Source organism: Diadema antillarum, unplaced genomic scaffold, assembly GCF_040938485.1.
Source record: "Diadema antillarum isolate AM-2024a unplaced genomic scaffold, OU_Dant_1.0 seq00000014_RagTag, whole genome shotgun sequence".
NCBI lineage: Eukaryota > Metazoa > Echinodermata > Echinoidea > Diadematoida > Diadematidae > Diadema > Diadema antillarum.
This window is the reverse complement of record NW_027271134.1, coordinates 155,357-289,664: the sequence shown is the minus strand read 5'-3', so window position 1 is coordinate 289,664 and position 134,308 is coordinate 155,357. Positions and strand designations below refer to the sequence as shown.

The following is a 134,308-nucleotide window of genomic DNA, read 5'->3' as shown; positions in this document are numbered from 1 at the left end:
TTTTTATCCTTTCATTACCTTGAGTTAATAACTATATTAATCTATGACACCTGTTCAAATGGCACTTTCTTTTGTTAAAGATTATGTCAGAGGTTACTGAATTTTGGCAAAAGAAAATATTTCCAGTTAATACATTGTACTTCATTTCCGTGTGTCCAATGGTGACAGAAGTTGGTGAACCAGCTACAAAAATCAATTAAATACTTTTTTGTTGTAAAGAACATGATCTAGTGAGATAGCTTAAAGGTCGAGATCACATATCATTGCTCTCTGATTAAAATTGTCAAAATTGTTCTACGGCTATAGCATCATGAAAGCAGGGGAGAGACGTTGATTAACAAATAGCTGTCTGGATAACTATGTAGACAAGGTAAGGGTTGACAGTAAGGGTCAAAGGTTACCGAATTTAGCTTAAATGTCATTTCTATGTGATAATTTTCATAAGATGAGTGAAATGATGTGATTTAATTTAACACATTATTACACCAATTGGAAAGTATTTCCTACAAAGAGGATTACAGACAGGTCAGTCCTTGGTCTGTGGTAAAGATCAATGAAGTTAATACTGAAAATGAAAGATTTGTTCTTTCGGTTGAGACAGTGGATTCAGCGAGTTGCATTCTAATTGCTCTAGTTCTTTCTGATTGTGTGTAACTTCGTGGTTGGACTATAAATCTGTGGTTCTATGACCACTGTTTGGACCCATGTACATTCAGTGTTGCATGGTTAATGCATACACACACACACAAACACAAAAACACACGCACACACACACACACACACACACACACAAACAAATCTCGTATTTCCGATCCCAACACATTTAAAATTGCCTTGTCTAGAACAAAAAAAAAAAACTATTTAAAAGAGTAATAATAATAATAATAATAATTGCATTTATATGGCGCTTCATACTGACGTTTCTAAGCGCACTTTGCTACTCATACAAATAGATTAGAAAACACAATAACATTAACAAAATCAGCGTTAACAGTAACAAAAGAAGAAGAAAGAAAAGAAAAGAAAAGAAAAATACATGTGATACAATGGTACAATAATTGATAACTGTGTGCGCCTCCAGGAAAAAAAAAAATTACAACTGATTAAACAGGTGAGTTTTAAGAAGAATTTTAAATGATTCGACAGATGAGGCATTCTGAATATACAGAGGGAGTTTATTCCAAAGAGTGGGAGCAATGGAAGAGAAGGCTCGGTCACCATAACGGGTTTTTGTACGTGGGCCATGAAGTAATTGGAGAGAGGAAGATGAACGGAGGGGTCTGGCAGAAGAGGAGGAGCGGAGAGAGACTAGGTTTTGAAGATATATGGGTGCAAGATTGCGTGTGAGTATGTGAGTACACTGTATGTGTCAAATTGAGTTATGTAGAAACCAGTCATGTAGACATTACCAATTCAAATACATAGCATACAATGCTGATTAGGGTCAACCGAAAGTCAGGAAGTACGTCTGATGGAAATGTGACACTTTTTCTTTACAACGCAGATCCACATTTCTTGAATACATAAATGGAGTTTCACGGCATTACAAAGGCTAGTTGGGTTTTGTTTTTCAGCATAAGCTCATGATAGCAGCTTTTCATATGGTAATGGTAATGGTTATGGTTTATCTAAAAATTCACTTGCAGCCATGGAGATGGCTGAATAGCAGAATTTTGTACAATATCATATTCCATTTTATAATAACATACATAGTCATACAATCATTCTTCGACTAAAATATAAAACTACACAATTATATATATATATATATGTATATATATAAACATCTGATGACCAAAATATCAAAATTAATCAAATACACTTGTACATACACATTGAAAGAGCTGCGAGAAAAATTAAACATAATTTTCATGTCACCATATTTGAATACACAAACTTATAGACTAAAATATCAAATATTCACAAATCATTATACTTCTCCAATAAATTTTAAAATTTTGTTTATACATGTACTGAAAAAAGTAAGACGGCAGTGATGACATAAGAAACATTATGTCATGGAGGCGGAGAGAGAGAGAAAAACACAGAAGGGGTAGGAAGGATATAGCGAGAGAGATAGAAAGAGACAGAAGAGAATACTTGGATTGAGATTTAAAAAGATATATAAAATAATGAATCTATTTCTTTTTAATCTTATTTTTTTTCCGAATCATTTCAATCCAGATAATCTTTTAATATTACTTTATCTTTTTAACAATAGTATATAAATATCATTAATGATCAAAATTATACAAAAATCGAAATACCTTATCCATATGATATATAAAATTATATATACATGTATATATATATATATATATAATTATGTATATATACAATAAATATATATATATATATTTATATATATATATTATTTATATATATATATAATTTATATATATATATATATATATATAAATCCTATGTTTGTATGCTTATTGCATATGCGTGGGAAGCCCCCCCCCCCCTTATATATGTATAGGGGGGGGGGGTTACCCACGCATATGCAATAAGCATACAAACATAACAACATTCATTTATATTTCACATTTCAATTATTCTCGTAACAAAATAATTTTCTGATAATAATCTGATTAAATAAGCTTCACTCATATATATTGTATATTGAGTAAATATGAGTATAAGCTCATATATATATTATATATTGCATATACATGTATATTTTCATATACATGTATATGCATATTTTTCTCAAGTGAAAGTGTCAAAAGATTATCATTTTTTTATTTGTATTTTCAAAACAAAATATTCATAACCTGTCAATGTATTGTGTGTAGACTGTGCACTTTTGTGCACTAGTCATTTACAGCGTTTAGGATAATTTCTGTGTGTGGTTGTTGTGTGGTGGTGTGTGTGTGCGTGTTTTTTTTTTTTGTGCTTTAAGCAAAAAATATATCAATTTGAATTGGAGTGACGCAAATGTAATAACCACCAACTTCACCTCAGTCGCAACCACAAGGATTTACCTCCAAAATGATTCAAAATGAGAGTCAATTCTTCACTCTCAGTTCTCAGATGCAAAGAGGTATACACTTCCCAAAGGATACTGAAGTTACCACGCACGAAGGAAATTAGAATAAACAAATGACATTATTTTCGAAAATGAGTGTTTAATCTTGTCAAAAATATGAGATAGCCATCCTTGAATTTGACATAACAATATCGACTGATATTATCTTTTTGCACATGAGACATTCAACATGATCAGTGAATTGCCTTGTAGCACTGTTGAACCACTTTCGTAAGCATACATGTAAATCAAATACACGTGTAACATGTTCACAAAAGTTTGACCTTCTTACACTTTGATCAAGGCTACCGGTAAAGTTTTTTTTTTTGTCTTGATTTTTTTTTTCAACAAAAATCTGGCCAAAATCTAATCAGGCGAGTTGATGTTTGGCTACACATTGATGAAAAAAAAAAAAAAAACACAGACAAAAAGGAGACATTTTTCTGAGTTGTTACAAGAGACATAACATAGTGATCACATATACACATCTTATCCCATGTCTTATTTGATAATGATAGATTTTGTCATACTGCAATAATGTAACATAATGTATCATGCTATAACATGGCATATAGTATTTCAGATTCTGACGTTCACTTTGAACCCATTTAAAAAGACAAAGCAAAACAAGAAACAAACAAAAACTGATACACAAATTTTCAAAAAGGATTCAACCCTTAATGTCTTGGGACAATGACAACCGACATTTCTCCTGCAGAGTCACAAATGTGTATCAATTATACTTTTTTTTTCTTTTGAGGAATTGTGAAGTTTTCGTTACTTTCATTCTCGAAGAGAGGTACACTGTGCAAGATGATAATTTCATGGTGCCCACTTAATGCTGAGCATTCTATTACGATCACTCAGTGCATAACATGACACAACAAAAGGAATAAAAAGAAATCATTTTTCATGAACTTCATGATACCCAAAAACTAAAGAGTCTAAAACTTGGCAACAAGATCAGTAGCAATTGCTTGTGACCACAATCCCCAATCCTTGCATGAATATTGGTTGCCGATACAATGCTGGATTAAATGCAAGATTCTGTTACATGTATTAACTTTCTCCTTGAAATTTTCTGGCCCATATGTATCTCTGACGACCCATCTGAAAATGTCAATCGGTTGCAGAAATCGTTATTTCAAGTTCAAGATCTTAGTTCAACCACTAAGCATCACTAAACTATATGGGGCACAAGCTTTTGCAGTGGCAGTAATGAAATGGTCTCCCCTGTTTAGAAACCGTTAATTGTTCCAGAACAATGCTAAAAACATTTCATTTTACAATACAATATTTCAACCTTCGTTACCATTCTGTGTTTCTCCATCATTCAGGTTTTTGTTTCTATTACACTTTCATCCTACAGCACATAGAGATTTCCTTCAGAATGTAATATGGATTAGATGAGAATAGTTTATCATTATTATCATCATTAGTTCTTACTATCATTGTTACATGTATTATCATTATCATTATTTATCCTTTAAAAATTCAAAGAACCCTGCAACAATAACAGAAGGCTATTACTATAGTATCCCATGAGGATATCATATGTTAAAACGTACATAAATTCTCGAGTTCATAGATATCATGATGAGTTCATTAAGCCCAACAGATCAATTCAACTATATGTATTCATCGTGCAAATTAAAACATTGGCAAAATCTGAGCTCATTATACATAATCAAAATAAAATCACTCGCAACATTAGCAACAAAACGCAATTTTATTGATTCATGTTCCATGGTCTTAGTTCAAATGGAAAGATTATTATGTAGACAAAACCATAATTCATCTACCACTTACGTCAAACAAAATTACAATGCTGTTACAGAAATCACACATTTATTTCAGCTATATTTTTCAAGAAGTTTCCTTGCATATTTTTGTGCAACAATCACACACATTTACTCCATGAAATCTTTAAAATGGAACATTAAAGACACATGCCATATAATTTAGACACAATGCAGGAAGTGTTACATTCCAAAAGAAAGTTTCCATTACTGCAACCATATTTCAATTTATATTGCAACATCCTGATATTAACTGCAACACACAATATATTCTTATTCAACAATTTCATTGCAATGTCAGTTGTCAAGAGAAAGCAGTTTTCTCAAATTTCAAGTAAGTACAGGATCTCAATCATATTTCATTGCAAAAAGTCCGTCTACGACATAAACACGCTGTCTCCTAATACTACATGTCTAATATTGTGCTCTCAAGCTCTCACAAGCCATCAAATAGTCACTCAGTAATATTGTGCATCTAAAATTCAGACTTCCTACAATTTCAATCTTTATCATATAACACAATAAACTTCACAACTGAGGAAGCTAGTTTCTTCTGCTCTTTTTGTTTCAGTGCTGCTGATTAAAAAGTACAGCTGAGTATTTACAAACAACAGTACATATGACTTTGTTTGCTTTTATTACAGCTGTATGGAACAACAAACAGTTATGGTGTTGGAGTAGTGATTGTGGATTGGGCAAACACAAAATTTGACTGATATCTGTTGTTGGTGCTATGAATATGAAGACAATGTAAGTACCAGTATTCAAGAGATCTTCTCTAAACAAATGAAACTATGACATGTTAACCAGCAACTCTACCAGTCCACTATGCCTTCATTTGCATTTCATTTTGAGAGTAATGATAAAGGTGGTGTATATTATTCAGCAAATGAGTGCAATGACGAACGAAGCATCTACAAAGCATGCAGCATGCTGCAAAAGTTGAACTGTCTCACAGAAAATGTGTTGATGAAGCAGGTAATCGTATTACACTCACATGGTATAAATAGTACTGTTGCATTTGAAGGCATACATGACAAAAGTGTACAAGTTGGTCCAAGACTTTCTATTTAGTTTTATTTAGTTAAGTGCAATTATAAACTTTTGATGGCATATTTCTGCGGTCTGAGCAAAAATGAGGATTTGTTCAGTGATACCCCAGTGGCCATGCAGAATTTATCTGAGAAGAAAATGTAATATATGGTCTGCAAATCTTTAATTTCTTGTTTGTGTATGTGTGTGTGCATGTGTGTGTGTGTGTATGTGTGAAGGTATGAATTAATGGGCCAGTACAGTACTGGTTGAGGTGGGGATTCATGTTTTGAATATTCCTAAGTGAGACAATGAGAAACCTCTTATGAAATATGAAAGAATATGTAATTCTAAGAAGTATTCAACTTTTATTTGATGTAAATTGGTTTTCGCAAATGGCTGAGATATCCAAAAAAGTTATTAGGATCTCTTTATTTCACTTTGTTTTTGGATATCTCAGCCATTTCAAAACCGATTTTCATCATAAAAAACTTTTGATACCCCTTAGAATTGCATGCTCTTTGACATATCATAGAGTGGTCTCTGAATATCTCGCAAAACATTAAAAGCTAAATCCTCACCTCGACCAGAACTGTACACACCCTTTAATATGAATTAAAACTAGAAGTATCACTGAAGGTAATTAATACCCCTGCTCCAGTGGCCCAGATTTCTATGAAAAGAACTGAACCAGGGTTTGATAAAATGTTACGTGTGTGTGTGTGTGTGTGTGTGTGTGTGTGCGCGCCTGTGTGTATGTGTGAAGTACCTTGTGAGTACCTTGTGAGTTTGACTGCTTCACAATTGTGTTAGTTCACTCCATAAGATTTTCAAGGAAATATGCAGTTACCATGGCAACACCTTGTCAGGTACAAACACAAAGAGTGTCTTGCATAACTACACCTATGTAGATTCTTCTAGGCCCTACATACCAAGTTTGAAATAAATTGCTTAAACACTGTGGAAGCAGTTTGCCCTACAAGGTTTTGGGGAAATTGTGGTTACTATGGTAATGCTTTCTGCAACATACACACAAAAAAAAAATGTCTTGCACTTCAATGTCATTATGTACACCAAATTTGAGTGCAATTACTTCAAAATTATGGAAGTAGTCCACCCACAAGATTTTCAAGAAAATATGTTGTTATATACATGGCAACGCCTTGTCGGGTACAAATGCAAAGAGTGTCTTGCATAACTACACCTATGGATCATTATACATGCCAAATTTGAAATAAATTGCTTAAATTCTGTGGGAGAAGTTCACTCCACAAGGTTTTGGGAAACTTTTTGTTACCATGGCAATGCTTTCTGCACTGTAGACTTAAGACCCTTAAAGGGCAGGTTAGTTTAAGGGTGAAGTATTAATGAGTACAGTTTGCCCATCTCTTACTCATACTGCCACCCAACAGGAAAATAATATTGGCAAGGAGAGATTTTGTCAAAGAACACTAACAATATAAGCGATGCTAACATTGACAAGTGCAACTATCACAAAATATCACATTTTTTGTTTGCACACAACACTGGCAAAATTTGTCAATTTGATTTATGTAGCTCTACATTTGCAATATAAGTCTCTATACTGTACCTGTTTAAAGTACATGTATTTACATTTTCCTTTAATATTTCTATCATTATTTAGAAACACTTTATTATACCATAAGGCTACTGCAGCATTTGTGCAATTCCTTCTACACCATGGCTTAGAATAGGAATGAACAATTAATTCCTTTTAAGGCACAGATGTTTTAGAGTATACATGTACTTTGCATGTACATAATTATTCCCGTTATGCGCAAGCCTCTTTTCTTTATATCAGTACTTGGTCTCATAAAATATTTTAATTGGATTATGAATTGCATGAACATGTCTACTTAAACTCTCAATAATTTCTTAGGTGTATGACCACGTTTATGGTAAAGACAATGACTTTTCAATAAAGTGTAATAATGCATTCAAAGCATTTGTTTGGCTTGCTTTGACAATTTGCATCTACAACACATGTCTAAACCATAACTGCTACATTCACATAAGACTAAATTGGCAAAATCATCATAATCTGACATAGATGGGAGTTTGTTGTAAGAATCCAAATGGTTATAAATGACTACAAATAATGGGATATAATGAAATGCAAATGAACCTACAATTAATTCATAATTTTGTTATATTTACACAGCTACTGTGTATCAGAGAAGCATGTTCTGTTCTAGAATAGAGTATTCTGTTATGCAGTGATTTACTGTAAATGATGTTATAGCAACGTTGTACACGCATGCATGTGAAGGCAAGTCAGTAATAAAGAGCATAGCAGTCAATTTGTCAATGCCCTAATTGACAAGGAACAGGACACGCCATCTTACACAAGTATAAAGATTCTAGCTATCCAATTGGTTGACTGGGTATCATGTGACATGCAGGTAAAAGTACCACTGCACAATGTCACTGTTCAATGCATAATTTTTGTCAAGTGATTTGGATAATGCACTCTGACATCACCCATTTACATTTACTCCCTTGAAAGGCTTTTAATCAACTCACATATCTGCACTATTGCATCCCTCTGACAAGACAATAACACCTTTGCATGCTCAATCCCTAATTCACCGTCAACAATTTCAACTGACTGTTGCCTTACGTACTTTACTATGCCACTATCGATTGCACAACCATTTGCCTTTCATGAGAAATGGCTGCCGTTTCTGTATTATATTCAAGAATTAATGTGGACCATTATGTGTTGACATCCAAGGCGTTGTATAAAACAAAGAGTGTATACTTCTAACTCAAGCAATGGAACACAAGATCTATGAATGAAAGATGAGACCCTCTATTCAACAAGGCCAAGCATCATTGAATAGATTTCCTCATCTGTCACCTTGTGTGAAATCTTGTACACTTTCAACCATTCACATGTATACTATTCCAGTGACTATGTACATTGTATATACTATCAAGTGTATCAATCATATTCATCTTTGTAGGCACGTCAATATCCACTTCAAACCACAAAAACAATTTGATGTAGCAAGTGACAGATATCTTACTCATTTCAATTGCTTAGTTTGTTTGTTGATATCCTCATGGTATAAATTCACAATTCTTAACCCATTGAGGACGGTTTGATTTTGCTACAACAAGCATTTCCCACAGATGCATGCCCGAGTATACTGTACTTGGGACTCGTCCTCAGTGGGTTAAGGATGTCTTCAAAGACTGACTAAAGAGAAAGTAAAATGCTACAAAGAAATATTCAAAAGCAGAGAGAAAATGCACATATGGTAAATGACATAATGCCCTCCTGTATCTGTACAGGATAAATTTGCAAAAAACTGGATTATTCATTTGACTTATATTGTAATGATAATGATAATGATATTGGGCATCCTGTAGCAAAGAACAATGAACAAGCAGATTGTTTCCACAGTAAGATTGTTTCCATAGTAATTCATTCAATTGAGATAATACAGCAAACCATTAATGTACATTGGTAGTGCCACTCATTGTATCAAGCAAGTGTAATATCATTATAATTACAAACCATGCACAACTTCAAAGCAATTAAACTTCATGTATGACATTTCATGAACTATTGAAATGTAATACCACTTGGCAATGCAATGGACATTTCAAGGATGCCCATCTTGAAAGTTATTATTTCACTCAATACTTATGGGAAACCGGGTGTGTCATGTTCAAAATCTATGAAGAAAAGTTGAAGGGTGTAGATACTGTAAAACAAGGAATGTTTGCATGCATTTTAATTTCTTGAATTTAGCAAGAGCCAACTGTTGAAGATTTGCGAAATTAACATGCATGTGAAAGTTCTTGTCTAGACTATATGCATTGAATGTTAAAGGCAACTTTCAAGCCGTGACAAAGGCCTTCGGCTCCGATTTACAAAAATTTAATGCTGCGAAAATATCTTGTTTTACAGTAAAACTTACATTTAATCTTCCAACAAGTCATACCATTGATGCCTCACGTAGGTACAATACTATATACGTCAAATATTTCGTGAGGTGTTTATTTTTGCGAATTTCGCGAGTCAGCTGATATTTACGAAATTAAAAACACACAAAAATATTCACTCTAATGCCGATATGAATGTGACACACGAGTATACATTTCTCCGTTCAGTGCAGCCGGACTCCCCATCATGAATTTAACCACTCACAAAATTGTCGGGAAGTGCCAATTCGTGAAAATTTAGACTCACGAAATATAAGGCGTGTACAGTATAATAAATGAATGGAGTGCACTACTGAACCAGTTGGCTGTGTATGCAATCAATTCACTGCAGGGCAACCCCACCTTGAATCACTTCATTGCTCTGAAGCAATCTTAAAGTCAACCTTCTTCCACTTGTTGAAGGTCTTTTCTTCCAGACTTCCGTCGTCCAGCTGGTATTGAAACACCAGGCTTTTCAGCAACAGGTTGTAGCCTGGTTTGTAAACTCCTCCTCGAAGAAACTCAATGGCTTGACCCAAACGATTGTCACACCTCTTGCAGTGAAAATTCCCTACATGGGGTTGGCATAACATAAAAAAGAATAGAAACAATCAGTGAATTTCCGGCTGCAAGTTGACAAGCTCACAATCGCAACTTACACGTAACGCCATTATCATTCCACTCTTAAATTACTTAGATATGTGTTGCTTGATGGTTTGCATGGTGAAGTTAATGAGGGAGAAAGGTTTGTGGTAACAACATGTGGTTGTGGTTTCATGAAACTTCACTTCTCTCTCCCATCTCCATGAATTTTCAACCTTCAACTTTTCCCTCTCACCCCTCCTTTTTATTGCATCTTTCTCCTTCCTAACAATTTCCCAACCTTTACCCCGACTTTCACTCTATTCTTCCTCAGAACTCTTTCTGCCCCCTTTTCTCCCAAATCCACTACTGCAACTTCATCTTCCAGCTCACTGCTGCCCCTACTGTCTAAATTTGCATTCCTCACATGCTCCCTACGTGTATGTCGATTCCCTCCTCAACTCTCCTCTGTCTAGGCTCTTCTTCTGCCAAGCAACAGTCCCTGCTATGACTACACACATGGTATTACCACAAACCTTTCTCTCTGACTTAAATAATCATGGTTGCCCATTTCTAACAAGGAAAAGTAGAAATTACGCGGTGCGCAATATATGTCCCCGCCGGAAGTAGCATTTTGTAACAAAATGTACAATACAGGTCAAAAAATCAAGGTCAAAGGTCACAGAAGTCAAAGGTCAAAATTCTGTGTAGAAGTGTTGAAGCCCTCACCTAGTGCCATCACATAAAGCAAACGGAATCGAAATCGGGTTAGAAATGGCGAAGGAGTAGCATTTTGTAGCAAAATGTACAATACAGGTCAAAAAATCAAGGTCAAAGGTCAAAGAAGTCAAAGGTCAAAATTCTGTGTAGAAGTGTTGAAGCCCTCACCTAGTGCCATCACATAAAGCAAACGGAATCGAAATCGGGTTAGAAATGGCGAAGGAGTAGCATTTTGTAGCAAAATGTACAATATAGGTCAAAAAATCAAGGTCAAAGGTCAAAGAAGTCAAAGGTCAAAATTCTGTGTACAAGTTTTGAAGCCCTCACCTAGTGCCATCACATAAAGCAAACGGAATCGAAATCGGGTTAGAAATGGCGAAGGAGTAGCATTTTGTAGCAAAATGTACAATATAGGTCAAAGGTCAAGGTCAAAGGTCACGACTGAAATTCTGTGTAGAAGTTTCAAAGCTCCCATGTAGTGCTATCATATAAAGCAAACAGAATCAAAATTGGCTCATAAATGACAGAGAAGTAGCAAATTGAAGATTTTGATCACACACGGACGCACACACGGACGGACACACAGACGGACGGACGAACGGACACACGGACACACACGTACGGAGCCCGTTTCATACTAGTAGTCCCCTGCTCGAACTCGTTCGGCGGGGACAAAAATACAGGCAGCACTGTTGGTCCTATGCTCCTTTTCAAATGAATGCCTGTAGCATTGTATGAACAGGGACCTACCTGAGAGGTAATAAAATTTCACATTTTCAAACAAATTCTAAACATTGTGTAGGCCTATGTTCCTTTTTAAATGACACTTTACCTTGATTTTTAAGTAGTCTGATGTCCATTGATGATTGTCACATCATGTTCAAACCGGTATTAACCACGCAAATTCAAATGAACGGATTGCGAATAAGTTTCACCATATATGAAATGAAAAAATTAAGGAAGTTCAGATTCAAACACTTGTGTATATTCAAGAGCAATATAGGTCAAAGACACGCTATCATTTAAATATGGAAGTGCTGATAGGTGAATAGGTGACAATCCTCCACTGATCTGCACATCTTTAAATTTCCATTTCTTGAAGAAAAAAAAATAATTATATCTACCACATCACAATATTCAAAATCTCACAGAAGTTGCAAATTCTATGGTATTCTTTTATGCATAAAGCAGTTTATTTCAGTACAGGATTGTAAGATGAAGGCATCAAAATTGCATATGGTTGCAACTTATATCTCTGTTTCTCATTTTATGTCAAATTCTTATGAAACTTTCAATATTATGTTCATTCAATTTCACTCTTTAAACTTGAAAATAAAATGGGATTATCACTTTCAACCTCTGCCTTAGAGACATATTTTCTTGTTCTGCAAGTAATGAGTCAAATAAATCAATGCCCATGGAAACATTCAGCAATATAATCTGTCATTTTGTTTGTTTTCCTTATTATGTAAACCATATGTAGTAAAAAAGAAACATTTTTTTCTGAGGATTTCTGCAGTGAAAGGGTACTTTTCAGGGATGTCAGGTAATTTTATATTTGCAATGTGCACTACCATCAAGAGAGTATGATCTTTTTGAACACTTTAATGCCTGAAAGACAACTTTACCTCTACATTGCTTCACACAAGCAAACTATGTGAATTTTTGCCAAACCGAATATTTGTTTGTTTGTTTATTTTATTATTATTTTTTTTTTTTTTGGGGGGGGGGGGGGGACACAGGACAGAAATTTATGCACTAACATCACTAACATATAAAGGTCAAAAATGAAATTTCACTGTAAATTTGTTGTTTTTCAACTGTGTGGCCTCATTTGGATTAGAAAAGATGATAATAACAACCCGAAACTAATCTATTGCACACCATATTTTACCATTTATAGACTTAGTGGGAAAGGTATGTAATATGGACAAAGAAAACTGTCGCATTTTGGAAGGTCACCAAGACTATTTCTATAAAAAAAAAAGGAAAAAAACAAAAAACTATCCAAACCAACACATACACAGACGTTTACAACTGCTTTGCAACACTAACCAACTGTTCTTGACTCTCTGAATTCCATGGGAATATTGAATCTCCTGATCCTGGTTCGTTCTGAGATGGTGCCATCAAGACAGGTATAGTTGGACAGTCTGCGCTCAATGTCCTTTGCATGGCAAACAAAGGCCCTGCAGTCTGCCTTATTGCACAAGACTTTGACGTTAGATGCATTATGAGTAGACTTGTGGGTCTGGTTCTTTTTCTCCTTCTCTTCCACTTGCTGGATGATAGTCAGCTGAGAACAGAGAATTCACCAATATAGGTATTTTTGTTTATGTTTCACATACTAAGAATCTTGCTATAGGATTGGTCAAGAGCTGATCACGTGATAAAGTGTAGTTTTGCCTATCACATCACCTGGGAAGAAAAGTTTGTTACACTCTATGTTGATAGTCCCTATTTTTTCACTGATCTCTTCGGTCCATACAGTTCTAAACGCGAGATGAGTACATAATTGTACATGCGAAATAAATGTGCGTTGCACTGTGGACTATCACTTAAATAGGTCAAAGATAGTCCACAGTGCAATGCACTTTTATTTTGGTGCCGCGGTGCGAGGAGCAAATTGTTGTTTTTGTCATCTACGCTCATACATCTGCAGTAAGTTACAATTACGTAGCCAAAGCCCTAAGGATACATAACGACAGCTAAAACAGTTTCAGATGTGGAATAAAATGGGAATATATAGGACCCTAGATGTGGAATATAAAGCAAATCATCAACTTTTAGTTTCAGGCAATGAGACAAACTATCACTTCCTCGGTGATCTGAATGTGTACACCATCTTTAACATCCAGATGGCCTCGGAAGTGATAGTTCGTCCCATCACCTTCACCAACGTTGATTATTTGCTTACTATCTCTCATGCTTGTATGCAGAATAAAAACATGTTACAGTCTCTGAACAAGACTAAACATCATTGCACAAAGTGGTGAATAACCATATCCAGATGCTAAACTTGCAAAGATATGTCATAACTTGAAAGAATAGTCAGTGGATGTCGCTTTGTGATTCATTTAACAAATTTAATGTAAAATGAAATAATTTGGAAACATTTTGGCAAAATGCTATCCTACTGACATTTTATTTGTATTATTGATGATTTTACAATGTCCACAGAAATGCAACAGCCAATCAATATCACTACATATGGACTTTCCTCAATATTTGTTATAGCAAAAATCCCTTAATTTGAATCAATTATGTTGTCCTCAAATCGATATGTATTGACAACTCAGCAATAATGGCAATGGCAATACTGTTCTCATTTTATGACTAAAAACTAGAGGTCCAGATAAACTAAAGTTTCACTGTGGTTTAATTTTTGTGAATTTCATGAAAAAGAATGGTTTAGATAATTTTTGGATTGAGGCTCGAAGGAATTTTAGTGAGACTGTCATAGAGTAGCGTAACATTGCATAGGGATTGGCATAAAGTAGTGGAGTGTTGCATACTGTTTTGTAGAATGGCATACAGTAGTGTAGCATTGTGTAGACTTGCATAAAACTGTGTATGTTCATGCCCCCTGCTCTACACTACCAGTTAAAGTGGAAAAGACTCAAACATGTTCAGTTTATTTTGCTTATCCTGTATGCCCTACTCTTACAAAGGCCGTTGAAGCCACAGTGTAGGGTAGTGTAAGCTCAGTTTAGTCAGAACGCAACACTACACAACTGTACGCAAGCCCAGTGTGAGAGCCCCTTGGTTTCGTGAAAATACCCTCTAGGCATTGAAGAAATATTGGGGGAAAAAAAATAAAATCTTAACCTGTAGATGACGAGTCCCGGTTATACTCGGGCAGGGGTCTATGGGAAATGCGTGTTGGAGCAAAATCAGTCCGTTATCAACGGGTTAAGAATTTGACCTTGCATCCAAAAGTAACCATGCACAGTTTCATCCACTCAATCATACAAACATATACCAAGTTTTATTTGGATACCTCTAATAGTTGAAGTTATGCTGCCCACAAAATCGATTTTGGATGGAAGGACGGAAAAATGAAAGACAGAATGACAGAAGGACAACCCAAAACCATCTTAAATGCCGTAAGTGACTCTTCGTGGCGGAGGCATAAAACTAAAGTGTAATTTCAGCATTAAACACAATGATATTAAAGGGGAAATACAGTCCAAATATATAAGTTAGTCTTATACAAAAAGTTAAATCTTACAAGTTCAACAGTAAAAATTTGACTGAAACGGGATGAAAAATAAGGGAGTTATGACACTTTGAAGATTTTTTCATTTCTGCAAAACAGTTTTTGTACAATGGATATGAATATGCAAATGAGTGAGCTAACCATGTCAGACCCTCACAATTTTCCATTGATTGTGTAAAAAAAAATGACAAAAATTCAATGTTTCTGTCATTGAAGTCTGAAAAATGATGTTATTCCTGGTTGAATAATTTCAGAATAGTGATCAGGTAGACATATAAGGATTTGAACCTCGGTCATAATTGCGTTTGAATGAAAAACTGGAAATATCACAATTTTATGCACAAACTATATGATAGGTTGTGAGGGGATGACATGCCCACTTTGCCATTTGCATATCATATTGACTGTTCAAGAACTGTTTCCCCCCAAAATAGTGAAACTTCAATATGATGAAACTTTTTTATTTTTCTTCCGAATTCGATCAAAATTGAACTCTTAATATTTTACTTTCTTATCAGACTAAATTACAAATGTATTGGGACTGGATTTCCCCTTTAACATTTAACCTGACCTTTGACCTCATGACCCTAAAATTCTACAGAAAATCATGGTCAGGCAGAACATGAATATGTACTAAGTTTCATGAAGATACCTTGAGCCATTTCTGAGATCTGAAAAAAAAAGAAATTTCAGCATTTTTACTTGACCTTTGACCCCAGGGCCCAAATCTCTTTCCAGAGACTCTTCATCTTTTAATACAAGTATATACTAAGTTTAAAGAAAATACCTTTAGGCATTCCATAGATATTAATAAAATATTGAACTTCGGTTTTAGGATGGCTGGGAAAAAGCTGTGGATTTCAAACATGAGTAATGGTAATGAAGCAAAAAACTTACTTGTCTCTGTGCTAACTGCCTGCGCCATTCCTTGGGATCCATCTCCTTTGCTTGCTTGATGGCCTCATCCATTTTTACTATCCTTTCTCGGTTCTGGTATTCTCGTCTCTGATTCAGAGAGCCACTGTTGAGAGAGAACCAAGAAGTTGTCTTCATTCTTGTTCTAATTATGCCATTTCATTTCTTCTTCTTCTTCTTCTTTTTTTTTGCCATTTTCTGACAACTTTTTCAAAACACTTGAGGTGACACTGAGGCTCCTGGCAGTCAGTGCCTGGGGCTCAGCTCACAGGATTCTGAGATAGGGTCCATTGTTGGTCATCAAGGAGCAAAATGGACATGTTATCCATGAAGGCTTATCTTAACCATGATTACGATTCATATGATTGGAAACTGGTAAAGATTCCTTTACTTTCTGACACTGTTCCACTTCAAAAGCAAATGAAGATTTTGAGATAAGCATACAAAATCATACCATTTTGAGTTGTGTCAGTAAGTGTATGCATAAAGTAAGGGTTTATCTTGAACTACATTAATCTACAGGTAATGCTCGATTCTTTCCAACTTCAGCTTCAGATACACTTTCAACCCAAAAATGAGGTAATGCAGATATGTCCTTGACACACCTTTTTCAATTCTACAAATATGACCAGTATGAATTATGTGCTCCTTCACAGATATTGATACCAATTGTATCTCATACTTGTGTTGATGGGATTTTTTTTAATTGAATCTTTAATACCACAGTAGTCCCACAATGTCCTTTCTACATCACATGAGAAACTAAAATCAATGGGAAACACACAGCACAGCTTAACTCTGAATATATCCACTGAATATCTTACTAGTGCAAAGGTGCATGTCTTCCAGAGACGCATTTATTTATAGGCTTCAAAAAATCAGTGGAAGTTAACTCCAGCAACAGATTTCAACCTAGCGAACATGCAAACTTGGATTTCTGGGGTAACATCACATTAAAATCAGTCCTGCATGTAAGAAAAAGTCTGCCAAAATCAAGAGGCACAAAAACTGTAGGTATGTCGACCCATGAAATGGCATGCTCAGGGTTGTTCTCTTCAAAGCAACGTTCTCCAACAGCTAGAATCAAGTGTGACTTGCCTTTCTACAATCAAAAAGCACATGGACTTGTCTGCTCTTGCCCTGCCCTTGGACTGCACTGTGCCAATCTCATTGCTGACAAAGTTGTAGCGAATGATGGCATTGCAGGCAGGAATGTTGAGACCTTCTTGCACGATGTCAGTCGCAACGAGAAGGTTTGCTCTGTCTGGGTGGTCCTCATTATCTGTTATTGAAAAACAAAACAAAAAACATCTTAGAGTCCAAGTTAAGTGTCAGTGACACACTCATAGCAAGACTGTGCTAGCTTTGTTAAAAATGATTAATATCACACTAAAAAAACAACAACATTTAGTCTTATCTCTTTTTTCTCTTTTTTTTTTTAGCCTGCCATCTACTGATATGGATACAGGACATGACTTAATTGCAGTGAAGTCAGTGGGTAATTTACCACTGACAAATAATTATTCAGTAATATGGTATTTATTTTTGACTTAAAAATAAAAATTCTCACAAGAGAGTTTGAAATTCACCCCTTAAGATCAAAGATGAAATTACTTTTGGTGAAACCCTCCTGTGATATGTCCCTTCCAGGTACACTATCAAACGCAACATAGCTATCTCTTTTGGACTTCTATGCAATGTCATCATTCTTTACCCTTAACCAGTTGCTACTGTTGTACTGTCAGAGTCCGCATAGAACCATTGGCAGAGAAGATGGAAAGTTACACTGAGTTGTTCCATGGTAGCCTTATCCCCATTTGTATCACATATACCTGCCACCAAACCTAGTACTTTAATTCTACCCCTGAACATAATTCCTGCCAACTATGCCAGCCCCAACCCTCCCCCCCCCAAAAGAAAATAAAAAAAAAAATTATAATTTGAAACTGGAGTGGAGATGCACTTATGCATGCCACTTTTCTTCAAAATCTCACAATATTCTACATGTACTTCTTTATTCAATAACTTGCTAAATTTACCCTGGCCAATATTCTTGGTGTTCAAATGTACGGATCAGTCTGAATGTAATTGCTCAAAGGCAAGTGTTCAGGGTACTAACCATCTCTGAAGCGGTCAAGAGCTGCCTCCTGCTTGGCCTCGGTCTGTCCTGCATCAACCTCCTTGCTCTGTCCAACAATACGAACTGGACGAACTATCCTTTGAAGATCTTGGCTTTCTTTAATGAACTCAAGGAGGGCCCATGTAGCAAACCTGGTCCGTGCCAATACGATCGCTGCATATGCATAGATGATAAAATGTTCACAGTCAATTACAGGGCAGTTGTAGTCTGTCAACATGTAACATTTTTAATCAGAATATAGACATCTCTGTTTACAGCTCTTTCTCTTTACCATGGCACAGATACTGCCATGGAACAGGCGGAGATGCTGCCAACATGTTGCTTGAATTCAGTTTAATGTTAAGAGGAGAAAATGTGTTGATTTTTGTGCAATAAGAAAAGGAAAACATGTATACAGAAGAATGCCTAATGGAAAGGAAATTATTTCACCAACATTCTGTGTAGGCCTAGGTATTACTGAGTAAGAGAAAATGAACAAATAGAAGAAGGGCTTGTTCTCCATCATATGGCTGTTTGTAATATTTTATTTGCTTGGCAATGGTGCATTCCTTTGGCTGTTTTGGGTTTATCTATTGTTGTTCTTTTAAATCAGAAAAGTTATAAAGATAAGTGGAAAAATATTTAAAGCAAGATGTAATTTTCAGTTTGACATTGATCATTTTTCTATCAGGCAGTGAGGGATAATTCAGAAGAGAAATACAGGAAAGAGGTGAAATAGTTAAAGCAATACATAAGCTTAATTCTTTTTAGTTTGACATTGTTCTTTTTTTTTCTTTGTGATGTTCGATACACGTAAGGTACATTTCCTGTACACTATATATGCAGACATGCAGTAGGTATTGGCTGCAAAGATGTATAAACTGCATCCTCTATTTTAGAACTGTAAAATTATGAAATTTTAGATTGTCATAACTTCCTTATTTCTCATCCAATTTTGATCACATTTAGTTTAGGTAGTTTTTGCTCTGATCATGAATGAAATATTACAATCTATATAAAAAAGTGTGAATGTTCATATGCATGCATTCATAAATATGTACGATGTATCACATTCGGTCATTGCATCATAGTGCTTGTTTTTCCTTTGCCCCCCCCCCCCCTCCACCTTTTGCCATCCTTACACAAAACTTTTATCAAAATATTGAAATGATATTTTTACCTGTGTAATACACTGTGAATTTTATTCCTCAGGATAACTCTTTTATGAAGGACATGTATAGGATTCATACCTTTGGACTTTGGTTCTTTTTGGAAGACACGCTTTATGAGTTCTTGCAGGCAGAGGAGTTTTGGGTTACCCAAAGGATCATCCCTCTCTGCTAGATCCCTCAACTCTGGCAAATTTTTCTCATAGATGAGGCGGCAGTTTCTTCCAGTCGTTGTAACATCAATGCTAGACCTTGTCGATAACTTGAATGTTTCAACTGCTCGGACGGCATCTGTGGCCCGTAAGTCCTCATAGACCATGAGAGCAAGGTTGAGGTGGAAGAGGTATGATGCGCAGGCATAAAGGTCTTCATTGTGACCTTCTGCCTGGGATCGTATAGTGGCTATCCAGCATTCATAGTCTTGAGTCCCTTTGGGTGACGTCTGGTCATTTTCAACGTCCATACTCAAGTATTTGGAAAGTAGATGGTTTTCAATATCTTCCATAGTTTCCTTCAAGAGTTGTACGAAACGTCTGCTGATATCTGTCTCATCCTTTTTTGGAGTGGCAACTATTTTGTCTGCTTCGGGAGGCTTGTTCTTTTCCTTCAGTTCTTCAATATTCTCTGGCTTTTCAACAACCTTCACCCCTAAACAATCCAGGTTTGCGCACAATGTGACAATGTGACTGTGGGCATCATCAGAAGTGCCAGTACCAATGGAAGCAGTAAGACCTGGGAAGATTGAACAGGTTAAGTATCAGTGAATTGATTTCACCAATATCATTCACCATGCAAAAAACAAAAAACAAACGAAAAAAAAAAACGGTAATAAGAATGATACTTGAAATTGTAAGAGTAGCTTGAATATTATTGCTACCTAATGATAAAAAAGTTCATCAAACGAATGCTAATATTGTTACAGACATCTGGATTATGATCAATTTGTTCTTATTTTTGGAATTTACAAATGACAATTTAAAGGGAAAGCATGATTCTCACAGGCCTACAGAACTGTCAATTTTTGCTCCAAAATGTATACTTATGCATTAGAGATGATGCATGAAAGACAGTCTAACAACGCAATTTCTGTTGGGCAACAACAAAAATGTGAAATACATGCAAACCAAATAGGTTTGCTAGAAAAACTACGGTTTCTGATCATACCCTAACAGTTGCTACATTTTTTTTTTTTATAATCAAGTATTGATAATAAACAACTCTGGCCACAGTAGTATCCACCAATCTTCCACACAAGAGTGAATCACATACAGTTTGTTGGAAAATGTGACTGGTTGGGAGATGATTGATCACCATGTAACATTCTACTTACCCACTAAAAAGGGAAGGGCAGTACAGGAGAAAAAAATTAATACACAAAATTGATACATTCTAAACTATTTGTCTAATTTTGATGAAACCTTAATTGTTCTTTTGTCCAAATTTGCCCTACTGATGAAAGCCAACTTGAATATTTAGTGGATTTCATAATAATCTTGTAAATAATGCATGCATTCATCTCACCAATGACTTGTGGAAGCCCTTTTTGTGGTAGTCCCACCTGCCATTTGCCAGCAGCAACTTTCTCTGCAAGAAGCACCTTCTTGTCTTTCAAGTACTGCCTCATAATTTCATTGTAGGGATGATTGAGAGTTGTGTGATGGCATTCATCAAACACAATCATTGAAGCATCAGATAGACAAAACTGCCCTTGGATGAGTGCATTAACAAGGACTTGTGCTGTGATCATCAGTACTCTGACATTGCCCCTATTGAAGACACTGCTGAACTGCTCCCCTGGCCCGAGTGCAGCCACAGTTCCTGGCACAAATAACTCCTGGAAAGCTTCACGCTGCTGCTTCTTCAAATGCCTGGTTGGTACAATGAATATTGCTTTAAAGTCTTCCTCATGGCCTTCCTGTTTCATTTTCAGCATTCGTTTGTAGCAAATATTTGCCACTGTGATCGTCTTTCCAGATCCAGTGGGAGCACAAATGATGTAGCTGGCTCCCTTTATGCCTGGTTCAGCTAGTTCATCTTGGTAGCACCGAAGTGTAGTCTTTGTACTGCCCTTGGTTGAAGCATTAAAATTCAGTTCCACTTTTGGTTTTGAGATAATCTCTTCCCTATTTGCAAATGACTCTGCTTGACCTGGAGATTCTGAGTCCTTTGTTGTATCCGTACCAAGTCTGCTGCCAACAAGATCCTCACCAAATCTTGCTGAAACCTCCTTGGTTGGGGTCAAAAACTGAAGTTTACTAGCGTGACCTCCATGCAGCAACTCACTATCAAGTTCTACAGCAGAGGATTTGCTGAGTTCAAGTGAAGCAGAATCCTTCACTACATCTGGAGTGAGCCCTGAAATTGGATGATTCTGATTTTCAGCATCAATTTCTGTCTCCTGATGCAAAGGTGACTGAGGAACCTTGTCACGTTCATCAGTTCCAAGCAAGAGTTCCATATCTGACAGTGACATACTTTTCATGGCATTCATTGTTTGTTCAAGGGTGGAAGATGGCTGCACCTGCAATGGCAATGTTTGATTTGATGGTGTAGAGACGCTAGTTTGGGCAGAAAGCTGCTGCGTTGGCGTGGTGTCAACAGGTCGAGATTCTGATATCAGTAAACGTGATTCAGAGACACTTCCCTCATTTCCAGCATCAAATCCTTCAGCACTGTGGGGAGGTGGTACTGAATGGTGCATGCTCTGTGGTGCTACATCACTTCCTGGTTCCTTGCTGCGTAGAGGAGATGGCTTGCTAATCAGACTTTGATGGTCTTGAGTTTGCCCAGAGGGAGTACGAACCCTTTGTCCATTACAGCTGGCAATTTGTGTCTGAGGTGGAGACTTCTCTTGATCACCAAACTGAGGTAGTACAGCTGGAGACTTGACCGTTGATGCTGTTGATGGTGATGCCCCCACCTCTGGCTGCTTCCCTAGTGATGGGGATGCTTGCATGCCTTGAGGCTGTGCTTGGAAGCTTGATGGTGGAGAACTCTGGCCCTCTGGTGTGTGCATTTTGGCCTTGTATTCTAGGAATGGTGAAATAAAACGGGAAGACACAAATATTAGTCTTTCTGCCATGAGAAATATGCATGCTCAGCACATCAAGTCGACATCCCATAAGCATGGCAGCATAGCACTCTGACCAGACAGGCAGGAAATATAGTCAGGTTTAGGTAAGATTTCTTACATTCACAGTTTTACAAACAGTTGATGCTTGCATGCGTAATACAATACATTATAATGTCAAAGAAATGATTGCGTATTTTGTGCACGCATAATATGGTAATTTGATATTACGTATAATACATCTTGAAACAATACATGTAAACATATAAATATGCCCAGGTCTAATTCATCATAAATAAAGACTTCTGAATCAAAGTTAGGAGTAATGATAAACTACACAATGAATGAGGTTGGATGTCCTCACAAACTCTGTGACATTTGTAAACATGTGACATTCCTCGATCCCCACAGCACCTCTCTCTACAGAGAACCTACTAAAAATCTAACCAGGCCTCACATCTTTTCATAAAGTGGACTAAATAGGATATACTACATAGCTTGGAATTTTTTTTTAAAATACCCCACCTTCTCCCATAAAAAACAAGATGTACCAACTTCACAATAGGTAATTAGCTATCATAGTTGACAACTGTGATAGCTAAGTACCCAATGATGTGGTAAATCCCGTAACAAAATAAAGTCATTATGAGGTCAGACACATTTTTTCTTAAATTCAGAGGGACTATACGATAATTCATTTGTTTTGGCATAAATCATGAAAATACATGAAAAACTCTGGGCAGAGTTTGAGCAGAACATGCTCCCCCTGCATACATGCTATAGGACTGAAGTGAAGAAGATTTGACATGTGTGCATATAGATGTACACTGAGAACACACAGATTTTGCTGTTGCTCTTTTGGTCTCTTTATTGTACTAAGTACTGCTTAACTCTATGCAGATTGAGATTCATTACATACCGGCCACAGTGCATTCTCCATTGAAGTTAATAAGGAGAAATTATTCTTATAAATTCAAAGTTACAAGAAATCATGAACGATAGAGTGAATGAGGTTGATTGTTGTCACTAGTAGCCTTGACAATCGCAAACATATTGGCCTGATTTCACAACGGTGGTTCCGACTTGCGATTCACAAAGGTGGTTTCAAACCATTACCTTTCTCCGCAGCCTTCTACGTCACGAGTTTGAGTCAACTGTTTGGGGTGGTCTGAAACAGTGGACTCAACTGAAACCGTGTTTTTTGAGTCCACCATTTGTGAATCACACACTTGAAACCACGGTTTCTAAAAACCATGGTTTCTAGAAACCGAGGTTCCATTTGAAACTACCTTTCTGAATTCAGGCCATTATTTGACATTCCTCTCCACTGCTCTTTCCTTCTGAAAGACCATTAAAAATTAATCAAATACTAGTAGCCTGCACATTCAATTCTGTTGTGGATTTGGTTTTATCATAATACCATTGCTGTGCTGGCAGAGGATTCGTACCTTTTTTTTTTTTACTCAGGTTAGAAATACATATAATACTCGGCAATTTTATAATTTGTATATTCCAAATTATAGATATAATCACTCCAGACGAACGATATGTTATGCTGGTGCTTCTTTATGGAACGCCTTCCCCTTGACTCAGCATAACTTGCATGTTCCCTCGCCATGTCTTTTGTTAGTCACATTGATATCACAGAAACATGCAAGTTATGCTGAGTCAAGAGGAAGATGCATTCCAATGTCTTTTGTTAAACATTTCAGTACTTTAGCAATGATTGACAGATGAGGTCATCTGAGGAATATTGGTTTGGAAGAATTTTTTGTGGGCGTTCCCAAGTAATCTGAAGAAAAATAGAAGAAAAAAATCGCTAAGAATATATGGAATGTTTCTAGACATTCGTTTCACTGCAATTTAGTTGAGGGTATCATAAATCAACACAAATCAACATGCATTTGGATTTCATGGCCCCTTTAAGTGTACGAACAGTCTGAATTTAAGAAAAATATATTAAGTCAATAATTCTTCTGTCTTTTATGATTTTAGTTAAATAATTATGTATTTATAAGGATTAATGCATTATGTTAACTTGCCTTGTTGTTTTGCCTCTTGTTGGTTTTGTACTTTGTAATGTCCTCTGTTTAAGTTTTTATGATGTGTGCGTTTTGTTTTGTCCATGTATAGTTGACTATATTTCCAGGGGATTAACCTTGAAAGGCTGGTTTAAGCCTATATGTTGATTCCTCCACTTCTCTTGATATAAACTATGTTTTGCATACTTTTTATTTGCCTATATGATGTCCCTTGTATTTTGCGATGTACAGTGTAATTGTCTTTTTTTTAATCAGATTTGTGGAAATAAATTGAATTGAATTGAAAACTTGAACTGAATACACTGGAGAGGTAGGAAACTTTCCCATCTCCCCGGTTAAAGACATGTTTCTTTGTGGTTTCTAATATCGGCTTCAATGCGATTGCCCCAATCCGTTGTTAGCGGGCAATTTGTGCTACATGGATGGTGAGCTACATGGACGATGTTAGCACTCTTTTAGGGGTTAAGCTGTGACTGATGCTAGCCAGACCAATGAGGAACACTCTTTCTCACATTGAATTCAAGGACCATGTGAATATGATGAGAATGAGTTCTTGGAGGCAAGTGCATTGCTTGCCTCATTTTATGAAAATCATACCTCAAAGAAAGTGTACGATACCAGTCAGCATAAATTTTAACTATAAATATTGACAGTTCACGGCAGATACGGCAAATTCAATAGTTCAGAATCTGTACCCATAAACTCTGGAAACTGCATGGTAACTAGCATTGTGACCGTTTATTTCCAATTACATTGTAGATTCATTTCTCTTTGACAAAGTTACTAAAATTACCGGTATCAATACCTATCAATTTTATTTTTGTACCTTAAAGGGGCATAGTCCCGGTAGTGTAGAGGGCGCTGTCGATGATACTGCCGATCACCGTTAGCATTGATACGAAGATTACCGAAGTTGAGCTGTCATCAAGAGTAAAGTGCGTAGCTGTTGCTAAGTAACGTTGCCTTCGTTGTCTTCTCTGCGCATCGCGCAGTCTGTAGTAATGCCAGGGTGCGTGCATATGTGCTTGTTATTATGACATCACAAAAGAAGTTTGCTAAAGCTGTCATCCCCCTCAGCCGAATCATGAGCTGAACTGTGATCCGACCACTGACTACAGTGAATCGGACTTCTTCAGACTCGGGGAAGTGGGCCAACGCTAAAGCGTAAGCGCTAAAGAGGAGTCGATAGCGTAGGTCTCTATAGGAAACTTGCGCCATGCGCCCGCGTACGCATTTGACTAAAACACAGGGACCATGCACCTTTAAAAGAATGTAAGGCCATTCTACATACTTTTCTAGGAATAGAATCTTACCCTCATACATCTCCTTGGCTTCCTTTGCCAGCTGTTGTTCATCAATTGCTTCCAAATCCTCAAACAGTTCAGACAGGTCATCCTCCCGATATCTGTGCTCCTCGGATTGTTTCATCATGTAAGTCCAGAAATAAAGAAAGTCCTCTTTTACACATTTTTCAGCTTCAAACTGAGGAATGCTTTTATAGAATATTAGTTTTTTCCTCTGGTCACTTGTCAAGTCAGCACTCACATGCAAGAAAATTTGTTTCAGTGTTCTTACTTGCTTTCGCTTAGGAGTCGCCATCTTGCATTCTTGGTCAGTGAGACTTACAACGGTCAATACTTGCTGGATATGAAGTATGGTAAATCGAATCAAATGCACAGAGCGATATAAATTCTGACCGCAAATTTCTTTTTGAGTGTGCACAACATTGAGTCGTCGATTCTGTGTGTCAGTGGGCTTCCGTCGATTCTGTGTGTCAGTGGGCTTCCGTCACACGATTTTCCCGAACAAACTGCTCCACTCCACAGCGCAAAATTACAACGACTCGTGTTTCTCCCTCGGTAGCACCCTTTCTCTATCACACATCATGATTATGTAGCTTCTAAATCAAGCAAATCATCATGACGAACGCCTGATTTTTAGTGATTTAGTCTAATATTGAAGACGATGGCTCTGACTACAAGTACAACCGTGTAGAAATGGACGGCAGGTTCCTAGTCGTAGTGTACCAGTGCTTCCTTGGTGTACCTGCTGTCGGCATCGCGTATCGTGCAGCGATGATTTCTTCCGTAATTTTGGCTCTTTAATTTCTCTAAGGGAGGGGTAATGTAAGATTGGGGCTGACTCAGTCATGCATTAGCGAAGTCTGATTTTATTTCTCTCCATCTGCACAGAAGAAGAGATTGTATCGTAGTTGTGCTGTCACTAATTCCAGAATATATGGTACTGAGTGTCTATTTATATCGTCACGCAAAAAAACACCCCTATAGAAAAGTGGAAGCGCCGAAAGCCGTCATCAGTGGGATTCCCCCTGCTCTAAATTTAGCATGGGGGGTTGTGGTGTAAAGGTGTGGAAACCGGTATGCTCTTGTGCGAAGAGAACCATCAAATCAAGCTCCGTTGTGGACAAGATTACGAAATATTTATCCACAACGATATTGCAGTGAGAGCTCCAATGTGTGCGTATAATTGTTCATAATAAGTGTTATCCCTCGAAACGCCAATACATGAACTCTGATTGTAAAAGAAATCAACATTTCTCCATAGCAACAGGCGATGACGGTTATTTCGCTTATTAGAGATTGACTCAATACGCGTTTTCACATCAGCCCGATGTTTGGAAATAGCGCGTTATTTTCTGACTTGGGAAACTGGAAAATATCTCGAGCTTGGATTTTTATCGGGCTGATGTGAAAACGCCTAGTCTGTGAGAAGCTCTAGATGAGTTGGAATGAGGCACAGTAAATTTACTGTAGTCTGAACTAGACCAAACAAGCATGTTGGATTGTCACCCCTTTTCTCTGATAGAGGATTAATGCAAACAAGCGATGGCAGTGGCAGTGCACTCAAACCGGCCTTTTAGCGACCACCTGCCGTATGCAGCCACTGAACCCCCCAGCAGCTTCACCTGTAACGCGGTCAGTGGCCACCACTGTTGTTTCCCGCGATAGTGTGTATAGCGACCACAGACCTATACTATACGGACGCGCCATAATTCAGCGTGTTTTTCTGCTCTGCAGCTGTACCGGTCATTCATTGCTAAAAGTTTGGTGATCGCCAACGCTGTTTCACCCACCATGTCAGGCATGATAAACTTGTGAAATGCTTTCTTGCTGTATACGCACGCTTATCAGTACCGGGGTTGTTCAGTGCATGATACTATACAAATGATGCACATGCATGTACACTATATGCAATACACGGATAACGGTAATCTGTCTATAGCGGCCAATTCACCTGTCTGTAACGGTCACTTTTTTTCATCTCCCCTGGATGGCTGCTATAGACAAGTTTGACTGTATAACAGTCAGATGAGAAAAATAGTTATCATTGTATAGAATCTGCTAGCAATAACTATCAAACTTATTTAGACGATGGTGTTTGACAACGGCTGAACACGGAATTTCGATTTTTATGAAGACATATACTCTGATTTATTATGGTAAACGACTGAAACCAAGCATCGACTAGCAGGAGCACACAACTAAAACATTATTACATGTGAATGAAAGAGTGATAATGCAGCATTCTCTATTTAATCTTTTTGTATTCTTGTTCCATATTCCATATTCTATACAAGTTTCATTCCATTTGATTTCAGAAGAAAAATGTTTATACAACAGTCAGTTCGAAACAAAATTGCACAAATGTATAAAATACACAATGAAGCGATGTGTAATATAGGAACCTACTAAAAAGGAAAGCTTGTATTTTTATAGGATGTAGATTCCAAATAAAATTATGTGATATAAGCGTTTAGTACAATATGTCAATGCCGAAAAATGACGAAACATGCAAGAATACAATATGTTGAGAATAAATAAAATTTACGGAATGTACAAAGTATTGTATGATGTTCATGATTATACTTAAAGGTCATGGTGACCTTTGGTAGCAGTGATTAAAAAAAAACATTTCAAGATATCACTTGCGATGCATATTCCCATCCGGTTTTTTGTGGGACTTGAAACCACCGGGAGGGGGGCTTTTTGGCCCCCCTTCAGATCTCGGTCGTGGCCTTCGCGCAATCCTCGCGGAAATTTGCACTATAAGGTAGAGGCCAATGTAATCTACAAGACTGTATAGTTAGACTTTTCAAATTTTGATTTATGTATTTTATATTAATTAATTTATGCTAGTTTATGCAAAAATATATATTTTTTTGCCTATAAATCAAAAAATAAAGCTCCAAGACTTCTAATTTTGGGTGAACGTATTCTTTTCAATATACTCAACAATAATATTGAAGCAAAAATTCGGCTTCATAACTATTTCTTATTATTTATTGTTTATTGAATTTCTTATATTTCTTCGTTTTTTACTTTTTATTTTTGTAGATTTTTTGTCAAAATTTGTCGCAGAAACTTTTTAAAGCATGATCAGGCTAAAATAAATCATTATCAGCCATTGAAAGTAAAAATATTTATTTTTATATGAATTCATTGCAAAAACACAATTTACATTGCATTTATACACAAAATCATGTTTTTGAGCAATTTTGGGGTCGACGAATTTTTTCAAAGGGGCGTGGCTTCAAAACGGTATGCCCGGGAGCGACAAATTTGGTCTCAAAAGTTGCGATACTTGAAAGAAAAAAGTCAAAAAATGTCGCGGCGAGAGCACGCGAAACGTCGGGGGGGGGGGGGGGGGTAGGGTTAAGCCATATAACTGTATAGACGGTTTAGTCTGGGAACATTTTTATTATAAATAATATATAGTTCACATTTTGTATATTTAACAATTACACTTAACATCGATTATACTTGCTCAAATTTTTTACATTGGTTGTTCCTATATCCCTAACTCACATTATTTTTAGAACTACTTTGAAGCACTAATGCTGAATTTTTGTTTCATCTGCTATTGGTAAATTTTGCCTCAAAGTATCAATGTTAAGGAAAGTAACGAATTGACCAAACAAATGAAGTCATGATTGAAGTCAATGAAGTGAATGAATATTCTGTTAATGAGAAGGAGAAATTACTTTTTTCTCAAATTCCTTTTATATACGGGTTTTACCGGGCGTTTTCATTATACAGAATGCCGAACATCAGTACAGCTCCGTCTCTCGAGGCTCATAATGCGCCCCGACACGTAACAACCCGGGAGGTTAAGTTGCATAAACAGACATGTACGTTGCATGATCGACAAAATTCACACACGTTACTTGTAATTTTTCTCTTTGATTGATATAATGATTTACAATGGTCTTTATTGATATCTGACTACAGTGCCTATAAATAATGCTAAATTGCACAGATGTAGGGCCTACAAACAGTTACATAAAAATCTAATGGAACATTCACCTTCATAGGCCTATGATAGACAATCAAGATTATGAAAGTTCCAAACAAAACATGATTATCAAACTTAGGGTAATACACCCGACTATTAAATGGTCGTTTGTTTCAAGTCGACTTAAAACACACACACACTGGCGTAGCCAGGGGGGGGGGGGTGGCGCGATGGGGGCGGTCACCCCCCCCCCCCCCCCCCTAAGATTTGGACCGGGGATTTGGGAGGCGGAAAAAAAATGCGTGTATACTGTATGCATGCACATGAAGCGGGTCTCCTTTGCAACCTTTCATCAAACAAGATATTTTTGTTTGAATATTTCACTCAAAGTGTGCACCAGATGGTTGAATTTCAATTCCAAATATGCAAAATCTCTCGTGCTTGGGAGGGGGTATCCCCCTCCCAAACCCTCCCCCTCTGTGCCTCTTTTCCTAGCTAAGTACACTTTTTAGATTTACAAAAAATTCTGAATAATTCTGAGTGCACAAGACTTATCACTTTATATTCCGAAAACTGAAGGTTCCCTCATGTATCTTAAGGGGAATTTCCCCTTTTAATCGACCCTTTCCTCCCTCAGCCCCCCCATCAGTTTTTTTTGTTTTTTGTTTTTGTTTTTGTTTTTTTGTTGGTGATTTCCCAAATGTTGATTCCATATGCGTGTACGAGATATCTCAATTTCAACCTTAAAAAGATAAAAGCTCCATCGGAAGGGAAGGGTGGAGATAACACTCGCCCACGCCTTCTCCATGCTCGCCCCCCCCCCCCCCCCCGCCATGCAAAGAAGTAGACTGTGGCTATACCCAGATCGCTTTATTTCAATTCTAAAAACGCAAAAGCTCTGCTAGCGGGAGGGGGAATCCCCCTTCCACTTTAAGCTCTATCCATACCTCACTAGACTTTACATACGCGCAGATGGTGCACATTCGGAATAAGAGCTAAATTCCGTGATTTTAACACTTCGATGAAAAAGTATTGCACCAAAAATTTGCACCAGATCGCTGAATTTCAGGTCTGAAAACGCAAAATCACCTTCGTGTGGGAGGGGATATGCCCCTATCTACAACCTTGTGTGCATGCTTTTTCGTATAAATAAATGATTTAAATGATAGCGCATACAACATTATCCTTTTTTGTTGTTGCTGTTGTTACTCATTAATGTTGTTACTCGTTAATGCTCATTAATTTGTACTCATTTGCAAGTGAAAATTGACTTGGTGTTCCAACCAGCGCTCCTTACATACACACACTTTTGGCTCTCACACAACCACAGAATTAAAACAAAAACAAAAACGGCACACACAGCATAATCCATGAATTTCCTCGGGTTCCATCCGAGATTCTTGCAGTCGAAACGAGGGAACCGCAATAGCGCCAGCTAGTGTTTGCATGCTGCCTGTCGTGTGCGTCATTCTTCCCATGGGATGATACAGTATACAAATATTGACTGCTCATGAGGATGATGGTGGAAATTATCATTCCCGAGGTGCTTTTCATACCGACCCTTCTATCACCCCGAGGCGTTAGCCGAGGGGTGATGGAAGGGTCGGTATGAAAAGCACCGAGGGAGTGATAATTTCCACCACCATCCGAATACAGAGCAGTTAATATTTGTTTTATATACCTCATCGTTTAAGACTTAACCAAGATCTAGGGCTAGGCAAATAAGAAGTAAATTCTAACTGTTAGGCCTAAACGTTAGCCCTAAAATCAGGCCACAGCCTGCGCTTGCTGGCATGGTTTTCGTGCATTTCGTACTACCCAGTACGCACGGTACATTGGTACTCACTCACAGTCACACGGCCTTCGGCGAGCTCCTGCATAAAATCTTGGCAGAAGATTACAGTATACATCCAGTTTCCTGTCGCTCGTGTTTTTAATTCGATATTTTCAACATGCTGAGATTTGTCTCTGCTTCGGGATCCTAAGAAATTCTAATTGCAAAGTGTACAATCTTTGATCCAGCTCACTTCAAATCACGGAGGAGCGCTCGATCACCATGCCACGTAAACGTATGCCTGCTGTGCGCTAATACCCTTACAAAAAAGAACCATGGTTTTACCATGGTAATACCATGGTATGGTAATGAACCATGGAAACCTGGTAATTTTGCCCTGGTAAAACCATGGTACATTACCATGGTATTACCATGGCAAAATACCATGGTATTACTGCTCTTACCATGTACCATGGTATATTACCATGGTATTACTCTGCTTACCAAATACCATGATACCGGTACCATGGTACAATACCATGGTATTTCTGAGGTGATTTTACCATGGTATTACCATGGTATTACCCTGGTATTACCATGGTATTTACAATTTGAAAAGAAAAATAACATTAATGGTCGTGTATTTACAGCATGCAGTACTAGTATGTTACCTACATAACCTGGCCTCGAATCACATACACCTGTTTCTACACTATTGTACAAGACCTACATCCTAATCTATACAGGTCTACCTATCTGTATACCTAGAGTATACATCCTATTCCTAGATACATTGCTAGCGTATCAGTTCTTTATATATGGGCTGATATCTGAAAAGGTTTAAGGCATGGTTACTAACTACATGTCATGCATAATATTAGTCCTATCAAAATATGAATATGCATTGTTATAACACAAGTTAAAATAGTTGGTAACAAAAGAGAAATTTCCCAACATACTTCAAAGTTTAAACCCAGAATATATACTTTGGGTTTTTATGTCTTTTATCTATTTTCTCACCTTTTGCATGTTAGATGCTCTCTCATGAATATTCATGAGCGATACAGAAACCAAGTCAAAACATGGTTCGTGCAACTTGAATCAACTTGTGTTACATTTTCCAGTTGGGTTAATGAGGTTTAAACTGCATGGGAAGAAGTCAGTTCTTGGTACCATGGATATATTAGTACTAACCGGGTGTTTGCACTCACCCACACCCCCCCCCCCCCCCACACACACACAAGCACACACATACACACATACACACACTACACACATTCACACATATACTAAATACAGGCTGTAGTACATTTATTACATGAACATACCGGTATAATATTTTGGGTCGTACTTGGAATTTGTATGAGATAACACACAATGTGAATTAGTTCCAAAACTTTGCTTATCTTTAACGGGCCAGGCTTATTTGGCTATAAATGCTAAAAATTGCATTTTGGGAGGGAATTTCGCCTCCCCCCCCCCCTCCACAAGATCTCGAACATTAGTATTACGATCGTAGCGAAATTTGGCCCAAGTTACAACCACATTGTAATCTACAAAATTATGTGTTATATATCTTATAATATTTTTTTTTATTGTCAATTTCTAATTTTAATTCATCAATTAATTATTTGTTCAAATTAGGCCCATCATCTTATTTTAGCCTAATTAAAAGCATTAAGAGTCTATTTCTTAATCATTTGTAAGTCTGTTTTTACATGTTTAAAGACCATGCATCAGACATTAAAGGACTTCCAAAAGCCAATTTATTATGTATATGATTTTTTTTTGAGTTTCAAATGTATTTCTTTGTTTTTTTATTGTTTCCTTTGTTTTCTTATGAGATTCTCATTGACCACTTTTAGACCATAATTAGCATAAGATCAATTAATCGCAGTGATTACTGTTACAGCAGTGATAGCACCAGGGGGCCCCTTCTTTAATTTTTGATAAGATAAAAATAAATAAATAAAAAGAAAACAAAATGAAAATGGGCGTGTCTGCCCCCTTTAATTGCGGAAGTGGCACCATGACAGATCCCTCCCCCATCCCCACCCCCACCCCATTTACGGAATTCCTGGATCTGCTCCGATAAAGAATAGTCAGATTTTTAAAGAGTTTCTTTGTTGCTGTTTTCAATCAATCTTTGCGTCGATTTTTTTTTTCAATCGGAGAAGGGACCGTACTTCACAAGCTTTGTCTTTTTAGTGGGTCCCTGCTTTTTTCACACAATGCATATTTCATTTATTTCACTTTTGTTACCTCAGCAACCACTGCATTGTACCCCTACTTTAGGTTTTCAATTATTGCTTTCTCTGTACAAATTACATGCATTCTACTTTCATTGAAGAAAGCGAGATTTATGTTCACCAAATAGATTATTTTGCTGTGGAAAAAACAACAATGAATTTGAAGTTGAACTTGAAAAAAAGTCAGGAAAATGTCTCATGACAGGGTCTCTTCCATCGCAGACTCGAAACATCGAGGGTGGATTCCGCCCTTCCCTCTCCTGCCACGTCCCTTAGAGTTAAAGGGGTTTACCTTTAGAATCGGTTGATATATATTTTGATTTTTCCCATTCGTTGCAAGTATACTCATAATGGTCCAATAGTTTTGACTGTAATGTATTGGTACGTTTATAATCGTTTAAAAAGTGGAATCAATTGGTAAAACTGCCAGATTTGATGAACTGGTATGAACTTCCCCAGTCATGCCAGTTTGATACATTACCCGGCTGGGTTCTACTAACTGTTACAGCCTAAACTTTATCAAAGTGCATGTAGGTTAAATCTGCATTGCTTTGAAGTTGAATAAATCTATCAGTTGTGTCAAGTCATTTGCAACAGGTATACAAGAGCCTGGTTCAAAAAAGTTGAATCTGCTGGAATCATGGAGTTGATGTTTTAGTATGCCAGTTCTTACTGGTAAATCTGCCAGTTGTGTCCAGTCGATTCAACCTGCACCAAATTGGTCCAATTTTTTCGGGGTCATCCCACAAGTCATACGGCCCACAAGCTCGACATTGCATCATGGGGCTTATTGTAAAAGTGTCGTGGGCCTTATTTACCCAGTGTCGCAGTCATGTGGGCCTTGTTCGCTAGGTGTCAAATTCATGGGTTGTTTGATTTGTTGGCTGTATGATTTGTGGGTGTCGAACTCGAATGTGCACTCATTGTTTCTACTGTAATCAACTGGTTGTTGTATGCCATTTCACACAATTTCTTTCCAGTGGATCATCAACTGAAAAATCTGCTTGTTGTGTCCAGTTGATCCCACTTTGTCTAAGGGCATACTTTGGTCTATTTCTTCCTACTGGAATCAACCAATAGGCTTTAATGTTCCAGTTTACACAATAGATCTAATTTTTTTAATCTGTCATTTTCATTAGAACAGTTCAACTGTTAGTGGTATGGCAGGGCCCTGTGGTATAGAGCAGCGACAACACTGGAGAGGCTCTCCTGGATAAGACCTTATTATTATCATTATTATTATTATTATTATTATCATTATTATTATTATTATTATTATTATCATCATCATCATCATTATCATCACCAGTACCACTATGCTACTACTATTAGGTATGTTGTTATTACACACATGTAACTCACTCATCACAGTTTGATCCATTTGTTCAAACTGGAGTCATCTATGTTTTCTCAGTGTACCAGTCCATTCCATCGCTTTCAAGTGGAATCAACTGGTAAATCTGCCAGTTGTGTCTAGTCAAGTTCAATACAATTATTGTATCTATACAGGAATCGGGTAGTTGATATTTCAGTATGACACTTTATTCCGTTTCTTGCAATTGGAATCCAGTGGTGAATCTGTAGGTTATGTCAATGAATTCTAATTGGTAGACAATTGCCTAGTTTATTTCATTTGTTTCAGTCTGTCAGTTGGAATGAAATGTTAGTTTGGAGTCAACTTGTCTAAGTGGAGTCAACTAGTGAGTCTGCCAGTTGAACGACATGTTTTCCAGTTGGTACAAATAAAACTTCATAATCAATGATTTAGAGCCAGGCCATAATATTCAGCTGGAATTGATTGGGGTTTTTTTTTCAGAGTGTGCCAGCTCATTCAATTTAGTGTCAGCTGGAATGGCGTGAGTTGGTATTAATTTTCATCTTTAATTGTATGGTAATTCACACCATGGTAATGTGAACGAGTATCGGCCTACTTCCAGTTTGCAACTATTTGAACAAGTTGGGTCAAACGGATAGCTATAATGGGACCATTTTTTCCTTGTGATACCAGTAGAGAATGTATCTTTTTTCGTCATTATTTGACATTTAAAAGGAGTATACAGTACTGGATGAGATGAGGATTCAGCTGGTAACATTTTGCGAGATATTTAGAAACCACTCTTTGAAATGATAAAGAGCAGAAGAGGACTCAAACGTTTATTTAATGAAAACAGGCTGAGAAATGACTGAGATATCTAAAAACAAATTAAAACAAAGAGCTCCTAATGAAAGATGGGGCCTGTCAATTTCATTTTGATTTTTTTTTTTTTTTTTTTTTGGGGGGGGGGGGGTTGGTAATCTCAGCCATTTCAAGACGAATTTTCTTCAAAACGTTGAATCCTTCTTGAAATTACAGCTGTATATGCTCTTTCATACACTTTATTTCATGAGAGGTTTATCATCTAACAGAAAAAAATTAAGTTGTAAATCTGAATCCTCATCTCAACCAGTACCTACTGTACAGTCCCTTTCAGCTATAAGAATATCATAATTGATATGTTGTTGTTGAACCATGGTATCACCATGGCTATTTTTGTGTACCCTTAGATATACAGAAGATGACAAAAAGACTATGGTTATATATGCTGCGGTACGATTAAAGACCCTGTGGTTGTAGTACATGGTATGATGGTTATCATAATATATGGTATCTCCGTGGTTATTCTATGGTACAAGTAGGCCTAGTAGTGCCAGAACCGTGCCATGGTATGATGGTTATTACATGGTATATCCATGGTTAATTAGTGCAGCGATACTGGGGAAATTCCTTATATACCATGGTTATTTTATGGTACAAGTGGTAATACCGTGGTGATGCCATGGTATGATGGCCATAACCCGGCATCACCATAGTTATTTTATTGTACCTGTATAGTTATACCAGGCAAATACAGTAGATGGCATGGTTTTTCCATGGTACTGGTAGTAATACCATGGTAGTGCTATGGTATAAAAATTATAACATACTATTACCATGGTTATTTTGTGTCGCCTATGGTAAAACCATGGAAATGCCATAGACTTCACAGTTATTCTATAGTATACGTATCAGTACCATGGTCGTGTCATGGTATTGATAGTTTACCATGGTTTTTCTGTGGTATCACCGTGCATCACCATGGTTTTTCTGTGGTACTCATAGCAATACCATTGATACCATGGTTTTACTATGGCAATTGAGGTTTTACCATGGTTTTTCTGTGGTATCACCATGCATCACCATGGTTTTTCTGTGGTACTCGTAGTAATACCATCGATACCATGGTTTTACTATGGCAATTGAGGTTTTACCATGGTAATACCGTAAATTTCATGGTTATTTTTTGTAAGGGTAGTGCGATGATTTTGCATGTGTTTATACGATGCGCGTAGTGAACGTCCTTCCTTGCCTTGGGTGGGCCACGGTGGAGGGGTTGCGGACACCGCGCGCGAAGTCTAGTGTACTTGTTATGTGTACAAAAGTCGCGGAGGGTTTACGAATTCTATCACGAGGGTTTTGCCTTTCTATCACGAGGGGTTTGCCTTTCTATCACGAGGGTTTTGCCTTTCTATCACTTACATGAAAACCCTAAGGCAAGATAGACGGGACTACACCTTGTCACGTGATATACTTTTGACCAATGAGTGATACGAATCTCACTTATGAGGTATATAATAACAGTGAATAACTTGATAGTGTTTTCATCAATGAGCAAGAATGAATTTACCACATAGACTGTATCTCACTGGCATAGCAATTGTGCCACTGAAGCGGTGCGTTTGGACTCTCATAACCTATATCAACCTTTTATCCTACCTTCACGTTCCTCCTATAAATTTGTAATATCTTGTGTGTAAATTTGTTTCTTTTGGTACATGAATCAGCCTTTCTGACTAAGATCACCACTCAAAGGCGAATCATTTCATGTTTTCTTGAAAATTATTCTTCAATGGGTAGACCCCCTGTCTTTAACTTTAGCCAATCAGCATTAAGGATTATAAAATTTACCGCTAATTTGAAGACTTACCGCTAGAAAGGAGCGGTATGTCCAGCGGTAAGGGTTTTATGCAACAGGGCCCAGGATCCAGTCTTATCAATTATTATCAAACAGATTTTCCCCAGTGGTGGGAGTCCCATACATCGTACAAGCTCTGCTTCTTAATGGGACCCTCCACTTCCATCCTCATCCTTAGTTGATTTGTATTATACGCTTTATGTATATATTAACAAAGATGTAATCGCATCTACTTCTCATTTTCATATTTATGAACCTTGTCAAATTATGTTCTGCAAGTATTACTGGATTATCCTGTACATATGCAATGTACATAATTTCTTTGTTTATTTGATGGAAGTGTTAAATAAAGTTGAATTGAATTGAAAGTTGAATTGAATTGAGAAAAATCTCTTTGATGATTATGCAGAACTGCCACGCCCACTTGCACCATGCACCCCGGATGGATCGATCCGGAGTTTTGTAACGCACGTGCAGCACGGAAACGTGTCGGCCTAGCCTCGCTTGTCTGTCTCGAGAGGGTCGCGAACGACGCGTCGTTGGCTCGCATGGCTGCATCATCGCATCACGCATCGCATCGGTAGAATCACACGTGTCGTAAAAGCACGCACTCGAAGATCAAGAAAACATCTCATTGCTCGCTGTACAGCTGTGTGGTGTAGTAGATCAGCGTCTCTCTCCTCAATTCAGACCTTTCGCGAACTAACAGGGCAGAGACAACATGCCTGGATTGAATCTTGGAGATGTTTTCCCCGACTCGGAGGTGGACACCAGCGTAGGAAAACTGAAATTTCACGAATTTTTCAACGACTCGTAAGTATCTATGACTAGTCTATGTGCAGATCTAACCGCACCAGCGACCCAACTACGACCAGCAGCCCCCTACGCTGTGCGAATGGGGCTGCCGGTCGCAGTTACAGCGACCCCAACCGAGTTTACAGCGCCCCGCGCCGGGCCGGGGGTTAGTGCATGCAGATCTCAAGCGATTACTCAGTAATTAGAAAGGAAAATAGGGCATTTTACAGTGCCAAAACAGATGAATCTCAACGGAACTGGTGCCGTTATAGGCAGCTTCGTAAGCAAGTCCAAAAAGAACTTCGAAAAGCTGAACAATACTAAACTATTAGGAACAACAGTTTTTGACTCACTTACTTCAACCCCAAGAAATTTTGGTCTTTCATTAAGCAATAGAGAGGCGTGACACAAATGGTATATCGGCTCTATATTCCAAAGGAAAATTAGCCGATAGAGCTCGTGAAAAAGCTGAAGCCTTAAGTGATCAATATCAATCAGTTTTCACTAGATCTAAAGAAGATTTGACCAATGTTCCTCATATGGGACAGAGACAAATTCCAAACAATATCAGATTTGATTATTTCTTCAGAAGGTATTGTGAAACTTCTCAAGAGCTTAAATGTAAATAAAGCCTCAGGCCCAGACGGCATTTCTCCTAAATTCCTCAAGTCACGTGCTGCACAAGTTGCACCTATATTGCAAGTCATATTTACGCAAAGTCTTTGGACTGGCACGCTACCCAGAGATTGGAGACTACATTAGTTAAATGCTTCGTGCAAGAAGGGTAGCAGATCCAACCCAGCCAACTACAGGCCGGTATCCCTCACATCCATCTGCTGCAAATTCTTGGAACATATTATTTATCGCCACATTATGAGCCATCTGGAGGATAACAATATCCTCAGTAACACACAACATGGATTCAGATCCAGACGGTCGTGTGAGTCCCAACTGATCACAACAATTCATCATATTTTCTCCTCTGTGGAAACCATTAGATTAAGCAAGTTGACACTGACCACTGTTGTGTTTTGCGAAAGCGTTTGATACTGTACCACATCAGAGGCTCCTTCATCGCCTCAAGCATCTTGGAATCCAGGGCTCACTAACGGTACTTTCATGGATTTCACACTTTCTCACAGAAAGGGAACAAATAGTCGTAGTCCAAGGGTCATCCTCAAGACCTGTTCATGTTTCTTCAGGAGTGCCCCAAGGCACTGTTCTGGGCCCATTGCTTTTCTTATCATATATCAATAATCTCCCTGATCAAGTTTCATCCAATGTCTGCTTATTCGCAGACGATTGTGTAGTTTACCGTCCCATTAAGACACATAAAGATTGTGTCATACTTCAACAAGATCTGCGACTGCGTACCTTGCGTTAGAGACTTGGGGGAAAAGATGGCAAATGAAATACAAGCCGGACAAATGCAACGTTATGCGCTTCACAGGGAAGTCTGGACCCATTCATCACACGTACACCTTATCCGGTCACCAGTTAGAATCAGTGTCCAGTCACAAATACCTAGGAGTTGTCTTATCAGACAACTTAAAATGGAATAGACATATTATTGATACAACCACAGCCGGAGCAAGCAGCATGATTGGCTTTCTTCGTCGTCATCTACATAATGCACAGAGAAATGTTAAATTACAAGCATATAAGAGCCTAGTGCGTCCCCACTTGGAGTATTGCTGTACAGTGTGGGACCCCTTCACTCTATGTAACATCTCTAAGATTCAAGCAGTACAAAATAGAGCAACCAGATTCATCTGTAATGATTATAAGTGGCAGTCTTTTGTCTGCGGAATGATAAAGGATCTCAAACTTCATCCACTCCCAGAACGCCACAAGCTTTTAAGGCTATCAGCATTTCATAAAATAAAGCACGGTAACATTGATTTAAAGCTCGAGGATTATATCAACCCTGCTCAAGCACCGAGAGGTATGACAACCCGAAGCTATCATCCTCATAATTATTCTACTTCACACGGTTCTTCAACAGCTCTCGCCAACTCCTTCTTCCATAGAACAGCGAAGGATTGGAATAATCTGCCGAGTAATATAAAGCAGATTCATAAATTTGACACATTTAAAGAAGCGCTCCAGCGTCACTTCCGTTGTGATTAGCTGCACATCACACCACAGTGCTGAGTGATACTCTATCCAGAGTTTTTCAGCGTACTCATTCATATCCAGATCCAGATCCAGATCTAACACCTTGTTAGAAGTAACTGCGACCAGCCCGATCCGAACGCGAAGCTCTCCCACAGTAAATTAATATAGTTGTGTGTTAAGGAGCGCCTTATAATCTAACCCCGGCGCGGGGTGCTGTAACCAGTGGCAGTAACGTGTTGGGGTCGCTGCTGCAGTTAGCCTTAATCTAGCCCAACCAGACGCTGTGCGAAGCACAGCCCGCTATTTGCAGCGACTGGGCTGTGTATAGTTAGCCTTGATCTAGTAAATTCATAACCATAAATACCAAATTGATACTTAAGTTCAAGGTACAGATGAGACTACAGATTGCAATTCCGTATCACGAAGAACCACTGCACTGGTAGATCTAGGTCTGCTTACTAAATCTATAGCCAGGAATAGGATGAATAGGATTAGGAAGAGAGTTTGTGGAGGAATCGAGCTAAACTAATACCTCTCCAGAGGCCTATATATGATTGACAAAAATATATTCTAAACTAGCATGTTCAAACGAAAGTAGGAGTAAGTTCCTCTAAAAACTTACTTTATGAAAGTGATCGGTTGTGACAACAATGGACTATAAAGAAAAGTCTAAGAGGACTAGTAAAGACTAGCTTATATTGAGGAAGAAAGCTGAAGCATCCATAAAGGGGAAAACCATTGATAACGTAGAAATCAGTTCATCAAAACAGTTATTTCACGATCCGAATTTATCCAAGCGTTCATATTGATACATTTTGTCTCTTTGACGAACGCCCCCTAGCATCCGGTGCCAACAATGCAATGTTGTAGACAATGGGATTTCACTAAAACAGTGATAAAAAGCCAATTCTCATTTAAACATTCACCCGAATAATCTTGACTTTGATGCTTTTACCATCATTGGACCCTTCATGTCCTATACGATTTGAAAGTTCACCCGCAGTACCCAGTCAAAACTAAGTCTTCCCGTCCCTTGTAGTATAGCCAGTGGCGATTTCTGGGGGGGGGGGGGGGGGGGGGGCATTTACGGTAACCTATTCCTCCCGCAATCTTTGCAGGTTGACAGAAAACGGACGGATGGTGATCCACATGTGCGAAAGCATTCAAGCGCTACATGTACCCCCCTTTCCACGGTCAACTACAATGTACATTATATATGCGCCATCGAACAAGAGAAATATTGGTCAGGGGTGTAAATGGAGCATGCACTGATGCGCTAAAAAATGCTTGAAATGTTTTACACAAAAGAGGCACCTGAGTGGAGTCAGCAAAGTCAAATATCTATGAGTTCAACATTGATCGCTGTGATCTTTATACGAGTTTTACAGCAAAACAAGCTCACACTCCATTGGAAAAAAAGTCAATAGTACTGCGGTACGCATACTTTCCTTTCATACAGAAAGAAAACTGTATATTGATAGAAGAAAGTCTAATCTTTCTATCAAAACCATTTTTCTGTGCAGCGAAACACAAATTAACATGAATTTAGGCCATGAATGTAGGCACTCCTGTCTAGGTTTTGGGAACCTGGTATCTCAGGTTCCTGTATATCAGTTGACGCCACGGGAACCTGGCATACCAGGTTCCCGTAAGGAACGGGTAAGATAACCACCTGTTGATGCCCATTGGTCATCGTACGAACAGTCATTTTGTCCAGTGCCTCAAAGGTGCCTGTTTTGTCACAGTGTTCATTTCATATCAGTCTATCCAATATTACGTGATATAAATTTCTTCTTTTTTTTCTTCGGGTGGAATTATGATAACTCATTAGCGCTTTAATCTAAGAAGGGTTGGGAGATGTCTCCCAGATTCAAAGTCATAGAATGTTCAGGTCAAATTCTTTGATACGACTAGGTAGGCAGTAAGCTGTTGCTTCCACAATACTCAGATCCCTCAATGGCCCAGATGATTCTTTTTGCTTTTTTTGACCCAAGAATAGAAAGGTTGGAAATCTGCCTGTGCAAAAGCATTCAAGAGGCACATGTAGCCCTTTTCCAGGATAAACTGTCGTGTGCCATCAAACAATGCAAAATATTGATTGGATGCTAGATGTGAGTAGAGCATGCGCTTGGCTCACAAGCTCTTTTGTTTTGCATGATAATGGCACCAGAATGTGGTCAGCAAAAGTTGAATTCTAGTGAGCTCAGCCACATAGTTGCCACATACATCTTCTAATGAGTTTTATAGCAAAATAAAGCACACTTCTACGTAAAAAAAGGTAAAATGCACAGACGAAAATTATTGCAGTTTTGATACAGAAAAAGAACAGGTATTGGTAGAAGAAACTTGGTTATTTTTCTTGTCATCATATTACAAATAAACATGAATATAGGCCATGCATGCAGGCCTGCTTGTCTACATTTTGGGAACTTGATGTATCATGTTTCCAAATGCAATGAGTTGAAGCTACAGGGACCTGGTGTACTAGGGTATTCCAAGGAGGTTCAAGAGATGGAGTAACTACAGTGTTATTCACTTTGATCCCAGGTTTGATGCCGCCACTAAGAAATATTTGAAGTATGTGCTAAACTGGAGCTGCCTCACAGATACGAAGACAATTGATTCATGTGGCATTGCATCATGACTCGTCACACCCAATGGAAGATATGTCTTTATGATGGTAATTACGTTTCGCTGTACCTTCTTATGAAACATTAGCGGTACCGGTACATAAAGGTACAGACACAGGCAGATGACAGGGATGTGTGAATAAAAATGCCACAAAAATTGATGAAATTAGAATTAAAATTACCCAACTTTACATGTTTTTACACTAATCTAACATATAAATGAATAAAGAGCTACACTTGAAGATTACACCATATCAGTTTCACGTGATGGAAGTGATCGGAAAGATGATAAAATCGACTTTCCAGTAAGGGTGCAGTTCAAATATTTTCACAAAGTACGGCTCAGATTTACACTTTTTGACATAATCCTGGACAGGAGTTACTTTCTTTTTCATGTGCCTTATCATTAGCTGAAATTTAATTTCCCTTAATACAAAAACAAACAAAATATAGCCGATATTATGTTAGTGTTCCAAATGAATCATCTCTGTGCTAAAAAAGACGGCAGCATCGAACCCCGATCATCAAAGTCACAAATGCACCTGTGGAATTCTTCTATACGTCGAAAGAAAACTGACAGCCGTTTGAATGTTTACAGCAAGTTGGAACTCCATTTCCCAAACCTGCTTGGGTATTCAAGGCATACTGTGAGCAATGGAAGTTGTTTCAAGGCAAATTTGTAGAACGAGGGTATGATGTGATAAGAGGGGAAATGTTTTGTAATTCCATTATGCTTCCACTGAGTTGTCCAGAACATGGAATGATTGTAAGTATCAATTGTCAACAGATAATGTTTGATAGAAGTATCATCAATTATGACTAATGCATATTTGATGTCATGAGGGGGGGGGGGGGGCGTAAACCTGATCAACATTACTGATCAGTAGTTGGCTGTTCATCAGGTAGAATAAAGATCAGGGATCATAGTCCAAAGTTAGATATTAATTCTCTGGTACTTTTTGAAAACTTTATAATCATGTCATCAAACTCAAGTTGAAGATGACGTGGCAATTTCAAGAATTTGGATGAGGAAAACTAGTCAATAAATGCTCTCTGTATTTAACTTCTTTGAGTCAAAGCCAAACCACTTTGAGGGAGAGAGAATCAAAAAGGAGATGTACTTAGTGATTCCTTGCAGTTAGGAAATATTGTGTACACTCCCACAGAAATGGGCCTACAGTGCACTGAGGTACATTGATAGTGCTTGTGATTGTGAACATTTCTTCTTCTTACAAGGAGTTTCGCACCTTGAACTGACCTCAGCAGCGATATAGATAGCAAAGTAACTATGCAGCATTCCTCAAGGGCACAAGGCTTGGGTAAACTGACAGAATGATCAGAAAAAAAAAAGATCGACTTTCAGGTCACTAGGCACGTACAGCTCAACAGTTTATGGGCATGACAATGAAGATACTGTTAAAAAAAAAATGTGTTCAGGAATGATGATAAAGCATCTACTATTTCTTTGCCAACATTTTATGCTAGTATCACAATCAGACATGATTCTAGCAAGGCTGATGGCACCTCTTTCAGCTGATCCCACATCAAACACAACCATAATGTCATACCATGTATGTGTTTTGCGCACGTGCACAGGGTGTTGGATACAAACATCCCGGCGGTCTTCTGCAGACAGAGCAATAAATCTCAGCAAGGTCCATGAACATACCATAAAACTCATGACTTGCCATTGGTGGACTTTATTTGAGTGAACCATCTTGCACAGCACATATGGATTTCAAGATTATGCAACAAATTTCATATACAGAGGTGGCCAAATTCACTACATGTTTTTAAAATCAATTAGTAATTTCAAATGTAGAAAGTAGAATGAGAGAAAATGTGTCAAATTTAAAATTCACACTTCAAATCTATAAACCAGATATTAGTACCCATGGGTGCGAAAATACTATTTCAGGGTATCAATATCAACCATTCAGTCAAGTAATCACTGTTTTTAAAGGATAGTGCCTATTGCTAGGAAAGCACTTTTTGCTGTCTACTGTAAAAGTGGAAATTTTCATGCATTTCGCGCATTCAGAACCGAACACGAAAATAAAAGCATGCTAATATTTTTACATGCTGTATGTTCCAGTAGTTGATGTCTTGATTCCGCGGAATTAAAAACACGCGAAACTCTTCTTGCCTGGCCGAGCACGGAAAATAACTCGCGCGAAAATATCCACTTTTACAGTATATGACATATACACTACTGATATTAAACATATGTATCACATCTGCAATGTATATGACTGATGAACATTTAATTATATATCACATTTATTTTTGATTCAAAAACTTCTACTGCCTCCACATTAAAACCACATTTTGTACAATCCTTTGGCATATTAGAAGTATGTAATACATCTATTCAAGTGATGGGATGCTGTAAAACATGATATATTCGCGAAATGGAGCCAACAGCCTTTTTTTGCGGCGTGAAATTTTGGCGAACTGGAGCTGACAGCCTCTTTTGGGGCATGAGATTTTCGTGAATTGCCACTGGCATTCAATGCATATAGTGTAGACGAGAACTTTTGTGTGCATTTTAATTTCCCGAATCTTGGCGCTTGCATAATTTGCGATATTAAAATGCTTGCGAACATTCCTTGTTTCACAGTTTATCACAGAGAAATGTACCCTGCTGCTGCATTATAGTTGCATGCTCCCGGGTGCAATCAATGTGTGTGCTTGCGTGATTACTGTATTTTTTTCAGTACATACGTGTGTGCAGTTGATGCATTAAAGCACTTGAGCTGCTTGAAATTGCATGTATTGCTGAAAGTCCATGACTTGAAATTGATCATACTTGTTGAAATAACCCGTCTCTGAGTATTTTTTTTTTTTTTTTTTTTTGCATTCCAGTCATTAAATCATGCTCTGCTGTCACCGTAAGTAGCATTATCAATTTGCTGTTTACAAAGTCAACATGGTGTATGATAAAACCAGGAGTATTGTTAGCAGACTGTAAATCTTCCTTGAGATGTCACGTACTAGCAAAGCCCTGGAAGCATATATGCCTACTTGCCTCATGTACATCTTAGAGCATTCAAAATGCAAAAATAAAAAATGTACCCCGTGGTAAATTCACTGCTATAAAATGCACTGTTAAAGTAATAAGTGATGTACATTGTAGATTCCCTCTAAAGCATGGTTTCTCCCCTTATTTCTCAGATGGGGCATCCTGTTCTCTCATCCGGCTGACTACACCCCAGTCTGTACCACTGAGCTGGGGAGGGTGGCCCAGCTGACTGGGGAGTTTGAGAAGAGGAACGTGAAGCTTTTGGCTCTGTCATGTGATGATGCAGAGAGCCACAAGGGATGGATCAAGGTTGGTATGAAAAATAAAAAATAAAAACAAAACAAAACAAAACAAAACAAATCACACATAAGTTCAACATTTGAGATAGATGTCACACTTTTTAAGAAATAATTTTTTTGTTGGCCCAACCAGGCCACCAAAAAATTGTAAGTGTGTCCATTGTTATTATTCAAAGTGTTTTTCTCATCCAGAATAATGGAGAATAGTTCTTACTCGGTGCTTGGTAACTTCATGTCATGTATTTTAGCAAGCTGTTGCGACCTGGTTCACTAGATCGCTGCTAGTCTTCCATGCCAAATTCAGTCTGATTCTCAGGCTGTTGTAGGAAGGCAAAATGACACACTGTCCTATGCAGTTAATGTAGAAGTGGATTTCTTTTTTTTTAGCTCACCTGAGCCGAAGGCTCAAGTGAGCTATTGTGATCGCTCTTCAGCGTCCGGCGTCCGTCGTGCGTCGTGCGTAAACTTTTACATTTTCATCTTCTTCTTGAGAACCCCCTTGGCAGGTAGCATCCCTAGGGGGATAGGATCTTAATTTGTTCAAGCGGGCACCATGCCCTACCTGGGGGCCCTCAGAGGGGCCCAAACCCCCCAAAATTAAGGAATCTTACAAAATCTTCTTCTCTAGAACCAGAAGTGATAGAGCTAAGTTAATACTATGAATTAGTACATTGATGACTGTAGTTTCAAGTTTGTTCATGGCAGAATCAGGGGTGCCCCCCTTGGGACCCAGGGGAGGGGGGTGGGGAGGGGTCCTAATGGGGCCCAAATTGTACATTTTCGTTTTTTTTTTTTAAAAATGCCATTATGAATTTTCACGGAAGTTGGCAGGTAGCATCCCTAGGGGGAAAGAATCTCATTCCCATCAAATGGGCACCATGCCCCACCTGGGGAGCCCCAGGGGGCCTAAATTTGGACCGAAATCTTTTTCTTGAAAACCCTGCACTTGGCAGGTAGCATCCAAAGAGGGATAGAATCTCAACTCCATCAAATGGGCACGATGCCCCACCTTGGGGGCCCCAGGGGTCCCCTCCCCCCCCCCCTCCTTTAAGGAATCTTTACAGATTTTCTGTAGAACTGGAAGTGATTGAGCTAAGTTGATACAATGAGTCAGTATATTGATGACTGTTGTTTCAAGTTTGTTCATGGGAGAATCAGGGGTACCTTCCCCCCCCCCCCCCCCCCCCAATCCCCTTGGGACCCAAGGAAGCGGGATGGGATGGAGGGGGGGGGGGTCCAAATGAGGGCCTAAATTTTCATCTTCTTGCTGAAAACAACATCATGGATTTTTAGCTCGCCTGAGCCAAAGGCTCAAGTGAGCTATTGCGATTGCCCTTCGTCCGGCGTCCGTCGTGCATCGTCCGTCGTGCGTCGTCCGTCGTGCGTCGTGCGTCGTGCGTCGTGCGTAAACCTTTTACATTTTCATCTTCTTCTTGAAAACCCCAAGACTGATTTTCATCAAACTTGGCAGGTAGCATCCCTAGGGGGTTAGGAACTCAATTTGTTAAAATGGGCACCATGCCCCACCCAGGAGGCCCCAGGGGGGCCCAAACCCTCCAAAATTAAGGAATCTGTAAAAATATTCTTCTCTAGAACCAGAAGTGATAATTGTGTATAAATGGTGTATATTTTTTTTTTTACTCAGCTGAGTAAAATTAATTTTGAATATTTTTTTTGTATTCTTCTTAGTCAAGACATTACAGAGTGGTATATGTACACTAGAGAGCAAAAATATTGGCATGCTTTATTTTTACACAGAATGCACAAATATTTCCACTTTTACAGTATTAAAATCAAATAAGGCAAGTCAAGCACTTTGATTGCTGTAGCTATTTTTTTATAGATCAAAATATCTCCTACATGCAAGTATTCCACGAGCTACAGTGTATTTCCCCAGCTATGGATATTATATGCAGCACTTGTGAATTAATGATGGGACAGGCCAAAGGTCTGAAAGCATGGTAGGAATATACTTTGTGTGATGAATTTCAATAACTGACTTTATTTGATTTGCTGTAACCTGATACGTGCAATGAAGGAATGTTTTACAATGTATACTTAGGCCAGTGACACATGGCACAGGAAATTGTGGTGTATGTCAAACATTGGTATCAGCCACACATCTTTCATTACATTTTCATCTTATTTGATTTCTAGCCAAGTTGCCCTGTACTGTTACATCACATTTTATCTCATCATGTGTGCTTCTGGTGTGATGAGTTTGAAATATGCTGATTATAGCAACAACAAACAAAAAAGAAGAAAAAAAAAGTGAAAGTCTTGAATAGTATGAGTTATGAGACTGCATCACACTGACGTGATAAATTTGGCTAGTCACAGAATTCATTGATATGAATTTCAAAGTAAGCACATAAATTGCAGTTTACTTCATGACACAGTCATTCTATCTTCTTGAAACTTGGATTGAAACTTAAGTGGTTAAAAAAAAATGAACATGTCCCCCCCCCCCCCCCCCCCCCCATTGGACTTGTCAAGTCCGTTTGATCAGTAAGCAAAATATTGGAATCGTTATGGATTCTTGAAGCATTTGGGATCTTTTGGCAGATAGGGCAAATGAACTTTGGAGTTCAAGATGTGCTTACAATGTGTATTTTAGTCTTGCATACATGTGCTTTGCTTTGGTGAGGCACCCTGCAGCTTGAAGCTAATGACGTAAATCAAAGGTTTCTATGGGAAAATTGGGTGCTATCATGCGTGTTTGGGTTGAAATTAGCTGTGCTTGGCAGAGGTCTGCACTCTCTGGCCCGTATTCTGCTAAAAACTTAGACCCGAGTTTAAACCCACGCCTGGGTCTAAAGTGGGTTTTTGGAGTTTAAACCTGGGTTTAAACCACCAGTTTAGACCCAGGTTTAAACCCAGGTTTAATTTGTATTCTACTAAGTCCAGCTGTGGTCTAAATTGGGTTTAAATTAAACCTACAGAGGAGGAGGTTTATTTCGAGTTTAAATCGAGTCTAAGGATGACTGGTAAGGGTACCAGGGGGGTGTTTCACAAAGCCGTTCTTAAAGTTAAGAAGGACTTAAGTGCGACTGGTAATCAGTTCTTGTGTGCTATACCTATTAGAATCTCAATAATTCAGCACGAGAACTGATCACCAGTCGCACTTAAAGTCCTTCTTAACTTAAGAACGGCTTTGTGAAACACCCCCCAGCACACAGATCAATGCCAATGGCACAAAAAACGAGAGGCTGGCTGGATACATACAGCAGCTAGCTTGCCAGCCACACGCGTGTACACACGAGATACGCCTACTAGTACATGTACTAGGTCGTATTTGTACACTTAGAAGAGACTCGAGATCTAAATGTTAGAAATACTACTACCTAGTACTACCTGTAGTTAGTCTAGACTTTACGATGAAAATAACCTGAAGACTAGACCAAGAACTCAATGTAGGACTAGAGGGTAGGTTGAGCCTGAGGTCGATTTGGCAGTATAGACTAACTCAGTAACTGTTAACTTGGATCGAGAACCTAGATCGTAGGACTAACGTTAGATCTATTAAAATTCAGGTTAGTGTGGTACGGTACCAAGTAGGTAAAATCTAACGTTACTTCTAAATATCAAGACAGGGTTGATATAGGCCTAACGTTAGATCTAGGCCCTATTTCTAAATTTTAGAATGGTTTCCATTTTTATCAAATGACAATCCTAAGAGAAAAGCTTTTATTCAATTTCTTACCTCAAAGTCCTGGTTTGATCAATCGCCAATCCATTCCGAATTCACGATTCAATCGACATAAATAGCCATGTCCCATCCAGCGCACACAGCAACCGTGTTGCCGGCCGGCGTGGCGCGATGGCTGTGCTGGTACTGAGCATTCAAAGCTAGCTAGCCAGGAATATAATAGCGCTTACCATCATGTATCCTGTGATGTGCATCGCACACACGTACACAAACTGTACAGTAATGTACAGTAATGTACAGTGCTTCACGAGTCGTCGCAAGCAAAAATACAGCATGCCCTTATTCGACATAAATACCCGTAAAAACTATTCAAAATCCAAGAAAGTCACGCTCATGTGGCTGATACACTGCCAATAATAAATTGAAGTGGATTTATGGAGAGAAAAGTACTCAGAGAGGGAGAATTTCTTCTTCCATAGAGGGCACCATGGTGGCTTGACCCAAGACTTTTTCGGGTTTAATTTAAACTCGAAATAGACTTGGGTTTAACTAAACCTCGCTAGCAGAATACAAAATTAAACCTCGGGTCTACCTAAACCACAGGTAAGTCTAAAATGGGTTTAAACCTTGGTCTACAGTGGAATACGGGCCACTGAGTGCTTTTAGCTAGTTTTGCTTGTCAATGCATTTCCCACAATTTTGTACGTAGTTTCTTATGAGATCAAAATCATGAGCTGCTTTTGCTAGAAGTGTCGTCAAACCATAGCTATAATTGACAGGAATGTTGAGAGAGAATTCACTTGGTAGCAAGATGGAAATTTATCTTCATGAAATTATAAGTTAAATGAATAAAATATCAGAGTTCAATGTCAAAGATCAATGAACTTTGGCTGGAAATATGTGACCCTGCATCACAAAAAAAAAACAAAAAAACACACACACACACACAAAAACTAAGAGCTGCCAGATGTGGATATTTGAATAGTTAAGAGCAGATTCCAAAAGAGCAGACTTAAAGCTATGAAATGATCTCAATTCAAATGGACTTTCTATATTGGAAAGAAAGCACACATTCTGGAAAAGTGTGAACTGAGAAAAAAACCCAAAATAAAACTCTGAGGTATTGGATCTATTCAAGCACTTATGATTTTACTGAGCCTTGCTCTATGCGATGAATGGGACAAAAACAGAATGTACAATTGCAAAACAACAACAATGAAGGGATTATCCAGGGTGGTGTCAGAGGAGTGGAATCTCTGTTTGATTTGTGCAAATTTGTGTGTAGGTTCTATTGTGTGACAATTGAATGCTTAACACTGGCTTTGATATTCCATGCTCTAAGCTGCTCTTACATAGAGTTTTAACATAAAGACCAAATAAGAGGTTCTTGATTTTAACCATTTTAAGCTGGGTATTTCAGAGGAAATGTTGAAATCCTTTGTGGTTTCACTGTTTGGTTATGTGTCTCAGAACAGATCCTTCCAGTTTTTTCGTCAAATCTTTGTTTTATCAATACCCAAGGACTGAAAAAAAGAGGAAATTTAGATCGCATAAAAAGTTAGCATTTAACCCATTGAGGACGTAATGATTTTGCTACAACATGCATTTCCCAAAGACCCCTGCCCGAGTGTACTCGGGACTAGTCCTCAACAGGGTAACCATCTTGCGCACTTCTATGCATAATTTTGTCTACCAGATTTTGTATTTGAGAAATCTTTTGGATTAAATGATTGGCTAGAGCGTGTTTCCACGTACTTAAAGGGATGGTACAGTATTGGTGGAGATGAGAATTTGGCTTTTAACTTTTTGCGAGATACCAAGAAAACACTTATGATATAGTACAGAGCATACCATTTTAAGAGGAATTCCAAGTTTATTTGATGAAAATCGGGTTTGGAATGACTGAAACATCCAAAAACAAAGTAAAACAAAGCGATCGTAATAAAGTGTGGGTCCCACACTTTATTAGAATCACTCTTTTTTGGATATCTCAGCCATTTCAAACCCAATTTTCATCAAATAAACGTTGAATTCCTCATAGAATTACATGCTCTTTCATATTTCATAAGAGGTTTCTCATTATCTCACCAAAAAATGTTAGAAACCTGAAATTAGGTCTCAACCAAAACTATACGATCCCTTTAACCCCTCGAGGACGGGCTTATTTTGCTACAACATGCATTTCCCATAGACATTGGCCTGAGTATACTGGGGACTTGTCTTCAACAGGCTAATAACTTTTATAGTATTTTACAGTTAAAGAAGTACAAATTTGAACTGATGTTTGTTAGCATGTCATATAATCTACACTCAAATAACTGCTGCCAAATATTGAATGGGACAGCGAACTGCTGCCCGCTCAGTTTGTTGTGAATGAGGAATGGTGCATACTTAAATAAAAATGCTGTCTTCTGTCATCAAAGTGCTCAGTTAATTCACACCCGAGATAGAGCGCATAACTTATGGGCAGCATGGAGCATGATGGGTACAAAGGAGAAATACTTGTTTCCCTTCCTTCTCTAACACCTCCCTGGATTATTGGATTATACTGAAATTGATCACACTTTATTAACTCATTCTATCGATGAGTAATACAATCAGTAGCATCATCCTTTCAAAAGCTATTAAGAGTTAAAACTGAAGATAATGTGAAAGTCTTTAAGAAATTTATGTAAAGGGCGTACTATAAAGTCACACGTAATCACACTATTCTACAAAAAATGTTTGTGACAGCAATAGCGTCAGTTTTGTCAAACGGGAATTTACCTTATTAGTGTCATTAATGTCAGATTCCAGATTTAACCACACATGAAATATTGATGACCAGTTAATATGAATGATATCAGGGGATTTTGAAACACAGCATCAAAGAAATGAAATGCTGAAAGATATTAATCATTTCATCTTCTTTCCCTTTGTGACAATTAGGACATCCAAAGCTATTCGGGTTTCACCAGTGAATGGCCGTACCCAATCATTGCTGACCCTAAGCGTGAGTTGGCTGTCAAGCTTGGTATGGTGGACCCAGATGAGAAAGACAAGGCTGGCATGCCACTGACTGCCAGAGCTGTAAGTCACCAATCTCATGTCTTCATCACTCTTTCTTCTGCTTGTTGGTGCTTGCATGATTTATTATTACCTTTGCCAAGGGAGGAGATTACGTTTTCATTTCCGTTTGTTTGTTTGTTAGTAAGTTAGTTACTTAGTTTGTCCGTCTGTGTGCAAAATATTTCAAAAAGTAGCCAACAAATTGGATGAAACTTGCAGGAAAGGTTGAGAATAACACAAGTAACAAACGATTGACTTTTGGTAGTGATCCGAGAAATTTGGGGGAATTTATGGATGATTCTTGATATTTTGGTAGGTGGGGTCAATGAACTTGGGAGTTCAGGCTGCCTGTATTTGAGGTTTGCATGCGTGCTCTAGTTTCTGCAAGGGTGAGGCGTGCCGTGCAGCTGAGGGCTTATGACATAACAAAGGCTTCTATATTGGGAAATCGGGCGGCTTTCAGCACACAGTATTAAAGTATGTATGGGTGAAAATCCCTGATATCTCTATGGAAGAACAAGATCAGTGATGGACCTGAGCTGCATGCTTGGCAGAGGTCTGCGCTCTCAGTGTGCTTCTCTAGTTATCATTATTTTTGTAATTATATATCACTGCTCGGGTGTATTTTTTCGTGGCTTACATGTAAGATGAAACAAAGCCATTGAAAGAGTGCAAAGAATTTGAGATACACATCTTTTATGAGAAGAGCACCTGAGCCTGTTACATAAAAGTTGAGATCAAACATTAATCGAGAAAGCAAACACAACTGTGGATACTGATTCTGATTGGCTGATACCTGACTAATGGTTGATTGCAGCTTATTTTATGCAACAGGGACTAGTCTAAAAGTAAGAATATATTGCTAAAATCTTAATTGCATGAGAGTATGAAAGTATATCTTGATTAATGTGCTGATTGCAATTTCTGATCATTATTATATTCCCTTGTGTGTGTGTGTGTGTGTGTGTCTATATATATATATATATATATATATATATATATATAAAGTGGGCTTGTAATATTTTTGCAGATTGCTATGTTCATACAATTATCATTATTATCATTTTTTTGTGGGGGGGGGGGGGTTGGTATTGTTCACACAAATACCTTTTAATAGTCTCTATCGTAGGAACTGTTGATTGCTGGGTTTGGCTGAAATCTAATAGTGATGAAAGATGTGAACATAGGATATGATGGATGCTTTTAAAGTATTTGAATTCTTGCTGGTAAAGCATAATGGCTGCCATTGGGTTTTCCAAACTCAAAGTTTGTCAAATACAGTGTGCTAATGTACCTGCCAGGTTATATTGTACCCAGTCAATTCCATTGTACATGGTCTAACCTCCATTTGATTTGATTTGGAGGCAGAACAAACTGTGTAATACGTGCATGTGTACAGCAGCTGCAGTCACAGCCATCTACATTTATTTGTATAGTTACGGCACAGGAACTTCAAAATCGGGCATATCTTTTGTCCAGGTACCACATGCAAAATAGCCAGTGGACTTTAGAAGACCAATTTGATGTTACGCAATACAAACATTTTAACAAGTGACTGCCTCCAAGCCTCCACAATGATAAGCATGCATGCTACCTCAAATTTGAAAAGCTAGTGGACTGATTTTCCCAGTAGATCCAACAGGTCAATACCTATTCTGAATTGCTGTGTCATGCCCAACAAACAGTACATGCTTTCCACTTTCTCCGTGTCGTTAGAGGTGTGTTGCTTGCTATGCCCTCGCCAATTTGGTTTCAGTTTCATATTTAAGTCAGAACATTACAAATTTAGGATTTGAATTGGATTTGGTCCGATATGTTTATTATTGAGTTTCCAAGTTGTTGATAAGCCCCACCAACAAAATTTCTAGAGATATCAATTTCCTGCTGACTTTTCATGCCTTTGTGAAAGCTAGATACAGTATATTGCATGGGAAAGAAGGACTGTGTGAGAGATTGTGCTATCTTTGTGTATTGTTGGCAAGTGATATGGAGAGTCTTGTGCGTGTTGGAGTGGCTTGTGTTATCACAGAAAGAAGAGAATACTAGTTAATCAGAAAGTAAACACTAGAAATGAATGCCAAAAATTATCTGCGTATGGTATGATTAGATCAGGAAGCCAAAGATGAGTGACATGGACAAATTCACATCAAGGTTACAATACTTGTTGACTTGCATTGGCATTACAACAGAAAACCTTTAGTGAAATGCAGTTATTGCATTCAGTAATTATTAGAAGTTCTAGACCTTTGATCAAGGTTTCAACCTTTGTCTCAAATAAAGGAACAAGTTATCGTATTCACCTCCAGTACAAATAAGAAAAAGCAAAGCAAGCAAAGCAAGCAAACAGAGAAGAAAAGCATTCTTGAGAACAAGAGTCTTACTTAAGCTGTGTGCATGAAAGCTAAGAAATTCAAGTCGTTTTGAAGTGATTTGTAGGAAAGTGTATCAAAGAAGATCATCGTACACTGAGTAAACAAGATATGTGTCATGATGTGCTCACTACAGTCATATGTTCCACACACTTTGGCAGTACAGTATCCTGCTTTAGGGGCCATATTGAGGGGAATGTACAATGATTTCAGTATAATCATGGAGCAAACTGCAGTCATGCTCTTGGAATATTTTGATTGTGATCACATTGTCTGGTCACTTTGTCAAGTTAACTTCATAGTCGCTTTATCCATGTTTGTACAATGTATGTTATGACTTTATACTATGGAGTGTAATGATTAAGGGCCCTTGGGTGGGAAAGGGAATGCGGAAGGTGAAAAGTTTTTCCCTGTGGACTGTACTGCAGCCTAGCAGACAATCATGTGACTGATTATTCTTTCTATAGATGTTATAAAAAAAAAATTCTGTTTGTATGATAGATGCTTCTTGGTCATTAAAGAATGTCAGGAGAATATTCTCACATCCGGTTTGTTGTGCAGCAATTTGAATATTAATGAGTTTAATGAGAGCATTTGAGACTTTGGATGTTTCTCTAATAATGGGTAAATCTCTTCAAAATTGCATCAAAGAGTTTTGTGTTTTTATAGTGCTACAATTATCAAGTGTTATGTGATCTTCATACTACATGTTCAAATGAAAGACAATTGCTGTACAGAAACTTTGTCAAAGTTGCTTATAGCAGTTTCCTTGAGAATTTGTTTTCTAAATTGTTTGTTGGTAGGCTTATATACAGGAGATATTATGCATTCTAGATAGTGATGCCATACTCTACCCGAGTAGACTTAACAGTTTCTGACTGAGATTTGCTTACAAAACACATCTTCATTTTGCTATCAAATGGTAAGAGTGCATGTTTGAATAGACTGTGAAATATTCATGGCTAGCGTGGTCCTTTACTAATGTAGCCTTGAATGAGAGCAACTAATGTAGCTTTTTACAATGATAAAAACTGAGTAATGACAAGTGCTATTTTTGTATCAATCGGTCCTATTGTTACATGGAGTTAATAACCAAGTTAAGACTTGCAAGATAAATACTTTACCTAAGATGTGCAAGTTTTCTCCCAAATGAGACTTTCTTTTCCGAAATACATGATAGATGATATACCTAAATGTAAATTAATGTCATGCTGTTGAATATCAAATTAACACTGTGCATGTTCTATTGTAAGCTGATTGAGAGAGAAAGAGAGAGAGAGAGAGAGAGAGAGAGAAAAGAAACAACAACAAAAAACCCAAAACACACAGACCTTCAACTGTAGTACAAACTTACTGCTCAAGTTTTAAGGAATGATTTGCTATTTTGTTTATCTGTACAGATGGTTTCAGTGAGACTTGATCGAACAAACATTCTGTTTATGAAAAGCAGACAGTTGATTTTATTTTGTTGACAGGAACCTGATGGCGAAATTAAGAGAATGTCAAATAATCAGTGAACTGACTATTGGCTCAATACACAGCCATTTATCAATGAGTGATATTCACTGAATTATTTGCAGTCATAGTGTGGTAATTGAATGATGTGCACAGTAATTGTTGTTGTTGTTGTTGTTGTTGTTTTTTTTTTTTTGGGGGGGGGGGGGGAGGGGCAGAGAGAGGAACTGGTACTCGCTATTTTTACTATTTCACATCTTTGTCATCTAATCTCCAATTGACAGGTTTTCATCATTGGGCCAGACAAGAAGCTGAAACTTTCCATTCTCTATCCAGCTACCACAGGAAGGAACTTTGAGTGAGTACTTGATGCTGTCTCTTTGGGATTTTGTTTTATTCTGTTTTTTTTCTTTCATATGCAGTATGTATTGATGATGATTGATGTAATAATCTGTCCTGTAAAAGTACATGAGCAAAACTTGCATGTTTCCATGTTACTAATGTGATTAACAGAATACACTGTGGGAAACATGCATGGTAAGCTCTGTTATGCACTGTACTATTATGCAATTGTCATTGTTCAAACATCTGAATGTATTTTAATACTAAGATGCACATAATCAGGTGGCGGTGGTGATTATGTGGGATCATAGAAAGACCTTTCTTATAAATTCATGTGTGTAGTAGGTCCACGCTGAGATGAATCTGAGAAATGCAGTTTTTATGTGATATATTTCACTGTACAGTTTATATGAATGCATTGCACAATAAAGTACTTGGTAAACATTAAACAGGCATGTGTACTTGGTATTCAAAGCTAGTGGGTATAGTCATATTTTCATATTAGTCGACAATGTGGCCTTCCGTTCTTTTGTCTTCACACAGTGAGATTCTTCGCGTCATTGACTCGCTGCAACTGACTGCTACAAAGAAGGTTGCCACCCCTGTGGACTGGAAGGTATGTATGGTATAGCTGGGTAAGAAAATGTCTGTTTGACTGGCTGAAATTTGCATTGATGGCCTCAGTCATTTCTTATTTCTCTGTTGTTGTTTTTTTCTATACCTGGTACTACTCTGTGTACTTCTGTATTCTGAACTTCTGTACTTCCTGATTACCTTCCTCTGTTTTTAGATATTCTCCTTCTGTTCTGCCTTTGCATTTCCCATATTTTCAGTCAAACCTGATTAAAGTCCAGTGTTGCAGAAAAAGTTACACAGTATATACCAAGTCACAAGTCTGTCGTTGACAGTGTGGTAGCATTCCTACCCAGCCTGTTATTGCTGTGTATAACCTGTGTAATGTGATTACAGAGTTCCTTAATTTGATATACATTTCAGGGGCGGATCCAGGAATTCTGTTAAGGGGAGGTGCCTTTACAAAATTACAGGGGGTGCACGCAACCCCCCCCCCATTTTTTTTCTTCTCCTTTCTTTTGTTTTAATGAAAAATAAAGAGGGAAGCACGCCCTGTGTGTCCCCCCCCCCCCCCCCTGGATCCGCCACTGCATTTGTTGAGTGAGTAGAAAGAGTGTAGCCATCAAAGATAAGCTTTAATATGATTATTGACGTGCGAATTTGGCACTGTAGACAATGGAGTGAAGATAGAAGCATTTCGCCAGCTTCAATGTCAAGTGCATGTCTACCTGGAAAGCTAGCTTCCCTGATATAATCTGATTATAATATCACTACATAACCCAGTCTTCTTTAGACTGACTTTTAAGTTCTTCACAAATGCATAAAAAAAGGTATGGAAAAAAATTCTGTATGTCACATAATCAGATCATGTCACATAATCAGATCATGTCATTCTTTTTCTATGTTTAATATCAGCATAACAAGATATTGACATGTATCAGCACTTCCAAGTTTAAGTTCACTTTTTTTCTCCATCTCCAACATAATCAATGGGGCATTTATGTACAATGTGATAAGATTTAAGAGATGTCAGCATAAGTCAGAAAAAAATGTCAATGTAGGCCGAATTGAGAGAGAAACGTTAACTTTGATCTTCTAAAATATTTCACCAAATTTTGACTTGGTTATGAATTTAGTGAGTTAGATGTTTTGATAACCTTAAAACTGAAGTGAACAATGGCATATTATGAAAAGTGGGCTCTAATGGAAGAGGAGAAGATATTATTCCATGGTATGAAATACAGCTGTACCAGCAATGAATGATATGAATTATTATAATAAAAAAGATAACAGTGTAAAACTGCAGAAATGTAGTTTCTTGGGCTTCGTGGAATAAGTTGTAATAGCTGTTAATATCTCTGTGTGCATGCTCTATTTCAGCGTGGTGACAAGTGCATGGTTGTGCCCAGCCTCTCTGACGACGATGCCAACAAACTCTTCTCTAAAGGGTTTGAGAAGGTTCAAGTCCCTTCGGGCAAGGGATATATCCGTCTGACCCCTGACCCCTCCTAAGTAAAAAGGACAGTCCACTCTCACACACAAATCCAAATAACAAATCCACTTTAGTTTGGTTGGGTTTTCATGGAATCATGTCATGTTTAACATTGTTCATATGTTAATCAAGTTTCTCACACAGAAGAGTGTTTTCACAAATTTTGTATGAAAAGTCAAAGAGCTATACATGCAAGAAAAGTTGATATACCCTGTAATATGATTAAAAAAGGATCACTGTGAAGTAATTTGTTCTTGTTAGTTTATAACACTGTAATTTCAATTGACTTAAGAAAAAGAATGTTGTGTAATGTGACTGCAGTACTATGGCAGTCACAGACTATTAATGAGTATATTTTCTTACATAGATTTTCTGACACATTATTTTTTACAAAGAAGAAATTACTGTAGTATAATTTTATGCTGCGTCACACAAGTTATGCACCAAGAATATAACGTCAGTATGTGGTAATTGGTAGAAGCGAAGGCCTAACAGTTATTATGATGTCTTAAGTGCACTTTTTCCATAATGAGAAAATATAAGTCAATATTGTTCATATGTCATTAATATGTAAAACAGTGTACAGTGTGATTAGTAAATGCACTATTCTGGTTCAGGATAAAGTTACTAAAGGTTAATATTTGTGCCTGTGTTCCTATTTCTTAAATATTGTGTAGATGCATGCTGCATATCAGTATGTTTGAATGTGGTCCATCTTGAATGGTATGGTAACTCAGTTTACCAAGTATGAAATTCTTCAAAAATAATGTGAGAGAATGTCACAGTGAGTCAATAAGAAATAGGAAAGGCATAGATCTTACTCGATGGTCTTGTCCCACGATTGAATGATGTGACTCAATTTGCATGGTCACCAAAGTGGCATTCTGTAAACTGAATGAGCCCCATGTCAGAAATAGCCCAGAAGTCATCAGCTGAAGAAACAGTCCTTTATGTGGGATGAGACATTGTCTCAACATTTACTGCATATTTCATATAAACTTTTATTAAATTCAGTTCAATTTATTTCAATTCACTGGCATGGAGGTAAGTAATCCTATATTAGTTTTGATATTACATTTGCATGTGTAAATAGAGCATCAGCAAACCCAACATATAAATATGTTTGGTTAAAAACTAACCCCCCCCCCCAAAAAAAAAAAAGAAAACAAAAAAGACCAAACAAAAACAAATCAAAAATAAAGCCACATAAAGAGAAATCATTTATTAAAAACTGTCAGCGCAGGTATGCTCATGATTTTAGTGAATGTGACTTGAGACTAAGTTTGTGGTCAATCAGATACGAGGAAGAAAAAGACAAAATTTATGATATACATGTATATGCATGTGCCTTGAATATGCTTGATTTTGTTCAGTTAAAAATATGCCAGCAAACATTACAGGGGGTGTTTTCCCTGGTTTTCTGCATCATTGTGTCTTGCTATACCAGGAGTACTTTGCCCAGTTTTCACTTGTTCACTCTATTGATGGCAGTTGAAAAGAGAATGACAATAAAGGTATTCACTCCAGAAAGGCAGCATACAGACTGGTGTAGCCTTGGCGATGTTTGATTATTGTGGGCAGTGTGGCATGGCATGAACTCAGCATAATAATTGTGTCTTGTATAAAGAGAGAGAGGGAGTAAGGCTTGTGTAGTGTTTGTGTGTGTGCTGTCTGCTTGGGAATATGTGGCTTTTTATGAGTCGGTGTATGGGAGGGAGATGCATTTATAGCAGATTACGTCTCGGGTCATCCCAACTCTCTGAACGAGGCATGGGATGGTATGATGCCATATATTTAAAGCCAAACCATGATTTCTTTTCACTACATGAGGAATCATTATAGCTTTTTCTTCTTTTCTTTTCTTTTCACCAGAAAACCCTATTTTCTCTTTCTTTCCTCCCCAGAAAGGCAGAGGTTTTCTTTGATTGTGTGAAATGTCACAAGTTATAAACACTGGGTGTGGACATTCACATTTTAATAGCAGATTTTGATAGCAGATTTATGCTAACTCATAGTTCACTATGAAAGCCCATTACATGCTTTCATACTTGAGGGTGATTAAGTTGATATACTGGAGAATTGTGGGAGAAAAGTAGTATTGGCCCTGGCTGCTACTCTGACTACTGTTCAATGAGCCACACACAAGTGTTTATCTCTGCAGAGCTAAAGAGAACAACTGAGAAGAAACCTGATATAGCTTGAGGGAGTGAATTCTAAGTGAACTGACAAAGCGTGAGTTAGAACATAATGGCTGTGATTTGCAGCACCATGAAAATTGTGGTGTTATGTAATCTAAATCCTCTGATAAATGGGTGTATTTGGGGTCCCAAGCAAATTGCAGTATTATGTAATCTAAATCTTCAGGTAAATAGCTGTACGTACTAAAAACCCTCATTCAATCCAGATGAAGGGAAAATGGATAAAGGGGAAGTCTATTTGCAGTGTTTCCAGGTATATGAATTTGAAACTGTTTTTGTAAACTACAGCCAGTCATTTGAGGTATGGCATAATTACAGTAATTACCAATTTACAGAAGTTACACCACATCGCGTATACACCATAAAGGCATACATACACAGTTAGCTCATTCAGGTAAAGAACCAAAATATAAATGTAGTATTACTTTGATTGTGTTTACCAACACACATGACTCTCAAGTAGCTGTTACAGGCCCGTCTGTTGATAGCTTTCTGAATAATATTCTGGCAGCTACCTCACACCAGAAGTTATAAAGAGAAATTCAGATCTGGTGGGCTGTAACAATTCAGTCAAGAGTCTTCAGTGTAGAAGTAAAGCATCAAAGACTAGAGATCTTGTCACTCTTATGGCTGCAATCACAGTGTCTGTGTGTGAGAGTGTTTTGAAACCCTACCCTCAAACCAGGTGTGCCAATTAAGAAATCACGATTCTTCAAGCATTCAGATTAACCCATTTTCTAACACTATACTCTCAATTCTGTAACTATTTATAATTGCTGGTGTTGGCTTCATAGCAAAACAAACATGGATGTCACAGGCCTCATGCATGTACACGCTCTTCACAGCTTGCATGAGACACATCAGTACGCATTCACATTCTTTCTCAATCGCTTGGCAGTAGTATGCTGAACATTTCTGCTTGAGCTTGAGCAGAACACCTGTTCCTGTGGTTGTGTTATGTTTTTACCATCAGAAGGGGGTGGGGTTAAAAAAGTCAATGAACTGTCTCTGTAATGATATGTATTAAAATTCATGGTGTTTCCTCTCCTATGACATAATAGTGAAATATTTCAATTTACCTGCTCCCTCCAATAGGCAGTTTTCATAATATATTTAAATTCTAAGCATACCCTTTGAACAGAGGTTGTTCTTGACAAGCAACAGGTAATACTGTATATGCAAATTGGATTCCAGCAATTGATTTTCATTTTAGAAGAGCTGGTAACTGGAATACAGCTTGTCTCCATAGGCGTTTTCACATCAGCCCAATAAAAATCCAAGCTCGAGATATTTTTCGCGATTGCGAATTAGCGTGCTATTTCATTTCTTATTCACATCAGCCCGAAGAGAATTGGCCCGAATTTTTTTCGAGCTAATTCAACAGCTGAGAATAGGTGTTTTCACATCAGCCCGATGTTTCGAAATAGCGCGCTGTTTTCTGACTTGGGGAAATTGGAAAATATCTCGAGCTTGGATTTTTATCGGGCTGATGTGAAAACGCCTTATGTTCCAGAGAATGAAACCAACCATAAATTTGAATACATTATGAAAACAGCCTATTAAGTTTTATAGGTAGGAGTTATTGCTAGGTAGGTCAAGCCTCTGGCAAGCTTTTTAGTTTTAGTTGTCAAGGCAATCTTGTGTGAACAAAGTATTCATAGCATTTGAATGCATTACAGAAACAGACATCCACCACCTCTTTTTTCAGGTACGTGTTGAAGATGGAGTGGCAATTCTTTGTAATTCAGGCAAATGCATGTTTGGGTTCCAAAGCATTATAAGGGGATAATGTCAAACATTTGTCACTTGCATGGATGCCGCTCTCAACAAAATTTTGAGACAAAGTAAAAGTTTCACATTTCATCATATTACATGCTGTGCTACGTAAAATATTACTTTAAATATTATAATTTTTTTAGAATATGTGGAATATTAGAATTTTAGAACAGATGGAACTGTGGAATTCATTTAGCACAATGTAGGAAGATTTCAAAGCTATACATATGCTTTTCTGTTCTCTTCATGTTGAACAAAACAAAATGAAATGAAAATTGCATTGTAGGTCCTCTTAATATGGGCAAATATTTGCCCATGTTAGGATTCTGTCTTGTAGAAATCTGGCACATTTAATCTTTCAAGTAAGATCTGCTAATGCAAGGGTGTTCCTGTCTGTTTTGTTCTACTCTTTGCTACTGAATGTGTCAATTGTACACTGCATATTGATCAACTGCTCCAATTCAAAGCACACACATTCATTGTTGCCCGCACATTGAAAGAGGGATTCTGATGCACTCTTTTGTCAAAGCACCAGAGTACCACTTGTTTACCTTCTTGGCGGTGTCACTCAAAGACTTCAAGGAGAGCTATAGTTTCTTCTCCATCTATGTACAGTGCACTCCTGCTATAACAAACATGGTTATAATGAAATTCCGGTTACAACTAAATAAAAATTCAGGCCTCAACATTATCCGCTCAATGTTTTTTTATTGTTTAGTTGTTCGGTTATAATGAAATTTCGATATAACAAAAGAAAACTGCCCGTCCCTACAACTTTGTTATAACGGGAGTCCACTGCAACACCTCCCTGATTTTTTGATACTGCACACGCTCCTTGACCAGATTTTGGAATATCGGGTTCCAATCTGTTCTTTGGCTAGTAAGTCACTTTTCTATATGTACAGCTGAACTGGGTGGGTAAATTTCTCTGACACATTTTGGGTACAAACAGTGAAATCATAATTTGGACCATGCATGGTCCACTGGTGCCTTTAATTTCAAGTACTGGTAGCTACAGTCAATCTCACATATGTCAAATAATTGCCGAAGTCGAAGGTCTTTTCAAGTCCTCTTCTCTTTATATTCTAACAATTGTAATCCCTCATAAGTTGAATTTTCTCTCAGTCTAAGCTATTTCTTCAGTCCAGATAGATTTGACTGAGGTACAAATGTAAGGTTGACTAGGTTGTAAGCAAAATACTGGTAGTAGATTTTAAACTTTGCTATAAATTTGCATCAGATGTTAAACTTGTTGAACTGAACATGTCAAACAAGGCATAGCTGCCTCATACAGGGTAGATTCTTTGCAGTTAACATGGACACCAACAACCACTGTATTCTCATCAACCGACTGTTGCACACATTGTTATTACATAAGTATACAGAAATATGCAGGACAGACAAAGAGCAAGAAACTTTGCAGTTGGCGTAGCATAATATCAGGGAGGTGTTATAGGCCGTGGAAAAGAAACTATTGCTCTCCTTTGATGTCATGTGTGGACACAACCAAGGAGCTATGCACTTAACTGGAAGTACATGTAGTACCCTGGTGCTTTGACAAAAGAGAGCATCAGTATTAAATCAGCACTAGTGCTCTCACAGCAGAAGGACCTCCCCCTGCTGCAATAATCCCTCTTTCAACGTGCTGGCAACAATGAATGTGTGTGCTTTCAATTGGAGCAGTTGAATTAAAATGCAGTGTAAAAATTACACTTTTAACAACAAAAAGTAGAAAAACAAGCTGGATCACCATTCAAGGAGTACATTACTTGAAGAATAAAATATGCCAGATTAAGATTTATATAGAAAACTAACACTTATAAAGGTGTACATTCTTGACAAAATATAAGTTTTTAAGGGACATAATTTTAATTTCATTTCAATTTGCCAAAAGAAAAATACACATACATATTTAATTTTGAATTCTTTCCTCAACAAATTCTACTATTTCTGTCAAATTTTCAAGTTAAAATACTGCTTAGAATTAACAAAACTTTTCCTTTGTCTCCATTATTATTGCTAGAGCAATGCAGAGCATGGCTTCAAAGCAAAGAGGAATGTTAGACATCCCATTGTAATGCTTTGGAACCAAAACGTGTTTGCATGGATTACAAAGTGTTGCCACATCATCTATAAAACTTCCCTGATACATTGTAATACTAGCCAGACACAGCAAAAAGGACTCAAAAGAATGGTATCTTGTAATGAGATAAGGGACGTAACTCCATTCTGGTTTGTCATGCACTTCCTGGCTTGGACTTTTATTGTCAATTTCTGCAAGGCAATAAACTCTTTGAAACAGGTCACAAGTTAAGTCACTACAGCACATGCCTAAAACAACCCCAGGCTTTGGTGCCTTCACATATTATGACTACACATACAGAGTACTTTTAAAAATCACTTGTAAAGGACAAACATTTCTATCATAGCAAGTAACTTGCATATGACTGCTACCTGCAACCATAAAATCAGAAAGATTAAACTATGGAACAGAGTCATATCATTCTTTAGATTTGATCCTTATCAGTGACACAGGAAAGCTATTGATCTACTGGAACCTTAAAATCATGGTACAGTAACTCATGAAATAAGTGAAATATGGGCAGTCATGTCCACCCCCCCCCCCCAATACTGCTACTGTTATTAAACTGAAGAAAATTGTATGATGCTCCTTAGAGGGAGAAACACATTGACAAAGGTTTTGAGCATACCCTTCTCTCACCCTAACATCACTGGAGTAGAAAAATCTCTAACAGGATAGGTTGATGTAATTCTATTCATCATGATTTTGCCTCATTTCATGACATCTAGTTTGAAAATTTGGCTTATGTGTAATTGCTTGTGTTTTTGGCAACTATTCACACCCATGATAATATCTGAATTTAAACCACAATGGACTGCAACACAGCATTTCCAAAAGGACAAGAAGTGTTTCCCTCAAAACCAGAACATAATGTGACTGCAGGCAATATGATAGCACTTATCTATTAAAGTGCTACTGTTCTTGACGTCTGCATCATGATTTTGCCCACTCAAGGTTGAAACCAGAGACAAATCCTAAAGGTCACCATTCTTGGGTGGAATCACAACACTGTGATGAGCAGATTACTGGGAGTTTGTCTACCTTGTCATTTGGTTTATCAATCACAATATTCACCAACAATTTACATTTTACAATTCCTTACTGCCTACAAGTAGACAAATTTTCCATTTTCTTTCCCACATGGGATAGAGTGCTGAGGATGCCTATAAATGCTGGTGGTTACCTCTCTCAGGTCTCTAAAAAAAACCAGTAACATGACTTGTATTTTGGAGAAGATAGAAGTACATATCACTGCCAATGAATAAATAATAATGTTAGCTTACACATCAACTCTCCCTTACAAAGAGTAGTACTAAATTCATTAAAGAGTTTCATGGTAACAAAGTTCCAATGCAGCTACACTCAAAGAGACAAATAGTGAGTATTAAGTTGTTAACCAACTTTGTCCATTAAGTTTACATTACTTCTTTTTTTTTTTAATGTGACCAGACTGAACCTCCATCTCCTTTTGTTTTTACTTTTTTTTTCTGTCAATCATACACATAGAAACATTTTTTTTTTGAATAAAAACGAAGATGATATGATCTTGAGAATACTTTTGGCAAGCTGAAAAATTTGAATTTTGTCAATGTTGTTACACTTTGTGCATGATACACAAATACAACAATAGTATACCTGTTGTTTGTCTGACAAATTAAAAGTGAAGAATACAGACACTATGAACTTATACATGCATACCAAGATTTGCATATTTTTTTAATGTTTATAAGTACATTTACACGACCTCCATAAGAACCATGCACAAAAAGCACAGTGTTAGGTATATCATAGGCATAGGCAAAAGTAACAACATTTATAACAAGTAAGTCTGGTACTTAATCATGTTCAGGCATACATAATATGATTCTTTCTCCTTGCACATACTGGCCCATGGAACAACTGTCCATGTAAACTTTGTTTTTCTTCCTTTTTTTTTGACAGGTTCACAGGCATTCTGTATTTACACAATTCAAATAAAATATATAGGATTGTCTCTTTTATATGTACAACATATACAAGGATGAATTCATACAACTTTAGATAAGTAATTTCACAAGACAAGAACAGTTTTAAAATCAGGGTAATCACATGACACAGCTTGCTTTGCAAAAACTCACAGAAGTGGAAGTCTTATTGCACTATTTGCTACTGAGTTGGGCATCATCGTGCCATGAAAATGGCTTCCAGTATTCTCCACATTCAAAAGCTGTTGAACAAAAGGAAATACAAAATATTCCATGGTGCTTCTCACTTGTGCACTAATTAAAAGAATCAAAATCTATAAAAAAAGATAAATAAATAAAGGAATGCTTCTATATCAGAGTAAAGGAACAACAAAGTGTCATGATAATATTCATTTAATTTTCTTCACACGATTTTCATCTGTAGCTCACCTAACTCTATGCCAAATTCTTGTTAATTTATGTTAATATCAAAAAGTGACCTTCCCTATGAAATAAAGTCATTCACAAACAAATGTAAAGATCATTTAAGCCACATTGATGGTGGTGTAATTGAGTATTTTCTTTTCACTTCTTACATAAATATTTTCTCAAACAAACATTAGAGCATGATGTACGACGTTTTGCTGTCCAAAACAAATCCCCATAACCATTATGGACACAAATTTACTGAATACGCACCCTTTTAATGAATAAATGCATGCGATTCAACACATTTTGCACAGGATATGAAGTGCAATTCCATTTCTTTTGACTCTTCAGTAACTGATTTGCCAAACCTATAGGCAAGGAATATATCAATGATATAATGAAAATGAAAAATGCCATTTCATTCCACATTTGATAATCTGCAGCACTGATTAGTTTGTGTTGTGAATATCCAATCAGTTTTCTCAGGTCCATTTGACATTCAACATTTCACAAGCAATGCCCCATTTGTAGAATCCCCCCCCCCCCCCCCAACATGAAATAAGTGCATGAAAGGTTGAGGTGATGTGTTCATCTACAGAGAGTTTGACTAATGATCATGATATTGATACTCAAGCCTTATCCATCACAGCATTTGTCTTTTAGTACACCATCTGGTATATTCAAATATCATGCACACAACAGTCGTTCCTGATGACCAGAAAGTTAGCCCAAGGCTTACTTGAAATATCAGCAATAAGCCAGTTTGTACTTTCATTTTGCACATAAGCAGGAAAAGGTAATTTGTACCAACAGGAATGGTGGTTTTTTAATTCATCAAGATAACTTAAGCATTTATGATAAAATGATAATTCATGTAGTCCCTCATAAATGGTGCATGCCAGCACATCCATCTCACAACAAGCTTCATATTTGGCAATACCTACCACAAAAAAAAAAAGTTTGTTTATGTGTTGAGTGAAAACTAATGAGTTGGATGCTTCCCCAGGTGTTGATTAGTGGACCATTCTGGTCACCTGGTCTATGCAAGTTCATACTTGTTTATAACACAAATACCATAAAGTTATTACACAGGGCAAGCTGACTGAAGTGTCCAACCAAATGAGAAAAAAAGAAAGGATATTTGTACCGACGAGCACATGAGCTAATTACAAACTGGCTTTATTGCATGCCATCTGGATTCCATACACTGAGGGGAAAAGTCCATAAATTTGAATACATGAGTATAAAACTGGCATATCAACACTCATCAATGTGGAGTGAAAGGAATGTGCAGGGAATAAGGTGTGCCCTTTTTTCTTTGTGGTGACTGGAATGGAATGCCTGCTAAGGAATGGAAGTGGTGTACATACATAGCCTCCTACTTGGCATGGAACCTATCAACATGGATGACCAAAACAATTAGAGGCACTTTGACCAGCGTGTGAACATAGTGGTAACATTAACTCTACAAGAGAAGCACTGACTGCCAAGGCACTTTTGCTGATATAAACTGAAATACTTGAACTGTAATCTGACATCATTCTTTACTTTTCACCAGTTTCTCCACATTGATTTGTAATGTCAAATCAAGAAGAACTCTGTTATATACTAACCAATGTCTGAGTGTATATAGCACCATAATCAGGTTTCATTTTCTCAGCACTGCTATTACATCTGAATTAAAATCATAAATTCAGCAGACAGTAGTTATGAAATGGCAACCTACTAGTCTGAAAAGCAGTTTCATTTAAGATACAACATTGCTGTTACACATCATGGACCTCATTTTGTTCAAAGCATTGTCAGACATCATATAAAGTTTGAGTTACAGTTATGAGATGAGTTTCTTGTACAATGAGTGAGTTAGTCATGAGTTCGGATTATCACAGCTTCTGCAACAGTCAGTGATAGTCTAATATTTAATGGCAAGATATTTGGCGTTTCTCTGGGGGGAAAAATGTGACAGATCCAAAATATGCTCAACTCAAAAATAATAATGACATTCAAAATTCATTTCGTAAATTGTTTTCATATAAGAAAACATCTAGAAAATGTTAGGCTAATAAGCATCAAAATTGGGATAATTCTTGTTGAGCTATATTTGCGAAGTGAGAAATCAACTAAGAGATTCACAAGGAATTAAAAACAAAACAAAACAAAACAGTCAGGCTCGCAAGTTCCACCTGGTGGCTGGTTTGAAAACCATACTGTCTCTAGCAGCATTGAGAAGTCAATTGAGAGGTACTGAAATATGCACATCAAAGACTCATTCATCTCAGGCAGCAAACCAATGAACACAACATGTGCCTCATCACTCTACAACATTTGAGGGAGTGATACGAGATCTTCATGGTGAGATTCACCTACACTGTCAGCATCTGAATGCAGTATTTGGTGGGGAAGACTGCTCTTCATGTTTTTGTTTTCAGTTTATGAATTTCTTCCACGCTGATGAAATACTGGTTAAACCAATCTTGATTGGACCTCAATTAAGATAATCATATAATAAATGGTTCAGATACCCCCAAATTCACTCTTGACTATGAACATTTACAAGGCAAGAATGCACTTCTAGAGCTAGTCGGGCTTCAGCTCGACATCAGGGTGTGTCACACCATACTGCAGCTGAAATGGATAGATCTGCTGAAGTCTACTGTTCTATGTAGTTTGGCAAGATATGACGGAGCGTTCATCATTCCACAACATGGTGGTCAGCTCAACATTCACTATCAGTTCACTTCAGAGTATGTAAGACAGGTAAGCAGAACTTTCCATTCTTCTTGATGAATTCACAAGCAAATAACCTATCAAATCCTTGTGAAGGCGAAACTCAAACAGACTGTGTGTGTTTGAGAATTTACTCAGCTCTCTCTATTCTGCCCCATCTTCAACAACTCCTGCACTGGACTGTACACAACCTGTGGCAGCATCTATTCACTACATCTGTCCACTACACAGTACTGGTAGTGTGGACAAGGAATGCATACTTTAGACTACTGAAACGTAGCTCAGAAAGTCGTCACCAACATCTGAGAAGACAGGAGTCGGTCCTCGCCCATTCTCACATCAACAGTGGGAAGCTCAGCAACAGGAAACAAAGCCTGGCATTTGTTCCAGCGATGCTACCCCACAAACACAATTGTGTCTTGTTCTCCATGTAGGACACTTTGAATGAGTCATAATAGTAGGAAGTGGGTCCATGGAACAAGACGGCATCCCTTGTTGTGTTTCATCTCGAATCATCACGCACCTTGACCCAAGACATCCGCTTGATATGCAGCCGTTTTGAGTTCTTCTGATTGCTACGGAGACTTTTCTTCTTTGTGGAGGTCACAGAATTCTCCTCGGTGGATGATTTCTTGCGAAGGAGGAAGTGTGGCTGTGCAGCAGCATTCATGGCGTAGAAGACATTGGCATCATCAGGTATCTGAAGCTCTGGGTAGACAAAAATGAGGTTCAAAATAGAAAGTTGATGTCTGTTTTTTTGCAATATCTCTCAATTTTTTTTAAGAACAAAAAAACACAAAACACCCGTAGTATATAAAAGAAGGACCACTAATAACAACAGCATCATTCAATATTACTCTTTGTACAGTCAGGGGAACTCATTTTTTGTTGTTGATAAATACAATGCTTAACCCTAAAGGGGCCGGGCTTTTTTGGCTATGCTCAGGCCGGGGGGAGGATGGATTCTGCCCCCCCCTGAGATCTCGGCCATCGGTGGCGCGATCGCGATGAAATTTTGCATGCGTGAGACCCGCGTCATAATCTACAAGATTGTGTCATAAGATTTTTTGAAACAATCAATTTCTAATTTTAATTAATTAATTATGCAAATTAAGCTCAAGATCATATTTTAGCCTAATTAAAAGCATTGAGAGTCTAATTTTTGATCTGTAAATCTGTTTTAGCATATTCAACGATTGTACATCACAAAAACTTCCAAAATTTATTTCAATTCTTATGTATTTTATTGTTTTCAGAATTTCTTTGTTTTTCAACTTTTGTTTTTTCTTTGTTTTTTCATTGGAAATTGTCACTGACCACTTTTCTACCATAATTAGCCCAAAACTAATCAATGAAAGTGATTAATTGTAAAAATAATCAGGTTTTTATGACTTTCATGACAGAGCACTGTTTTCCATAGGAAATGTACACAAAATCACAAAATTGCGCCCGTTTTGGGGCGACATTCCATTACAAAAATGGGCGTGGCTTTGCAAAAGTATGCGCGGACGTCGCAAATTTGGTCTCAAAAGTTGCGCGAGACTTGAACAAACAAAGTCAAGAAGCCTCGCGACAAGGCCTTCTCGCGTAACAGAATTATCGCGCGAAACGTCGAGGGGGGGGGCGGATTCCGTGATATAATATATAAGTGATATCTGGGAAATGTTTCCCATCTGAAGGGTTACTTAGTATCCAGTCTCTCTGACATTTCTTTGACACATGCAGGATACAGATTTATTTTGTGCTCAGCAATACCACATGGATGTGCCACATACATAAAGTCCTATCACAGATGTTGCCTGTCATATTCACATCAGTTAAATAATCCTCTGGGATCCTTCCTAAACATGAAGGCAATTTGACATACTTATGGACGTAACTTTTTTTTTGTCTGTTGTTACTTTCTTTCCCCCCTTTCAAAGAATGTCAATCCAATGCAAATGTTTCGTTAATTTGTTTCGTGGTTTCGTGGTGAATTCAGTTTTCCAGTGTCCTTCATAGCAATTCCACCTCAGTGTCTCATAGGACTACACCATGCCATGAGATACAAAAGTCTTTGCTTCTCCCCTCATTCTGCTTCAACCCTCAGCCAACCACATGTCTCTTGCAATATCAATGTCTACTCAGTGAAGGAGGTATTTAATCTCACCTCACTCGTGACTTGGAGACCAACTTTTGACTTTTGAGTGGGTTTGTCAAACTGGAATCACTCACCTTTCTCATCAAGGAGCTGAACAAGTTCAAAGTCATGGCAGTCATAGGTTGAAGACATGTGGTGTTTATCCATGGCTGTTTTGATAACGGCTGGAGTGTGTTCTTGGTGTGAAATCTGTAGGATGAGTGCAAATAGCAAATTAGGGAGAGTTAACACTGGATGTTACTTTTGTCCTTAGAAGACAAGAAGAAGCCTGATCAGTAATAGCAGTCTCCCCCCCCCCCCCCCACACCCCGATCAGAAATAAGTGATATTTTCTTTCAAAAGAAGGTGATTCCATGACAGCACTGGCTGCCATGTAACGTTTGTCTTATCACCCAGGAACCACTGGTTATAAAACGTCATCTCGTGTACATCATTTAACACTCATTTAAATCAAGACAACTACATATTACTAGATGTTATATTTGATCAATCAAGAATTTCAGGTGAAATCAAAAATCCACTTTGAACGTTTCCATTGATAGCATGACCAATGCTTGTATTTCTCACATATATCAGTGTTCCTTTGCACTAGTGTACTTGATGATATCTTCTAAACACTGAGTACATCATATGATGCTTTACAATATGCTGCACACACTAACATCCCAAGGGCAGGGCTTACCACGAGACTCCGGTAGATGTTACCATCTCCCTCCTGCTGTAGGCTCTCATCCAGCCCAACCCGAATGATGCGGCAAGACTCCGATGGGAATTCATAGAGGCAGGAACTGGATGACTGGCGATTCAGGGTTGGCAAGCAGGCCAGGGACAGGGAAGCTTTCAAGGGCTTGGGGTGAAGAAAGCAGAGAAGAAGACTTTTTTCATTCAAATGAAGGCAATGAATTAGGGCAGAAGAGTGAATACAAAACATTGAAATAATACTTTCTTAGTCAAAATCATTTATTTGTACTTGATGGTGGATGACATAATACTCAACAACAAATTTTTTTTATTTCCTTGACCGACATATTGCCCTACATTGAAGTAAATAAGCACCAAATTAATGAGTGTTTTTAGAAGTAGCCATGATAAAAAGATCATGTGCATACATACATACAGCTTCCACTCGACAGCCAGTGCTGGTTCTAATCCTGATAGCATGCAGCAGGTACTGTGTACCGGTATATATTCAAATAAATTACATTCTTGCATCGAGCTGTTTTTATTGCAACTGATTGACTAATTGCCCTTCATCAACATAATCTTTCACTGGATTAATCATTTACTGCACATCAATGTAGGGCAATTTGTCAATCAGCTGTAATAAAACAGCTCAACACAAGAATTTTGTTTATTTGAACAGCCTCCCTGAATATCAAGTATTGATTGCACAACACTGTCAGGGAGGAGCCCTACCCTACACGCTTTGAAAATTTTTCACTTAAATTTATCAGAAGACGGCAATTCAGTGTTAAGTCATTGTGTGTGTTTCTGGATAAAATCATTGGCTTTAATCATACAATCGTCATGCAGTAAACAATAATTCCATAAATTCTTCCATTCTTTGAAAACTAAAGACTTTCCCAATTGCCTTTATCACATGGATGTTTTACTGTAAAAGTGGAAATTTTCTTGGTGTTGACATTTTCGCGCATTTCGCGCAACCAGCGCGAAAATAAAACCATGTGAATATTTTTGCTTGCCATATGTTCCTCTACTTTGTGTCTTGATTCTGCAGAATTAAAAACACACGAAACTCTTCTTACCCAGCCAAGCGCGAAAAATTAGTCTCGCGAAAATATCCACTTTTACAGTATTAGCAACATAAACTAAGTTGTGTGTTTAGTCTGAAACATGAGATGATCACTGGGCTGGAATAAAGCCAATTTCCTCGTAGCCCCCAACCCCATGGCATCTCCCATCTATCATGACATTAAACAAATTCACGATTACTTGCTTCACATCCTTCAGTCCTATTTACTCCTAATGGGGTCTGCTCCATGAGAGACAGGGAGGTCTGCTGGGGAGAAAGTCCTTACCCTTGGGGGCCTGGCAGGACTGTTCTCCACCGATATGAGACTGGAATCCCTGCTGCTGCCTTCCGTTGACGTTGATGACATTGACATAGACGTGGACCCTGATGTGGAAGTTGAAGACGACGACGACGATGAAGAGGAGGATGAAGATGACGTTGATGCCATGGTGGAGGATGGCAGATGGTTGTCTATGCTGGCAAGACTAATGCTGTCTTCAGAAGATGGTGTTGATGAGGTACTACTGATGCTGCTGGTGCTGCTGTGGTTCTTGGCACCATGACCGGTCCGACTCCGCACCGGGATTCCCCTGTCACTGCTGCTGTGCCCATTGCTGCTGTTACTATTGGTATTGGAAGGGTTGCAGTTGGTGGGGCAAGTGCGGTGCTTGTAATCCTCAGCCGTGAAGCTGAAGAACTTTCTGGAGAGGAAAGGGGTAAGCAAGAGACGCGGGTTGGGGTAGGAGGTCTGAGGAGATGGGGAAAGGGTGGAGCAGAGAGTGGGGAGGAAGGCCCCACGGCGTGGGGTGGATGGGGAGGTGCCAGAAATGGAGTGACATGGCTTTCTCAGGGAAGGGGCCACATCAGCATCACTTGGGCTATGACAAGATCTGGGGCGATGCAAGAAGGGTCTGGCTGGGGTGGATTTGGGCCTTGCCAGTCGGGGTGAGGTGGTGAAAATTCTCCTTCTGGTACAGTCAGGAGAGTTCAGATTAGTAGGACTTAGTCTTGGGTTAAGAATGGGGACAATATCAAAGTCAAAAACAGTTTTTAGAACATTGGAAATGAACTGGTCATATGACTTCTTTCATGTAAGTTACCACAATGATAACATACTGAAATGATTTAAAATAAGGAATTGCACATGATTCCAAAGAGCATCTACCATAGCATCATCACTTCCTAAATGGATACAACAGACAAGACATAAAGCTCTTGGTAACTATCTGAAAGTATTACTCTATCCAGGGGCGGATCCAGAGGGGGGTGCAACCAGCGCATGCCCCCCTTTGATTTTCGTCAAAAACAGAAGAAATAAAAAGAAAAAAAAAATGAAATGAAACCCGGAAGTGGCACCAGAAATATTAGTCACGCCCCCCCCCCCCCCCTTTACAGAATTCCTGGATCGCCCCTGCTATCCTATATGTTTAAAAAAGACAGATAGACATCAGATGCCTATTTCAAGCACAGAAGTTTCTCAGAATGTTTTTGCAATAATTGTAGTTGCAGCAACAACAACTCATAAACTTAGATCATCTATTAAAGGTCCCCTGGAGTTGAGAACCTTAAACAATGTTAAGAGTTCATGGTATTGTACAGTTAGTACCCCTTGAGTTTTGAAAAGATTGTTATCAAGAGAAATATAAATGGGCTAAAAGAAAGATATGAAGAGATATGTATTGATATTGACATTTACTTAGGTAGATATCACACACCCATGACATGTCTGACCCACCTGTTCATCTTGGGCTTGTCCGTCTTCAGGAGAGTGGGTGTAGTTGGTGCTGAGCTGGGTATTGCATTGGGGGTCTCAACCCTCTCAGATTGCTCACAGCTGAGTATTGCAGAAGAAATATATAATGGCACACATGCAGTCACAATAACCTCAAAGAATTCTAGCATTTATATCACATACAGTTATTGATTATTATAAAATGGGTTCAAGAATGTAGCCAATTGGAAGCGCTGAAATGAGTCACGTGTGCGTGCATTATTTTCTTCAGGTAAGCACTAAGAAGAGTCTCTCTTCCACCTCCCTGGCCTGACGTACGTCACAATGTTTTACACTAGCAGTGCGCACTCAATCAGTTGTTACAAGTGCGTCACGCGCTACTATACGCGCTGTCAATCCTGTAAACAACTTCTAGTTCGGGCCGCGGGCTGCCACAACAGCCGGCGGCCTTTCTTATGCATAACAGTACGTGGCGTACGTATACTCTTATACGTACGTACAGTACTAGGTGAGTGTGCGGGATTTCCGAGTGCGACGTGCGTAAATGTTTGGGACGAACATCTTCGGACATCTTGACTTTTGAGCGAGTGCTACATGTAGCTGACTGGTATTGACCCACAAAGGTACGTGAATAATGCTGTTAGTTTTCGACCCATTTTATAAAACTAATGATGCACAGGATTATTTCGTGGCGTTAGTGAAGGTGCGGCTCACTCTCGAGTATTGACAACGGTTGCAAACATGCACCATTGTCAATACTCTCGAGCGCGCCGCACCTTCACTAACACACTCTAACCTGTGCATCATTAGTATATCAACCTCCAAACATATTGCCTGGAAGCCTACTGGCATGCAATAGTTATTCATTGAGAGCACACCAACACAGCTCTTGGAAATTGTCATTTCTGCACTGCCATAATTTTTTTTTCTTTTTTTTTTGCTGGAATATCAATGTAACAAAATTACATCACTTGACATCATATTTGATTTGATATGATTTGATATGACTTTTTCATCATTTTGTCAAACAAACATGAAAACATGTATTCTTTAAAAATATTATTCCAGGTCATAGCCCTTTCAGCAAGTTTTGACATGGACACTTTTATACGATCTTTTGCAGAGATTGATAGTAGTTAATCCATTAAACACACCACAGAGTTGTTGTTTTTCTATACATCAATATCAAAAAGAATGCTTCAGATTTTCTTACTATGGAAGCCTAAATTTGAACAAATTAAATACCAGTAAGTACTTCATCCTGTTGTTTGTTCGTTTTTTCTCAGTGGTTAACCACTACAATATTTGCTTTAGATGTCATAATTTTACAGATTTCGAACAAAGTGTCCTCTATCATTAGTACTGAGAGTGAGAGAATGAAGATATCTGAATATCTTTTGAATGTTGCTCTCTCTAGTGATAGGTAATGTGATAGGTAATGCAAGAGTACCTGAGTAATGCGCACCTGCATTCATAAAAGAAAACAGATTTCCATAAATTTTCTACAACATGCATTTCTCTCTTCTCTTCTCTGTCTTGGAATAGATTTCCCACATTAGAATCAGAGCACTGATCATTTCAGTCGTCTATCATCTTTTACTTTAACATGAACAGGGGAAACAGCAGCATGGTGACACCAGTTGGCGCCTTCACACTTCCCACAGGACACTACAGAATTATTAAAACATGGAAAATCACAATCTGCAGCCTGAAGCTCACTACAGATTTCTTTATGAGTTTCTTTGGATGTGATCAGTGTGAGGTTCATTATTTCTATGAAGGCACTGAAGGGACTTGTAACCAAGACTTACCACTCTTGGTATGTCAGGACATGGATCTCATTGAACCACTCCAGGAACTTGTCGTTGGGCAAGATCTGATAGTTCTTGCTGGCCATCTGAAGCAGTTTGATCTGGGCAACTACCTCAAACTCCTAGACAAATGAATAAAAAAAATCAATATATGAAACAAGGTGAAATATATGTGAGTTTTGAGAGGATAAGTTCTACAGAAGAGTTCTAGTTTTACTTACTTGACCTAATTTCTGTGTGCAGTGCATCAGTGAATGCATTGTGCCTGTATTATTTTTGGTTCACAGTAGTTAGGGTACAGGGAAATATTTTACATCATGGCACTTGAGCAATGAGGCAGCACAGTGGAAGCTGCTGCACTCTTCTAGCTCAAACAAAAACAAGACATGATTGAATGTACGTACAAGTGTCTGTCAACTCTGAAATAATGAGATCCAACACTTTGCATGAATTAATCCGTAACCTCTTTTGACTTCCTAGAGTGAAGTTTTCTTTCCTTTCTTTTCCAAAAAGCGAACATAATTTCAGGGATGTTTGACTTCCAAGGCAAATTTCCTATGATTAGACCACATCCTCTAAAAGGCTAACATGATTCCTCCAAACAAAATCACACCAGGACAAAATAACATTAAAAACTTAAGAGTCATTAGTTGCCATACTTTAGCAATCAATCAACATCCAACACTAACAATCGAAGTAGGTATTGAGGGGGTTGCTACTGATTGCTAGCTTTCATGTCAAATGCCAAGGTTTGTTCTGAAGTCAAGTCTGCTACACACAGTTCACTACTTTTAAAGTATCAGTTTCTCCTCTTTTTTTTTTTTGATGTTGCTAAAGTGTACTGCTTGATTGTGTATCTGCAAATCTAGCATGTATCAGTGTCCAGTCAAACCTGCCCTAGTGGCCACCTGTTAATGACCCTGACCATAGCAGCCACGTGTCTATAAAGGCCACATTTTTTGTCTCTGTTGAATGGCCACTGATAAAAAGACAGGTTTTACTGTATTTCATATCATCATACAGTGGCTCATGTAGACAGTCAACCAACTTTCAAGCCTGCTAATGATCACTGATCACTCGTCCATCATACTATCAGCAAAGTTCTCATCTGACACCAGCACTTAAACAAGGAAGTGGATTCCACAAGCATTCACCGTGGAAGGAACATTCCTTTCTCAATGTTAGAATATCAGAAGTTCTACAGAATTCTAGCTATCATTTCTAAATTCAACTGCCACGCTGCAGACTCGAACCCAAATCACGATACCTGCATGGATTAGACCTTGTTTAGCAAGTTATGTCTCTACTTTTATTTCATTTTACCTTCCTCTTCTTCTCAAAGTTGATTAAGTGGCCGTCTACAGTGTCCGGGAAGGCAGTGTCGATTTTGATCAAATCTGTCAGGAAGGTTCCAAGGTACGGCACTGTTCCATTCACCTTACCATGCCACTGGAAAGCAAGAGGGTGAGATAAAGGGTATTAAACAATGACAGACATGTTAGTATTAGAAACTGAATCAAACTTGTTCTCTGATACATCAGATCCACAGATGAAGATAAATCATGTACTCATAACTATTGAACACAGAGAAATTGGTCTGGAAAAAATTCCTGCCTGTCAAGAATAATGACTTACAACAGGTAAGAGCTGCACTCCACCGCAGTTGCATGAACAAAGACTCGCGACATAATACTGTAAAAGTGGATATTTTCGCGCGACTAATTTTTCGCGCTTGGCCGGGTCAGAAGAGTTTCGCGTGTTTTTAATTCCGCGGAATCAAGACGTCACGCACAGGAACATATGGCAAGGAAAAATATTCGCGGGCTTTTATTTTCGCGCTAGTTTCTGGTTGCGCGAAATGCGCGAAAATTTCAACACCGCGAAAATTTCCACTTTTACAGTATCTCAAATTTAAGCATCCTGAATAAATCATAATAACCAACTCAAATTATACTGTCTTCCAATTCACTCAATATGTTTATGCATCTTGTAAAAAGGTTTTAGACACAAGAGCTTGTTTTTCATCCAGTAAACCCACATCACTTTTGCACTATTCTATACTTCCTCCTGCTTGACGTAAGCTTTATGACTTTCAAAGCACTACTAACCACATCATGCATCCATAAGCATGCTAATACCCCCCCCCCCCCCCCCCCCTTCCCCTCGCCAATTTTCTGGCAAACTTCCAGGTAGCTTTTTTTTTTTTTTTGCCAGTCACAAGGCCATTCAGCATTTCTTCTTAAAGGTAAACTCTACAACAAACTTCAGGATTAAATGCCAACAAATAACAAACAAAAATGGATAAATATCTGAATCCAAATAAGTGTATGCATATGTCAAAAAATTGAGTTAAGGACAAATACGTGCCTGAATGACTAAATTGGTCCAAAGTAACAAAGCTTATATCCTGAGACAAGAGATAATTGTAAGAACACAATGCTTACTGATTCTCTCCTCTGAACTACCAGCTTATCTGAGCTCATCATTTTCTTCAAGGATCGCGTTGTCTTTTTGCTGCTCCTTGGTGATACGGAAGCAAACTTGGCTGTCCCCTCCTATGGTTGAAAAAGAATAACATCATTTGTAATAAATGTCAGAAATGCTCTGGTAAAACTCCCCTCCTGATGACTAATACTGCCTGCACTATTTGAGTAATTTGCTTTTTGTGCAGTCATGTAAATTCTAGCTGCTGATTTTAAAGCACATGAAGAAAGTGCTACACTATTATTGCACTTTGTCCTCAACCATTCAATATGCAGGTGCAATAAGAAGGTCTTAAAGGGTGTGTACAGTTCTGGTCGAGGTAAAGATTTAGCTTTTAACGTTTTGCGAGAAATTCAAAAACCACTCTATGAGATGTCAAAGAGCATGCAGTTCTAAGGGGTATCAAAAGTTTATTCGATGAAAATCGGTTTGGAAATGGCTGAGATATCCAAAAACAAGGTGAAACAAAGAGATCCTAATAAAGTTGTGGCATGTCGCCTTTTATTATTAGCACTTTTTTGGATATCTCGGCCATTTGAAAAACAATTTTCATCAAATAAGCGTTGAATCCTTCTTAAAATTACATGCTCTTTCATATTTCAAAAGAGGCTTTTCATTATCTCACTTAGGAATGTTCAAAACATGAGTCCCTACCTCAACCAGTACTGTACAGTCCCTTTAAGTTTTCCTTTTTTGTTTGTTTGTTTTTTTCTGTGAAACTTGCTAGAATTTCCAGTTGTAGACATTAGCAAACCAACATATCAAATGTAAAGATGTAGGTAGGATTGAACTAACCTGTGATAACGTTATCACTGGGAGCACCGTGAATAATTAAAATGAACAAAATATCGTGAGTCTTGATTATAAATCAGACAAGTAAAATCACACATAAAGTTATATTCATAATAAAGTGCTACAACACATGCCACTTCTCCCTGATTCCTAAGATCCCTACCTTGTTGATGATTTCTCGCCACGTCTCAAAGTTGTTGTCATCATGGAAGATACTGGCCAGATCCTCATAGAGGGCTAAACTGGATCTAGCAAAGACAAAGCATTCACAGAGAAATGGGTGGAATTACAATAATCATTCTGATATCAAACTACCATCTATAGAGCAGCTGTTAATGATGATAAAGACAATGTATGCAAACAGATTGTCTCCCACTAAAAACTTTGTTCATGTAATTTTTGAATTAATCACCAGAAATTGACCAAAAACACTCCTTCTTTTTGGTGATGTGTCTCACAAAAACAACTCTAACACATATGAATGTATTCACTGCCTGTTGGAGTGGTTCCAGCTCCACAGCTCTACTGCAGTATTCAGCAATCTCACAAGTTTTAGCTGGGTTGTGGTACACTTCATTTCATTGGTCTGAGATCACTGTTATGGTTTATGGGAAGAAAACTCTGCCAGTCTCTTACCTCTATGCTAATGTCCTAGAAAGAACAAAGCATTATGTAGTGCTCAGATAAAAGTACTCTTATCACACATAAGACACTGTGTTCTTGCTGAGTCTGGGATAGCTGATGGTAGGATGAAAATTTTGGATGGTTACTACGACAGACTCACTTTGGAACCATGTTCCACGCTCGCCTCAGTCTGTAGATGGGATGAGACTGAAGTGCTGAGATGATGGCCTTCAATGATGAGAAATTCTTGAGCTCCCGACAAGTCTGGTGAGATGGGACAAAGTCTCTGATAAGTGCATGTTGGTTGTTTGATGTATGAGATGTGCAGCCTCACTTAATCAAACTTGTCAAATTTGCACAGCTATATAAGATGAAAGAAGTTATGTTGATTGAAATGCTGATAAACCTGCGCACGCTCTTATGAGAACTGCGTACAAGTAACTCCCGTTAATAACTCCCGTTATAACAAAGTCCTTGGGACATGCGGTTTTCTTTCATTACATCATTTTTTTTCTTTCATAGCCAAACAGATAAATTATCTGGTATATAAAGATATTCAGACAATGATTTTGGATACTGAATCTTTATCTGAATGTAGCATAATTTCGTTGTAACCGTGCTCATTATAACAGGAGTGCAATGTATTCAACTCTACTGGCATATTTCTTCTACAGTCGAAAGCAGTCACTGTGCCATTTCTACAGCAAAACTGGAATAAATCCAACTCTAGGACAACTAATTCATTTCATAAGCTTGCTCATAACCAGTATCAAAATCTTGTCTGCTGACTGATTATCATGCATGCCCATATGAAAAAGATTACCACACTAATACCATACATCACTGCACTGATGGCGATCAAGTTAAAGTTTAATACCCAGCCGAGTTCATTTCTAAACATTAAACTCGTGACCTAGAAGTCACCCCACATTCAAATCCAAGTTTCTCTTTATTCTGTAAAGATGTCATCCTACATACTGGAATTAAGGGTGATATACTCTTAATATCAAACCTTGGTCAGGTAGGAGAAGAGTTGAAAAGAATAACTGATATAGGAAGGGGCCAGGCCAACCAAACATGTCTAATTCCACACAGGATACTTCTCTCTCAGTGACTTGAGGCACCAGCCAGCTGCCAAGCATGTAGTACGCATTGCAGGCCCATTTAACCGAATTCAATGAGTGTTTCCTGAATAAACTTTTTTGAATAGTGCCCCTCACCTGACAGCCTGCCTTTACCTCATTAAAAAAAAAAAATGTTCAATGGCAAGTGGCTGCTAATCACATGAGTGAAATTTGACACTCTTCTTCCATTATCTTATTTTGAATTCTTCATCATTTCGGGCTGTTTTTACAGGAAAGAGTGCAAACCCTCAATTTTGTATGACAAATCAAATGTTCTTATATGTTTACTAGCATTGTCATTGCGGACTACAGAGAGTGTATTTTTTTTTCACTTTGTCATATTTGAAGAAATCTTCAAATTGATAACAGGCTACATATAGGCTAGATCTGCATAAATGTATGGATCTGACATGAGGGGACATCATAGGAGGACACTTTTACTCACCTGGGCTACCTCAATCCATTTTGTGATGATGGACGCTCTGACCAATGGCCGAAGCCCTCTGTCCTCAAGAATGGTGGACATCACCTTCATGGTGATGTCATTGAATTGATTGACAGTTGCTATGACGGTGACAGGGTCCACGCCCCTCTTCTTGTCTCTCCGAGACCAGATGGAGCCCAGACAGTGCTGTGGGATCACTTTGCGAAACAGTTCCTGATAGCAGCAAAAATATAAACGAAAAAATATTAATTTTCCTTCCCACTATACTACATATCACCTCAAGTTTATCAAATCTAAATATCAGCACAGTACCAGAACTGCAAAACAGTGCCTGATAGCAGCAAAAATATAAATTAAAAAATATTAATTTTACTTCCTACTATACTAGATATCATCTCAAGTTTATCAAATCTAAATATCAGCACAGTACCAGAACTTGATCAGTATCTCTTCTTAGTTTACAATTATATCTAAAATGGCAGCAATTTGTTGTGGAGTAAACATATTTTTGCTTGTTTGGTCAAATTCTTCAATATGAGCTTGGTGACAGAGAAAAACGATGCATCTTCTCACATCATCTCACACATCAGTATAATGCACAAGTTCTAAATTAGGTGTCGTGGAACTTTTTTTTTTCTTCAGCAAACTTCTTCTTGCCCAGCCAGTAAAAATTCTTTGTCTTGGCAGGGCATTTGAACACTTTGAACACAAGACCCAGGTGCCTGTAACAGGAGGATATCTAGACCACATTGCTTCCTGGCATGTGCCTCTGTTTCTCCGTGTTCCAAACTTTTTTCCTAAATCCAGGGATGCATTCCCCATTCTCACAGCAGTACCTGGATGCACACATTGTATGTCCCTAACAGTTCTAAGATCTCACTGTACTTATTAAGAGTCTTGGGATAGTCTTGCTGACTCATCCACAACTGTCATAATGTCACCACAATTCACTGACTGCAAGAAAACTTGTCTCATTGACTCAACACAGCAGACTGCCCCTTTCCCTCCACTCACCCATACCCGCTAAATACTCTATGTGGGCAGAGACATAACAAGGCAATAGTCCACATTTCCAAATATCCCTACTTCAAATCCAATGATTATCATAAGGTGGACATGAAAGACATAGGCCTGAATTCACGAAGGTGGTACAAATGAAACCATGGTTTGAACCATGGACAAAAACCATGGAGCGCCAAGTGTCACACAGAATATTTTGTTACGAAATTGGTCATTTCGTCGACAAAATGACCGTTTCGTTAAAGAAATTATCATTTCGTGGACGAAATGTTCATTTAGTTACAAAATATTGTCATTTCGTTACAAAATAATCATTCCATCCACGAAATGACTGATTTCACAATGAACTATTCCATGCGACAATTGGCGCTCCATGGTTTTTGTCCATGGTTTAATCCTAATCAGGCTGGGGGGGGCGGAATCCGCCCCCCCTTGACGTTTCGCGCAATATCTTCGCAGCGCGATAAGCTCCTGCCGCGATGTTCCATGACTTTTTTCTTTCAAGTATCGCGCAACTTTTGAGACCAAAATTGTTGCACCCGCATGTACCGTTTTGACGCGACGCCCGTTCGAAAAAAATTTGTCAACCCCAAATTTGCTCCAAAACGTGATTTTGTGTACAAATCCAATGCAAATTGTGTTTTTTCAATTAATTCACATAAGAATTCATATCTTGACTTAGAATGGACGAAATTAATTTATTTTAGCATAATAAAGCTTCGAAAAATGTCTGTGACAAATTTTGGCCAAAAAACAAACAAAAACAAAAGGTCGAAAAACAAAGAAATACGTAAAAAATTCAAAAAACAATCAAATACATAAGAAATTAATTTCAATACAGATTTTTTTTTTATCCTATGTCTCAGGAGAATGATACAAGAAATATTTTTAAAAATAAATTAGCTTAATTAGAGCATTAATAAGTGATTTAGAGCCCAAAACTGATTTTATGCATAAATTACAATAATTAATTAATATAAAATATAAGAAAAATTTTTTGGAGAAAGCAACCATACATTTTGATAGTATACGTCGCGGGCGTCGCGTGTGCCGATTTTCGGCACGATCACGCGTTCCATAGGCGAGATCTGAAGGGGGGGCGGAATCCCCCCCCCCCCCCCCCCCCGATATAGCATAGCCAAAAAAGCCCAGCCTGATTAGGGTTAAACTATGGTTTCATTTGTACCACCTTCGTGAATTCGGGCCTGAGAGTTTAAAAACAAAGTGATGGTAATCCTTAACTTACATTTATTTTTTTGTGAGTTTTTGGTTTATAATATTGGTTTTCTCCAGCAGCTTCCTGAGTCAAATTGTTTCCATCTCACATGCCCATAATCAAACAATGAAATGGGTATGATGTATTCATTCAATGAACTGTCTGTCATTTTCATCCTTTGTTTCTGGGACATTCTTTGAGCACCAAGAATAAACAAAGGATAATTTTACAACATCCCTTTCCTGAAAGCTCTTGCAAAGTTCATACAATAAATAGCAAAAGAAATTTGCAGAAGCAAGTTGCCCTAACTCTAGTTTAACCTTAGGATGTCTTTTAATGAATGCATTTACTAATATGTGACCGGCGACAACGGTTTCAGGCAAAGGTTGGGAATTTTGAAAATTAATTTTTTCACTGAATCACACTGCCCATTTCCTAAGCTTTGCATTGATATAAAACACTTGTATTCTACGGCACCATAAGTGGGCATAGAAAGAGAAATAAAATACACTTTTTAAGTTGTTAGCCTGACAAAATTGCGAGAAAACAGGCTTTGAAGATTCACCTCTTTCTCAAAGACAATGTCCGAGCGGCGATGCGAGGGGAGAATCACCCATCCGTACGATGGTGCCAATTGATGTTAAGCTCCGCCTCTAGCAACCACATCGCCTTTTGATTGGCTCACTGAGAGAGTCAAATTTCCCGGGCACCTTCCTCGGAGCTCAGCGTATGGAGCCGAAAAACAATGCGTTTCGCTCGGGTTTGTTTACCAGTACGTCGTTCAAGATGGCGAATACGATAATTACACGTATGGTGTACATGTACATGTGTATAGTGCACGCATCGCGCAATGGCATCCACACGCCATGACCGTGTGCATGTAACAGGAGCGGTGGCGAATCCACACATTTCCAAATCGCGTTTTCATTGTGGTTGATTTGTCTTTATCATTGGCGACCCTTTTGAAGGCAGAAAATTGCTAGTGCTGGCAAGGGTCACGCTTCCTGTTTGTTTTGCTTTTACAAGACATGCATATGTTGCTTTGTTCGGTGGTGCTAATTAAATAAAACAATTACAAACAAACAAACAAACAAACACGACTCGTTAGTTTGGTGCGAACTTGACGTGTAGTATTTGAATATAATTGGTCACATGTGACCGCTCCTTTCCTCTCATCTACCTTCCATTGAGTCAGTCTGCTGTCATAATTTTTACTATATGTGCAAGTAGACAAATTTGAGAATATTTAGTTTTCTTTTCACACGATTATGTTATGCTACATGATTTTTGTTTCACTTCCGTTGTCGAACATTGCGGTAGAATAGTTTGGATAGAAAGCCAAACGAAGAGCACGCACAACAGAGCGAGCGCCCAAACCACTATACCAAGAACAATGGAGCATGTAATCGTGCACGCGTGGACAAAGCATTCCCCAAACGCTGCAACTGGTGTCTCCGAAAGCCCAATTATGTAAATGTGTGCGTCGAACCAGCCAATCGCGTGCGAGACCCTGCGCCGTAGCAACGCTGGGGATATTGGCGCGGCGTTCGAAAGAAGCTCGACACTGACGAGTGCGATCCAACATAGCGTGCTTAAAATTCCATTTTCGATAGGAAAAACTTAGTCTTATGCAATTAAATTTAGTGTAGATGTAGGAAACATATCAAAGATTCGATTTCTGCAAAAAACCTAAATCGACAAAAATAATGGTCAAAATCTTTGTACCCTGCCTAGGAGGGAATTTGCTCTTGCGACTTTTGCCTGAAACCGTTGTCGCGGGTCACATATGTTCTTGAGGTCAATGCAATTTCTTTGCCTGAAGATGGTAATAGCCCATTTCAATATCACACATTAAATGTTAAACCTTTATACTATACATCAAATGATGCAATACATTCAATAGGAAATCACACTTGACATGTGATAACCTCATCACTACACAACCCCATGACACTTGTACAGGGGCTAATAGCAATCAACAGACAGACAGACAGACAGACAGACAGACGAATGGGACGTACAGCCTCAATGAGGGTCAGCTGCTCCGCCAGCAGCCGACTGTCAATCTCCCGAATCTCCTGGAATCCCACCGTCCCCAGCATCATGAAGTCTACCTCGTCATTGACAGAGAACTGGAACTTGGGCTTCTCTGGAATGGTCTCTGTAAGATACAACACAAGACACACACAGTTTAACATTATCTAATTGTTGTAGTTAATGATAGATACGACATGGTAATATACTATGACTAAATGGGAACTGAGATCTAAATAGTTTGACATCCAATCTAGTGGGGCTAATGTTGGAACATTTTGTATATTCCTGACATCAAAAGTGGCCATGCTGTATTCAGATATACAATGTAGTTTAGTCAAACAAGTCTGTATGTAAACCTTCAACAAGAATGTTCAGTGAGAGCCAAGGCACTGCCACAAAGCCAACAGCATGCACTGTGTCACTTCTGCACTTCCTGTGCATGGTGTATACCTAATTCCATTACGCTGGCTTCCAGAAATCTCATTTCTGCATACATTGCCAATCATAGCTAGATTACCCAACTTTTAGACCGGCATAGAATACAACTAGATATTTCAATGATTGCAATAAGAATATTATCATCATTATCATTTCATATTGCTTGCCATGTATTTACATAACAAGAAGTCTGGCTAAAAGGTCATATGCACTGTGCACTTTGTTTCCTCATGTGTATGTGTACCATAATAAAAATATGCCTTGAATTATATGGAATTACTTCCGTTTAATCTCTCAGAAGGTAAAATATAACTAGAAAGAGTGAGTTTTCATAAATACACATCCAGTATGCGCAAAATAAAAATGGCATTCTGTGAATTGTAGGAATAGTGAATATTCATTTCATGGTATTCTATGGAGAAAATAATCAAAGAAACCTTTTGTCAAAAACTGAGGAAGTAGTTCAATCCACAAGATCTTTCCTTGATCTTCCACCATTAATATGCTGTTACCATGGCAACGCAGCTTCCAACATGTCCAAAAAATATGTCTTGCACATCTTCCCACCAAGACCAATGTGTGTGCCACATTTCATGAGCTTCAGTCGAATACAGAGGAAGTAGTTCAATCCGCAAGATCTTTCCTTGATCTTCTGCCATTTATATGCCATTACCATGGCAACGCAGCTTCCGACACGTCCGAAAAATATGTCTTCCACATCTTCCCACCAAGATCAAGGTGTGTGCCACATTTCATAAGCTTTGGTCAAAAAACTGAGGAAGTAGTTAAATCCGCAAGATCTTTCCTTGATCTTCTGCCATTAATATGCCGTTACCATGGCAACGTACTTTCGGGTACTATCAAAAAATGCGTCTTGCACATCTACAACCAAAGGCACACATCTGTACCAAGTTTCATGGAAATTGGGCAAAAACTGAGGAAGTAGTTTGCAACACAAATTTTTCCATCATTTTGGCTCATAATATGTGAGCTGTTACCATGGCAACATACTTTTTGTCACTGTCAAGAAATGTGTCATGGTGACCTATATCCTAAGACAAACATTCAATATGAATTCCATGAGAATTGGAAGAACACTGATGAAGCAGTTTTGCCATGAAGCATTTTGCCCTATATTTTACCAATAACATGCCGTTACCATGGCAACGCACTTTTTGCCACTGCGGAAATATGTGTCTTGCACATTAACATATTCAGATGAACATCTGTACCTAATTTCATAAAAATTGATCAAAAACTGTGGGAGGAGTTCGCAACGCAAGATTTGTACCCATTTTTGCCCATAATATGCCGTTACCATGGCAACGTACTTTTGGGTACTGTCAAAAAATACGTCTTGCACATCTACAACCCAAGGCACACATCTGTGCCAAGTTTTATGGGAATCGGTTGAAAACTGAGGAAGTAGTTCGCGACGAAACTTGTGAGTCGTTATACAGTGTAGATAGAGTACATATATGTTTCCTAGATACTGAAAGTGGTGGAGGCATATGTGCGTACAAACATTGAAGGCATACTGCCTTCATTTTTGTTTCTGATTTGCTGTGTTGAATGGTGAGACAAACTGAAAGTGTACACATTGTAGTTGGCTTTAGCATGTTGTCATAACAAGTCAACAGGAGCCATGCACGATCTACTCACTTCTCCACTCACTTCACTTCCTATCACGTTACTGATTATTCTGAGGTACTATTCTTGCCTCTAAGCTTTGAGGTGCATTGCTTCCCAGGGCTACCCCCCCCCCCAAAAAAAAAAAAAAGAAAGAAAGAAAGAAAAGAAGTCCCATTCCAATGATATACTTGCCTAAAAAATATTCACTATGACAAATGGTGGCATACACTGGGCAGGGGGATACTATTTCTTTTGAAGTTTGTTTGTCTGTACTCACAAATAAGATGAAGCCATTGTATTGAGTGGAAACACTGTCATTCAGTAGCAAGGAAATTTCTGTTGTGGGCTGGAAGCTAGGCTATGGCAATGCATTAAAACTCAATGTCAATCAGCGACAGTGAAAAGAATGACAGGACCACAGGTCAGCTTCCCTGCCTTCTGGAAAGAAGCCTGGCAACATCTCAGGGCCAGGACCCAGTTTATATTGTCCACATGGAGAATGAATGACCCATTCATTGCTGTGTTCCTACAGTCTGCCAGCCTGTGTCATTCAGTTTTGTTCATTACTTACTTTTTAATGAAAACAAAGACAAAAAAAGAACATTATGTTTCATAGACACTTGAATTCTACATTTCATTACCATGCAACAAACTGGGGAAACAAAGAAACAGAAAGTGTTCTTGTCTGTAAAGTAGCATATTTTGTCTTTCTTATCTTTGTGACAGCAGTCATATATTGTTCTCCTTCTTCTTCATTTGGTACAGCAAGCACAGAGTATACTGTAAAACCAGAAACATTTTTGCCATGAAACTTTTGCCAACTGGAGCTGACGGCCTTTTTGCCAGCATGAAACTTTCACGAATTACCTCTTGTATTCAATACATTGTGCAAAGAAGAACTTTTGGTACATTTTACTTTGCAAATCTTGGTTCCTAATGAAATTTGCAAAAGTTTCATGCATGTGAGAATTTCTAATGTTACAGTGCAGTGACACTATGTCTTCAGATACTGTATAAAGATGTCATTTTTGTGTACAGATATTTTCGCGAATGAGGAGATCATGGACATTTTCGCGAGATGTTGTTTTTGCGAATTGACAAAGCATGGACGACATTTTCGTGTGTTGTTAAATTCGAGGTGCAATAGTGATTTGCGAAATTCATGAAAATTAACCCCTTGTGAAAATAACAGCTTATACAGTGTTTCAATTCCAAAACCTGTACTTTATATATCATCAGCCTTATGCCAAAAGGCCCTTAACACCATAGACTTTGTACACTATTAGTGCCCTTTTGGCATAAGGCCGACGATACGCCCTGTGAATTTCCACACTATCTTCTGCTTTGAACCAGGAAACTCACGCTGAACTTTCCCTTGTTAAGATTATTCTACAGAGTAAAGGATACAATTTGCACAGAAAATTAAAATTTTGAAGCACTTAAGCACTTTAATCATATAACATACCCTCTGCCAATATTGCCTACAGTGCACCAAGCACATGAACGTGGAATTCTAAGCCTGAAAAATAAGCGTACATGACACATGTTCTCCTGTCCTTTTTCTGCACAGAATTTATGATGTAATGACTCCAATTTCTGTTATTTCTGTTGTTATGTCATCTCTGTCTGGGACATGTTCTTAAAAGTCCCCATATTTTGATTTGTAACCGCTGCGTGGTACACACTGATAATACACACAACTAAAGGGTTAGCTTTCCAGGTTCACTGGCAATCACTATTTTGTTAAAGGAAGCAAGTCCTGTTTGATAAGACTAATTACTCTCACAGGGCAAACAAATGAAAGGTTACCACTAACAAACAAACTTGAAACTTCCTCTATTAGAGCTGCTAAGTCAGCCCACACATGACTGCTCTGTTATCAGTAGTTAATTAAACCCTACTTTCATTTTATCACCCCTCTACCAATTCACCTGATAGCAGCTGGAACAGACTGCTGCTAATCATTTCCATTTTGTGAAAGGTGTTTCTTTGGGTTTTTTTTTTTTATCTGTTCCCCTGGGCTGGTAAATGTCATGCTGAAACAAAGTAGTCAGGGAGAAAATTCACATTGAGTACTCAGCATTTTACAGCATTGTACACCTAGAACTGGTGTCTAGAAGCTATTTAAACCCCTGCTCATTCCAAATCACATAAACTGCATGAGATACTACAGATCTTGTACTCATGAATATCAACATGGATCTTTATCCTCTAGAAGGTGATCAGTCAGAGGTGTCTCCATAACCCCCAGGGATGCAATCTTGAAAATGAAGAATGCACTTCTTGTCAGTTTTACCTATCAAAAAAAACAGCGGTGCCAATCTCTGCAGATCAAAATATGCTTCCACAAATGTACATGTACACACTGTACATAATAGGCACTCATGTGAAAAAGGTATACGTAAGGGCTCCTTTTATTAGATGTACCAGTATGTTGAATTATGAATATTGTACAAGATAAGTACAGGGGACAGCAAGAAGCTGATATCAATGCATTTTTTTTTTTCATTCTCACATTTAATCATTAGACAAAAGATGCTGTTTACTTATCCAATCACAAGTGCCTCATATCAACTTGACCGACAAAATGAATGGTGCTAGTGGCCTTTTGCACAGATCTAGACTTAAACATGAGAAATTATGTAAAAAAGCTCATAGGACAACATTTGTTGAAGTTGCTCTGAAAGAAGCGACTGTTTGGAAAATGGTGAAAATATGGGCAAAGTGTGAAAGTATTGGTTGGCTAAAGGAAATGTCAAGAAATGAAATATCCAAACTTTAGATCATCCTGCCTTTGCTTAGATTTTACCTCACCCAAGCTTTGAATTGATGATTCAGTACACTGCTTTTTATATCACAAGTTGATAAAATAGGACTATCAAATGGGTAAGATAAGAAAGAGCATTTTGTACAATAAACAGCCATGTCATCATAGAAGGTTTGTCAACATTGTGCTTGCAAAGTAATATTCACATCTAAATTGCACCCTAGTAACATATTATTGAATGTGATGAAATGGAAATGAAGCACTTTGACACACAAGGTGGGTTTCGTCTTGTTTCTGTTAATATTCTTTCTAGCTATGTGTATGTGTGTGTGTGTGTGTGTGTGTGTGTGTGTGTGTGTGTGTGTGTGTGTGTGTGTGTGTGTGTGTGTGTGCAAGGGGGGGGGGGGGTCTGAAGCTGGTCAGAACCTGGGAACTTTGCACCAGATGACTCAACAAAGGCAAGCCCAGGTCCCTCCTGTACTACACTGTCTACGTAACCTCAGGCAGGTGTTGCATGTCATTCTCATTTAAGCTGTCACTTCTAATTCAAGTTTCTCATGGCCAGGTCACAGACATGATGAGTTATTACACCGACATCCAATACAGGGGAATATTTGAGCATGAATCACTTTTCACTATAAATAGCCCACTTGAGGTAAATTTAGCTCAGACCTAGTCAAATGCATCCATGCGTTTCATGGCTTCCTTGAATTACAGGGACTTCTTTCCTTACTCACTTTCTTTCCACATGAGAATTAAGAGACTTCAGCTTTGGCCTCACAATGTAATTAATATGTATTTTCTCACATGCAGCATGATGATGGTGCCCAACAATTTCAGTATGAAAGACGCACACTGTATCAATGTCCAGTGACAGACTTGCGTATACTCATTAAATGTAGATCAACAAAAACGAGTAGGGGAACATAACTTGTGCTCATTTTGCACTCTCAAACTCTTAACAAGATTAAATGCCCTATCAAATACTGTACAGTAAAATTGCAGCTGTACTGCCTATGAGATTAACATTCTGGAAGAGCCAATCTTGTTGTTTTGTTTTGTTTTTACTGTAATTTGGCTTTGGCTGCTAGTGTACATGTTACGTAAGCTTGATGCACTGCCTCTTGTACATTATTTGGTATTTCTTTCTTTGTTTTTCCTTCTTCTTCTTCTTCTAAAATGTATAGTCACATAGTAGTCATTTACATTAGATTTGTACTAAAAGTGTAGCTTATATCTCCATTTGGCAACCCCGGGAAGTGTATTTAATAATTTATGTCAAATGCACAAGGTGTACAATGCTACACACTTCCTTTTGAAAACAGCCAAAGGAAAAAAATAAATAAATAAATGAATTCAAAGTTGAGAACAGAATTTCAAGAGAAAGGCTGGATTATATGTCAATAAGATTGAACAGGTCAAAAATGTACACAATGTTACTTGAAACTTCTCAGGGACTTCAGTCAGTGAATGAAGTTCTAATTATGAATTTGAAAACAATTGCAATATCTGGTGCCAGACGTCGAGATTGGCAAAGGAAGAGGATCGGAGAAGCACCACTTCTCAGTCACTCCCTTAACACCTGCCAGTCGTTCTTACCGCCTTCCTGACATCTCCCTCGCGCGGGATGGTAACCACGGCAACATTGATTACACACTTCCTTCCTTGTTTCAAGGATATTTTTGGGCAGAATACGAGACGGGAGAACCCAAACGCAGGACTGACTGTATGCCCTGACAAACATACGGACATACATGTACTCCACTGCGCATTATGAGCAACCTCACCCCAAACCAAGTGAGTGCCATTGATTGTCACATGTGGCTCACCCTGGATTGCAGTTTGCAACAGAGTCTGATATGAATGTGACATGTGGTTTTCACTACATGCATGTCACATGTTGCTCAATCCTGAAAGCATGCCATGATATGCAGCAATCTCTTGTGTCTGGAGGGCAAATATGACTGAGGTGGCAGACAATGGAGCAATACACATTATTCACAAAATATCTACAAAGTATACAACATTTTCATTGAGCTCATGATCTGAGTACATGTTGATTTATTGTCCAAATAAGGGATATAAATTATAACAGAGGATGTCCACTGTAAGAATTTCCCAACAGCACTGATTTTTAAACACCCTCAAATGAAAATCTGGACATACACTGAACTGATGGATTACACAGTGTATTTATATATTATATGTATATTTATCAAATAGTCACAATAATCTTCACTGGGTTTATTTATTTCACTGAGGGCTGGGGTTGGATTGTTTGAGACAGCTTTATCATTAGTGGTCATCCCAGTTCTCTGTGTATTAATTTTGCTTTGGCACTCATCTTTCTCCTTCTCCTCATCTCTCTCTTCACTGTCTGTGCTTGTGTCTGTCTCTGTAACCTTGTGAGATTATTGCAGGCATTTCCACTGAACATGAAACAATTGACAGAGAGCATGCACTACCAAACTGCTCAGTGGAAATAATCCAGGTTGATTGGGATACCAACAGACTTCGTGGTCTTACAAAAGACTGTCATCTCCCTACCAAGTTACACAGCGGGGGCGGATCCTGGAATTCTGTATTAAAAGGGAGAGGGCGCAACAAACATTTCTGGTGCCAATTCCAGGTTTCATTTCATTGTTTTCTTTTTATTTCTTTTGTTTTTAACAAAAAATAAAGGGGGGGGGGCGTGTGCTGGTTGCGCCCCCCTCTGGATCCGCCACTGCACAGGGCATCTAATGGGATCTTAAGGTCACACAAAGTGTAATGGCAACACTCTTACTAATACCACAATGAGAATTCTACTGAATTTTGCTGAAAAAATTTCCACATCTGAAGGAGACTCCTTGTACAGCCTCACTGACCTGAGTTCACAAACTAAGGTCGCATAAATCGAATCATCTAGTGCATGGAACAAAACCAGTGCAAAATAGACATACTTCTCACATACTGGATTCAGCACACATTTATTACTGGATGTCTGCTGGCATACACACTCTAGCCATGCACAATTACCCAGATGAAGTCTGCTTACCCTAATCCATGGACCAAATTCAAACTAGCTTTGAAAAGTCGGGCCACTGTGTTTAGGAGACAGCATGAGACTTCAATTCTTGAATATCAAAGTGCACACATTCACCTAACTGCCTTATTCTAGCCTCAGTGTAGGATATGCAATGCACAATACTTGGTTTATGAAAACATGGCAGTATGCACTGAAGGATCCCCATAAACCACATGCTGAACCACACATTTTTCTTTTCAGCTACATGTGTGTGCACTTAGCATAATCTGAATTTTGAAGAAGATTTGACAACTGTTTGGTAACAAATTTCTCATACACTACAGTGTCTACAGTAAAACATAAAGTAGCACTATAATTCCTCATTTTATGAGACAAACAGGACAAAATCTTTGCGAAAAAAGAAAGAAAAGTATTCATAAACTAATTCTATGGAAGAGAGATAAATATGCATGATTTGCAGTCTTTCAGTAGTCAGCTGAAACTTAATGTCCCTAACATTAGGCTTATAAAGTATGTTTTATAGATAAGATACTTACATACAGCTCTATTCATATAGTGGGTGTTCAAAAAACAAGAAGAAATCTGTTCATGGCACACAAAAAAATCTGATTCAAATTGTTAGGATATAGGTTGAGTCCCCCCCCCCCCCCCCCCTTAAGTTGGTACTGATAAGAACATGCATTGCTACTCGGCAATGTAACACCCCTTCAGTGGATTTAATTGATGTCTGGTGACATCTGCGACATTTGGACTGTTGTACATCCCTGGACTTTGCTCCAATACCTTCACACTTATCTCACGCTATCCTGTCAATTCTGAAGTGCAGCCAGAGTCATGTAAGGTTCAAATACTAAAACAACCTCTCAGCAAGAAGTGTGAGGCAACATAAACACATTACCGGTATTGCACGCAGAATGTATGACTTTTAATGACTTTTGTGGATCTTTTTGATAAAAGAGAATCCCCCCCCCCCTATCAGCACTACAGTATTCATGGCACCTGAGGCAGTGTTATAAGTCTGTGTAAATATTTGCAAATAATCATTATGACAGTGTGTATCAAAAGTATGATCCAAAACCTACATGATACAGGATACACATGCTCAAATGACATAGTAAGTAAACATCTGAAGGCTTATAAAAATGGAACACATCATTTTGGGTACATGGTTGTAAGGGGAGTAAACTGTTCCATATTCTGAAACTGAGTGTTGACATAACAAGAGGATACTATGGCAACTTAAAGTCACTGTATTTACAATTTAATAAAAGAAAATGCTGGCTGAAACAAAGATAGGCACCTTCAGGAACCTTGAGTTTGCAGTGTCAGTAGAGATTAATTTTGGGACCTGATTAAAAATGAAAATAGAATACTACATCAAATGGCAGTAAATTTTGACAGATGGAAATTTGATCTGTCACTTCTCACCAACGACACACTGTAAATGAGCATGATCATTTGTCTAGAGAGCTATACAAGAACAGTGCATAAGGTAAACGGATAAAGCCTCCTTTGAAATAGCACTGTAAATAGGCAGACAGCCGTAACATTATGTCCCCAGTGTGAATGCACAGGACTGTCGCAGCCTCACTCTCTTATAAAGGTATGCAATCAGGCTTGCATGAAATGAATGTCCTTGCACCTCAGCGTCACGGCAAAAGCTAACACATAATGAGTCATTAATTTCTACTGCACATCTTGGATTATGAGGCTGTAATGACATAATCAGATTCTAAATAACAGGATTACTTAATTCCTCTTTGATAAGCGACTATAATATGTTCAAGTGAATTTTGCAGACTTGCTGTTCAAGGTGAGATACCTCTGAGAAAGATCACTGAGCACTAAAAACAAAGAGGACTTTAATGCATGGTAATTACCCAAGAACTAATAACATACATGTAGGCTTCATTACAGGCTAGAGCCAAAATTTTGCTAGGCATCTCATATACTGTATAAATTGTTATTTTCACAAAGGTTTAATTTTCATAAATTTCGTGAATCACGGTCAGAATGTATATTTAACAACACGTGAAAATATCTCAAACTGACAGACATTAGTGCACTTATGATAGCCTCGGTGTCAAAATCGCAGAAACAACATCTTATGAAAATGTCTGCGACCTCCTCATTTGCGAAAATATCCGTACTCGAAAATAACAGCTTATACAGTATTCACAACAGAGGGTTGTCAGGAACTTAGATGAGGCCATTCAGGTAACACCCATCTTCCGCAGATCACCTTTGATTTAAGTTTCATCAAACAACATCTGATGATTGTAGTGACTGTTGGGATTAAAAGTATTATATTTCAGCTGGACCAGATCAAGGGACTTAGCTTTAAAATGGAAAACAAAAATATTTATGGTGGATTTTCAACTCCATATTTTGTGCTTGTTTTCAAGGAAATTCCTGGTAACTCTTCGTATGCTTGTCTTCTGTGCAAACCTATGCAATCTTTCAAAGGTTTTGGTCTTAAAGGTCCTATTTACCTTTGGGAGCAGTGATTTAGAAAATGTTTAAGATGTCACTTTTGATGCATATGTGTAGGCCAGTTGTATCATAAAACATCCTACCATATAGAATTGTTGCAATGAAGCCTAAAATACAAGGAGATATCACTTTTTTTTCTCATTAAACCATATAACTGTAGACGGTTAAGTCTGGAAACATTTTATTATAACTATTGTTTACATTTTGTATATTGAACAATACATCCATTACCCTTGTTCAAATTTTTACATTGGTTGTTTCTATCCCTAACTCACATTTTAGAACTATTTTAAAGCACTAATAGGCTGGGTTTTTGTTTCATATGCAAATGGTAAATTATGTCTTCAACGTGACATATTTGGGCTTCAGAACTGAATACGCCACTCTTCAGATCAACATAGATGCATTAAGTTATCATGACAGGTGAAATAAATTCTATTTATTTTTCTTCACTACTAACATTTATCACAATGAAGAGAACAGTGGATAGTTTGCAGTTTGCAAAGAGGAGAAGTTACTTGGTAGCATGGGTTTAAACATGTTTTCTATAGACACACACACACAGTTGTTTGGGGCCACACTACGTGTAAATACTATTCTCTGCAGTATCCCACAATGCCTTACAAATGAGTGGTATTATCTTTTCGATGGGGTCATATTTGGTAGGAGGATATCAGGAAAATATCTGATAGTATCCACAAATCTGATGTGATTCAAAGGGGAAAATTCTTTCAGAGACTTGGGGACGATTTCTTCAACGTCAGACAAGAATCAGTTTGCTTTTGTCTTATCCCAAATTTTCCCCTATCATCTGTAATCTCACAGCAGTCACTTAATACCATCAATTATTCTGTGACCAATCAAAACATATGTTTCTTATTTTGACAGGTGATTTTTTTTTTTAAAATGCAACACTGCCTTGCCAAAACAAAAAGCACAACCGCCTACACTTCTTACTTCATGGCCAGATTATTGGAACTCTAGTTGGTAATTGCCTATTTCCTCTGACTTATAGCATGTGAATGATAATATCTATTATTTTGAAGCACACCATTTTTGCTTGATTCAGTGAGTTAGTAAAATGGGGAAATTTCATATCTTCATTACTGATACACAATCCTTTTCGAACAGATTAGTTTTTATCAGCAAATGATCAAAACATGTTCATTTCTAACGACCTACTTTGTGTATGTTAACCTGGCATTGTGACAAGCAGAGGTGATAGTGGAAATGTTCACGTTTGATTAACGTCACGGGTGTAAACAGATTAGTGGTATAACACATGGATTTGTTGTGTCATTTCCGCCTATTGTGGACTCAGCATCTCTCCCCAGAGAATTCTCTCTGGATTATTATGAACTGGTCTGCCACAAATTATTAAAACCATCTGCGACTGCTGCATGAGGTTTAGTTGCCATGGGCAGCTATTACACACAGTTTGTGTGTGTACATACAGCAGGCTTTATAACCTACACAGGTAAGGATAGGACTTTTTTTTGTCAGTATAAAAAATTACACTGATTTGAAAATAGTGCACTTGATTCAAACTTGACTTAGGACATCAAAAATGAACTTTGGCTAATTGAACTGATAATGCCAGCGTAACTCTGTCATTGTGATGATGATAATTCATTTTTTTAAAAATCACAAGTTAAGAGTATATTGACATCCCTGGCAGTTTTCCAACAGTCTTTCACTCTTCTGATGAAACAAATGTTTATTTGAGACATTCTGAATTTACAGATCAGCAGTGTAGATCTTACAAATTTCATTTGTTAGAGAGAGACAAACTGAAGAAAATTCAATCCTCAATGAAAAGTTAAGATCAACTTCAAATTATGGTATGCCACTGGCTTACATGTTCTGTTTTATTCAATGCTTTAAACATCCACTTCAAATTGTTATGAAAATTTATAAATTCCTTTGTCACTCATTTCATTTTGTATATCAATGGAAGACGAAAAACAAAAAGAAATCTCTAAAATTTTCATTTCTACAAGGAAGTAAGAATACCATTGAATACACACACAGCATCCCATGATTTCAAGTTGATCTTAACTTTTAAGACTTAAATTCTTTGTGAAACACCCCCAGGACACATTGCTATCTGAAATGGCATTGTGTGGTAATCTCACATGGTTCCCCTTGTGTGACCCCCTCAAAACGCGTCTTGTCTTTGAGAGTTAGCCATCCTTGATGTGTGTGTGTGATATATTCTGTGATTCATGTGAATCTAGTTCAGTAATGGAGATCTTGAACTCTTGCCGGCTTTGAAAACGGCACACGCCCACCTCCCAATGTTGATATGATTGTGTCATTAAATGACAGCGGCAAGTCTTCTTGATTCACCATGATAAGTGACCCTCTAGCCAAAATTATCATGTACATTTTCAGAACTTCGATATCCTACTTTTAACGTAAATCTAGATTTTTGCAGGTCAATACTTCCAAACTGTAAAAGTTTAACATATGAATGATTCAAACTTCACTTGGAACTGTCTGTTCAAGTCTTTTGCTGAGAAACATGCACTGCCGCAAGACAATATAAATAAGCACCAATTTGTCCTTCACTGATTATATCTGTACAGTATCATCATTCTACAGACTAATGAGAATTACAAGTCCTCTGATACCAACTTCATTGATGCCTGAGGCCAAAAGGAATTACCGGCTGGCCAGCTGTCTTTACATGACACACACACACAAAATAATAATAATAAAAGGAAACAACTGTCATAGAGTTGAAAAAGTGACTGTATCACGGGGAGACTATGTATTGCTAAGGTTTGCAATTTTCATTTGCTGTCTATCGCAGTACATTTGGAAACATGACTAGCACAGGCCTACAAGAATAGAATAGCCTGTCAGTGAATATGTGCACCGGTGTGAATGATACGCATACACTAGGAGGTTGGGGTCTAACCACAATACACATGAAGGCTTGCTTAAATCAAATATTATGGATGGTGTGTAATTACATACTAATACATGACGATAAAATTTGATAGACACTTATGAGTCAGAAAGGTTTAGTGACCATTACATTCTCAAAGGAGTTTGAGTATATTCCAGTCAGTCAATGATGCGAAACATGTAAACCCAATTTTGATATCACAGTAGTAAAGTCAGTCTACTTCTAAGTCTGACCTTAAAATCAAATAAATGGGGTGATTAGAAAAACCACACACACGCAAATTGTCCCATGACAGTCAAAGCCAATGTTATGTACTTGCAGTTAATTGAATCTGCAGATGTTCATCAAATCTTTCTCTTTTATTTGTGGCAGATATTTTCTGCATCAATAGGAAATATGGACAATCCAGGTATAAAACTACAAATTGTGAACAATACCTAGGTGTGTTTGGCAGCTGACAATCTTTTAATTTTTTCCTCATTAAAAAAATGAACAACGAATAAGCTCAGTAATTATTAGTCCCAAAAAGATCAGCGTTATACAGGAAATCCAAGTATATCAAGAGTGACTCATATCACTTGTGTACAGTTTAGTGTTGAAATCTGTACTCAAGAGTCCACCTTGCATTCTCAATGCCAAAATAAATTGTTGCCAATTTGAAATTTCTCCATCAGAGATGGAACATATGTAGCTGCTATCCAGGCAATTTGTGATCTGCTGTTTTAGAAAAATTTCCATGCAATAATTCTTCTTGAAACTTTGACATTTGTAGATTGGTTCGACAATGCAGACTGCAAACTTTGGCACCCATTAGAAGACAAGAATGGTACACTGATCGAGAAAATTTGCCTTCAGATGGGAAATTTCCACTTGGTTTTAAACCACTCCAACAGACTAGTACTTAGGGACTGCTTCAAAGTGTAGCCATGGTTGTTTGTCAAGCATAGCGGGCTGAGTCACCAAAGTCTAAGCTCCCTAATTCCATCCTCAAGTATTTCATGCTCATATTGTTCTGTCAGGACAAATTATGAGTGCGTTTGTAGCAGATGTGCGTTCACATGTGCACAAGGAAGGGTGACTGATACTGATATTTTAGAGGAAAAAATTAACAAACTAGTACGTGCAATATTGCACGGTGCACCCAGATCACTTCAAAAACTGTAAGCTTGCTGAATCTCATGACAACAATTTCACTGCTGATCTACACTGCTGAAATGTCAGTTTTCTGAGCAATCTTGTATGCACTGGTCATAACTCATTGATATTAGTAAATGAAACTGTTCCCTAAGTGCATGTTTCATGCTCAAGTATGTTATCTGGAAGCTCTGTTTCATGAGAACACTAGCCAAAGTGTTGTTCCAAATGCTTGAATATGACAATCCCTACACTTGTACATGTTAATGATCAAATGGACTTACAACCTTCAGGTAAAATCCTACATACTACCCCTTCCTGAAGATTCTTTCTCCTTGGATTGGACCCCTCCCCACCCCTCCCACACACACACATATGCTTATGCTAAAAAAGAAGAAGAAAGAAATACTGGAAAATTAGAAACTCCTAGACACAAACAACTTTTTGCCACCCCCTTGCTCTCACCAGGAGTAGTAAGATGGAACCCCTGCCCCCTGCCCCCCCCCCCCCCCAACCATAAACAGGTGTAGTTTATGAGAATTTTCTTCTGCTGTAGATTTCCTTATTGCCACAGCTCTAAAATTTAATTAAATCGACAGCTCTCACTGGATTTAGTTTCATGTCCACAAGTGGTCAACTGACTTGTAGTGAAAAATGAAAGACAAAATTGACAGCATCAACATACTAATAATTGGTCACTTACAAGCAATGGACATTTTGCATAGGTGGCTAAAGTGCTACAGAGTTTGCACAAATGACCACCAGGCAAATCCTGTTACCTTTGGGGGAAGCTTCGGCAGTGAACGACTGGATCATGAGTTGTGCCCGCAGCTGAAGTTCAACATCTTGCATAACATCACGAGCAAACTCTTCAATGGTGTGAAGACAGGTGTAGTCTGGCCCCTCTCGGAAGTCATCCTGTCCCTCATCCAACCACATCATCAGGACAGACCGGATGTTTCTATGGCAACCACACAAACATGCATATTTACAAATGGCAGTACGTACAAAAATCAAATATCGAGCGTTAAGAAAAGCCATATTTAGGCAGGCCTTTGTACAAAGTAAAAGTTGTATCAGGCATCCCTGGTGAAATTTGCAGAGACAAATTCACATGGATGAGTAAAGCTGAAGTGATGAAATCCTATGCTGAACACAATGCATCCTAAAGCTCTTTTCCCATCGAGTTTGTCTAAAGTTCTTTCCTTACCTTCACAAAATGCAATCACTTTCTCCACGGCCTACAAGAGTCTATTCCCTACTTGCAACATAACTACAAACCTGGTTTCATCCATAAATCTATTCACCTTTCTCATCCATCATACAAAACTTAGATCCACAGACACTCTAGGTTATTCCAGGAATGAAACAATATTCTTGTCGTGGAAGTCATCCCATTAAAGATGTTTTGATTTCGCTATGACATGCTTCTCTCTTTATAGACATCAGCCAGAGATATTTCAAGCACCACCTTATATCGGTTCAAATTGAAACACTAACTTTTGATGTTGATCTTTCTCAGCCTCAGTTGCAGTTGATTGAACATCCATGTATCTGGGATAGAGAGAAACAAAAACAGATTGGTCAAGAGTGAAATCCCTTTTAATGATGGAAATTGCATGCTAAACAAAGTGACACATCATATTCACATCCCATAAAGTGCTTGCCTAATCAGATCAAAATAAATAATCAACCTATTTCAACAAGGTCATTAGCTGTCCTAAGTGCCTCTTTTTATCCTGGATTGAAAGTGAATGTACAATGTAAAATTCATATCTATCATTTACACATCACTGAAAAAAATATCATGTGAATATGTAAACACAAGTGTATCTAACCTTCTTCAGGTCATGTAAAGATGTGGAACATATGAGATTAGATTTACTTGAGCTGTAACAGAGGGTCATTTCATGCTAAGTTTTCTCTTCAAAATAATATTCTGAAAACCTGCCCACTGTGATATGACATGCATCAAAACTTGATAAAAATCTGTAACTTTATGTTGAAATGATTAAAATTGAGCATTAAGGATGCTCACTTCTGCATTGGATTCTACACATAACTGCTCACAGTAAATAACCCTGGTAGACAGTTTTGCAACATTGTCCCACTGAATTGATCTGTAGAAATGAGTATGAATTACACAACCAAAGTTTGATTTTATGCAACAGGAACCAGACATTTTGAAATTTAAAAAAATATCCACAAAACATATACATTTAGATAAAGAAACCTGCTGAATATATTCAATGTCTTGTGTTTCTGAAAGTTTAGTTGAATTTTAATTCCACTATCATACTTTATAGTCTTTAGAAAGAAGAGACATAACGCTGTATTTACTTTTCCGGGGTTAGTTTTGAATAAGGCCCATTGCCTTCTAAATAACCCCTTCACTTGATATCGTTGGTTGTTTGTTTGCTTGTTGTTGTTTTTTTGTTTTGTCACATCGTCATGTTATACTTGTCATACCATTGTCACTTTTTTATGTATGCATGTTTTATCAAGTGAAAATAAATGAAAAAAGAAAAAAGAAAAAAAAATGAAACTGAATGTTTAAATGACTTGTTGAGTATACACTGTAGTTCCATGTACATTGTCCAGACCAACAGAAGACAGAATCATATCAGCTGCAACTTTCTAGAAAATTCAATTAAAAATTGCTTGAAAAACAGATAATGCAAGACTATCTCCTACTCATGGAGTTTAACGTGAATTTGATTTGAACATTCAGTGTGCTACTGTAGATGGTGAATGAGGGAATCTGGAATCAACTCACAATCACATGGAGTTTGCGAGAAATTACCATGTGCAGTTTTTCTTTTTCTGTGGCAGTGAACATGGAGTAGAGTAAAGCTACAACGTCACAGGGTTGTGCAATAAAAATGACCTTCACACAAGCAACAATGATACAATCAGTCTCCAAAAAAGTGTAGACACACAGGGTAAACTGGTGTTTCCTTCCTTTTTCTCTCTCTGTGTCTATCTCTGACTCCATTTCCATCATTTCCGCTCTCTCTCTCTCTTTCTCAAATTGCATTTGGCAGGCCTAATAAATACTTGTATTTGTGTCTGTTATATGTTTGGATGTTTTATATGTTCCTTGAAATCTGTCGTTAGTGAGCTTTAGACCTGCGACACAAATGCTAAGATGCCCCTAATTAGGCAAAAGATGGTGTTCTGCACATGCACAAGATAGCCGTTTCCATGGTCCAGACCAGGAGGCTGTTTCATCTTAATAGCGTTTGTATTGCAGATCTAAAGCTCGCTATTGATTTCAAGAGTCAGGCCACAGAGGACCCCTCAATCCCTTCTATCACAAGTTCTCTTTTTTTTTCTTAATTCCAAACTTTGTACATTCACCTGTCTTTGGATTCATTTTCAGTGGCATACCAGTATATCTTCACCTTTTCATATCTTTTCAGCCTCTATCGCCACCTCACTATAGTCCCCAAATCTCCACAAAGAAACGTCATGAAGCGACAGGAAGGTGGCTAGTGCCAAGGCTAATTCTGAACCAAACCACCAACTTCCTTCTTCAGTATCACACACACACACACACAATGCTCTTAATACTATGATGGTATATGGTTCTCTTTCTATATCCTTCACGATGCATTGTCACCTACGTCGTACCCAAAATACAAGCCTCATGGCCCAATCACACATACGATAACAGTCATAACTTGAGAGAATAACGTGCCTTAGCAGCATTCTATCATTTGAAGTATATGGTACAGACAAAATAGTACTTTGTGATACGTAACTCCAATAAAAAGTTAATGAAATTGTAAAACATGATTTCTTCCCCCCCCCAAAAAAAAAAACAACACCACACACAACAAAACAAAACAAAAACAAACAAACAAACAAACAAATTTCCTAGCAGCCCTTTGAAGTTGCAAAATTGTATATATACAGAGAAGTTGACTTTTTTTCCCACTGCATTTCTCAAATCTGTGTGCACAGTGAAATGATAACACAACGCTACATATTGAGGTACAATATTCATGACAATCTGCTGAAATGAATTGTGTTATTAAACACAGTGACACACTCACGAGATTTGTTGTTGTTTTTTTTCACCAAAAAGCTCCAGCAACATTTGCCTTTCATAATTTAGCCTTCAAAAGACAGTGGCCATTGTCAGGAGTTTTCATGGACCATATCTCTTCTAATATATACGCAGACCGAGTCTGATCAGACTGAGTCTGAATACAGTAGATCCATACATGAAATCATATATTTACGGTTGCTTCATTTATGAAGTGGTCACGGTGAATACATGGCACTTATATCAGTGTGATTCAATGTGCTGGTATCTGCAGGTCTTTGATGATGCTAAAATTGACTTGTGTGCACACACAGTGTCAATACCAGCACTCTTTATCAACTTTAATGAGCATATTAACTTGTCTTGCCTTATCTCAATAACAGTCAGGGAAAGTTGATACCAAAAGAGCATAATATGTGTGCAATATGTGTGAAAGGGGTGTGGTCTTGCTTCTAATGCACTAGATATGTGTATCAATGTGTGTTGTGAGTTCAAGTTCTAGTCATTGTAGCATGACTACATGATATAATATCATGTTATCATGTTCCTCTTTGCAACGACCAATTTTGAGACATCATGCATTATTTCTGTAATCACAAAAGGGGAACTTACCTCAAACATACTTTATGTGGATTTAGTGAATGCAGAAATAATACAAGAGGACATCAGAGAAGTTTGAATTGACATAACTCCTTCAGAAGGCAGGGAGTAATACCTTTTTACCATGTGTCATTACTTTAAACAAGTTCAGGGAATGTGTGCTTTTCATAGAAAATGACATTTTGTGGAGTTCTCTTTATATCTCTGTTAAACTGTTCAACTACTGTAACATCACAAATTATGTAGCCTTCATATCTAGAGAGGACAGCACATGGATTTCACAAAAACTTTGTAAAAATTTCAACTTTCTCACAGATTACATTGTTTTCCTCAAATGTTGCTGATGTATTCTATTATGTCTGTTTTCACTGAATTCACATAAAATATTTGGGTTAAATTCTCCCCTTCTGATATCTGTATCACTACAGGACATTCTCATTGATACTGATATTACCAAGAATAGTTTCAAGACTAAATATGGTGTTATCTGAGAAAAGGAGGATATACTTGTTTGTCCACTTGGTCAGTTTCCTATGACTGTTGTTTTTAGGCTCAACAGGCTGCATTTAGTAAAAAAAAAAGAGCTCTGTGAGATCAGGTGACTTTCATACAGTCACTTGGGAATTCCCTGGCATTGTCACGCTGTGAAATTCTATCTTTGTCAGAGTCACTATTTTGCAATTCAAAAACATATACATACTCATTATCATTATAGTGTCAGAGCAGGGAGATGGCCCTCCCTGGTCTGAGCTTGCAGAGTTACCACTTTTGGGGTTTTCATGTAAAAAATTTAAATTTATCATGTACTATGAGAGAGAGAAAATAAAGGGAGACTCAGGCTGGCATGTTACAAATGTAGCACACCTTCAAAGCATGCCATAATTGAGCATACATCATATGAATGACATATCTACTGAACGCTGCTTGTGTGACCTTTCATACACTTTTGGTGAGAGCAATAAAACTGGACATCTTTTTAAAGTAGTTACATTTGACATGCTTAATAGGCCACAGCAGAATGTACATCGTGGAACTATGCTCTTTTCACTTGAATATCTTACTTTCTGCAGCCACTTAAGTTTTATCTACACATAAAAATGAAGCTACCACGATAACTGTTATGCAATACTCAATATACAGAAACCAGTTCTGCTGTTGCTATGGTGACAAATAGTACATTACTGCTATGATTGCAATCTCTGTGTAATGCTGCATTCAGATGTAATATGTGTTTCTGGTAATGATAAGACTAGATCTTCTGCAGTAGCAAGCAATTTTATACAATACACAAGAATGTCCTGAAATCACCAAAGTGAATACCAGAGACATAAATGTGCATGCTTTACTTCACTTGAACCTTTTATGTGCTCCGGGATTTAGATTAGGGTTGTTTTTGCTTGTTATTTGTTTTTGTTTTTGTTTTTGCTTTTTAATCAGCTTTCAGTACTCCCTCAATCTTAAAATCTCGTTGAAAAATTAAAGACCACTTTATGTCGGGCAAAGTGCCTCAGTCAACCACAAAGGCCAAGGTGACACAATAAGCATTAGGGTGATTAGTTGATCTCTATTCACTGAATTTTAGTTCCAAGACATCTGTACCAACCAGGGAACAAGGCATGTTAGCAATTATCAAATGAAGCATGGTACGGGTAAACATCCATTTGACTCTCAAGTGCCAACATGGACGCTGATATCTGATAGCAAAAGTTTTAAACTCAAAACTTCCTCCTTATGAAGAAATGATAACAAATGATTTGAGACAACACAACAAACATCTGACCCTGTGCTGGCTTCTATCATGTTAGTGCAGTGACTGCAGCAAAGCTCATAGTGTTGCACATTGACATATCCTATACTCCAAGCTCTGGTTGGCATTCACGTCTCAATTCACACATGGTGGGAAAGGATTCCTAAATATTTTTAACTGTCAAACCATAAGATACACATTTCAAAGAGGATATTCTTTGCCTATATCTGTAATACAAATATTCATATGCTGCATTGAGATAACTAGCACAGGGGTAAGAGTTTTGGCCGGTAATGAATCATTATCCTGTCAACACACTGACAATAATGCTACCCCTTTTCACCATGAAAATGTGATGAGTAGATTTTTACATCATATCAAAGAATGTGTCACCTCAATTTCAAAGTTATCCTTGAAAGAAAGAAAGAAAGAAAGAAAGGTCACTTTCTTTCTCCCAACAGCACCTTCAACCATTTGTTTGAACCACTGACATTTGTCAATGAGAATGAGTACACACACACAAACACACACACACACACACAACCCTTCTCTCTAGCCAGACATGACTGTAAATATTTGAAGGTTTCAGACAGACAGGTGTAAGTATGTTTGCATTCATCATGAGAGCCAAGTTTGTCATTTTCACACTTGGTGCTTGTGAAGTTGTCTGCATTCTGCTGCCTTTAGGGTGACTCATCTCAAACAGTTTGTCACACTTTAATTGTCATGTTGAGAATCAAACTCGCATTTTTTTTCTTTTTAAGGCACTTAAAGGATAGATTCTCTTGTCTGTCAAGTACAGATGTATCTTTGGGGAGAGCTAAACATGAACTTTTTTGTTCCTCCAGAGTAGTTTCAGCCATACAGCTGTATTTATGGAACTGGAACTCTTAAGATGGAAAGGTGTCTCCTACATTTGTAAACAATAAGTTACTTCACAAACCTGTTTATCTCCCCAAGACTACTTAGCCAACTTGCTTCATAAAATACTAAGATTGGCTGATGTATGAAATACTGTGTGTAAGTACCATAAGAATGCTAGTACAGGATTTTGTCTTTAAAATGTTATCTGGTTATTTGTTTGTTTGTTTGTTTGTTTGTTTGTTTGTTTGTTTGTTTGTTTGTTAGTTTGTTTGTGTTTGGTTTTTTTTGGGGGGGAGGGGCTGATACACCATAATGATTACCTTGATATCAGGATATCTAATGCCTCCCTGAGGTTGGTAAAGGTCTGGTATGTGGAGAAGAATACATTGATGTAGACAGAGTCCATCTCCTCCACAGCAACGGGAAGATGCTCCACCAGCTTCCGCACAGATGCAGCCTTGATTGTCTTAATTCTGAGTGTCTCCCACTGTAGGTAGGACAAAAACTGGAGATTTGCCTGACAACTCTATAAGGCCATGGGGCACGGCCAGTGGTTGGAATTCATGTGGTAGTGGATTTTGATGCAGCAGTAGGGTTGGAAAAAGGGGGAGAATTTGGCAGGGGTGGGGTAGGGGGATGGGAGGGTTTGTTCATTATGAGGAGCAAGGGGTGTGATATGAATCATAAGTGATTGAACATTTGGGTCAATGATATTAAGATGTTAGTGAGATGGAATTACACCAGTGTTTTCATGTACATAAAAGAGCAAATGAATACACGAAACAGACACATGTTAAGAACACATGATTTTCATAAGAAAATTAACAAAATTAGATTCACAATCACGCAATGGAGTTACAAATGTAAAGCAAACAGCACCTTGAGCAATGTGCGTGATTGATATTGAAAAAAAAAAAGAATTTGCAAGGCACAAAGTACAGTGCAAGCACATTAGAAAGTAACAAAAAATAAATTAATATGTATGCAGAACATTATTTGATATGATCATCCATGGCATATAACAATAATTACATTAGGTTTCAAAATTGGAAATCAGTTGACCATGAAAATGATATCACAATGACAAATGAGTTTATTAAGAATGTTTGATTTTTGTTTCATTTTTTTTTAAGGGAAAGGGTGGTGGAGTAGGTTATATAAAAGCCACATAAATGGTTAGTCAAAAATTTCAATAGAAAGTGTGCATGATTACATGACATGAAATATTTGATTCATGAGTGAAGTTTATGGGCACAATGGTTCAATAAAAAAAGTGACAATCAATTCAGACATTGGTGGTCACAAGTTATGGTAAAAAGATTTTCATGGATATTTTATGAATACATACATAAACATAATGAGACGTGGATTTAATGCAACACAATATAATTGAAGATATTACACCAAAGATAAAATGGGAATTATTCAATATAAACAAAAATGAAATGAGGAACAAATTGCAGGATACAGGAATTTCAGCAAGTTACAGCATTTAGAGTTTAGTCACAGTATCAAGATTTGGATTAGTACAAGTAACAGGTTTATACATTGCAAATAAGAGGTCATTCACCAAACCAATAACAAGTTAGAGGTATCATATTAAATGAAGATATATAGCCAATATACATATAATGATATAGCAAAATGATAAATATTATGCATCAAAATCATGTTATCACAATCGATATAAGCACCAAATTAGTATTCAATACAATACAATTGCCAAATTAGTATTCAATACATTACAATTGCCATTAGAATTATAAAGTCAGTAGGCATGCATTGGACCACAAACATTTATTCAGTTCATCCATGCAGTTTTGTTTTTGTTTTTGTGTTGTTGTTTTTAAAGGATTGGGAAATATGGGCATAGGGAATTAATGCCATGTCAAAAAATAGGGGCAGAGATTTCAAGGCAAATGAGAAAGGCAGGGAGAAAGAGAAATAAAACAAAGCTAATGAGTGAAAGAACAATGCTTCCATTTCACACACTGATTCTTCTCTCTTTATGCACTTCAACAAAAATCTATCTTTGACTCATTTGTTATCATGCAACATTGTAGATTTTGTTAACTTGCTCTGATCAAGTAGAAGAATAATTGTCAGAATTTATTTTGTTTTTTTTATCATAGCACTAAAGTAAATAATGTTGAATATTCAGCATTCAGAGATTTAAAAAAACCTGCAAACTTGTAGCTGCTTTTCTATCAATGGAAGAGGATGATATGATATTCAGAGCATGATGCAACATCTTGGGCATCATTTTGGTCATCAATTAATCTTCCTTCATCATTGGTGCACAAACTCCTCAAATGATCATCAAGCACTGCCAAAGGTGGAAGCTTTTATTTCCTCACACCCTGTTATTACTATAGAGATGTTAATGGCAGTTCACTGCACTGGTCCTCTGCAGATTATCTGAACTCCAACCTTTATTTCAACTCATATCTGAGTGTCATAGCCCTATTATATCTCACACCATTACTACCTAGATTTGTAAAGTGATGCAAACAATTGTAAATGGCAGTATTGCCATGGCAACTCATGCATGAAATAAGAAAAACTCACATCACTGAGTGCACAGGAGTCATCTGCAGCCTTGTAGCTGACCTTCTTGAGGTAGACAGAGTACACCACATCCTCAGCCTTCTCCTCCCCCCACATCTTAAATGGACTCTCCGGAGACCCTTCCTGAAAGTCAAAAGAACATTATAAAGCTTGATGGGTTAGTTCATTTCACGGTGGGGGGGGGGGGGGGGGGGGGGGGGGGGGGCACCGATTGACAGGTCTTTCATATGATGTGGTCAGCATAATTTAGAACACCACAATGCAACCAAAACATCCATAAACTGTCAACAAGCACTACAATGGAAAGTAGCCAAATTTGGGGACAGAAACTGCAGCTGATTCGACCTCACTAGCTGGATGATGACCTTTTTACTCTGTGGATGAAATGTGGATCCCAAATCTTTCAGTTATAGAAGTCTACTAGCTTCATTGGAGTGCACTCCAGCAACAAAAAAAGAAAACAAAGAAAACAAAAAAGAAAACAAAGAAAAGCAAAAAGAAGTAGTTTGCAAAATAGATATTTTGTAATCAATAGCTTAACTCCAATGAAACTGTATTCAAGGAATAAAACACTGACAATCTTTATTTTTTATTTTTTAATATAAAAAAAATTGATCATTTGTTTTTCAGACCATGTGCCTTGTCACACTACAAACCAGGTTACAGGATCAATGCGTTTCAGACAATTGGCTACACGTGCTGCACTATCACATGGACTGAGATTGAGCCAAAAGACAGCATACAAATGTTCATGGGTGAACTAGTTGTGAAATCAGAACAATCACCAATGGGTGAAACCACAACATAATCTCCTTGGACAGTGAACAACAAACAGCATCCAAGATTTGTTACATAATCCCCATTCTTGTACTGACACCCCCTCCCTTTTTCCACCCCCACTATCTTTATTCCCTCATTGAACAAGCAATATTTTCTATGGCTTCCTCTCTAGTTACAGTGTATCTTCAGGGGGGGCATGTCATGAAGCGTTTTGTCAGACAAACTTGCTCTTCCCCTCTAGTTACAGTGTATCTTCAGGGGGGGGCATGTCATGAAGCGTTTTGTCAGACAAACTTGCTCTCAGCCAATCAGATGCAAGAACTTCAGTAGCTTATAACATTTCATCAGAAAAAATATCTGACAAAACGCTTCATAAAATGCCCCCAGATGTCATTCACTCTTCTGTATACAGGACATTATAAAAGACAAATCTTCACTCCCTGCAATCATGGGCATTTGGGAAAAGTGCCCATTCATCATACTTGCTAGTCAGCAAGTTTTAGTTACTGTACCACAGATAACCAGGTAGGTTTGTTTGCAGCACACTGTCATTCATGATGTCTTCTTTCTGAAGATAATGCATTATTCAATTCATCATCATTATCACCTTTGCAAAGATTATGTTTTGCTGGCATTGGTTTCTGTTTTAACTGTCTGCCTGTATGTTTGCCAAATAACTCAACAAGTTATGAACAGATTTCTCCAGGTGCTTTTCTAATTTGATTTTCAGTCACTTTCAAAAAGACCTCTTCTCAATGATTTGTCAATATCATCCAATATCTCAACATCTCAAACCTAAGTTGATATTCACTAAGTATATGCATACTGTATTATAGCAATATCAGCTTCTGTATGAGACTATTAATTGTACTACATTTGTACATTATTACACTGTCTGGTCTATATGGGTAGAGGGTAGGATTTTGATTGATATCGATTTTACAACAGGATGATATCTTCCATACATCATATGTATTCCACACATAAAAAGGAAAGACAAAAAGTCAATCAAAATTGGTGAAAGAGAGGAACTTCATAAAAGTCAGAATCTAGATCATGATTTCACTTACTTTCAACACCCCTTCCCCCCCCCCCCCCCAAGAAAAGGAAAAAGGAACACAAAATCAAACACCAACAACATCATTCTTTATTTTGGCAAAGGAATTCCTAATACCGCCATGGATCAACAATGCACGGCTGCATGGTCAATTTAGTTTGTGGAAGAAGTAGACGTACCACTGTGAGCCAAACTAGGAAGATCAAACACATATCATGGCAACATATTGATGAAATTGACACCAACACAAAAACTTACCTGATCATCTCCTTCTGATATGGACATATTCTCAGTAATTTGATCCACTTACAAAGTAAAGTGTTTCAAACTAACAAAACTTCACAGCACCTACAAACATTTCCAGCTTGCTTTGTGTCTCCCCTCTCTTTGTTAACTACACTCGAAAGATTCAAAACCAGCTAAAGAGCAATTTGACAATACCTGCCTGAGAAGGCTAATTCTGTGATTGCAAACAGAAGTCTATAATCTTTGATGGTAAACTCTGATAAAGTCTGAGATAGGTACAGGAATCCACAAAGTGCCTCACAGAAAAAAAAAAGTTCATGCAAATCCCATAAAGTGACTGTCAATTCAAGTCAAAGTCCATTTCAAGACTGCCCAGAACTGTCTTCACAAATCAAAAACCAAAGCAGCCACAGTCGGGTAGTCAAATAAAGGAGATAAGTCTTGTTGCTTCATTTTTAGTGTTTATATTCCACTTCGAGATCCTGCTAATACTGATGAGTTGATAGCTACCAGAAACATGGAACAGATAAGACAAGGGGCAGATAACCAGCTGAATTTAGCAGAATTGAAAGTTTGATTTTTTTTCTTTTTAAAACGCACTGTATGTCAAGATACCAAAATGAAAAAAAAAACACCATAAATTTCATTATAATTTCATTATTCACAGCACAGCTGACAAATAAAGACTCAGAAAAGGAAAGAAAAAAAAAAGCAATCTAGTTAACATATTTTGAACTCTGAAGATAATGACAAATGGAAGGTAAAACTGCAAACTTCCCTGTCCCCCCACAAAAACCCCCACAAACAAACAACAAATACACACAAATATTCAGATCTCTTCGGCCAGATTGCATGCAGGTTTACTGCACAAAAAGTGACTAGCCCCCAGCCAAAATGGAAAATGCTCAGTCATTGATTACATGCACATCAAATATTTAAAGCGATTCTCCTCAGTGCTTTATTTTTTTTTTTTCATTTCAAAGTCCACAGGCATTTTATTAGCAGCTATTCCACAAAAAAGTTAATACTTTTTACTGATTGAATTGCACACACACAAAAATTCCAAATCATCACTGTAAAGATGTACCAGTGTCCCTGTTGTTCTGAAGACTCAATACATTTTACCCTCCGTCGACTGTACACAGGCACACATTAAACTCAAATTATGACTTGACTTTGCTCAAACCTACCATAAATGCACATAATAGCATGCCAGAGGGTCATATGAGTACAAGGTTTTGAATGACAAAAATTCTCTTCACTTATGTACCTAATCATAAAGAGTTAATTAAAGTAAATAGAAATTGCATAATTTAAGTCTTACCTGAGAACACATAACATACAAGCAGTGTCTCCTTTTCATTGTAAAATAAATACAACTTCTAACCAAAAGTTTTCTAATAGACCTTACAATCAAGTTCACTGAATGGACTTGCACCAAACAATGTAACTCTTACACTGTGTGTCACAACATCTTTTTTTTTTTCTACATTATGAGGCTGTGCCTGTCCTATTCCACGCAAGACTGTGACGTCATGCCTTGCTATCACTCAATCACTTTCGTCACTCGTGACATTGACAGTATAGTCTCAGTTCCAGGTACTTTTGATTATTACCTTTCCTTTTTGTGGCTCTACAGTCAGAGCTAGAGAGGCACAGCATACATGTAGCATGTGTACAGGAATAGTGTCATACAGCAACATCAGCTTTGTTTGTAGATGATTTGATAACTTTGATAACTTTTGACAACTTAACTTAGCCTTTATGAACATCTTCTGAATCTTGCTAAGTAATTCCACATCCAGCATTTCCTTAAATTACATACATGTTTTGAATTGTTTGTACTGTCTATCCACTACGCAGTGGAGGTATCTCATGCAATGAGACAACACTTGATGACCTACAGGCTTATTTGGAATTCTGCTTCATCTACGTAATGAAACATGAACTGAGGGAAAGAAGTACAATGTACTGTCACCACACCAACAGATTATCTTGCAAGACAGTCAATGGCTTTCATTAAGTGGAGAAACATTAGTGGCAGTTTGCTTGCGCCAGTGACTTTGAGAGTTTTCACACTTCCAACTCCTTTTTTTTTCAGATGGCAAGTTCATTTTATTGGTCTGAAAAAAGACACAGAGTATTAAAATGACATCTCTCCCAATTTTTTTTTTCAAATTACATTTGACCAGACATAGTCCAGAATGTTATAAAAGGTACAGTTGTAGAATACAGTTTATAAAGTTCTGCTAAATTCTGGGTACACACAGTGATATAATTTTACAGAGAAATCAAAACCAGAGTGGGCAATTTACAGGAAGAATCCCCCTGAGAGCCACTCTCAAATCAAAAGTCTATGTCATCCCTTGAGGATGAGCAGTGTGAACCATTTGACAAATCCACTCTCTTCATCACATCTTCACACAACTACTGATAGAATCCTATTTCTCTCTACAACTGCATCTCTTCATAATAGCCACATTCACAGACAAAAGTTATCGCTGTTTGCATCACCATCATGGCATGCAAAAAAAACTAGAAATGTCGCTATGGCGACTGATGCCTCCGCCATAATGCATGATTCTCCCAATAGGGGTATAGTACAATGTCTTCACAATGTGTGATCCATGACAGTTTCACATAACTGGCAAAAAAATAAAAATATGACAGGTTTGTCAGAAATGACTTGAATGATCACTTTCCTTGAACTGGGAGTGCAGGTACACATATTTGGGGAATTGAGAATTTTTACTTGAATTCTGACAGACCCTTTTATAAGTTTATGCATTGAGTAATTTCCAAGGTATGAAGAAAGAGTGTAATAACAGTACAAAATAGATTTTTTTTTTTTTTTTTGGGGGGGGGGCATTGAAACCTGGCCATTGACCCTTAACCTTTGACAACCTTTGACAGTCTGGCTGGAAATTTCCTGGAGAATCTCCATTAGGTAATGCATGTATATAAGTCAGAAAACTAATAATGCAAGCATTTTATATACTAGTGCATGAGGGAAATAGTAAAATATTGAGGAGTTGACCTTGACCTTTGACCTATGACCCCTAAATTCCCTAGATAATCTCTGCCAGTCAGTACATGCGTATGTACCAAGTTCCATGAAGATACATTGAACCATTTGTGAGAAAAGTGATATTACAACATTTTCACTTAACCTTTGACCTTTTGACCTTTGACCTTATGACATGAAACTCTGGAGAATCTTAATGCAGTAGTAGGGGCCTACATGTCTACACCAAGTTTCAAGAAAATACCTTTGGGCATTGCATAGATATGGGGGGAAATAGCAACATATTATTCAGGATTTGACCTTGACCTTTTGACCTTTGACCTCTTGCCAATGTCACTAAAATCTATTCAACTAATTGTCCCATCATACATCATCCTTGGACCAAGTTTGGTGAAAGCTGCTTCATCCAGTTTTGAGTTATCACGTAAACAGATAAATTTCAGGATTTGACCTTGATCTTTGACCTTTGACCTCAGTCCGATTTCACTAAAAAACTAATCAAATAATTGTCCTATCATACATCATCCTCCAACAAAGTTTGGTGAAATTTGCTCGATCCAGTCTTGAGTTATCGCGTAAACGGATACAATTTCATGATTTGACCTTGACCTTTGACCTTTGACCTTCGGCGGATTTCGCCCAAAATCTAATCAACTAATTGCCCCATCATGCTTTATACTTGGACCAAGTTTGGTAGAATTCAAGTCAATATTACTCAAGTTATCGCGTAAACGAAAGCGGACGGACGTACGGACGTACGGACGTACAGACGTACGTACGGACGTACGTACGGACGTACGTACGGACGTACGTACGGACGGACGGACAACCCGAAAACATAATGCCTCCGGCACCACTTCGTGGCGGAGGCATAAAAAAATGTATATTATACACCATCATTCAAACATAGACAAAAACTCACAAACTCACCAGGCCTCTAATGAATTGCTTTGAATATCTATGCATGCCTAAACAATGAACAAATCCTGATCCTGAGTACCCCAGTGTGCCGAGCTGCATTATTTACCAAAATTAATGTGTTTTTTGGAACACAAAGTGTATGGACGGAAGGGCAAATCATGATGAGCATTTTTTTTTTACTCAAGCTGGACCAATAAAGAGAACAAATGATTTGTGTGTGTGTGTGTGTGTGTGTGTGTGTGTGTGTGTGTGTGTGTGTCTGTGTGTGCACGTGCCAGAATTCATAGTTTTTGCATCACATTGCAAAAGATTGATTTAATAAACATTTAATTTCAGGTACATGTAAATGAACTTATGACAGCTCCTCTGGGAACTAATTCTACAGCAAAGGAATCAATATTTCTTTACTTTTTACTGATCTATCCTCTCTTGTCCCTCTTCACTGTCTTCACTTGTATGAGTTCTACTTGGAATCACATTATGCTATCAAAGATGATTCCTTTCTCCTCAAATTTCAACTCACCTATCCCCTTTCATCCCACAAAGTCATCTTGAGGACACAGCGCTATCAACTCTCTTTCTACAAACATTCACTTTATATACTCTTTGGCCTTGACACACTAGAGATAGACGTAAATGTAAGAACAGGACATGATTCAAAGGATCTTTCAGAGGAAGAGTAATGTGGTATGATAATGTAGACTACTTGTCCATCCTTCTGGCTAAGGAAGGAAAGAAGGAAGGAAGAGATCAAGTAAAGAGAGAGAGAGAGATGGGTGTCACAACTAGTCTTTATATCAGACATATATATTGTATACAACCCTTCCTTCCTTGGAGTCTCACATCTATCCAGTTTGAATACAGACTGTACATGTGTACAATCATACCAAGCAAAAAGCTTCACACCAAACATATTCCTACCTAAAATAATATTGAACTACCCTTCAGGATTCAAGTCAGTTGGAAGATCTAATGTACAGATTGCCATAAAAATGTTATAAAGTGAGAAAAGGGAGAGAAGAAACAACAAGAGGCACATAGACTTTTAGTTCCCTTCTCTACATGCAGTGATGACTTTGCTCATGCAGCAGCTGCTGTTGTAATGTTTAGTTTTACGTCAGTATCTCTCTATTCCTCTTTGACTGTCAGACTCTCAGTCTATGATCTCTCCTTCTCTTTCATCTCTCACTATAACGTAGGTGTAATTTGAAATAAAGCCTGTGTCATAGGCTGGTTTATCACCTTTCCCAGGTCTTTGAAACACATTTTAATACCCACTATCAAAATGCACGTTTGTCAATGCCTTTCGGATCATGTTTCTTGAGTTGTTGCGTTCATTACCTCTGTCGTGAATCTATTAGTAGGCCCTGTCACAGCGCAACTCCATTGTGCAGTTTGACCAGAGGGACGAGATGTGTAGTTGCCAGTGGTTGGCATGGGTAGGTCCGAGCTATAAACACGCTTCAAAATGACTTTGCATTTATCAACTCTACAGAAATGTGTTTCTAGCTCAAATGCTTTAATTTTGCCATTGCATTTTTTGGGGGGTGTTTCAGTGACGCATTTCTAACTCCATAATCAAAACAGCTTTGCATTTATCAACTCCTCAAAACTCTCCAGAAGTTGACTGAAAGTTTGAAAACTTTAATTCTGGCCAGAAGTGATAAACGCACCCCTACTTGTGGCAGGAAGAAGTCAGTTCCTTATCGTCTATCCATAATATTCCAGTACAGTACCCGGCTTTCTATAATCACATACATGCTTGTACATATAGTCCTATTTTGTGATCTCAAAAGCTATTCAAGCACTGCATGCACCACATAAACATAAAAATCATGTTGCTACTTTCCCACTTCTGCTCCCGCTACTGCTACCTGGACTCAGAGTCAAGTAAGATTACAATACTTTCACTATTACATTGCTTTTGAGAACAGAAGAGCAAACTATGTAAAACATAATCAAAATATCTATGTATATGCCACTGCTAAAGCAATTTGCACTGTTCCCATACCATATTGTGCATGTATGCCATAACAAAACAAAGTTCAAAAAGTGGTATGCCATCAGCAGCTTACATAGTTCACTGCTATTACATAAAAGGGACTGTACAGTACTGGTTGAGGTGGGGATTCATGTTTTGAACATTCTTAAGTGAGATAATGAGAAACCTCCTATGGAATATGAATGAGCATGTAATTTTAAGATGGATTCAACGTTTATTTGATGAAAATTGGTTTTCAAATGGCTGAGATATCCAATAAAGTGATAATAACAAGAGACCCGCGGGTCTAGCGCTCACCTGAGTATCGCAAGTTCACCTTTCACGCAATCACTAATCTAAATTATTCACAGCTCTACCAAAATTTGACCAGGCATTCTCAAGTAGAAGATGAAAATGTACAATAAGGGCCCAAATTTTTACAGATTCCTTAATTTGGGGGGATTGGAGCCCCCTGGGGCCCTCTGGGTGGGGCATGGTGCTCATTTTGATAAATTGAGATCCTGACCCCCTCGGGATGCTACCTGCCAAGTTTGATGAAAATCCGTCACGAGGTGTTCAGGAAGAGAAGATGAAAATGTACAATTCAGGCCCCCATTTGGACCTTCCCAACCACCCCCCCCCCCCACCCCTGCCCCCAAGAGGGGCACCCCTGGATCTCCTATGAACAAACTTGAAACTACAGTCATTAATGTACTCACTCGTAGTATTATCTTAGCTCTATAACTTCTGATTCTAGAGAAGATTTTTAAAGATTCCTTCATTTTGGGGGTGTGGGCCCCCCTGGGGCCCCCTGGGTGGGGCATGGTGCCCATTTTAACAAATTGAGATCCTAACCCCTTAGGGATGCTACCTGCCAAGTTTGGTGAAAATGGGTCATGGGGTTCTCAAGAAGAAGATAAAAATGTACAATTTAGGCCCCATTAGGACCCCTCCTCACCCCCCTCCCCTGGGTCCCGGGGGGGGGGGGGGGGGGGGGGCACCCCTGATTCTGCCATGAACAAACTTGAAACTACAGTTATTAATGTACTCACTCATAGTATTAACTTAGCTCTATCACTTCTGGTTCTAGAGAAGAAGATTTTTACAGATTCCTTAATTTTGGGGGGTTTGGGCCCCATGGGGGCCCCCTGGGTGGGGCATGGTGCCCATTTTAAGAAATTGAGTTCCTAACCCCCTACAGATGCTACCTGCCAAGTTTGGTGAAAATGGGTCATGGGGTTCTTAAGAAGAAGATGAAAATGTACAATTTAGGCCCCATTAGAACCCCTCCCCACCCCCCTCCCCTGGGTCCCAAGGGGGGCACCCCTGATTCTGCCATGAACAAACTTGAAACTACAGTCATCAATGTACTAACCCATAGTATTAACTTAGCTCTATCACTTCTGGTTCTAGAGAAGAAGATTTTTACAGATTCCTTAATTTTGGGGGTTTGGGCCCCATGGGGGCCCCCTGGGTGGGGCATGGCACCCATTTTAACAAATTGAGATCCTAACCCCTTAGGGATGCTACCTGCCAAGTTTGGTGAAAATGGGTCATGGGGTTCTCAAGAAGAAGATAAAAATGTACAATTTAGGCCCCATTAGGACCCCTCCTCACCCCCCTCCCCTGGGTCCCAGGGGGGGGGGGGGCACCCCTGATTCTGCCATGAACAAACTTGAAACTACAGTCATTAATGTACTCACTCATAGTATTAACTTAGCTCTATCACTTCTGGTTCTAGAGAAGAAGATTTTTACAGATTCCTTAATTTTGGGGGGTTTGGGCCCCATGGGGGCCCCCTGGGTGGGGCATGGTGCCCATTTTAAGAAATTGAGTTCCTAACCCCCTACAGATGCTACCTGCCAAGTTTGGTGAAAATGGGTCATGGGGTTCTTAAGAAGAAGATGAGAAAATGTACAATTTAGGCCCCATTAGAACCCCTCCCCACCCCCCTCCCCTGGGTCCCAAGGGGGGCACCCCTGATTCTGCCATGAACAAACTTGAAACTACAGTCATCAATGTACTAACCCATAGTATTAACTTAGCTCTATCACTTCTGGTTCTAGAGAAGAAGATTTTTACAGATTCCTTAATTTTGGGGGGTTTGGGCCCCCTGGGGGCCCCCTGGGTGGGGCATGGTGCCCATTTTAACAAATTGAGTTCCTAACCCCCTAGGGATGCTACCTGCCAAGTTTGATGAAAATCGGTCTTGGGGTTTTCAAGAAGAAGATGAAAATGTAAAAAGTTTACGCACGACGCACGACGGACGACGGACGACGGACGACGGACGACGCACGACGCACGACGCACGACGGACGCCGGACGAAGGGCGATCGCAATAGCTCACTTGAGCCTTTGGCTCAGGTGAGCTAATAAAAGGCGACATGCCACAACTTTATTAGGATCTCTTTGTTTCACCTTGTTTTTGGATATCTCATCCATTTCAAAACCGATTTTCATCAAATAAACTTTTGATATCCCTTAGAATTGCATGCTCTTTGACATCTCATAGAGTGGTTTCTGAATATCTCGCAAAACGTTAAAAGCTAAATCCTCACCTCGACCAGAACTGTACACACCCTTTAAAACTAATACCACTAAAGACAGTTATGGCACTAGTTAGTACAGAAACATTCACAGCTCTCTGGGAACCAGTTGTTGAATTTCTACTTCATCACTACTTTCTTACGAATATCTATCTGTTGTACAGCTGTACTATGTCCACAGTTTTATGTGTTATGAAAGTGTAATCACAAAAAGTATGAACTGGGTGGTTAATTTCTCCCTCATTATTAGCAGACACCTCCAATGTGAGGAAAATTTTTCAAAACTAAAACATATTTCACTCAAAGCTGTCTGGTGTGTACATGTTTATGATATACCACAATTTCTGTGACAATATAACCTCTATTGTTGCACAGAAAGGCAGGTAGACTGGTGAAATCGTTATCACTTTACACACCTAAGACTAGTACAGTAGCAAATCAACTGTTATAATAATCAGTGGCTTTCATTTCTTAAAGTCACATGAACATGATTACATTTCCTGTCCCATCATATGACTGGCAAAAAGTAGCAACCTGAATATTTCTAGAAATGTATAGAAATTAAACACATGGCTCTATGTGCCAACTCTTCGCCTCTGATGCTCTTCTTAAAAGACTGAATCATGTACAAACAGGGTCCTGTTTTATGAAGGGTTATAATTGATTATATAGTTGATTTCCATCATAACTCTATGGCAGCCTGTGTGGTAAGGGAATTTACAATTGATTTTATCTTTTGATAAAATGGGGCCCAGGGCTTGACTGTGGCAGTGGCCCGATAAGCGGGACCACTATACAAACTTGATGTTGGGCCACCAAACTGTCAGAAGGTTATATTTTGGTGGCCAGATCAGGCAGCAAAAATTCAAATCGAATCTTTAGTTTTCATTTTATTTTGGGGCACTACATTTCTCCCTCGAGCCCCTAAAATGTTAAATTCAAAGATTTCAGTGGTCCAAATGGGACATCAAAGAAAAAAGTGACAACATGGTAGACACACTGGATCACTCACGAATACCATGATTTCTTTCTGAAAGACGTCAGCATCAAAGTGTTTACTGAGAGTCAAAATGGAGAAACTTTAACGATTTTGTCCACAGTAAATGGCTTTTGGGTATTTCACAAACAAAGCATTCCACTTCTCCACATGGCAAACTTACTTGAACTGTATCCCTGCAACATGGAGTCGTGGTTATTTCACTAGAACGCACTGATTTTCCTTCCCCCATCATAAGAAATCTTCCCATTTCAAGATGACCATAGGCTTCGTTTGCTGTCTTCTCCAAGTATCAATGGCCTGTCCTCCTCTAAAGTGAAGACTGAAGTGAATGTGGTGGAGCAGTTTGGGAAGAAATACCTCTTCCTTGCTACCAACAGCTCAGAAACAGTCTTGTTTACATCATGCCTCTGCTTTTCCCTTGAAACCACTCCTCCTTTACTTGATAACTTCTCCAACCTACTGTGCGCACTTTTCTGAGCCCGCTAAAAAAAAAAAATTGCCCCGAAATTGTACACCTCTGATTTTGACCCCTAACTACAGCAGAGTAGTTAGCCTCCCTCAAAGGCTGATGTTGTTTTTATTTCATGTTCCCACTCCATTCTATTCTGATGCATAAGATACAGATGAACACTCAATAATATGAGATCTTCAGATGAAACAAATGGTCCAAAATTGTGTTGGCCTACAGAGACAACTAAACCTAGAGGGATCGAAAACGAAAAATACCCATTGATGTATTTTGTTGATTTTCATGTATTTTACTGCTCTTACACTGGAAAAACTCTTGGAAACAAAGTGCCAATTTATTATCACTGATGCGCAGTTATTTATCATATCCATGTACTGGTTCCTGAAATGAATCCACTTGGTGAGTTATTGGATGAAGTTATACACAAAGGAAGTATTACTAACATACACTGTACATACATGTATATCGTAGATACAATTGATTTCTTCTGTGAAGGTGAGGCATATAATGTTCAATTTTATGTGACACAATATCAACAAGTACTATTATAAGAGAAACATGATTTGCATGTTTCTATAACAACTACATGTACATGCACTTGACAGTCACACATTTTATGGCCTTTTTTAAATAGTTACAACGCATATTTGGGAGTGTTTTTCACAAAGAATTCAAGTCAGTCTTAAAATTTATGATTGACTTAAAAACTAATCATACTAGATATGCCACTGGTTTCCTTGTTTTATCAGCCTTTCAGAACACACTTCAAATTGTATGCCAAATTTGCAGAAAGATTCCTTTGCCATTTTTTTTTTATTTTGCATATTAATAGCTGCATGAGAAAGTCTCCAAAATGTCCATATTCATTAGAAGTTATAAGAACACCATCAAGACACACACAGCATACCATTTGGACTGTTTGTTAAAAAATCCCTCCCCCCCCCCCAAACCTGGTTGCATCTGAATGTCACCGTGATGTGACTACTTTTGATTTGAGCAATACTACTGCTATGAGATGGAAGAGTTATAACCAGCAAGGCAACTTGTGCAAATCTGTTTGGTTCAATTTGCTTGGAAAACTAACGATGACATGTCATTATTTTGATACCTGTTGACACTTTGATTTTTGCTTTGTTAACAAGGCTTTGTTGAAGCAAGAATGACAAATTTTACAAGCAACCTGATGTGGCCCCTATATACACTTGTACACGTACAGCCAGTTTACTTCAATAGCCTGAAAACATTCCATAGTAGTCATACCTGAGGAATTATTTGTGAATGGTTTACAAGAAAATGCAACCAATCTGTTTTTGAGTCGTTATTGCCTCCCGAGGCAAAAAAAAAAAAAAAAGTTTTCATTTGTGTAAGTGCTCAGTAAACAGGAAAAACTGTATATCTTTGCATAAATCTGAACTGCAGATAATTTCATGGTTAGGATAAGATTTGGTGGATGAGATTTGTGAATACATCATATGTTTAGCATGGCATGAAGCGATGCACTGTCATCTACAAAACAATAACTTTGAGTCTTGTTAACAGTGAAAAGTTAAAAAGCTGGCACTCAGGCAAATGTCTTACTCTGGGAGTATAAGTATTAGAAAAAGGGGGAAAATGACTCTTCAAAAACATGAATTGGCCATTTTCCAATTTACTTCTCTGAGCCATCGTGTTAAACCTTTAGCATTACATGCTGCATGAGTCATTATGTTTGCTCTCACATTCAAAGTCAACCATATGATAAAAGCGGCCTATCTCCTTTATACCAACAACGTTTTTCATCTTAATAGTACCAAATCATCTTGAGTGCAAGTTACTATTAGCCTATCTTGCATTTTCTATTACATAGTTTGTTCAGTATTTCCTCTGCAGCATTTGCACCTAGACATATATGTAATCATTAATCATTATTAATCCTTGTCAATACAAGAGGGCCAACTGGCAGGCCAGATTTTGTTTTCGTTCTTTACATGAATGGATGGGCTGAATGCACAGCAGATAAACTACGTACAACAAGAAGTTTTCGAAACAATGTGATTAACTGCAAACTAAGTTCTAACAATCATTTCAGTTATTCAGAGGCAGTGTAGCACAAATTTTGTACAGAGTATCCAAATATATTCTTGGCTGTCTACGGGTAAGGATTTGATTAAGAGAGAATCTTTTCCACATCTGGAAACCAAAGACATCAGTTGAAAGAAAATGCACAAAGAGACATCATTTTATAAACCATATAATGGCTGTGTCATATCCTGTCAATGGTCTTGTTGTTGTAATGATTCCTGAGCATACAATCTTCAGAAATTAGCAACACACCCAATTTGAGATGAAAATATCTCATATTCATTCCATTATGTATGAGTGAACATCCACAGAGTTCATTGTGGAACAGTTTCTTAGATGTCAGAAGACATACAAACAAGACACTGCTAGGGTCTGTGATGGTAAGACTACAAGTCTGTTTGTGACTGCCACAGATAGGTACCCCTTTCCTCAAATTCTACCCATGACCTGATCCCTTTTCTCCTAAATCACCACCTGGCTTCTGAGGAAAATATAGATCTCTTTTCTCCAAAGAACAGCTCAGGTTTCATTGAAAAAACAAACCATGACATGCATGCTAACTTTGCTTTTCAAGTCCTCAAGCCAAAAGTGCACAGGTCCTACATCTTCTCTACTTTCACATACATTTGTATGTTATCAACATTATTGTTTCGAAGAACAGTCTTAACCCCTATTCAGACGCATGCCATTTTATACCAAAACTCGATAACGAAACGACGTATAAAGAATCATTGTATAGCCAACAGACCGTTCAGTCACTGATATCGTCCGTTCTGGGAAACATCGTATAGATGTGCAGTTTCCCACTGTGCATGCGTGTATAGTCATGAGTGACAGCTGTGGGGTCACCTTTCGTGCGCGCTCCCATTAAGCCCCACCCAGTTATACCGTTCTATGGTCGCCATACGTTCAGACGCACACGGAATGCTGATTCGTTATCGAGTTCTAGTTCGAAACGATGCTCTGACCGTCATTTCGCTATACATGCACGTCATTTCGTTATACAATGTACGTCGTTTCGCTAGTCAGCGTTCAGACGTATAAATTCATCGTATAGCTATACCGTTTTAGTATAGCTATACCGTTCTAGTATAATCTTTTCTTGTGTCTGAATGCCCTGTTTAATTCTCAACACAAAAGTAAATTGCATACAGAGATATGCTGCTAATCCCACCTGCATAGGCCCTACTACTTGTCTAGATTGATGATCAAGATCAATTTCATTCTTTAGCCTCAGGCTCAGAGGGAAAGGAATTTTGACCACATTTCTAGGAAGAACAATTTTTAAAAATTGTTTCCCCTCATAAAGTAAAAACAAGAAAATAATAAAAATTAAGATTAAACAAAATGACAGACCACAAAATTGAGGTCATAAAGCTACCAATTTGATCCTAAATTGTAAGGAAAATCAGTCATAAGTAGTACCGTATATGATTTTATTATTATTATTATTACTACTACTACTATTTTCATCATTAACATTGAGAAAACTAGTGTAAAAAACTAGTATAAAAACTAGAAAAAAATACAAAATTAAAACATTGCTAACTCTCGTAATCTGCATTGCAAATAAAAAATCAGGCCATCTTCATTGTCTGGAAAACTTTTATTCATAATTTACCTGGCACTTTGTGTGTCAAAGCATGCACAGTTTGGTGATTTTTTAAGCACTTCGCTAGGAGCCAAATTATCTTTTCTTCTTTTCTTTTTTGCCACATGTGAGTGGTTGCAAATGCATTTTCAATGTGATTAGAAATGAGCAATTCCAGTGTGAATGGGCTAAAGTCAATATAAAGTTATCTACAGGCTCATGGTTGAGAGTAAACCCTTGTTAAAGGGGCTGTACAGTACTGGTTGAGATGGGGATTCATGGTTTTAACATTCCTAAGTGAGATAATGAGAAACCTCTTATGAAATATGAAAGAGCATGTAATTTTAAGAAGGATTCAACATTTATTTGATGAAAATTGGTTTTCAAATGGCTGAGATATCCAAAAAAGTGATAATAATGAAAGACTACATGCCACAACTTTATTAGGATCTCTTTGTTTCACCTTGTTTTTGGATATCTCGGCCACTTCAAAACCGATTTTCATCAAATAAACTTTTGATACCCCTTAGAATTGCATGCTCTGTGACATCTCATAGAGTGGTTTCTGAATATCTCGCAAAACGTTAAAAGCTAAATCCTCACCTCGACCAGAACTGTACACACCCTTTAAGTACTGACGTTTGGGGAGCAAACAGACATTTTGAATTGTTTGTATGATACATACATATTAAAGCAAACCCTACAATTTGTATGTCTAGGCCTATTTATGCAAATAGGAAAAGTTGTTGCATGCTTTTTTTACACAGGAAAAGTTAACATCAAGGTTATTTCAGTCTGCTACAGTGAGTATGGGATGTTATTTTTGCATTTACAAATATTTTTGCACATGAGGAGGTCACAGATATTTTTGATGAAATGCTGTTCTCGAGAATAAACAATGACACTTTAAACGCACTATTACCCTAGAGCACGGCAAAATTTTTTCACATGTTGTTAAATTTGCGATCCAACTGTGATTCATGAAATTCGAGAAAATTAAACCCTCGAAAAAAAAAAATAACAACAGCTTATACTGCAACTATGATTATGATGTAACAATAGCCTGGCCAGTATTTAAACCTATAAATGCTAATTTAGGAGATTTTTTTTTTTAATTCTTTTTTTTCATGAATTTTCTGGTGATGTTTCCAGTGGTTTTGGTACAGTGGCTTGGCAACTTCCATCAAAATGATGAGGAGACTTCATTGGCAATGTGAATAGGCCTAAGCCTGAGACACTCAGGCGACCAGTCCTGGTTATCGTATCAAGGCTGATAATCAAAGCACTCTACCTCAATAAGATCTGAAATGAATCTACCTCCTGGAAACTAGACAAATGGTTCAAAGACACTCAAGTGAAGCCAGCAAGCCCTAGTGCATGGAGTGAGGATCCAGTCCATACCCAATCTCTCAGCAGGCAAGGGAGACTTTGGCCTAGATTTTGTGTTGACAGTCGACTTCAAGAGAAAGTATTGTATTTAGCCTCCTGCTGAACATGACCTTTGAACATATGGCATGAAAGTAATTCTTCACTATTCGAGAAACTCCTCCAAACACTACCCTCCTAAGAAGAGAGCAAAACACACACAGCAGGTATCTGATATCACAATAGCAATCTCATCTAAAGGAATGACAACAATCACAAAAGATATTTAATGGTACAAAGAATTTCAGACAATGTATCAAATTGCTACCTTTGGAGGATCTACAGAAGTGATCCCCATCCTAACATACTTGTATCTCCCCCTCCCCTCTCTTTCTCTCCCTTTCATGTTTCTGGCACTAATCTCTTCACGCATACACCGTCTGTTATTATGTTGGGTGAATTAGTTTTGTACAACTGTATAATGTATGAAATGTATTAAACAAGTTGCTTATAACAAATCCCTTTTTGCAGAATCTAGTACTCAACTCTCTGGTAAGTGTAATTTATTTATCCAAATATTTCCCTGAAGATATACGATTTCATCACCTTGACATCATACTCAACCTGCTAGAGTTTGGACAAACTTGTCCCGGAGGCATGAACAGTGGGCTTTTGAGCCAATCACTTCGGTCAGCTTGGTTGGGGGAAAGAAAGGTACACATGTCAAGATGAAGTTCATGTACAATGTACCTGACCAGCAGAAACAAGAAAAGTGTTAAGGGCTGTTTAACATGACCCACAGAGCCTTTGTTTGAGATTGGTAGAAGAAGCTGTTTGTAAGCATGTCTAGAAAAAGAATTCATGCTTGAAGATTTTTTTTTTTGTAGTCTGAAAGTGTACATGAATCATGTTCTCCAAAACACATCTGTTGTTCTCACATCACATCATGCAAATATTGATCTGTAGGTAAATTCTGGGTGTCCACTTGTCTGAATGGTTTGACTTCAAATCATGTTGATGTCATGTCGTTGTATTCATTTCTGTCATGGTGCACACGCATCAGATCATAGGTTACTTCTTCTTCCATGAACAGTAAGCAGTTTTAAGCAACATATGAATGACAGGCTGCAAAGTTTGTGACATAAAATGTAATCAGTTATTATACTGGACATCATTAGCAGACAGCAAGGAGACTCAATTCTCTGTTGAAACACTTTGTAATTCTAGCACAAAACACAGTGTGAAATGGTTTTTGGAATTGTGACAACAAACAAGATTTTTTGAAGGTTCAAAACTGCTCACAAAGAATAGTTATTTTCAGGAAGGGAAAACAAAACCGATGTTCATTATCTCCTCGAAACATTATGGTCCATATGTGTGTATTACAATTATACTTTTTATACCATCATCCCGAAGAAAGATAATCCCTAGCATGCTCACAGACTTTCTGCAGTATGCAAAATGCATATTTAACAGCAATCCACTCATTGTATCGGTACATTATTTTCCTATGTATGTGAAATTATTCATTTAGGAAGCACATTACAATACCCAGGAATATTTAAGATTGATGATCATTAAACTATAGTCAAGTCAGTGTACATGTATTACTCAAGGTTCGCTGGTAAGTGGACACTATGCAGAAGTTTCCTTATCTGCCCAAACTAGGAACTGACAAATTCTGAATGTCGGACAAAGAAGTACATGTAGCTCCCTCAGCCTCATATTTTCACTTGGCACAAATCCTTTCACATCCCATGGAATGACATGGAAAACAAAGTGCTGTCAAATACTGTGTGATGCTTTGGCGCATTAAAGCAGAATTGTTTGTAACATAAACTAGAAACAGAATCTGAATAGAAGTACAGTCAACTTGTTACAACTGTAGGTCTGTGAGTATCTTCTGAGATAATTTAGAAGTGCAATATAACAATAACATGCTTCCTTGGTTTTGTATGGATATGAATAGGCTACGTAAGTGGTATTAAATGAGAAAGATTTTCCACCGTCCCTCACTTTGTGAGTCAGAGGAGCTACATCTGCCTAAAGACGATAATGTCATTACATACAGCTTCACTGGCTTTACTTCTGAGTTACTCTTATTTATGTGGTCAGCAATAATTGCCAATTGTCACCACCCATATGAACATGCTCTGTGGCAAGATGACACTTGTACTTCAACCACTGCTATTTCTATGCCTCAAACAGGCAGCACTTCACATTTGATACTGTAGATAATGTAACAAGCCTGTAATGTAATGCACTTCTAACACATTTCTGCTCTGAGCATACAAGGGGATCTATTCTCTAGCATTTTTTTTTTTTCAGTTCCATCAAAACATTGCAACCATTGCTCAGTCAGAATGCAGAGCAAAGTCTCTCTCACACCTCCCTGGTCTCATCAAGAGTGTTTTTCTTTCAGCTTTCTCTGTCTGACAGGGATATAAGCAAAGGGTGTAACCACACACATGTCATGTATTACCACGACACCTCTTTGCCTACAGCTACACAATTGTTAGGCAAACATGTGAATCGAATGTTTTCATCAGCTACATGTGCAGGTTCTTGTATTTGTTGTGAACACAAGGGCTAGAACAAGACAACTCTTCCCTGGCTTTCTGGTCATAATGAGCAACATCCTTGTCATCACAAGACACAAAGTAAGCCAGAATCTGATGGGAATTTTATCACTCTGGTTTATCAAGGAACGTAACTGGCTCACTCGTCTGTTTGGAAAACAAATGCCACATAAAAAGGACTTGATGTAATCAAACAGGGTAGAAAAGGCAAGAGTAATTCGCTTTAAAAAAACAAACACAAACAAAACAAAACAGTAATCAAACTGCTGTCAGCCTATTGTCAAAGATGTGGGGTGCATGTAGCCAGTCCAATTAAACTTCATCAGACTTTACATTCTCTGGCATACTTTCATTTGTGTCATTAAAGGACAAGTTCACCTTCATAAACATAAGGATTGAGAGAATGTAGCAAAATTAGTAGAACACATCATTGAAAGTTTGAGGAAAATCAGACAATCCGTTCAAAAGTTATGAATTTTTGAAGTTTTTTTGCAGTACCCGCTGGATAAGAAGACTACTGCAGTGTATGAATAACTTAGATGTCACATGCGTACAACAATATAAGGAAAATATAAAGAGAATTTCACAAAATTCCATCTTTTGAAAAAAGTACACATTCCCCTGACTCGTTACCGATAAATGTTATGGGTAATATTATTCCCCCTGCCTTTAGAAAGAGGCAAGTCAGTTGCTCTTTTATTATGCGAAAAAAAGTGAAAATATGTTGAATTTTCTTTTATATTTTCTTTGTACTGTTGTACGCATATGACTCACAAGCTGTAGTAATCTCCTCATCCAGCGGTTCCAACACAAAAATTTAAAAAATTCATAACTTTTACATCGATTGTCCAATTTTCCTCAAACTTTCACTGATGTGTTCTACTAATATTGTTGCATTTTCTCAATCCTTATGTTTATGAAGGTGAACTTGTCCTTTAAATATGATGTTGTCTTGACTTGTTCACACAACACAAAACACACATGTCAAACTGTTTAATACCCCCAACTTTTCAGACCAAGCCTTCTCCTCAATCAAATTTGCATTACCAAACTCTACTGTGATTAGGAGAAATAAAATGAAGTGATTATTAATGAGCAAATCTTTTAGTAAAAGGGGACAGCTAATTGTACAAAGTTTTAACTGTTTTGGGACTTCTGACAGATGTATTCATCATGATAATTCATTAAGAGTCTTATCCAATAAAGTTTATTGGTTTCCGGAACAGAAGAGGCAAAGTATTTCTTTGAGCCCACATTTATCATATATCCTATACAATGTACAATTCTAAATTTTTGTTTAATAGTGTTACCTTTGTACCAGAGTGATAAAATCTGCTACGTACTGCCCTTTCATTTCTCTCAGATTTTTGACCATGCAATGTTAATGTACAGATTTCAGTTTTCCAGTAGAATATATATTCATACTTGTGCATATATAATAATATGTCACAAATATTTATACAATGTAAACATATTTCCCAAAGTCATCTTATTGCCAATTACCTCAGTGTATGCAGGTATTCTACACAATGTACAGTATGTTACTTTCTGTACAAATCACAATGCTCCTCTCATTCTTTACCAACAGATGTTATGATGTGTGGATATTTTTATGCAATGCATCTTATCTGGTACATAAATCATACTACATAGACAAAGAAGTCCACAAGAATGCATTTCAAGCATTAACGTTCCCCTGGATGTAAAGATGTACATTGTAAAGCTTTTGCATTCTTTGCACTGCTGCACATTTTCAGATTGAGATATATACAGTACACTGTATCGTGTATGCTATAAATTACAGTACATTTACTTCTTCATTCAAATAACACAAGCAATCACAAGTTTTATCCTCATCCTGAAAAATTCAAATAATTTATTACTTTTCTTTTAAGAGACTAACATATCATTCTTCAATCATGCAATACAGTGTACAAGAACATTGCTGAATATGCAAATTGTGCAAGCAGACATTAGCATAGATCTTCCTTCCAACATATTATCCAAGTATGAGTTAAACACTCTTTACCCTTTCGCTATTCCATAATTCCCCCGACAATACAGCGAAATCAATGATTCAAGTTTTGCAATGTTGAAATACCTCAAAACTTGTGTACGCCTGATACATACGACATACATGTACTGTGGGAGTACATTATGCTGATGTGCTGAGATTGATAGAGAAGTAAGAAGGATGCTCAATGAAGTCAGCAACATGTAGTGAGATGGATGACTAGTTCTTGACAAGATGGATGTTTATTTCATAAATAAATCAACAGAAAAATGATAAATGTGTAAGCAGGAAATGAAGAATGAAAGTGAAAAATATATTACAGAATTCCAGGATTCAGGAAAGCTGGTGGGTGAAGAGGGAACTGAGTAATCAGGAGGAAACACCTTCAGTG

At 37.9% G+C, this 134,308-nt stretch overlaps 3 protein-coding genes across 3 annotated transcripts; 1 reads left to right on the top strand and 2 right to left on the bottom strand.

Annotated features, from left to right (window-relative positions):
• Positions 1-10,190: 10,190 nt before the first annotated feature.
• LOC139725059 (ATP-dependent RNA helicase DHX58-like) lies at positions 10,191-26,654 on the bottom strand. Its single transcript, XM_071636148.1, has 8 exons — positions 25,966-26,654; positions 21,062-22,570; positions 19,622-20,272; positions 18,372-18,545; positions 17,351-17,516; positions 16,235-16,358; positions 13,174-13,414; positions 10,191-10,387 (listed from the first exon to the last, which is right to left on the bottom strand). The coding sequence occupies exons 1-8, from the start codon at positions 26,249-26,251 to the stop codon at positions 10,191-10,193; spliced, it is 3,348 nt and encodes a 1,115-aa protein (XP_071492249.1). The 5' UTR covers positions 26,252-26,654.
• An 11,884-nt stretch (positions 26,655-38,538) lies between these two features.
• On the top strand, positions 38,539-60,442 carry LOC139725058 (peroxiredoxin-6-like). The gene is made up of 6 exons (XM_071636146.1): positions 38,539-38,733; positions 46,638-46,794; positions 53,362-53,502; positions 57,590-57,663; positions 58,191-58,263; positions 59,601-60,442. Exons 1-6 carry the CDS (start codon positions 38,642-38,644, stop codon positions 59,730-59,732), a joined length of 669 nt encoding a protein of 222 aa, XP_071492247.1. The 5' UTR covers positions 38,539-38,641; the 3' UTR covers positions 59,733-60,442.
• A 10,740-nt stretch (positions 60,443-71,182) lies between these two features.
• On the bottom strand, positions 71,183-124,894 carry LOC139725067 (ral guanine nucleotide dissociation stimulator-like 1). Its single transcript, XM_071636155.1, has 17 exons — positions 123,999-124,894; positions 112,283-112,405; positions 110,035-110,240; positions 103,953-104,006; positions 103,232-103,413; positions 88,031-88,170; positions 83,774-83,986; positions 82,365-82,468; positions 81,744-81,828; positions 80,749-80,859; positions 79,628-79,753; positions 78,305-78,426; positions 76,497-76,595; positions 75,048-75,462; positions 73,691-73,855; positions 73,083-73,197; positions 71,183-71,576 (listed from the first exon to the last, which is right to left on the bottom strand). The coding sequence occupies exons 1-17, from the start codon at positions 124,083-124,085 to the stop codon at positions 71,371-71,373; spliced, it is 2,553 nt and encodes an 850-aa protein (XP_071492256.1). The 5' UTR covers positions 124,086-124,894; the 3' UTR covers positions 71,183-71,370.
• Positions 124,895-134,308: the final 9,414 nt, after the last annotated feature.

Coding starts and splice junctions, on each gene's coding strand:
- LOC139725059 (XM_071636148.1), bottom strand. CDS start 26,251: ATGGCGACTCCTAAGCGAAAGCAAGTAAGAACACTGAAACAAATTTTC. Junction 20,273..21,061: donor AGGGCTTCCACAAGTCATTG/GTGAGATGAATG, acceptor CAATCTTCCCAG/GTCTTACTGCTTCCATTGGT. Junction 10,388..13,173: donor CAGAGAGTCAAGAACAGTTG/GTTAGTGTTGCA, acceptor AACCCCATGTAG/GGAATTTTCACTGCAAGAGG.
- LOC139725058 (XM_071636146.1), top strand. CDS start 38,642: ATGCCTGGATTGAATCTTGGAGATGTTTTCCCCGACTCGGAGGTGGAC. Junction 38,734..46,637: donor CACGAATTTTTCAACGACTC/GTAAGTATCTAT, acceptor CTTATTTCTCAG/ATGGGGCATCCTGTTCTCTC. Junction 46,795..53,361: donor GCCACAAGGGATGGATCAAG/GTTGGTATGAAA, acceptor TGTGACAATTAG/GACATCCAAAGCTATTCGGG.
- LOC139725067 (XM_071636155.1), bottom strand. CDS start 124,085: ATGGGAAGATTTCTTATGATGGGGGAAGGAAAATCAGTGCGTTCTAGT. Junction 103,414..103,952: donor GAGAAAGATCAACATCAAAA/GTTAGTGTTTCA, acceptor TGGTTGCCATAG/AAACATCCGGTCTGTCCTGA. Junction 71,577..73,082: donor TCAGCTCCTTGATGAGAAAG/GTGAGTGATTCC, acceptor TTGTCTACCCAG/AGCTTCAGATACCTGATGAT.